Genomic DNA, 134,741 nt, shown 5'->3' with positions numbered 1-134,741 from the left:
AAGACCAAAAATTTAACATGTGCAGGTGTAGAAAACCTAATAACATATCACTTTGTGATGCATTAGGTCAAATGACTGTTTCCATTAATTTCACTCATTTTTTATTGAATGTTTTCTTGTGTTCTTATGAAAAGTGGAGCAAGAGCTGTTAATGTGTTGGCTCCATTAGCAGAATAAGAGCTTTGCAAATAGTTAAATGGTGCCTGTTTTTATGTCAGTGTTATCAGATGCTTCAAATTAAAAAATCAGTTCATTTCAATAATTTTTTAATACAATTCATGCAATCAAAATTAAGTTTTTGAAAGTCATTCTGTCAAAGGTAAAACATCTAAACTTCTAACATGATTGTGAAGGTTACTGTAAATTCCATTTAAAGATATCAGCACTGAAACTTAATTTTTGCAAAGTTTATTCAAATACAAAATACTGATGAATCACAGCATCACAGTAAAAACAATGATCCTAACAAACTAAGAAATCTGTGGAGCAAAAATTGGCTTTGTATACTCATATTCATAATTGTGCGCAAATGCATACTTCACAAGAAGACCTAGAGGTGTCAAATAAGTCCGTGAAAAGAAGTTCAATATCATTAATCACTAGGGAAATACAAATTAAAACCACATGAGAGGGACTTCCTTGATGGCGCAGTGGTTAAGAATCCACCTGCCGGGCCTCCCTGGTGGCGCAGTGGTTGAGAGTCCGCCTGCCGATGCAGGGGATACGGGTTCGTGCCCCGGTCTGGGAGGATCCCATGTGCCGCGGAGCGGCTGGGCCCGTGAGCCATGGCCTCTGGGCCTGCGCGTCCGGAGCCTGTGCTCCGCAGCGGGAGAGGCCGCGACAGTGAGAGGCCCGCGTACCGCAAAAAGAAAAAAAAAAAAAAGAATCCACCTGCCAATGCAAGGGACACAGGTTTGATCCCTGGTCCCGGAAGATCCCACATGCCGCGGAGCAACTAAACCCGTGCTCCACCACTACTGAGCCTGCGCTCTAGAGCCTGCAAGCCACAACTACTGAAGCCTGCGAGACTAGAACCTGTGCTCTGCAACAAGAGGAGCCACCGCAGTGAGAAGCCCAGGCACCGCAACGAAGAGTAGCCCGCACTCACCACAGCTAGAGAAAGCCCGTGGGCAGCAATGAAGACCCAACGCAGCCAAAAATAAATAAATAAATTTTAACCACTCTAGTGGATGGGGAGCAGTGTCTTACTGTGGTTTTAATTTACATTTCCCTCATGACTTATGACTGAGTAATTTTTTTTTCGGTGTTCGTTTTTTAAAAATAGACTTTTTGAAAGAGCAGTTTTAGGCTCACAGGCTTCCCTGGACTCTCAGTATCCTCTCCTGATGTCTTAGATACTGAATCTCTGAGGCTCTCTCCCCTAGGCTCTCTTCTCTCTAAAATCTTTTCAGATCAAACTCCTTTACTCCTACGGCTTCAGATACCGTCTAGATGTTAATGATTTTATAGTGTTCAGTGGTAATAAATATGAATATTTAATAAGTAAAATGTCTCATCTCTACTACTACATTATGATACTCCTAGAAAGAGGAAGAATGTTCACCTTAGAATTGCCACATTGCCTAGCAAAAAATAGGTAGACATCCACTCAGCCTGTGAAGTTGAATACTGTACACTTCCTACCTTCAATACGTGACATTACGCTCTGTTAGAAAAATACAATTGGGAATTCCCTGGCGGTCCAGTGGTTAGGACTCCGCACTTTCACTGCTGAGGGTGCGGGTTCAATCCCTGGTGGGGGAACTAAGATTCCACAAGCCACACAGCGTGGCCAAATTAAAATATATATATACAATAATTCAAGGAAATAACAAAAAGTATGAGCTAAATAATCCGATTATCAGTAAATGCTTTCAGACTAAAGAAGACTTCAGATGAAGTTGAACACCCACATGAAAGCTCTAGGAAGTGATAGCTCTTGAACATGGACTTAAAGGGGAAGTGCCCTTCCAATACGCAAGAGGGGAGAGCAGTGTATTCCAGGCACGGGGCAGGCTGTGTGCTCATCATTATGGAGCAATGACTAAGTGATGGGTACAATAGCACCTCTCTTCTGAACTTTAAAGATCCTTTCACGTCCACTTGGCTAAATGACAAAATAACTTTGTCAGGTTGGCAGAGTAAGCAGTATGATCTCTGCTTTACCTGGGATCTCAAGTGAAGTCACATGGCAGGAAAAAGGCAGAGCAGAGCCAGGACCAAAACCCCAACCTCTAGAGTCTTCTTTCTAAAACTACTTATCACTCAGAAGCATGTGCAGAAAACAAAGCTCATCTACTTAGATGTTTTTTTCTTGAAGATAGGTTTTTTTTCTTTCAAGATAGGTTTTCTCTTGAAGATCATGTATTTACTAAAAAAGGCACGTTAACTGCATAGATGAAAAAGGGTTGTATAGTGCAAAAACACATAATTTACAGCAATATCCACTTTTATTCCTAAAACATTTTTCACATCTGTTGTAATTTGCTCATAGGAATGACACTTTCTAATTTAATTATTCCAAGTGTCTTTCTAAGCTTTCTTACATTCCACTTGCACGTAATTGTGACTGCAGGGCTGTATCTTACACTTCCTTTGTATCTGAGCAGGATAAAATTTCAAATTAATTTCTCCCATTGCTGCATGTGAAAGAGATGTAAAGTAATAGCACTGAATCAGCACACAAACAGCAGAACTTAAGAAGAGGGTCAAAGTGAATTCCACAGTGTCACATGATATGGTTAAGGAGTAAGATTTATTGGGGAAGTAAAAATGAAAGTTATCAAAAGGAGACTGTAAACTTCAGGCCCCACAAATCCTAGATCCAACCCTTTCTGGAGATCTTTCGACCCATGGAAAATTGTAACCCTCCTGCTAGGTAGAAGAAGCCACCAGCTGATGGATAGCTGAGGTTAACGGCAGCCCTGTCCCCTGGGAGCTAGCTGCTTTTTGTCTGGGAAAACTGCAGTGAGTTCTCTGGGCCATTTTTAAACAATTCTGCTCCTCATGGTGTAGTACTCAAAAAAAGAAAATAAAAATCTCTTTCTTAGCAGTTTATTACTTGAAATACTTAAACATTCAAACTAAATTTTAGAAATGTAAATTTTAGCTGTTAAACAAATAGAAAAACAAAGCAAAAGAACACACATACATGGTAGCATTTACTCCTTTTCAGCAAAAACTTCACCTAACATTGATGAACTCTCGATCTGCATTATATCAATGAGAATATTTTGGTGTCCTTGACAATGACTCCAAAAGATTACTTGAGGTTATTAAAATTAATGTTTGATTTATTAAAGTTATAAGTTAAAAATCTTATTTGTTCTTAAGCTTTTAATTTCACTTACCAAATTATTAATTTATAAATCTGAAAAAATTTAACAATTACTTTTAAGAGGCTTTTGATTAATATTTGGTCACATTTATAGTTTTAGTTAAATCGTTCAGTTTTCTGATCGGCAAAACTCCCCAAGTATGTAAATAACTCCTAAATCTAGAAAATTAAATATATATATATATGTATTTATATTGAATCTTAAGTTATTTTAAAAGTTATAATGCTATTTATAAAGCCTAATAACTTTGTCTTATGCCTTTCAACTTAAAACTGCAAACATAAATCAATGAAATGTTTATATTGGAATCATAAAGATAATTTGTAAAATATTAAATATGCCATACTCCTCAAAGCAGCAAAACATAAAACATTAAAATATACCAATGACAAACAACTTATTCTCAAACCTACCATGAAAATATTAATACTGTAATTTTGGTTCCCTTCATCATTTTAATATGCGTTTCTTAAATAGAATTCTGCTTTCTCATCATGGAAGGGCCATAATTTTTATATATGTCAAAATGATATTCTAATAAATCTTAGTACATCTGTCAGAATTTGGCCTATGGCTTATCTTTCTTGTAAGATACTACTGATATCAAGGCTGTTGGGAATGGAGAGAGAATAGAGAAATAGACCTGTTTAGCTTTGCTAGAAGCTACAAATACATACAAAAATATTCTCAAAATTGCTAACTGGCTAAGTTAACTTAAGACATCTTGAAACATTTACATTGTCTTTCAACCCCTAGCAGAATGCCTGGAACATAATAGATATCAGTAAATAGTTGTTAAACCAATCAGTACTTAAATTATTTTATAAATATTTAATCCTGTTTTATTTTCTTTAAGGTGTTATAAATTTGACAGAACATTTCTGTTTATATATCCCACTCTGATCTCAAATTCAACATATTTGAATCCCTAATTATTAAACCATTGTTTCCCTAAATGTGTTCCACCATCCCCAAAAATGTTCTTAGGCACCCTGTTTTAGTTATTTATTGTTGCATAACAAATCAGTCCAATAATTTAGTGGCTTTTAAAAACGATCACTTATTTGCTCATGATTCTGCAGTTTGAGCAGGGCTCGGTGGTAATGGCTTATCTCTGTTTCATATAGTGCCAGCTGAAGTCGTTCATGCATCTAAGAGCTAAGCTGGATGGAAATACCCAGGACGGCTTCCCTTATAAGTCTGGGGCCTTAACAGGGAGCACTGGCAGCCAGGGCTTTTCTTTTGAAGTGCATGGTCTCTCACTATTCAGTGGTCTAGCCCAAGCTTATTTATATTGCTGCTGGATCCCAAAAAAGTAGAAACCTCTTTGTGTGTATGTGTGTGTTTGTGTTTGTGTTTTTCCAGCACCATGATTTAGTTAAGGGAGCATATTCATTGTAGAGAATATATTGATGATTGTAAATGTGACTCCTCATTATAGCCTTAAAATTTTTGAAACATCAAAGCACAAAGCTGTCAATTATATATCCAAACTGCAGGTCCAAAACAAGTACATGTATTTTCCATGCTCCAAAATTGAGTGCACATTGTACTGTCATAGGGAAGGGGTTTACCAATGAAGACCTGACAATAAAGTACTCAAGACTGATAAACCAAAATAAAATATAAGATAGGAGTTTATAAAAACAAGTTTGACAATAGCAGAGAGGACCCTTTTCATTTCTGAGCAAAACTGCATTTCATTATACATACTCTCTCCTAAAATGAATAAACCGGTCACTTGAGAATGCTTTGTTTATTTCCTCTATTATACTACAACATTCTCCATGCCTTTGGAAAAAAAAAATATTGTGCGGGAACTGTGGGATAAGCATGCATGTAGATGCAACAGCACAATTGCACTGGTTCTTACAACTCACTTCTAGATAAGGAGAAAGTGTTATTCATTAGTATGGCCCAGTCTTAGCCAATATTCAGTTTGGAAAGACACTGAGGTAAGATCAGAATGATCTGAAATTCCAAGTTCTAGAATTGATGATTTTATTTTATTTTTTTTTTTGTGGTACACGGGCCTCTCACTGTTGTGGCCTCTCCCGTTGCGGAGCACAGGCTCCGGACGCGCAGGCCCAGTGGCCATTGCTCACGGGCCCAGCGGCTCCGCAACATGTGGGATCCTCCCAGACCGGGGCACGAACCCGTGTCCCCTGCATCGGCAGGCAGACTCTCAACCACTGTGCCACCAGGGAAGCCCTAGAATTGATGAATTTATACGCTATTGTATTAGTCAGGCTTCTTTTCCTTTCTTTCTTTTTTTTTTTTTAATTTTTATTGGAGTATAGTTCATCCACAATGTTGTGTTAGTTTCTACTGTACAGCAAAGTAAATTGGTCACACATACACATATATCTACTCTTCTTTACATTCCCCTCCCATACAGGTCATTATAGAGTACTGAGAAGAGCTCCCCGAGCTACACAGCAGGTTCCTATTAGTTATCTACCCTTCCATACAATAGTATGTATATATCAATCCCAATGTCCCAATCCATCCACCCCACTGCCCCTTCCCCGCCCCCCCCACTAGCAACCACAAGTTTGCCCTCCACATCTGTGACTCTACCTCTGCTCTGCAAACAAGCTCTAGTCAGACTTCTTCAGTCATTAATTACAACTCAATTCTAATAGGCTGGAACATATACACACTACTATACATAAACTAGATAACTAACAAGGACCTACAGTGCGGCACAGGGAACTATACTCAACATTTTGTAATAACCTATATATATATATATCACTTTGCTGTGCGCCTGAAACTAACACAACATTGTAAATCAACTATACTTCAATTAAAAAACTCAAACCCTAAAAAATAGGCTGAAGAACAAGTTTTATTTATTAAGACTTAATAATGATATAATATATAACAATGAAAATAATAATCAAGAACTAATAATGTATCAAGAAAAAGGATTGTTACTGACTGATACACATAACTGAAAAGCCCAAGCATGGCTAGATTCCAAGACTCAGATGATGCGATCAGGATTCTGCTTCCCTCCATCCCTCGGTTTGGCTCTATTCCCTCTAGGATTCACTTTCATGCAGACTCTCCACACATGTGGTAATGAAAGTGGCATTCAGCAGCTCTAAGTTTAAATCCTACCAGCAGTAACTCGGAGACAAATAGCTTCTCTTTTCAAAGGGTTCCAATACATTGACTAATTGGCCTGATCCGGCTCATGCACCAACCTCAGAATCAGTCTCTCTGGGCAGGGAAAGTGTGATGCATCAAACCTGGGCAGGGCCACGTCCCACAGTAACCACACTGCCGATTTATAAAGGATTCATCTCCCCTAAGAAAATTTCAGATACTGTTGCCAGTTGAATAGGGTAGATTCTGGGAAGAAAACAGTAGCAGATATTCATTACCCTTACCTTAAGACCATAACCACTTAACCATATTTCTCAGATAAAGGGGTTTACTGAAATAGCTATGTGTGTGGTAGTTAAACTATTACTTTAAAAAGGGACATTGAGGGCTTCCCTGGTGGCGCAGCGGTTGAGAGTCCGCCTGCCGATGCAGGGGACGCGGGTTTGTGCCCCGGTCTGGGAAGATCCCACATGCCGCGGAGCGGCTGGGCCTGTGAGCCATGGCCGCTGAGCCTGCACGTCTGGAGCCTGTGCTCCACAATGGGAGAGGCCACAACAGTGAGAGGCCCGCGTACCAAAAAAAAAAAAAAAAAAAGGGACATTGAGTGATTAAATCTACACCAATGTATTCACGAAGGTAGCCTCAAATGCCCACAAACAATACTGAACACAAGAACAAGTGCTCAACTTTGGCTTGTCACAATAATAATGACAATAAAAAATATACAAAGGACCAAGAGCAGAGATTTGAGGCCTAAAATCCATATCTGTACTATAATTTAAAAGTAGAAACCTCTTAAGGCCACCTGTGCTTGGATGTTCTAGAATCTCAGTTCTTTTTTTTTTTTTGAAGTATATTTGAATTACAATATTATGTTAGTTTCAGGTATACAGTAAAGTGATTCAATTATATACATTTTTTTTCAGATTATTTTCCTTTATAGTTTATTACAAGATATTGAGTATAATTCCCTGTGCTACAAAGTACATGAGTATTGCTTATCTATTTATGTATAGTAGTTTGTATCTGTTAATACTATACTCCCAATTTATCCTTCCTCTCCCTCTCTTTCCCCTTTGGTAACCACAGGTTTGTTTTCTATGTCTGTGAGTCTGTTTCTATTTTGTATATAGATCCATTTGTATTATTTTTTAGATTCCACATATAAGTGATATCATATATTTGTCTTTCACTGACTTACTTCACTTAGTATGTTCTTTAGGTCCATCCATGTTGCTGAAAATGGCATTATTTCATTCTTTTTTATGAATGAGTAATATTTCATTGTATATATAGTCCACATCTTCTTAAACCAATCGTCTGTTGTTGGGCACTTGGGTTGTTTCCATGTCCTGACTATTTTAAATAGCGCTGCTGTGCATGTATCTTTTTGAATTCGTGTTTTTGTTTTTGCTGGATATATACCCAGGAGTGGAATTGCTAGATCATATGGTCGTCCTAGTTTTAGTTTTTAAAGGAAACTCCATACTGTTTTCCATAGTGGCTGCACCAATTTACATTCCCACCAACAGTGCAGGAGGGTTCCCTTTTCTCCACATCCTCTCCAGCATTTGTTATTTATAGACGTTTTTATCATGGCCATTCTGACAGGTGTGAGGTGACACCTCATTGTGGTTTTGATCTACATTTCTCTAATAAGTTAGAACCTCACTTCTAATACATTGTATAGGTCCATGTAAATTACAATCCAGCCCATATTCTGGGGGAGGGAAATTAGAATCTACCTTTGGATTGGTGAAGGAACATGCACATGCAGAGATGGGAGGAATTGTTGGCTCAGTTGTTTCTTTTTTTTTTTTTTTTTTGCGGTATGCGGGCCTCTCACTGTTGTGGCCTCTCCCGTTGCGGAGCACAGGCTCCGGATGCGCAGGCCCAGCGGCCATGGCTCACGGGCCCAGCCGCTCCGCGGCATATGGGATCCTCCCAGACCGGGGCACGAACCCGTATCCCCTGCATCGGCAGGCGGACTCTCAACCACTGCGCCACCAGGGAGGCCCGCTCAGTTGTTTCTTAAGATAGCTATCTTGAGAAACAATCTATCACAGTCTATCCTCCAGCAGCACAATTTACCTTCCATCCATATGCAAAATACGTTCATCTCTCCCTCTCCCCCAAATCTCATCCCATTATGCTGCTAGCAAAAAGTCCAAGATCTTGTCATCTGTATTAGATCCAGATGTGGATGAGATTCCTCAGGTTCATTTCATCTTTACCTGGAGACCTGTGAGTTAAAAATACCTGTCTACCCATCCCCACTCCCTACTCCCCAACATACCAGTATACATTGGTGAGAAAAGGATAAGATAACTGCAAGAGGAACTCATGTTCTAAAAAAGGAAATGAAAGATACATGTAAGTCACTGGTCCATAGCAATCTGAAGTCAGCTTGTGACCCAGTCCTCAGACCCCATGGATAGGTCCGAGTTCTGATCCCTGGGAGTTTTCCAAATTCATTGTCTAATTGATTCTTGGTTTAGCCTCTGTGGGATCTTTGCTTCACCTATGTTATCATTCCTTTTCCATAAGTCAGTCTCGCAGCCTGCTTTCTACCATTTGAATTTTAGGGCATGTGTTTCTATTTGGGGCATATTAGGCTGCCATGGTCAGATGCCCTTATGATTCTTAGAAGCCCTTCGGTGTAACTCTTAGGATCCACAAGACACTTCCTTAAGCATTCTGAGGTCTTAACAAAGGATCTTACAGCTGCACCCTTGACTTGCTCTTGACTGTGTTTTACTGGCAGAACTCTGAATTTTAACTTTGCTCTGAGGATATTTCTTAGCTTTGAGAATTTTTTGCTTAGTGGAAAGACCGTCCTGGGCCCTTTATATATATGTCCTCTAAATTTTGCTTGAAAACAGAACAATCCCCTTTTTTAACTCTCACTTTTCTCTTGTAATACCTTATCATTTGTTGTTGCCAGTAGAAACCAATTGGCACTTTCAATGTTCTGCCTGGAAAACTCCATAAAAAAATTTATAGGTTCACTGAGTACTTTTTCTCTTCCAAGTTACTACAGCTGTCAGGTTTCCTAATTGTTTTGCCACCACGTACTTTGACTTCCTCTTTCCTAGTCCCCAGTAGTAATTTCCTCATTGCCTTTCCAGTCTCCATGAAGTGTTATTCTTGCAATTTCTCCAGCCTTTATTGACAGCTTCTTCCCTGATTCTCCAGCCTCCCCCAACAGTCTCCTTGCATCCTTCCCTTCTCTGCCACAACCCAATCCCAAAGCCAATGCTGTGTATTTTAAGGTTTTTGTTGTGACTGGACTCCTTGCCCAGTACCAATTTCTCTTTGAGTTATCTATTACTGAGTACCAAACTATCCCAAAACTTAATGGCTTAAAACAATCACTATAATTTCTCATGATTCTGTGACTCCACTAGGTTCAGTTGAATGGTAACTCTGCCAACCTGGTGTTGACTAGGGTTACCCTTATAGCTACAGCCAGCTGGGAGCTCAGCTAGGGTTGAAAAGTTCAAGATCACTCCTTGAAGGAAAGGTCCATAACTGCCTGGTAAAACTGTACAATATAACTTTTGCCATATTTCATTGGTCAAAACAAGTCATAAGGCAGTCTGAATGAGAGGAGCAGCATGTGTTGTACAGGATGGACAGGAATTGCTGGCAGTCATTTCTGGAGATTATCTCTAACCCCTCACAACTTATTTGCTGTACTATTTGTTGACTGTACTATTCAAGAAGTTACATAGGCTTGTGTACCTAAGTATCTTACATTCTTCCATCTCCTTTAAACCTAATCCAATTATTGACTATCTTAATTTATGTAAAATAGTTTAAAATATATTTTACAATTTCTATTCTCTTAGTTTCTATCCTAGTTTAGATCATGCATACCTCTAATTATGAGCAAAATATCAGATTGCATGCCAAAAATATATAAATACTCATTCTATAAATTTTCTACTATAACTAAAATAACACAATTTGATGTATTCAATGTTTGTGATAGTTATTGTACATAAAGATTGTGAATCATAAAGGCTAAGCAGCTCACACAAATAGCTATAATTCATCATATACAATCAAAAATAAAATGTTATTTTTTCCTTCTTATTTCTGGATTCTTCCTCTCTCTCCCCAACATCAGTGTCTATGATTTTTTGTGATACCTGTAGCATCATCATCATTTCATCACTATTATCATCGTATGCAACATCGTAGGTCCTCCACATTAATTCTTGATATTTGATGTCTGGGGAGCTGTTTCTCCTTTTCCATCTCTTATGTTGGGACCCAGGGTAGGCTGTCCCAAAATATGTCTCAATGGCATATTGATTATTTTAAATTAAAGTTTCTTAAGAAGCTGCCAGTGAAAGAGGGAAACCCTGACCCTCCTTTCTGTCAAACAAGAAATAAATGTCTCATGTGCAAGGTGCATTCCTAGCCTCTGGAGGAGGACACCTTTATCACCAGAGGTAGGAAATTTAGGCTGAAAAGCCTCTATAAACCAACCTTGTTACTACTTTTTTTCCTTTTTTAAATTATTCCAGTTCTATTGAGATATAATTGAAAACCTTGTTACTTATTTAATTAATTACCCCAATACTAAACTCTATTTAGATTCTTCACCAATTAAGCACCCCAAACCTAAGTTTCTTTGTCTTGTCAATTCCTCACAGTTTTACTGTTTCTTTGTCTAAAAAGTATAAAAGCTGCCTCCTCTGTCCACTTCTTAGGTCACATTTCTATGAGACCTCTGTGAATTAACATTTGTTCCTTTTACTCCTGTTAATCTGACTTTTGTCAGTTTTACTCTTAGTCCAGCCACGAGAACCCAAGAAGGGTAGAGGGGTAAATTTCCCCCTTCCCGACACCAATCGTGGCCAGAGCTAAGCTTCTCTGTGTCCTGCCCTTTGAAGCCTATCGCTTCTATCCTCTTCTGTGTCCATATTCCTGGAAATCGTAGTGTAATAGATAAAATAAATGTTTCACAAATATTCACTCTACCCCTCTTCCAATTTGGAGTGGACTCTATTTTCCTGCTCCACTGATTTAGGGCTTGGCCATGTGATTTGCTTTGGCCAACAGAATATAATATGATAGGAAATTGTGTGAGCACATGCTTTATGTGTGCTCATAGTTTGTCTTGTCTTCTTGTGCTTTGGTGAGTTGACCTGGGTAGCTGCTGTAGAAACACATAGAGTACACCTGCACCCAACCTGCAACCTGGAGCATTTGCCTTTCCATCTCCATGTCAGTTGCCTTCCTCCTCTTTGAAGTCCCAAACCACAACGCCCAACATCCTCTTTCGTCTTTAGCTGAAAATGGTATCTCAGGTGAGGATTTCAGCCATTTTTGTGAGTTTCTCAGTTTTCCTGGGTCTCTCCCATTTATGCATGCTATTAAATTTTTGTTTGATTTTCTCCTGTTAATCCATCCCATGCCAATTTAATTCTTGGACCAGGCAGAAGAACTTAGAAGGACAGAAGAAAATTTCTTCCTCCCAGACATCTGTGACTAACATTCTATTTGTTTAGAAAAAATATATATATAATATATATATATATATATATATATATAATATTAAATAAAGAAAGAAGGATAAGGCAAATATTAACAATTAACAATTATTGAATCTAGATGGAGGGTATACAGGTATTCATTTGCACTATTTTTTCAACTTTCCTGTATGTTTGAACATTTTCAAAATAAAATATTGGAAATTAAGATTGAAAGATGAGATTCATAAAATGGGAGAGAAGTGGAGAGGGTATTTGAAAAAAATGGATAAGAATGAGAATGTTCTCATGACTGAAATAAATCTTACCTAATTCACCACTTTGTGGTGGGCTAATTCCCTGGTTCTATCCTAACTTAGGTTATTTGCTATAGGTTTGTGATGTGAAACTATATTTCATCTAACTAAACTATACAAAAATACTTATGAAGTTTATGCATCAAAGAAATGATCAGCTAAACCCACTTTCTCATTTATCTGTTCTATAAGTCAAAATTTGTAAAAACTATTTTTTCTTACAAGAATGTGGAGGAGATTGCTAGCTGCTTACTAAAATTCATGTAACGTAGCTATATTTGGACATGCAGCTACCCAGCTGAAGACTACATTTCCTACCTTCTGTTGTAGCTAAATGTGGCCACAGACTAAGTCCTTTTGAGCAGAAGTAATATATGCCACTTCCAGAGTAGAACTTTAAAACACTGAGTGTGCACTTACTTATTTGTACTCTTCCCCTTTCTGTAAGTGACAACACTGAGCTGCCTAGGATTCAGCTTCAAGCCAAAGAGACCCCCTAGAGCAGGGGTTCTTAATCTTAGGTTCATGAACATGAATGGGAAAATATTACACCCTTGTCTTATCTAGCCATTAGCTAAAATTAATATTTTCAGTTATGAGTATAGACCACAAACCACAGTGTGATATTGATTCCTATGAATTTGCCACCCAAAAGAATATTTTCATATCACATTATCATTTTTTCAGATTTCTCTAAATAACATTTAAATATCATAACTCAGTCCTACTTCAGAGTTATGGTTGTGATTAGACCCATTGATTATGTTGGACTAATGAATTAACAAGTATATGTTTTTGGAAATTCCCTGGTGGTCCGGGGATTAAGGCTCTGCGCTTTCACTGTTGAGGACCTGTGTTCAATCCCTGGTTGGGAAACTAAGAACCTTCAAGCCATGTAACCAATAAAAAAAAAAAAAGAAGAAGAAAAGTATGTTTTATTGTATCACAATAGAACACTATTTTGTTAACCATAATCCAGTATAATTGGTTTCCTTTGAAGCCAAGTGTATTTCATTTCACACACTAAAAATCATTATTCTGGGACTTCCCTGGAGGTCCAGTGGTTAAGACTCCACGCCTCCACTGCAGGGGGTGCAGGTTCAATCCCTGGTTGAGGAACTAAGATCCTGGATGCCTTGCGGCTAGCCAAGAAATAAAAAACAAAAGAAGGGCTTCCCTGGTGGCACAGTGGTTGAGAGTCCGCCTGCCGATGCAGGGGACACGGGTTCGTGCCCCGGTCCGGGAAGATCCCACATGCCGCGGAGCGTCTGGGCCCATGAGCCATGGCCGCTGAGCCTGCACGTCTGGAGCCTGTGCTCCACAATGGGAGAGGCCACAACAGTGAGAGGCCCGCGTACAGCGGAAAACAAACGAACAACAACAACAACAAAAATTATTCTGAGAGAAATTCCATATGCTTGAGTAGAGTGCCAAAGGAGTTCACGGCACAAAAATGATTAAGAACTTTCACCCTAGGCAATGGTGGAGATGCAGGCTGAGGGAAACAGGTTCATTTAATGACTTGTTGTGGAGCAGAACCGTCCAGAAAACGTGGCCCAATCACCCCAGGGTTTTTACATATGAGAGCACTAAATAATGACATTTTAAAGCCACTGTATGTTGGGGTGCCTTTTTTTTTTTTTAACAAAAGCTTACCTTAAGAAAAACACAGGGCATAGGTTTTGCTACTAACTGAAATGATACTTCTGCAAGTTTGATATCTATGTGATTAAATGGCGTAATAAGTAAGCAATAAGAGGAGTTTCAAGAAAAGAGATGGCATGGTGGGAACTAGTATTTGAAGAGATAATAAATAAGATACTCCAGACTTAAAGAAAGCCATAAATCTTGAAAATTAGGGAGTATACCAAAGTCCAAAATAAAATATTATAAAATAAAATAATCTACACCTAGGCCAATCATAATGAAAGCAAACTTAGACCATCTTAAAAGTAAAAAAGGAATTCAATGTATCTGTAAAAAAAAAAGTTCTGTTAACATAGAACAATCTCCAAGATATATCATTAATGAAAAGTCAAGGTCAAAATAGTACATAAAAATGCTACCATTTGTGTAGTATGTGTGGGTGTGATTGTATTTAACAACCAGCCGACAAATTTCATAGAAGTTAACAAATGGCTCTTCTGAGCCAGTATAAATTGGCTCCAGCACACCACTAATTATAACCTTTAAAATAAAATACAGATCCACAATGATGGCAAATACATGGTGTCTTTCCCATCATCACTTGTCCAACTCTACAACATCAACCAGGTGGCTACAGTTCAACAATTCAGTCTGGACAGTAACTACCTAGTACTAATATTAGACTCCTCAGATTTAAGGGCTCAGTCCCACAAGACTGCCCTCACTGCAGATGTCAGTCACAAGTTATACCCAGGTTATCCACAGTTCTGTCCAATTTGGCCACAAAGTCAGTTTCTTCGAACCTTCCCTCAGTTTCAATAATTTGCTAGAACAACTTGCAGAACTCAAGAAATTGCTATATTTAATATTATAGTTTATTATAAAGGATACAAATAAGTAGCTAGATGAAGAAGTACATAAGAAAAGGTCCAGAAGGGTCCTGAACTCAGGAGACTGTGGAGCTGGGGTGCGCCACCCTCCTGGCACGTGGATATATTCACCAACTTGGGAGCTCCCTGGGCCCTGTCATTTGGGAGATTTAATGGAAGTTTCACTGTGTAGGCATGATTTTGGCCACTGGTGACTAGCTCAGTCTTTAGCCCCTCTTCTCTCACCTGAGGTTAGTGATGGGTGGGGCTGAACATTCCAAGCTTCTAATCAAAGTTTGGTCTTTCTGAGGACCAGCTGTCATCCTGAAACTATCTATGGGCCTGCCAAAACTCAGTGTATTAGAACAAAAGATGCTCACAACACCCTTATCACGCAGGAAATTCCAGGGGTTTTAGGTGCGCTGTGCCAGGAACTGGGGACAAAGAACAAATACCTTCCTTCTTATTCCACAAGTGGAGAGGGAAAGCTCTTCTTTACAGGAGAACTTTAATTAACAAATGTAGAAAGAATAGTGCAAATAGAAAATAACAACGTGGCAAACACCATGGTAATAATTGTTTTAAAAAAGTGTCATCGATGGATGTAGGCAAATGTATGTTGAGAAACAGGATATTTACAGTCTTAGAGTATCTTTCCATAAGATACATATTAATTACAAAAGGAAAAATAGAAATTTTACAGTGGAGAAAGCTAGCAGGCATTATCTTAACCTCGTGATTACAATCAACATCACTAGTGAGATATCAATATTATGCACTTCATGATAGGATGCACTGAGATGGACAAAACATCACTTATGTTGTATTCTTGTCAAAAATACATAACCTGAATGTCATCATGAGGAAAAATGAGATCCAAGTTGAGGACATTCTATGAAACAACTGTACAGTACTCCTCAAAAGCGTCAAGGTGATGAAATACCAGAAAACTGAAAATTTTTCAGAATTAAGGAAAGTTAATGTTCTAGATTGAATCCTGGGCTTAAAAATGACAGTGGGTAATTGGCAAAATTTAAATAAATTCTACTGCTTAGTTAGTAGTATTGGGTCAGTGTTAATTCTCTGATTTTGATAATTGTATTGTGATTTTTCAAAATGTAAACAGTTGAGGGTTTTGTGAAGGGTATATAAAAATTCTTTGTACTAGATTTTCAACTTTTTGCAAGTCCAAAATAATTTCAAAATAGAAATTCATAGAAATACAGTTATATGCTGCTTATAAATGATATACTGATAACAAAACAACATGAAAAGGCTGAAAATAAAATGATGGAAAAAGTTAAACAAGGAAAAATTTAGCAAGGAAAATACTATGCAAAAGACAGTTGATATAGAAGTATTAACAGCAGACAAAAACTTAAGGCAAAAAATTTAATACTGTTACAAATGAATGCTGCATCATGAGAAAGAATTGACACATGAAAAGTTATAATAATGAAGATACTGGTATATGTATTCCTAGCAATACATTTCAAGAAAAAACTGTCAGTGCTATTGGAAACTGATGAAGCAAACAAATATAATTCTAAAGGATATAGAACATTTGAGTAATACAAGTGAACGAGTTTGATTCATTTTTTAATAGACCTACTACACACAATAATCAGAAAAATGTATATTTTTAAGCACACATGGAATACTTACAAAAAGAATAATAAAGCAATGACAAAGAAAATAGAAATAATAATGAGTAGAAAATAATGAGAAAAAAGAGACTATAAGTAAATGGAGAAGCTTATTCTTTGAAGAAATAAATAAAATAGTATGTCTCTAGCAAAAATAAAAAATAAAGAGCAGCCATAAATAAATAATATTTGGATGAAAAGAGAATATAACTATAGATACAGTTTAGACTGTTAAAACTATAAGAAAAATATTGTGAATCACCTCATCAATAAATATAAAAATATTGTTAAATGGGTAATGTTCTGAAAAAGCTAACTTTCCAATATTTATTGAAAAAGTGTTCAAAACATATCAACAAAACAAAGATACTCCAGTGATTTTAAAATGTGAAATGAGTTCTGTTGTAATCAAACTGTTTTAGAAATAGTAATAGAAGGGAAGTTGCCCAAATCATTTTTTTAAATTTATTTATTTATTTTTGGCTGCGTTGCATCTTCGTTGTCGCGAGAGGGCTTTCTCTAGTTACGGCGAGTGGGGGCTACTCTTTGTTGTGGTGCGCGGGCTTCTCATTGCGGTGGCTTCTCTTGTTGCGAAGCATGGGCTCTAGGTGTGCGGGCTTCAGTAGTTGTGGCTCACAGGCTCTAGAGCGCAGGCTCGGTAGTTGTGGCGCGTGGGCTTAGCTGCTGAGCAGCATGTGGGATCTTCCCAGACCAGGGCTCGAACCCATGTCCCCTGCATTGGCAGGCGGATTCTTAACCACTGTGCCACCACGAAGGTCCCCAAATCATTTTATGAAGCTGTGTAACCTTGGTACCAAAATTAATTAAGTGTTCTACAAGAACTAGAGCCAAAGATCATGAACAAAATGTGTTTCTAATCTAGTAATTGAAAAAATGTTATGACCAAATAAGGTTTATTCCATGAATATAAGCATGGTCCAACCCCAGAAAATCTGTAACAATTTATCATATTAACGTTTTCTTCATGTTCAAGTTCATGTTCATGTTCAAGTATATACGCTAAAGAGATTCTCACACATGTCCTCATGTAAAAGTTATTCACTGTGGTTTTTTTTGATATAATTTCCAAAAAATTGGAAATAATCTAAATGCTTTTCGATAAGTAAGCAAACTGTATGTTATTCACTCTATGGAATCCTATGCAGCAATTAAAACGAATCTATTAAATAGATCTTCAGGCATCAATCTCAAATACAGGTAGCCCCGCTTTCCAAACGTTTGCTTTACGCCACTTCCCTTTCACCAAAGACCTACATTAGTATGTGTTTACACTAATCTAATGAAATCCAAAGAGGACTTTTACCTTTAGGAAAACGGCAAAAAGTGAAAATCGCCTTCAGCATTTGTTTTGCAGCCAACGATTATAGAGGCAGTGTGTGCCAGAGCAGTGAGAATGGCATGCCAAGCTTCTTCCCTGGGAATTACACTCAGCATCAAGCCGCCATAGCTTTGAACTGTGAGTATCGTGCTTTATCTCGACTTATTTTGTGCATCCCGTTAGCAGGATGTGTCCTAAGGAAATTGTTTCTTCGCTTTACAGAATTTTGACTTAGGAAAGTTTTCACAGGAACGCTCTATGAACTTTCAGACAGCGGGGGAAACCCGTGCATAATTTTTAATGAAAAAGCAGTTTGCAGGATACAGTGTATTATATAATATTTGTGTAACATTTGTGCATTTGTAAACATGCAGAATAATACTACATAGTACATAATGGATATATACATACGCTAAAAAATGTAAAAACATGTATAAGAAGAACATACATTTCAACTTCAGGATAGCTGTTCTTCCAGCGAAAGAGGAAAGAAAACCAGGTAAGAGGGCTTCAACTCAATAATTTTTATTTCTTAGGAAAAATGGCTAAATGCTAATGTTTGCTGAATCTGGCTTATGTGAACATGGCTGGTTGTAATATCGTTCTTGGTACTCCTCTATATGTCCTCATTATTTCACTTTTAAAATGTTAGAGATGTTTGCTTGATGTGACTGAAATAAAACGTTTGATTATAGAGAGGGCGATAATGGCTCTTCCTGTGACCAGAAAGCCACGGTTCATTATACAGTAGTTCTAATATTGACATATGATTCCAATTTGTTGGAACTGTACTCTGTTTTAGGACTACCTCCTTTGTTTCATTCATTACCATATCAAAAGGGTATGTCTTCAGAGTTTGTATCCTTGGGAACCCTCCTGGTTGCTAGGTAAACCAATAACAGCCCTAAGATTCACATTCGATTGTCCGTGCTGGTTACTAAGCTAAAAGGAACCAAAGAGGGGTAAGGGAAGAATGCGTGTGTTCTGACCAAAGCAGAGTTTTAGTCTAATGTTCAGCCTATGTACAAAACATCACATTCAGCCCCTTGAGACCTCAGAGGGATCTAGAAAGCAGTCACTGCTCTCAGAAAAGTTCCATTTCAGTTCAGATACTTAAATGTAACAATAGAGAAGAGTATGAACATAAGTGGTAAATGTGATAGGAATTTGGAGGCAGAAACACATCTCTGTGAAGGGAGATACTTGGTGAGATTTCAAGGCAAAAATGGGACTTGCGGGGGGAAATCAAGAGTGAGAACTATTCAGAACAATTCAGATAAGAAAACAAAGTTGGAATTAAGTCAGGTTTTAGGATGAGGAAATCTGTGGCTGTGGACAGGCGGTATGGATTTAAATACCTCTTGCTTTGTCTACTGTAACTGCTCTAAGTTAATTTCCTTTAATTTTAAAATACAAGCAACACTATTTTATACACAGGTGATTTTCCTAAGAAAGTAGAGGTATGGTGTAAAAAAATAATTGAGAGCTAAATTTCCAGAGGTACAAGAGCAAGAAGAGGGGTGATGTGGGAAGTGGGAGAGAGCTAGTGAAGAATCTTGGAATCAAGGAGCAGTTTGATTTTTCACTTGTAATAAGAAATGCATTGGTGTTACTGTTAATGTCAAAATATCTTAAATCTGATATTTATGGTATACATGGGTTTTTTTTCATCCTTGGATGGTTACAACATTTTCAGATATAAGAAATTTTCAATGCTATTCTGCATAAATCAAAAAAATCTTCATCGATAGAATGTGAAATCTTATTCTTTAAAGCTAAGAGCTTAAAATTGCCTTCAATGTAACTACTGATTTTAATCTTATTATGAAAAAATTACAAACACTCACAAAGGTGGAGCGGCTAGTATAATGAACCCTAATACATGCAACACAGAGATTTTAAAACTTATCAGTATTAGCCATCCTGGCTTTATCCACCCTCTTTTTCTTTCTTTTTATTGCTGAAGTATTTTAAAGTAAATCCAAGACCTCATGAGACTTCATCCCACCTACTTACAATTCTACTGAGTTTTAATTGAATTATTGATTAAGTAGTTAACAGAAAACAGGATATTACAGGAAGTATCTAGTGTGGTGCAAAGTGCAGTAATTAATCTTTTCTCATTTAATCAAAGAGAGCAGCAGGGCTCTAGTGATATCAATTATGTTTAGAAATGGAAATTTTTTTAAAAATCAAAAACAAGGAAGCAATTTAAAGTATTTTTAAGCCCCTACTTCTGTGTTACTTCCTCTTGACATGTTCCCTATTAACAACTGGCTACTTCTCAGCACTCTGACCTCTCAGTGTACCTAGGATATATGTAAATCATACTTATGTGGCTAAGCAAGGGATTGGCAGGATCCTAGGACATAGTTCCAATAAAAGTTTTCATTTGTACCACAAAATCCTTGCCCTTCTGGTGGGGAGAACTTTCTAGTGCTTTATATTTTAGTTCTTCCATTTATGTTGCTATTCTTGTAGCTGTGTATTTATCAGTATTTTTAAATAATTTTTCCTAGTTTCACATGAAAAAAGAAACGAAGAAGTAAAATACCCAATGTTGATAAAGCCTTATACGATGGATTTCTGGTGCAAGTATTTATAAGTTGATACATTTAAACAAAAAAAAAAACAGTTTGATAATCATACTTGAATACCAAGTTTCAATATTTGGAACTTGATAACAAGTTTCAATATTTGATATCTTAAATTCTGTTAGCATGTTCATAATTGAACAGGATAAAAAAAATTCTTAATGTGGAAATGACACTCCCTCTGCTGAAAAAGAAAATGCTGACTTTGTTTTTGTTTTGCTTTGTTTTGTTTTGTCCTAGCCTCCCCCTCCCCCCCCGCCACGTCTTTTCCTCCAGAGAAAAGGTCACTCTGCCAGGCTGGATTGATGGACTTTTGAGATGCACAGTTCAAGATTAGTAAGGAGTGGGAAGAAGAGAAAAGCTAATTGATGTAGGGTAATGTAAAAATAAGTGACAGGGACTTTCCTGGTGGTGCAGTGGTTGGGAATATGCCTGCCAATGCAGAGGACACGGGTTCGAGCCCTGATCTGGGAAGATCCCATATGCTGCAGAGCAAGTAAGCCCATGCACCACAACTGCTGAGCCTGCGCTCTAGAGCCCGCGAGCCACAACTACTGAGCCCTCGTGCCACAACTACTGAAGCCCACTCACCTAGAGTCTGTGCTCCGCAACAAGAGAAGCCATGGCAATGAGAAGGCTGCATACCGCAAGTGAGCGTAGCTCCCACTCGCCGCAACTAGAGAAAGCCTGCAAGCAGCAACAAGACCCAATGCAGCCAACAACAAAAACAAAAAAACAAAAAAAAGTGACAAAGAGGCATGAACAGAAACGCAAAACAGTTGCGAAAAGGGGAAGTGTATTGGAGTGTGGCTTGTAAATAAGAGGCTCCAGAGTAATATGGGTTTACAGAAAATTGAAGAGGAGAGAAAAAGAGATATAGGAAGTGTTACTGGGGTGTATCAAAGGGAAGTTATTAACAATTTTAGACGAGAGCTCAGGAAATTATTAGAATTCCTTAAAAAATATTTGGCTACTTGAACTGTATTTCTTTGAGAGTGTTTCCCTTTATCAACAAACATTTTTCTATACTGGTACACATTATTTGAAACATCTTTTCAATGATAGCATAAGGTTCTATCCAATGAATATACTGTAGTTAATGCATCATTATTCTACAATTGGATTGATATTATTTCTATTTTTCTACTATTTAAAAACTACTATGATGAATATATTTGTACTCACTGCTTCTTTCTTATTGAACATTCCACTAGGACAGACGCACAGAAACAGAACTGAAACCTAGTCCACCTAAAACCGAGCTCTCCTGCTAAGATTATGACTAACCTCTCTGTCCAAAACTTTATTCCCTTCCTTGTCCTACACCTGTTCCCCTCAGAACCCATGTCTCATCATGGTTCTCTTTCATAGTGTTTGTGAAGGTTAATGATATTCACAAAGTGTGCAGACCACTGGCTGGCATGGAGTAATGGTCAATAAATGTTAGTTCTATATTAGTAACTACCGTTATTACTTTAGCTCCCAGGGAGCACAGATATAATCAGCCTAGATTTTCTGGTTATATTTATCCACATACTCATTAAAAGAGTATTATTCTTTTGTCTTTATTTTAATGGCATTATAAATTAATAACAATCCTATAAAAGTCTGATTTGCACTCAGTTCAGTGGAACTATTATTTTCTTTGTTCAAGATACCCATCTATGTGCGGAAAACATAGCTATGTACCAAAAAGAAAGAAAATCCTTTAATTGCAGCTCAGTTTAAGTACTCTTAAATTGTAAAATAATTAATTCAGGGGGTTTTTTTGACAGAAAAACAAAAGGTGAACAAGACAGGAATAAATGTCTAGATTGTTGCTAAGCTTGGTTTTCACTTAGTACTACTTTGAAAATATTTCTCCTTTATTTGAGAAAATTTTATATTTACATTAGACACGTTACCCAAGTCAACAGATATGAAGATACCTGTAGCCAGACTTGTAAAACTGAGATAATAGCCATATTAATACCAATGTCACTTTTAGTTAGAATCTAAAAGATATACAACCATATATAAGAATCTGCACAAAACAATATTAAATTAGCTTTTTTAATAGAATGTTCTTTAAATTCATCACTGTGTCACCATGTTTATTTCTTTGAAGAATTATTTCTGTGCACATATTTGAGTATGTGCCAAGTTGGAAGTTCCTTGTTATGAGAAATGAGTCACAAAACAAAGTTCAGATGAAGCCTTTACAACCCTAACTGCACCACATTTGAAGTTTGTATAGTTACACACACAGTGAAAACTGTGAGGGAATATCTCAGTGAATGAAAGACAACTCGAGCTGTGTAGCACTATAACAGCGTAAAATTGTGAAGGATTTCCCATTTCCAGAAACGTTTATTAGTCTGCCTAGTTCTTTCAGAATCATCATGCCCTTTCTGTTTGCAAGGCAAATAGTTAATGAGTTACTTGAAGAAGTTAAACACTCGTGTAGAATTGCAAGCCTTAGGTCATATTCCACCATTGAGCTCACTCTCACGTTACTGGGAAATTAAGATCTCTTAGAACTGTTCGTGGGCCTCCCTGGTGGTGCAGTGGTTGAGAGTCTGCCTGCCGATGCAGGGGATACGGGTTCGTGCCCCGGTCTGGGAGGATCCCATATGCCGCGGAGCGGCTGGGCCCGTGAGCCATGGCCGCTGGGCCTGCGCGTCCGGAGCCTGTGCTCCGCAACGGGGGAGGCCCCAACAGTGAGAGGCCCGCATACCGCAAAAAAAAAAAAAAAAAAAAAAAAAGAACTGTTCGTTGACTTAGTAATAAGTTCGTCACAGCCCGAAGTAAACAGAGCAATCTTTAAAAAGCCAACACAATTTAGATGTTTTTATAATTTTAGCAGCTGTGTTAGTGTCAGCAATTTGATGAGTGATAAAGTCAATTATCAGCTCTGTTAGGTAAATCTCCTGTAATTTTATGAAAAAAGGTCTTAATAACCTAGCACATTCAGCACTTCATGATCACAAACATCAATGACTTTCCCAAAATGTGCTAGTTATACAAAACTTAACTTCAACTTTTCAATGATGAGAAATACATGTGACTTACTCAATTCAGTAATTATCTCAGTCATTTCTTAAATGCCTACTATTTGAGGCGGGGGGCTAGGTAAGGAATACAAAACAAATAAAATGCAGTTCCTCTCCTTAAGAACATAATCCAGTTAGGGAAGTAGAAACATAAACAGATAATTGTAATACAATATGATATGAAGGCATATTAGTTATAACTTTACCAAAGATGACATTTTTACTGGTCTTTTTCTTTCATTTTTTTATTGACATGAAATTGACATAACATAAAATTAACCATTTAAAACTGAACAGTTCAGTGGCATTCAGTACGTTCACAATGTAATGTAATGTGTAAATGCACAACCCCCATCTCTATCTAGTGCCAAAACAATTGTTTCTTTTTTGTTTTTAGCTCTGTTGAGATATAATTGACATATGACACTATGTAATATATATATATATATATATATATACACACACACACCCCAAATTTTCTTTACCCATGCATCCATCAATGGACACTTAGGTTATTTCCATATCTTGGCTACTGTAAGTAATGCTGCAATAAACATGGGGATGCATATCTCTTTTTGAGTTAGTGTTTTCATTTTGTTCAGATAAATACCCAGAAGTGGCATTGCTGGATCATATGGTAGTTCTATTTTTAATTTTTGAGACCGCTCCATACTGTTTTCCATAGTAGCTGCACCAATTTACATTTCCACCACCAGTGCCCAAGTGTTCCCTTTTCTCCACACACTCACTAGCACTTATTTGTCATTTGTCTTTTTGATAATAGTGACTCTAACAGGTGTGAGGTGATAGCTCAGCGTGTTTTTTTTTTTTTTTTTAATAAAATTTATTTATTTATTTATTTGCTGCATTGGTCCTTCGTTGCTGTGCAGGGTCTACTCTTTGTTGCAGTGCGCAGGCTTCTCACTGTGGTGGTTTCTATTGTTGTGGAGCACGGGCTCTAGGTACGCGGGCTTCAGTAGTTGTGGTGCATGGGCTCAGTAGTTGTAGCGCACGGGCTTACTTGCTCTGCGACCTGTGGGATCTTCCTGGACTAGGCCTCGAACCCGTGTCCCCTGCATTGGCAGGCACATTCTTAACCTCTGCGCCACCAGGAAAGCCCCTCATTGTGGTTTTGATTTGCATTTTCCTGGTGATTCATGATGCTGAGTACCTTTTCTTGTACTATTGACCATGTGTATGTCTCTTTGGAAAAATGTCTATTCAGGTCCTTTGCCCATTTAAAAACCAGATTATTTCTTATTTTGCTATTAAGTTGTATGAGTTCCTTACATATTTTGAATAGATATTTGGTTTGCAAATATTTTCTCCCATTCCGTAAGTTGCCTTTTCATTTTGTTGATCTGTACTGATCTTGAAATATAAGTAGGAGCTTTTTTCAGGCACAAACTGGAGGGACATAACTTCGGGTGTTCTACTGTTTTTGGCTTTCTTTTTCCAAAACAGGCTATTTATTTGCTCCCAATAAATCGACCGTCAGTGATTAAGTGATCGATGTGGCCTGGGTGGGTGAGTTGCTCTCGGGGAGAGAAAGCTCTACTGCTTTTATTATAAATCATTAATCACAATTCACAAGTGGTATTTCTAGCATGATAAAATTAAGTGAAACAAATAATGTAACAGTTCTGGTACACTATGTATTTGTTACTAATGTTACTACCAGGTGATTCATATATATTATAAATTATTTTCTTCTGAACTATCTTATGGGTTTTTAAACTCTCTACAGGCTCAAAGTTTTTCAAAGCCCTTTTGTCAGAAAAATATACATAACTAGTTTTAAATAGTCTCCCCTCAATATAGTATAAACATAAATCTTATATTTTTCTAAATGACTTGAACTCATATCAAATCCCCCTGCCTCATCTCTTAAGGACATCCCAGGCAGAACCCAGAGCTTTCCCATCATATTCAATTATTTAAAATTCAGCCTCATTTGACCTACTTCTGCTCACCCAAGTGCCCCTCTTCCCCCGTCTTGGCCAGTTTGTAGCCTGAGGGACTGAAATGGAAAGCAAAGCTCTATTCTTTTATTCTTTGTTAGATGTCTTGCCAGACAAGTATGGCAGGATCTTTAGCACAACTCTAATGAAATATAGACTGTGGACTCTACTGTTTGTTTATAGGAAGCCAATGAACCCATTAACATTTTTATTATCTACCATCATATATCATCATTTCACAATTTGAAGCATGTGGCTGCCTCTTTATAACTTTACAACCCTGTTCATTCAAGAAATATTTGTTGATTACCCACTCTGTGTTAAATACTGTTCTACAGGTCAAACCATAGCACAAGCAAAACTTTTGGTTTCATTTGGATTTCATTTGATTTCATATTTTTTTAAGGTGTCTTCCTAGGTAGTCCAAACAGATGTTTTACTTTTTTATTGATGCAAATTCTAAGTTGCTTCGAAGTACTTCAAGGTCCCCATTGAGACTGACATTTCAGGTTGACTTAAAGTGACCAACATTTATAACAACAGCACAGGTATATTGAGTAGGTACTATGTGCCACTGTGTTAAGTGATTTACTTGTTTTATTTAATATGGATAGTAATCAGGTAAGCTAGCTAATCATATTATTCTCATTTTACAATGAGAAAACTGAGTGTGAGTGGTCATTAAACTAGCCTGATTTTATTGCTAAGTTAACCTTGCACTCTCATTCAAAAGCCAGCTAAGCTAGTCCAGCTGTCTGATTGGAGCCATGATATGAATTTAGGCTCCACCCCTTGTAAGTTACTTCACCTTTGTGTGTGTCAGTTTTCTCATCTGTAAAATGGAAATAACCACTATATCTTTCTCATAAGTTTTTTAAGATAAATTAAGGTAAAATAAATACAGCCCTTAGAATAATCTGGCACACAGTACACATTATAAAAAAATCTTAACAATTACAAGTATGTAATCCCTTACCAGAAAACCATGAGGTTTGATATGTTTCAGAATTCGGAATTCTTCAGATTTTACAAAACTAAATGAGAGCATTTACCAAAATTTATATAACATTTTCAGCAGAGTCTGGGAACCTCCCCATGAGCAAAGAAATGAACATATCTGACTTAAACTTGTTAATTCACGTGGAGCAGAACAAATGAGGACTCTACGTAGTTTGATTTCACTTCAGGTCTGAATTTGGTACCCAACGAGTTTGGGCCAAATGTAAATATATATATATATATATATATATATATATATATATATTTATTTATTTATTTATTTATTTATTTATTTGGTTTTTCGAGACTTTGGGTTTTGAGAATTTTACTAAAGGACCTATTATTAACAACTAAGTTATATTACCTATACCAAAATGGTCAGAATCATCTTTACTTCAGGCTCTAGAATTTCAAATGGGATTCAAAGGAACATTTCTCATGTAAATTCTCCCTACCAGTTACTTGGCAGAATTTAACACTCAGTGATATTATTTGACATAACCAATTTCATTTCATCTGCTTCACAAAATGTCTGTTGACTTTCCATTTCAGAGTTCCCAATAGACATTTGAAATCATTATAAAATTTCTGCTAGTTCCCCAATACAAAGCTTTTGATTCAATTTAGATTTTATCTTATGCTGTGAAGTTTCAAAAAACATATAAAATCTTCCCAAACCTTAACCATTTTGGTGCTGTAACCTAAACCTTTTAAAGTCATAAGTAACATTCAGGATACACTGGGTTTTACTGCAGCTAACATACAGTCCTCCAGATCTCCATGGCTTAAACAATAAGGGCAGATGGGCATGCACTTGGCTTATAAAAAGTTAGTTTGAAAAAGACTTTTGGGAAAGCAATATGACATCATGAATCAAATCTTAAACATAGATATAGCTTTTGGAACAGTCATCTTATTTTTTGAATCTATCATAAGGAAGTAATCAGAAATGAAAGTAAAGATACATGCACAAAGATGTTACTCAAAATGTTAATTATAATAGAGGACAATTGGGAAAAACAAAACATCTACCGAAATAGAATGATTCAACAAATTATGACACACTGCTGAAACAAATTAGACACAAATAAATCAAAAGACATCCTGCGTTCATGGATTGGAAGAATGAATACTGTTAAAATGTCCATACTACCCAAAGCAAGCTACAGATTCAGTTCAGTCCCTATGAAAATGTCAATGGCTGTATCAAATCATCATGTTGTACCCTTAAAATATTTTACAATTTTATTTGTTTATTATATTTCAATAGAAATTAATTTTAAAAATCTTTGTCAAGGTTAATGAGGTGAGAAAATTATATAAAATAGCATGGGCTGTAATTATATTTTGTTTCTGTCATTTAGGGAGACCTAAATAGTCCTTCCTTTTAGACTCAATAAATTCAATTTATTTAGTAAAATTGAAAAAAATCAAAATTCACATGGAACCATAAAGGACTCTATATTGCCAAAACAATCTTGATAAAGAAGAATAAAGCTGGAGACCCCACACTTCCTGATTTCAAAACATATTACAAAGGTACAGTAATCAAAACAGTATGGTACTGGTGTAAACACAGGCAAATAGACCAATTGAATAGAATAGAGAACCCAGAAATAAACCCATACATATACATTGAAATGATCTTTGACAGAGGTGCCAAGACGTATTGTATACAATGGGGAAAGGATAGTCTCTTCAAAAAATGATGATGGGAAAACTGAATATCCACATGCAAAAAAATGCAACTGGTCTCTTACACCAACACAAAGATCAACACAAAATGGATTAAAGACTTAAGCATAAGACCTGAAACTAAGTAAAATTCCTGGAAGAAAGCTTAGGGGAAAAACTTCATAACATTGATCCTGGCAATGATTTCTTGCATATGGCACCAAAGCACAGACAATGAAAGGAAAAATAGACTAATGGGAGTATGTCAAACTAAAAAGCTTCTGTGCAGCAAACAATCAACAGAGTGAAACACAACCTATGGACTGAGAGAAAATATTTGCAAACCATAGATCTGAAAAAGAAATAATATCTAAAATATAGAAGAAACTCCTACAGCTCAATAGCAAAAATCCAAATAATCCAACTTAAAAATGGGTTAAGGACTTAATACATAGATATTTCTTTTTTTTTTTTTTTTTTTTTTTTTTTTTTGCAGTACGCGGGCCTCTCACTGTTGTGGCCTCTCCCGTTGTGGAGCACAGGCTCCGGACATGCAGGCTCAGCAGCCATGGCTCATGGGCCCAGCCACTCTGTGGCATGTGGGATCTTCCCGGACCGGGGCACGAACCCATGTCCCCTGCATCGGCAGGTAGACCCTCAACCACTGCGCCACCAGGGAAGCCCTGTACATAGATATTTCTTTAAAGAGGACACACAAATGGCCCATGGGTATATAAAAATATGTTCAGCATCACTAATCATCAAGAAAATGCCATCAAAACTACAATGAGATATCATCTTACACTTGTTAGTATGGCCATTAGAAAAAGAAAAGTGCTGGTAAAGATGTGAGGAACTAAAAGATCCCGCATGCCAGAACTACAACCCCACACAGCCAAATAAATAAATAACTATTTTGAAAGAAGGAAAGAAAGAAAGAAAGACAGGGAAAGAAAGAAAAAGCAATCATGACCTCTGTTAAGGCAATGGCATCTATCTTCCTAATTCCTTTTCTGCTCCCACAAAGACACACACACACAATGTTTTAAATTGAAAAGACATTATATACATTTTATTTTGTTTTCATTTCAAAACGTACAATTTTGAAACCACATTTTAATTTATTGATTGCATAAATTTATGCTACACAGGCATATCACAAATCATCTAGTTTTGAATATTTAGATTACTTTCAAACTTCACTATTTTAAATAGCTCAGAGCAGCTGTAAATACTTGGGAAGAAAAGCAAAAATAATCTGAAAAAATTCTGAAACAGACAAAAATTTTAAACGATGTATGAAGAAATTGCTAAATGAGGCGTCATGTGTGTGAAATTTAAAATTACTGGAAATATGTTTTGACCACTTTGTCATTTTGCTCACTTGCAGTTTTTTGGGTTTTTTTCTGGTCGCTTGGCTTGTGGGATCTTAGTTCCCCAACCAGGGATTGAACCCTGGCCCTCAGTAGTGAAAGCACCGAGTCTTAACTACTGGACCACCAGGGAATTCCTCATTCGCTCTGGTGATTAAATTATTTTTAACCAAATCATCTGGAGCTAATGTTATTGATAATTATTGCTGAGTAAAAAAAAAAAAAATACAGGATATTTCTTTATACATGTTAATATTTTATAGTTTAAAAAAATGAGTGTGTACTATAGGAGAAACATTCTTACACATCTCTATTCCTGGGTAATTTATTCTTTTGGCTGCAATTGCCAATATGATTAAAACAATTTTTCTCCCAAACTAGTTATTGGCAGTACATAAGAATCCCATTTATGTTTGCATATTCTATAACAGCTAAGATAGCCTTGGCTAAGCTGAAAGAGAGATTAATTTTATGGGGCTTGTGCCCACCACCCCCTTTCCCCTCCTTGGGGTATTTTTTTTTCAATGAAAAATACAGTGCTTATTTTCTCTTTTTTAATTTTGATGATAAACACAAAATCATAAATTAACCTACAAGTGTGAGTTCTGATTTAGCAGAGGCCTATCTTGTGATACTGTTTTCATATCAATTATTTACCAAATATTTTTACTGTATTTTTAATTTCCTTTCTGCCTTAGTTTTTATTTAGAAGAATATTCATTTGATCTTCCCTGGCGGCGCAGTGGTTAGGAATTCGCCTGCCAATGCAAGGACACGGGTTTGAGACCTGGTCCGGGAAGATCCCACATGCCATGGAGCAAAAGTAACTAGGTCCACAAGCCACAACTACTGAGCCCGTGTGCTACAACTACTGAAGCCTGTGCTCCGCAGCAAAGAGAAGCCACCACAATGAGAAGTCCGTGCACCACAATGAAGAGTAGCCCCAGCTCCCTGCAACTAGAGAAAGCCCACATGCAGCAACAAAGACACAATGCAGTCAAAAATAAGTAAATAAATAAATAAATATATTAAAAAAACAGAGCATTTCTATCACCCCTGAAAGTTTCTAAAAGAAAAGGAATATTCATTTGCCTCCTAATGTTGTGCCCTTCTTTTTAACATCAGGTTAATAATTTTGCTTTTGTATGATTTGTCATGTGTCCTGTTGTTTTGTTTTGTTTTAATTTTTTTTCTATTTCTTTAATTTCTTTTTTTTTTCTTCTTTTGACTGTGCTGCCAGGGAATTCCGGCATGTGTCCTGTTTTAACATTTATTATTTTGTGATCAAGATACAATTAATATTAAAAGAATAATTTGTATCTATAGAAATACATAAGTTTTGTATTCTTTTTATGGCTAATTAGAACACTTTACATTATTTGAACTTTTTTTTTTTACCACTCTGCCTCTTCCTCTTTTCTCCTCAACCCAACTTTTTATTTTTTCCATATGAAAGTCTCTCTTTTAGCCACCTCTTACATATTTGTTTCAGACATATGGTTTTGGGTCAAGAATGTGTACCTTGGTTGGGCTATTATTATCGCTGAACACTGACTCAGGGGTGCTGGAGTGGGTAGAAACTCCTGCTGGTTTTCTACACTGTCTCATACTTGTCACATATAAGTATGTTAAAAAACCCTAGAACTGATCCTTAAGTAACCCCATCTGGCACATTTTGGCATCCATGGTACTTTTAACCATTTGGATAAGATATTCAGTCAGTTTTCTTTCTAATTTATAACTGGATCCTAGGCCATATGGTCCTAATGTGTTGACAAGAAGAAAGAATCACATCTCACCAAAGTCCAAACACATGAAATCCGATGTTTTCTCATTATCGCTAATGGCCTGACACCATCATAAAAGTTAATTAATTAGTATAGTAGGCTTTGTTCTCTTTAAACCATCAGAATTTTGCCTTACTGTACTTAAATCTCTTCTGGATGGTTACTATTGGATGGCTTAAATAATCTGTTAACAGTATATAGTAGTTACCTAGGCAATCCTGGTTTATCTCACCAGTTTATGATTAATAGGGCAACATTCTGCCCATCTTCCTTGAAAAACTAGTATTTCTTTTAACTCTTTAGCAATCTTCAGAGTTTTCATTATCCATCAATCCTCCAAAATAATGGCCTGTCTCCTTGTCTCTGCTCCGGTTTTAGGTACCTTGCAGACATTATCGCTGAGCTGCCAGTTACTGCCTCATTCCTCATTCCCTGCTATTGTGCTCTCTTTCCGGGTCATGTTACTCAGAGCAGCTTTAAAATATACAAAGGGAAGAAAAGGAGAGTAACATGAGCTGACCTAGTGGATCACAAAGGGCCAGAGAAAGTAGGTCCTTGATATTCTCTTTACCCTTCCCCCAGAATATTCTCCTCTAGTCTCTGATACACCTCTCCCAAGGAAAGAAGAGAGAAGCTTCCTTCGTTACGCAGACCCCCCCAAACCATAACTTAGTTCTAGATTTTGAAATCCCTTTGCTGAACTAAGGTTTAAGCATTGGAACAATACCCCTGGTCGAAGTTAAGAAAGACTTTTACCTTTTATTATCTAATAATAATAGCACCACCTCATTTAATAATAGCTAATTATTATGTACCATTTCATTTAATCCAGATGAAAACTTAATAATAATATTTGAGCCTTTACTAGGACCAGGCATTATCCTGGAGGTTTGATAATCATCTATTTAAATCTTCTCCGCAGACCTGTTTATTAGCACTGTTTCGCAGATGGGGAAACTGAGGTTAAAGGAGAGTAAATAAATTGCTCAAATTCTGCAGCAGGATTGTCTGCTTACAAAGCTCAAATTCTTTTCATCCCCTTCATTGTCTCTCCAGTCTCTGTATAATATGCTTTAATGAGCTAGAAAGTAAAGTTTCATCCTTTGGAACAAGGTGGAGTCTGAAGTTGGAGAAAGTGGCCCTTACTTGTTGTGTATTTTTCATGTGCTGTAGGCACACAAGTAGTAGGCATTAGCCCTTTGTAGTTTGTGTGCATACACAATTGCTCTGAAATCCTTACTTCCAACTATCAAAATACAGTTTCAAACACTTCTTATGGAGGACCGAATAGTGAGAATAGAGATATTAAATGTTTACATTGGGAATTGGTGTTTAAGCTATTGGGTGCATTTGGGAGAAAGTTGGAATGGTAGTAAAACAATATAGAGTGATTCAGTATACATTAGGAGTCTGAAAAAATTGCTTTAAAGTATAATGCAGAACATATTTAGCCTGTCACCCATTTTATTATCAACAAATAATTATTAAGTGCCTATTAAATGACAATCATCAGCTAAGTCCTGGAAAAATGGATTTAAAAAACCACAGGATTTTTTTTTTTTTTTTTTTTTTTTTTGGGCCATGCTACATGGCTTGTGAGATCTTAGTTCCCTGACCAGGGATTGAACTGGGACCCATAGCAGTGAAACACTGGACCACTGGGGAATTCCCTGTTTCTTCATTTTTAAAATGATGATTTTGCCACTGATGTATATAGAATTAAGATGAATTATTGATCAGCATTTGTGAACTTTTAATTAATACCACTTAAATAACAATAATAAGGAATTCCCTGGCTGTCCAGTGGTTAGGACTCCATGCTTTCACTGCTGAGGGCCCGGGTTCTATCCCTGGTCAGGGAACTAAAATCCTGCAAGCTGCTGCACTGCATGGCCAAACAAAACAAAACAAAAAAACACCAAAAAAGATAGGAAAAAAATAAATAACAATAATAAAAACTACTAAATCAATTTTAACAAATACTGTGAAAAATATGATTTCAACATTATTTTTTAATTAATCTGCTTTTCCTCACTGATTTAAACTATTAATCTTTATTACGTATAGAATACCCATTTATACATGGATTTTTCTTTTTTGGGATCTGTTTATTTCTGTGCCAGCCTCTCAACTTATGCCTTTATAATATGATTCAATATTTGGTAAGGTGTATTCCCTCTCATTACCCATATATCTTTAAAAACATTTTTCCCCTTACATATTTTAGATTCTTAGAATTAGGAATCATTTAAAATATTTCTCTGTTCTACTAAATCCACAATTGTAATTTACAATATGCAAGATACTGCCTTGAGACCATGGAGGCTATTAAGAGAAAAATGATAGAATCTTGTTATTAAGGAATTAGTCTATTGTATGAAATAGAGTTATAATCTGATTCTAGGAATAGGAAAAAGAGGCAAGCCAGAACAAGCACCGATAGACATGTTTTATAGAGTTAAATATTTATTAGCTCTTATTAATATAGCTGAGCATACATGTGTTTGTTATAGTAGCTTTATAGATGGCCAGCTCCCTTAGGCTTTCTTAGAAGAGCAGAACACGTGCAGCTTCATTTTTATGTAACATCTGAAAATCCAAACACCTAGAGGCTCTTTCTTTTTCTTTTTTTTAGAGGGGGAGCCGTGGAGCAGAGCATGCACATCCTTGAACACCAGGGATCACAGGTGTTTTGGATTTCTGAATTTTCAGTTCAGTCTACAATGACATTAACTAACCCTGATTCTCTGTTAGGCGTACAACAGTGATTTCATTTTAAACATGTGTTCAGTTTGGGGGATGATCTAGCTATTAGACACGTCCATATAATCTCGTTTCACATAATATTTTCTTCTGCAAATTCTTTATGTTACTACTCTGCTAACTAAAGTTAACTCCATTGTCATTAAAATATTTATGACTAGAGCCTTTGGGTGTATATTCAGTGATGCTTTTATTCCCTCATACTAAATGCTTATTATGTAGCAAGTTATAAACATTTTACTAGTCTTTTATATGTGGCACAATCTTTATGATTTAAATCTACAGTGTGGGTGGCACAAGGCAGAATTTTTTAGGTGTTCTAACGGATGCATAAAAGAAGTAAATTTAGATTAGGAAAATCCACGTAAGCTCCGTGAAGGTGATTGCTGGAGGTTAAGCTCTGAAGAGTGAGTGAGATTTCAAGAAGCAGAGAATGAGACAAAAACAGGTGGAGAGAGAAGAAACAGAGAAGTCAGCTATTTGCAAACTAACCAGAGGTTGCTGTTGGGTCCTCAAAGCTGCTGTTTGATTTCTGACTTCTAGGGCCCCTGTTGTCTCCTGAATATATGTCTAAGTAGATAGATGTATTCCACCTACCATCATTAGTCTGTTGTAGGATATTTCTTATCAATTTATCCATCTATCTATTATCTATCAATCATCTATCTAATTATTTGCTTACTGAGGGACAGCTGGGTTGTTGCCAGTTATAAGCCATTATGACTAATACTGCAGTGTACATTCTTGTACACACTTCCTCATGTACATATGTGGGATTTTTGTATATACCTGGAATTGAAATTGGTGGATGGTAAAGAATGCCTATCTTTAACTTGATTAAATACTGCAAAATTGCTCTCCATAGTTTTATTTTTTTTTAAATGAATGTATCTTCCCACCAGTAATGTACACTTGGCACTGTCAAAATTCAAACATTTTTCCAATCTAATGGATAGATATAAAATGGTGTCTTGTTGTTTTAATTTGCATTGCCTTGATTATTAGTAATAGAAGTATTATTTTTGTAAGCTTATTTGCTGTTTGGATTTCTTCTGAAAATTAATATTCTTTTCCCATTTTTCTCTTGGGTGGTTTGGCTTTCTTATTGATTAGTGGTATTCTGAATACTAATCCTTTTTTCATCATATACGTCACAATTATCTTTTATCTTTTTTATGACTTAATTAATTTCATGAAGTTTTAAATTTTAATGTTTTCAAATTTGTCAGTCCTTTTCCTTCAGGGTGTTTGCTTTATGAACCTTCTTTAGAAAATCTCTCCTTAACTTGCAGTCATGGAGACTTGATCCTATATTTTCTTTTTCTTTTTTTTTTTAAATGTAACTTACTTTTTATTGAAAGTATTTTGCATTTGTGACTGATGCTTTCTGGGTTATGCCATACATTTTAACATTAAAGGTTAAATTATTTTTTACATGCAAGCAGTGTTTATGGTTTTCCCCACATAGGATTACTGATTATAAAAAGATGACACACCACATGGGTTGTGCCTTTTTTAATTGAAAAGCCAGCAAACTGTCTAATTCTGTTTCCTCCCAAAACACAAACTGAGTAGTAACTGAGCCTCTAGCCAACATATTCAAAGCTGAGAGGATTAAAAATGCAAAAACAAGTCCTCAGATCCAATTAAGGGAGCCCTGCTACATAGAGGCTAATCAATACCAGTGGTACTCTGACTCCAGGAAGCTGGAAGACATTCTGATAACCCCACTCTGATAACATTTACCTCAAGTAGCCTTTTTCCAGTTTCCAACTCATGAATAAAGATAATACGTTGTTCATTCTATTTCAGAAAATTTTTTGCAAGTTGTTTTACTTACAATGCCAACTTCTAAAAGTCACTAAACTGAAGTTAACCGGACAATAAACTAGGCAGAAATCGCTTTACAAAAAGAGGGAGAGCCCAAAATGCTACTTTCTATAGAGAACCCACAGTTCAGTTTTATTCAGAGCAAAGAAAAAAGAACTTTTGATCATACTAGAAGAAACTGAGCCATAAGTTTGGAATCTGTACTGAAACTACACATGCAATGAGGACAACATTCTGCTAATACAACTGATTTGCTGCTGCATTTCTGGACCGTTTTTCTAATACTAACAATTATAAACAAAGCAGTGCAACTAGTATCTGGAACAATCCTTACAGTGTTACAGCATCAGTCACAAAGTTTCACTTCTCCTCACACCACTGGTTCTCTTTGTGTACCTGGGCTTCCTTTTCTTCAGTAAAATCTTTTTTTTTTTTTTTTTTTTTTTTTTGCGGTATGCGGGCCTCTCACTGTTGTGGCCTCTCCCGTTGTGGAGCACAGGCTCCGGACATGCAGTCTCAGCGGCCATGGCTCACGGGCCCAGCCGCTCCGCGGCATGTGGGATCTTCCCGGACGGGGGCACAAACCCATGTCCCCTGCATTGGCAGGCGGACTCTCAACCACTGCGCCACCAGGAAAGTCCCAGTAAAATCATTTTTGATATTGAATGTCTTTCGAATCTCCTCAGGATTTTTCCCCTTGATCATATTGTCAACAGTCTTGCAGGTAACATCAAGCAAACCTTTGAGGTCTAAGTAGTTTGCTGCCAATATAAACTCAAAAAGTGTTCCTTGGTCAACTTTCAGGAGTTCTTGATCCGAAGCAGCGATATCATCTGTTCACTTTTCTTTGTTCTCATTATCCTCAGGAGGAGGAGGATCAGCCTTGTGGTGGGTGCACCACTGAATGACCTTTTTTAATACTGCTGCATTAACATTTGGCAAGGGGACTGGATCAACATCTCCTTCATCATCCATTCCCAAATCTTCCAACATGGTCTTAATAGTCACAGATTGTTTCGCAATTACAACATCAACTTCAAATATCTCTCCATCAGAACTCTGCAACTTAATTGAAGGCATGGTGTTAGGACTCTAGGAGATGGCGGGCCAGCGTCTGATGAGAGTAGGGCGGCATCTGCAAAAAGAAAAACAGAAAAGCGGAGAACAAGGCCAACCGATCCTATATTTTCTTATACACTTTTTTCATTCATTTATTCACATTTTAAAAATGACTACTGCCTTGTCAAAGACATAAGTATGAACTACAGCCTCTAGTTTACATTAGGGTTCACTCTTTGTGTTGTACAGTTCTATGGGTTTTGTAAAGTTCATGTCATCTATCCACCATTACAGTATCATACAGAGTAGTTTCACAGCTCTAAAATTCCCTGTGCCCCATCTATTCATCCTTTCTTCCCTCTGGCTGGACACTTGGTAACCACTGATGTTTTTATTGTCTAATATTGTTTTGCTTTTTCCAGAATGTAATACAGTTGGAATCATTTTATAGCCTTTTCAGATTGGCTGCCTTAACAATATGCATTTGTTTCCTTTTTTTTTTCTTTTTTGGTGGATTGATCCCTCATTCCTTATTATTGCTGAATAATATTCCATTGAATAGATGTACCAGTAGTATTTTTTGTTGCTGTTTTTGTTTTTTCTATTCTACTCACCTATTCACAAATATCTTGGTTGTTTCCAAGTTTTGGCAATTATGAATGAAGATTCTATAAATATTCATGTGCAGGTTTTTTGTGTGGATGTACGTTTTCAACTCATTTGGGTAAACATCAAGGAGAATGATTATGGATCACATGGTAAGACTATGTTTAGCTTTGTAAGAATCTTCCAGACTCTTCCAAAGTGGCTGTACCATTTTGCATCCCACCAGTGATGAATGAGAGGTCCTGTTTCTGTACATCTTCACCAGCATTTGTTGTATTTTGGATTTCGGCCATTCTAATAGTTGTGTAGTGTTATCTCGTAGTTTTAAGCTGCAATTCCCTAATGACATGATATTGAACATGTTTTCATATGCTTGTTTGCTATCTGTATTTCATCTTGGGGTGAGGTGGCTGTTCTGATCCTTTGCCCATTTTTAAACTGGGTTGTTTTCCAACTGTTACGTTTTCAGAGTTATTTGCATGTTTCAGATACAAATCTTTCATCAGATATCTGTTGTTGCAAATATTTTCTCCCAGTCTGTGTCTTAGATTTGCATTCCTTTAACACAGAGAAGTTTTTCACAGAGCAGAAGTTTTAAATTTTAATTAAGTCTGTAAGCAGATAGGCTAGGGGGTCCCCAGAGAAAGAAAACCAGGCATGGCTTTCTTGACATAAGAGAAGTCATTTTTGAAGAGAGGCATGGACATATATACACTACCAAACGTAAGGTAGATAGATAGTGGGAAGCAGCCGCAGAGCAAAGGGAGATCAGCTCGGTGCTTTGTGACCGCCTGGAGGGGTGGGATGGGGAGGGTGGGAGGGAGGGAGATGCATGAGGAAAGGGATGTGGGAACAGATGTATATGTATGACTGATTCACTTTGTTATAAAGCAGAAACTAATAAAAAAAAAAAAAGAAAAAAAAAAAAAAAAAGAGAAGTCATTTTTGGCCTAAGCCATTTTGTGATCTAAGCTTGGCTGCAATGCTTGCCCTTGAACAGGTCTCAGTAATTAACGATCTTAAGGGAACAAAGGAATGTAGCAACAGTGGAAAAGCAGTCAAGCAGCCGCAGTTCAGCTATAAAACAGTCCTAGTTCCTCCTCAAAGGATATACATAATGATACATATCTTTGAGTTGTTCTACAGGAACTAAGCCCCCCTCCCCTTTAGTCCAAGACTAAAGCTTGGACTCTGTTGACCTTTGCCCCAATAATATACTGAATTCTCCTTAACTCAAGCATATTCATGAATAGGCATGTTCCCTTAGCTTAAAACTTCTCCAATTTTGCTGTTCGAGGAGACATTGCTTTGGGAAAGATCCCTGGTGTTCTCACTTGCTGCAAGTAATAAATACTACCTTCTCCAGCTCTTTGCCTTGGTTGTGTCTTTCGGCTTGAAACCCACGAAGAGGCAAACCCAGTTTTTGGGTAACAATGGGATCAAAGAAATTTTCCCATACAAATAGCAGTTATTCCAGTACTGTTTCTCCATCCTTTCCTAATTTTCAATGCCACTTTTATCATATTCAAAGATCTCACACGTGTGTAGCTCTTTTTCTGAAATCTTTATCATGTTCCACTTGTCTATTTGCCCATTCTTAAACCGTTATATCGTAAATCCTGGTAGGATGTGTTCTCCCAACTTATTCTCTAACCCTCCCTCCCCCACAAAGAATTACAGCAGCTTCTCTTCGACCTTAAGTTTTGGTGTGAATTTTAATGCCACTTTAACAAGTTCTGTGAAATACGCAATTGTGAATTAATTGTAACTGCACTATACTTATTGGTTTGTTCAGTGAAAACAGATCTTTTTAATAAGCATCTTTTCTTATTCATGGATATGGTTCATTTCTCCACTAATATAATTTCATCCATAAGGGTCTTACACATCTTTTGCTAGTTTTATTCTTAGGTACCTAATAGGCTTTTTTTTTTTTTTTTTTTTTAGGTCTTTCTAGTTATTAATGGATGCTTCATTAAAATTACAAACTTGTATAATCCCCCAAATAATTTTTGTAATTTGCTATTAAATCATTTCACAATTCAAACCATAGCTTCAAAATTCTTAAAATGCCAACTGTTTAATAATAAAAAATACAAATTATACAAAGATACAATAGAGGGAATTCCCTGGCGATCCAGTGGTTAGGACTTCACACTTTCACTGCTGAGGGCCTGGTTGGATGGGGAGCTAGGATCCAACACCCTGAGTGGCGCCGCCCCCCCCCAAAAAAACAACCCAACAACAGATACTACCTGAAATGTGAAATTAGTATATTGATTATTTCTCCCCAAATTGAAAGGAATGCATAATTTAGAGTTTCTCCTAGTATACGATTTAAAAAAGAAAGGACTAAGTCTGGAAAATGTTCAATCAACTGTCTTGCTGTCTATAAAACTCTCTTCTTTTTAATTTATGAAGTTTACCGTTATTGAAAGTGAGCTATTTATTTTGTGATTTACAAAGATAAGTAGGTTCTTTCTGAACAATCAGAATGTAAACTGATGCTAATGAGATAATTAAACATTTTGACTGTTAATTAAGCTGAGTCCAGTTAGCGATTTAATTTACCACTGACAAACGTATTCACCATTTACCAAATGCTGCAGGCAAGACAGATTAAGAGGTCAAATCTCAACCCATTTTCCTCAAATCATAGGGGAAATTAGGAGGTCCCAATAAATTACTCGTGGATTACCCAGTTTCCAGTATTCCCCTAGCAGGGGAATTAGGTGCTATAAGACAATGAGTCTAAGAGTTTGAAGGTGGCCCTTTCAAGGCCCACTCAGGGATCCCCTGAAACAGGCATCTAGCGGCTGAGCACCAAAACTCCTTTCCTTCCGTCTTCATCCTACACTATAACCTGTTTTTGCCGACTCTGAATAACTCTCGGTATGATCAAACATCTGACCTTAAAAACACATCTTCAAGTCGCTTTCTTACCCAAATATCTTAACTGTCCCAAATACCATGATCTCCGTATACTGCTGATGGGAATTTAGTTGCCAACCCAACTATGTGGTTAGTCCTCAGTACACAGCGGCTCCGAGATCAAGGCGACCCAGTTAACCCAGCTTGCCCAGACTCAGGCCAAATTCAGAGGCTGATCCTGGAGTTATTTCAGGACACCTTCCTCGCTTCCCAGAAAAACTCAGCCCTACCTCAAATCCAGACCCCAAGACCCTCCCGATCAGGTGAGCTAACGCTTCAGTGCCTTTCGTTCGTGGCTTGGCAGGGCTCAGGCTCATTCCAAGAGGGAGCCCCACGTTTTAAAGACTAGCACACGCACCGCACTGTCCGAGAACGGCCGAGGAACCTAACTCCAGGCACTAGGCCCATTGTGCCCGCGGCTAGAAACTCCGCCTTGATCCTAACGCAGCCGAGGCCACGCCCCGCGCGTGACGCCAGCGTCAGGCCAGTCCCAGCATGCTCCGCGCCCGCCGGCGGCCGATCGCAGACGAGACGGATATTCCCCGTGAGCAGTCCCTGGTCAGTTCAGCCGCTCTCCAGACCTGGGTCGGCGAGAGTGCCGCCACCAGCTATTCTCCTACCGCTCTGCCGTCAGTCTGAACGCCCCCAGCCCTCCCGCGAGGGCGCCCCGGGACGGAAGGATCCAGCAGCCTGTCGGCGCCCGCCGTTCTCGTGGTCGCCGTCGCCGTCGTCGTTGTGGTAGTCTCTGCCGTAGCCTGGGCCATGGCCAATTACATCCACGTCCCGCCCGGCTCCCCGGAGGTCCCCAAGCTGGACGTCACGGTGCAGGATCAGGAGGAGCAGCGCTGCCGGGAGGGGGCCCTGAGTCTCCTGCGACACCTGCGGCCGCACTGGGACCCTCAGGAGGTGACCCTGCAGGTAACGCCCACACCTCAGCCCCGACCTTGACGCGGCCCCGGGGGGCCGGGGGGCGGGGGCGGTCTCACCATCCCTTCTAGTCCCCGGTGAGCCGGCAGGACCTACGGGAACGTCGTCTCCCTCCGTTCTTTGGGAGGTGATCCTGTATTTCCTCTGTCACACCTAGGGAAGGTCACTCCCCCTTCCTTCACCATTGCTTACTGAGGTCGTCCTGAGGGCGGATTTTCTCTTTCCAGAGGCGGCTATGTTCGTGACGCACCCCTTCCACCTCGGGAAGGTTCCTGTTGATCGTTGCCCCTCCTCCCACTCCCCTGTCCCTTCTAAGTGCGAAAAGAATCTTTTCCACTCCCTTGCGAGGGGTCCTCGCCCATCGGCCCAAGCCACCATCTCCTCCCCTTTCACAAATAATGTGGTAATTAATCTTCTCTGATCTTTTCATTTCCCTTCCCTCCCCTCCCCCGTTGGTGTACTCCCATTGATGCTCACCCTGCGTCTTACCTTCTCAAGTCCTGGGATTGGCGACAGTACTCGATTCCAAAGTAATGACCGTGGTCCTCATGGGTTCTTCGGTAGCCCTGCACACGTTATTTTATTTGTATCGGTACTTCTGAAAATGTTTTAGTCATGTTAGTGAAACTAACAATATCTGATGTTAGAAGGATCAGCGGCTTGTGAATATTTCTTTTTCCTGAGGCACTGTATTCATAGATAGACAAAAATGAGAAAAAGTCCTTAAGAACCTATGCATTTTTAATAGCTTATTTCTAATAAGTTACGATTAAGCATACATGAAATTTATTTTGAATACTAATTTGTATTTAACTTTTGGAGTTTCAGGTACTATATCGAAAATGAACCTCCTTTTCCCTTGCAAACACAAAGTAATTTTAAAGGCTGGCATATTTTAGGTTTGTTTCAAATCTGAGCAATAATGTAAGAGTATTCATTTGAAGTAGCCACATCATCTGCCTTATTTTGTTGACTGATTTGTTTCAGCAATGTTAATTGACTTAACAGTATCTCAGATTCTTTGGTAAAGTAGTCACCTATACAAAAATGAATAAAATATGAACAGTGCCCTAGGGCCCAGAACAGTTCTTGACACTTCAGCTTTCATGAATGTTGGCTTCAGTTCTTACTGCCTAGAAGAGTTTGGAGCAGATTAAAAGGACCCATATGTTTTGGAAAAAAGTTAAGACAAAAATTTTGAAAATTTAAGGGAATGTTTGTTAGCCAAGTATGTAGGACATAGTGAATCCAAAATGATTTTCATGTGTAATTTTAAAAAAATAGTATATTTTCTTTAATTAAGGAAAATTAGTTTAATTGAAACTTCCAATTTGAAACTCTAGACTTCTTTAGTTTATTATTTATTAACTTATTTGTAGTTTATTATAGAAGATTTTTATATTTATTAAAATGAGTTATAGTCTGGCAGTCAAGTATAAATTAAACAGATATTAATTAAAAACATTGCTACTTCATGGTAAACTCTGGTACTGGCAAACCATATTACTTTTTAAGCAGAGACTTAAGAGTTTGAAGCTTTGAAGACTGGAATTTCAGTTGATGTGTTTGTCTGTAGAACAGCAGGAATAGCTACTCAGAGGTACATTAGGTGTGTTTTTAATCATTTAATCCCCCGAACAACCATTTTAGATAGGTACTATCTTTTTTTTTTTAGGTGAAACTCAGTGAAGTAAAGCTAGGATATCGGTTTAAAAAAAAAAAAGATAAAATATGCTAACATCAAACTGTTTTTTGATTGTTGTACTTGGGATTGAATCTTAATCTGATACCCATGTAGCAGCTTTTGACTTGAAGACCTTTGGACTCATTGTCCAAACTTCTAATATACTTATTTGTAAGTGAAGGTAAATACTACCATTTTTTTTTTTTTTTTTTGCCCTTAGGATGATTGTTATTTAGAAATATAATCCCTCCATTTGCAAGCAAAGCTATTGATCCAGAAACTGGAACAACTGCTAAGCAGAGTAGATTGTTATTCATCTCTCAGTATGGTAGATCTGACTCCCACATTCTAGGTCATTATAAACTCTGCTTTTATGATGCTTCAGGATTTCTTTAGTAAATATCAATGGGAATATTTTCTTTTGAGATTTGCTTTTATTTCCTTTGAGGTATAAAGATAAAAATCATACCTAACCTCATAGTCAACAGATTAAAACAGGTATCAGTAATACAGCCCATATTTTAAGAAGATTTTTTCTAAAATTCTTATGTGATATAAAATGCTTTAAACATACCTTAGAAGCTTACTCTAGTAATACTTACTCTAGTAATACTTATTTTACCTGACACTTACTCTTGACAGCTGAACTATTGAGAGCATTTTGGAAAAGCCAGAAGCAAACAAAAAAAGACTTCAGTGCATTCAGAATAATAGAGGACCCAGTCTTTGCTCACAACTTATGGACACAGGGGATAATATATCTCATTTTAGATAGAGTCTTAAAAAGTTTAATTATTTTTTCCCTATCTGTGCAAAATTAAAAGAATACAATATAAAAGGAGTGGTGAGCTTTGTGGAGTGTAGTATCTTAGAATAGGCAGAGTAGTTCTAAAACAATACCAGTCACAATGTTTTTTATTTAATAATATTTTACTATTTATAAAGGAAGCACTTTCACATACATTCTCCCAACGACCCTGTGAGATAGATGTAGACTGTTAATATGTATTTTATAGTTAAATGAAAGTGAACTTGGGAGTTTGTAATGGCAGATCTGAGATGAGAACTCATCTTATGAATTATTGCTCTTTGAGAAAAGTTTATGGTTGTATATTATGATTAAGACAGGGAAGCCATTTCTGTGTGATATCAGTAATTTCTTAAAAATTAAATCTTTGGCTCATAGAAGGATTTTGCTTTAAGTTCCTTAAACATAAATTTGCATTACTTTTCCACATGTGACATTATTCTGGAAATGGGATTCACTTCAGCTTTCTTTTAAGATAGTTACTATCTAATAATAAAGTATTTGAGTGGGTGGTAGGACCTAAGACTATTTGACTATGGCTAAGAGAGATGTGTTGTTTGATAGGTTCCCATATATGTTGATAACATGTGACCAAAAAGTCAGGAGCCTACTGTACTAGTTTATTTTCAGGTATTAATAGCTGTGTGATTCGGACTGAGCAAACCACTTCACCTCTCTGCGGCCTCAGCATAGTGTAGTGGAAAGAAGATGGTTTTGGAATCCTGATCCCAGCCTTTTGTCACCTTTGGCAAATTTAAAAATCCCTATAAAAAGGACTTACTCTCTACCTTGGAAAATAGTAGCATAGTAGAAAATAGTAGAATTTAACAACTATAGTACTCTTAGTCATTTTACTACTAGTACTAATTTTACTACTTTACTACTAAGAGTAGAGTATCTGGAGAATTAAATGAAATATGTAAAATTATACATAGTATGTTTTAGTACTCCAACTTCCCCCAGGCTCTCCCCCCACCATTTGTAAGTGGAAAGTTGTTATGAAAGAATTGTAAGCTCCTAAAATTCAGTAATTTTGACATGTATTTTTTTGTACTGGCATAATGCTACTTTTCAGCAGCATTCCTTGTAGCAGAAGGTAGGCACGGGAGAATGGAGAAGGGAAGGCTTCATAGAAGATGGGGTACCCGAACTGAGCTTGGAAGGAAAGATAGGAGATGGAATGGGGAAGTATTTCTGGGCAAAGAAAAACTGCTTTCACAAAAGCTAGACTATGAGTATCTTGGACAGAATGGTGTATGAACAAGAATAGAAGTGGGAGTGATTTTCAAATAAGGGAGTGCTTAGATACGAAGGTTTTATGCCTCTTTAAGGAGGTGGTATTTTATTATCTCGGACATGATGGGAAGCTGGTGAATGTTTTTAAGCAGGTAAGTTATATCATATATATTTTAGAGAAGTGGCAGATCACAATTTAGGTAGCATTCATTGAAGGAAATGTTTTGAATTGGGGATTAAGTGATCACTTACAAAGGACATTGGTGGTTTTGGAACTGATGGTTATTGCACACTAAGAGGATGCTAAATCAGTATAGTGGGTTGAAACCACTACAGTTTAAAAAGATGAGTTAGAATAAGATGTGATGGGATAGATCAGAGCACATTGCAAGTAATAAGGTATTATCTTGTGAAGCTTTTAGTTTTATATAAAAGTATATATGTACTGAATTAGAGGATAAATACATTTCTTTCTGTGTATTGCATTAAAAAATGTTTGTGAAAGACAACCTAGGAGAGACTGTTATGTTAGTACAGACAAGCGGTGCTGGGATCCAAATTAGGACAGTGGCCTTGAAGATGGAAATAAGGGACAGATTTGACATTTCAGAAAATAAATGTGCAGGACTTGTTAATTGCTTGCAGGTGAGGGAGGAAGTGGGAAGCTTAAGTTTTTTTTTTTTTTTTTTGTGGGTGACAAAAATAAGGGAAGTCATGAAACATATATTTAAGGAATCAGGTTGTATTTTTCAGGATTTTATCTTTTTTTTTTTTTTTTTTTTTAATCTTTTGGCCCTGCTTCGTGGCATGTAGGATCTTAGTTCCCTGACCAGGGGTTGAACTCGCGTCCCCTGCAGTGGAAACACAGAGTCTTAATCACTGGACTGCCAGGGAAAGTCCCCAGGATTTTGTCTTATAAGGAGTTATTTTGCTCTGATATATCTGATGGGCTATAAATAGGTAAATTTTTATCACCCTTTTAAAAACTTTGAGATACAACAAACAAACAGAAAAATGAATGAAACATAAATTGTTGTAGAATAAATACCTTCGTAGCCCCAGCCCAGGGAAAGAGAAGATATTACCAGCAGCCCAGAATATCTCCGCTTTCTCTTGCTCCTAACTTTACCCTCCCTCTAGTGGTAATCACAATAGCAGTTTAAAAAAAATTGTTAACAAACAGAATATTTTGAATTAGTCATTTTTTCCAGTACTCTGAGAAAATATACTGTGTATGAATTTTTTAAATAAGAGACTATATGATCGTGAAGTAATTTAGTTTTACTGAAAAGATGTATCACAATATTAAAACTTTAAGTAGAAAACTACCCCCTTCCTATTCATAGTTTCTTAAAAAAATCAACTGTTTCATTTTGTTTATTACCTTCTACTTCTCCCTTAAATATTTTACATAGTTGTTATTGAACCTTATGTACAACTTTTAAAAATTAATTTTTATTGGAGTATAGTTGCTTTACAATGTTGTGTTAGCTTCTCCTGCACAGCAGAGTGAATCAGCCATACATATACATATATTCCTTCCCTTTTGGATTTCCCTCCCATTTAGGACACCACAGTGCATTAAGTAGAGTTCCCTGTGCTATACAGTATGTTCCCATCAGTTGTCTATTTTATACATAGTATCAATAGTGTATATGTGTCAATCCCAGCCTCCCAATTCCTTCTACCCCACCCCTTTCCGGCTTGGTATCCGTACATTTGTTCTCTACATCTGTGTTTCTATTTCTGCTTGGCAAATAGGGTCATCTATACCATTTTTCTAGATTCCACATATATGCGTTAATATACGATAGTTGTTTTTCTCTTTCTGGACTTACTTCACTGTATAACACTCTCTAGGTCCATCCACATCTTTACAAATGACCCAATTTCGTTCCTTTTTATGGCTGAATAATATTCCATTGTGTATATGTACCACATTTTCATTATCCATTCCTCTGCTGATGGACATTTAGGTTGTTTCCATGCCCTGGCTATTGTAAATAGTGCTGCTATGAACATTGGAGTGCATGTCTTTTTAAAAATAAATTTATTTATTTATTTTTGGCTGCGTTGGGTCTTCGTTGCTGTGTGCGAGCTTTCTATACTTGCGGTGAGCAGGGCTACTCTTTGTAGCAGTGCACAGGCTTCTCATCGTGGTGGCTTCTCTTGTTGCGGAGCACGGGCTCTAGGCGCACGGGGCTTCAGTACTGTGGCACACAGGCTCAGTAGTTGTGACTCACGGACTATAGAGTGCAGGCTCAGTAGTTGTGGTGCACAGGCTTAGTTGCTCTGCTGCATGTGGGATCTTCCCGGACCAGGGATCAGACCCATATCCCCTGCATCGGCAGGCGGATTCTTAACAGCTGCACCACCAGGGAAGCCCCATGTGTCTTTTTGAATTATGGATTTCTCTGGGTATATGCCCAGTATTCTGGGTCATATGGTAGTTCTATTTTTAGTTTCTAAAGGAACTTCCATATTGTTTTCCATAGTGGCTGTATCGATTTACATTCCCACCAACAGTGCAAGATTGTTCCCTTTTCTCCACACCTTCTCCAGCATTTATTGTTTGTAGATTTTTTGATGATGGCCATTCTGATGGGTGTGAGGTGATACCTCATTGTAGTTTTGATTTGCATTTCTCTAATAATTAGTGATGTTGAGCTTCTTTTCATGTGTTTGGCCATCTGTATGTACAATTTGTATTCCGTTTTTTCATGTAGCCTTTCATAAATATTTTCCCATGCTGGTATGGTATTGACCACAATTTTTGATAGCTACAGACATAATATTTAGTCATGTTAAACATCATGTGACTGAATTACTTTTAAAGTGAGGTTTAAAAAAAAATTGTAAAGAGTATAAAGAGGAAAATTAGAAAGGCTCATATTCTAACCCTGTTGATTTTGTTTAAAAAATACAAATGATACATGCCCTTAAAAAACAAGGCTATAAAATGAAAAGTAAAAAATCTAGCCCCCCCAACACCAAGTCATTCTCCCCAAAGGTAATTTTGTGAACAATTTCTTTTGAACTTATAAAAAATTATCAAATTATAGATTTACCAGTGTACATTATCTACCTATGTTTATAAATATAGTAAATATAACTATATTCTTTTTTGTATACATAATTAAGTTATTCTGTGTCTTGATTTTAAAAGTAATATATCTTAGACATTTCCATGTCAGTATATATAACCTGCCCCATGTTTTTAAAAAAACATTGAGTCGTTTTTATTTTTTAGGTATTAAAAAAAGTATTGCAGTGATCTGCTTTTATACATATATTTTGGATAACTTTTTAAAGTATATCCATAGAATAAATTCTTATTAGTGGAATTAAAAGATTAAAAGTAAAAAAAAAATTATGATCTTCAAGGAATTGGCTCACACAAGTGTGGAGGCTGGTAAATCTGAAATTTGTAGGGCATTCTCTGGTAAGCTGGAAGCTCTCAGGCAGGAGTTGATGTTGTAGTCTTAAGGCAGCATATGTTCAGGAAAACCCGAAGTTTTGCTTTTACAGCTCTTCACCTGATTGAATGAGGCTCATTCATGGGGAATAATCTTTTTTACTTGAAGTTATCTGGTTAATACGTCTGCAAAATACCTTCAGAGCTGCATCTAAATTAGTGTTTGTTTGAATAACTGGGTATTGTAGCTAATCCAAGTCGACACAAAACTGTTATGCTATTTCTCACTTTCATATAATTTATACTCCTCAAAACAGTGTTGGAAGGTATCCTTTTCTCTATACCTTGTCCAACCTCTGATATTAAATTAAAAAATCTTTTGCCGGTTAGATACCTGAAAATGATATTTTGTTTTGTTTTTACATTACTTTTAATTTTGTTATTTTCGAAGATGGTGGAATCCAATAGTTACTTCCACAAAACAGTTAACTGACATGCATTAATTCCATCTTTCCAGGCTTCTGGGCTCGTCCAGTAGCCATTGTCTTAAAGAATAATTGAAGCTTGTCTTTCCCGTTGTATTGGTCTGTGCAAGCTCATTCATTTGAATTCAGTATTGAATTCAGTTAATCGGTCACTTTAGACCATAAATAAATAGCGAAACTCTGCTTGGTATCTTAATCATCTTTAAGGACTAAAGAAATTTCATAGTAGCTAAGGTAGAGTTTAATATTTTTATCATCTCAGGGTTTGTAGTTGCAGGGCAGTGTCACGTACTGAAAGAAGGTATTGGATTGTGTTTTGGGGGTCTCAAGATGACCTTCAAGTTCACTGATAATCACTTTAACTTCTAAGGTGTCACTAAAACTGTAATATCTTTTTGTCCACCGGGTATTCTATATTGCTTCAAAGAGCAACCTGTGCAGGTTTGGGCAATTCTTTAAGTTCCTAATTGATACGGTCAATTAGTCCTGGCTGAAGGGTGAATTTATGTCTTCTGTTACAGTACTAAAATAGCGAAAGTGTTACTATAAAACATATTTATCTCAGTATTACATTCAGGCAAAGAAGACAGAACCACCTCTCATAATACCTGTTCCAGCACTCCACTTTGCATACAAATATTCACCATCAACAGTGGCATCCTCATGTCCTCGCAGGGTAGCTGTTGCTCCTTTAAGAGTCTCTCAGGGCCTCCCTGGTGGCGCAGTGGTTGGGAGTCCGCCTGCCGATGCAGGGGATGCGGGTTCGTGCCCCAGTCTGGGAGGATCCCATGTGCCGCGGAGCGGCTGGGCCCGTGAGCCGTGGCCGCTGGGCCTGCGCGTCCGGAGCCTGTGCTCCGCAACGGGAGAGGCCACGGCAGTGAGAGGCCCGCATACCGCAAAAAGAAAAAAAAAAAAAAAAAAAAAGAGTCTCTCACATAGGTTTTGGATTAAGTGCATTGGGCTTCCCTGTCAAAAGGTTTCTTCTCTACCTCTAGGCCATTTTACCCACTTATGTGAATTTGGCCTTGGGTTCCCAGCTGCTGAGGGTTGGGCCAAGATCTTGACCTCACAGTCAATTTGCTTATTTCCGAATTGGTGGCAGACTCTTAATATCATCTTTGTACCCTGGCTTTTTAAAATCTCCCAAGCTAGAGTAAATATGGTGGATTTGTTCGGGGCACTCAATGCTGGGAGACCACTAGCAGGTCCCATCAGTCCATCCAATCTGATAATGCTTCATTAAAAAGCTTTGCTTCAACCCCATCAATGTCTGCTTTATTCATCCAGTTTTTTGATAACCACGAAAAACTTTCACTCTCTTGGGACAAGTCATTTGCCATCTCCCTTAACTTTTCCTCTTACTTTTAATTCAGTTTTCTTACTATCATCCCTAAGACCCATAAAGGGAAGCTTGAGACAGCAAATCGGATCCAGCATCCTGAACAGTTAGTTTATGTTGGTAACAGGAGAGTTACATGGGGGACCCATGTAGAAGGAGAAACCTTTATCATGGTATTCACCATGACCTGGGGGTGGGGCATATTAAGTGGTTGAATATCCTGGTCACTGTAAGGCCAGGCTTGTATGGCCTGCGTATGCAGTATATCAGCCACTTCATCTGGAATGATCGATCCACTTTGCATGCAGAGGAGGGACCGCACAATTCCCCATCTCAGGAAACAAACTTGGTAGCCACTTCTATCCATTCTTCCAGTCTAGCAGTCTTGCTGGGATTAGGTTGCTGTATGTTTGGGTTAGTTGCAGCCATTCAGGACTGTTCAGTAGTAAGCTGTGGGTCCTGCATTAGCCTAAACATGCCATGGACTTCAAACCATAGATTGCTCCTAACTTAACCATTCTGATGGTGAGACAACTTTACACTATATCCTCAGGTTTCAGTAGTTTCCTTATTTTGTCCCTTCCCACCTGAATCATTTTGGTAAACAGAGGGTGAGTTACAGAGGTCAAAGAAGAGTTACCTGCTGTGGAGCACGAACTCTCTTTTGTGACAGTTCTGTGCTTAGCAGCCTGATGTTGTATCGGACCATCTGGAACCTGGGTTGGTGCACCATCAAGATCTACCCTAAAACAGTCTTTATCTTTCTGTCGTAGGTAGTATGGCTAACAGCAGCCAAGCAATCAAGCATTTAGCCAATTTCTCATTATTTTGCACTTTATTGTGGACTCAGGGACAACTCTTCTGGGGTTGGAGCTATCATTTTTAGGTTTCACTAACTTTTACCTCTTGTAATAGATGACAACATGCCTGCCGTTTCATACTGTGGGTGATCTGGCAAACACCCAGGCATCAGGGATTGATCATCCACTGCCCCTTCCTTATTCTTTTCTTCAGATAATACTTAACAATATCACAGTGAGTCTAGGGTCATGCTAGCTAACCCATAAACTTGAGGGTGTATCCCTGAAACAGATTAAGAGTCATGACATCAGGTTTTTATCCCGTTTTGCCATTGTATGACTTTGGAAAAATATGAGAACTGACCTAGGTCATAGTTTTTTCATTCTACAAATCGATCATTCAGTCTATATAAAAGCAAACATTTACTGAATATCTCTATGTTCTTTGTTCCACTCTTTCTCAACGTTTTAATAATTACTCTCTAAAGAGAAGGTTAAATTATGTTAATTTTTACCTAACAGGAGAAATTAAATACTAAAGAATAGGATTTTGCAGGTAGGGTTGAGCTTTAGAGAGCCACAAACTATTGTAATATCTCTAGATTTTTTTCCTCCCTCAGTAACCAACTTTTGCTCCTTTGGTATCATCTCTGTTGAGAATGTAATACATGAAAGAAATTTTATTTTATTTCATATATATATATATATATATATGAGAGGATATGTATCTGTATGTATATCTGTATCTCCTCTTTAAGATAGTAAATTAAAATTAATTAAATTTAAACCAAAGCACTAAAGTACCTATGCATTTATTTTCAGTTTTAAAAACCTTATCGCTTTAGGAAATTTTCTCTAGGGTTACTGTGAGTTGAAGGTAATCAAAAGATTAACTGGCAGTACATTTTTTCTGATCTGAATATTACATTAACTCTTTTCTAGTTAAAATTGTTGTTGATGTGTGATATACATAATAAAAAGTGCACAGATCTTAAGTGTAGAACCTGATGAATTTTCCTACAAAGCAACCACACCCATGTAATAAGTATCCAAGGCAGGAAACAGATTTGGGAAATGGTACCCCAGAATCCTCTCTTATACTCTCTTGGAGTCACTATCCATCAACTCTCCCCAAGCAAGTGTTACTCCTATCCTGATTTGATATCGTAGCTTTCCCTCTCTATGAATTTTTTTTAATGGAATCGTATGGTATATACTTTTTTGGGGGGGTTGGCATATGCTAAAGTTATGAGAGATTTATTTCTGTATATATAGTTCTTTCTTATTCTCATTGAAAGACTATACCTCAGTTTATCTTCTGTTGGTGGACACTTGGGTTGTTTTCGGTTTTTGGCTATTACAAATTATGCTGATGTGAACATAGCTGTATAAGTCTTTTGATGAGTGTGAATATCTGTTTCTGTTAGGCAGATACTTAGAAGTAGACTTGCTGGGTCATCTGGTGTGTATTTTAGCTTTACTAGATACTTTAAGTTTTCCAAAGTGGTTGTGTCAATTTATACCCCTAATGGCAATACTGTATGAGTGTTTCAGGGGTGCTGCATCTTTACCAACAATTGTTATTATCTGTCTTCATTTTTATCATTAGGGTAGGCATTAAGGGTATCTTGTTATGGGTTTGATTTGCATTCTCTTAATAGCTAGTGCATCTTTTTTCTGTGGGTTGGATATTTGAATGTCTTCTATTTTGAGATGTCTGTTCAAGTTTTTTTGGCTAATTTTTCTCCTGGATTATTTTTTTCCTAATGATTTGTAGATGTTCTTTACATATTCTATATTTGAGTTCTTATTTCTTTTTTTTGGCCACGCTGTGCGGCTTTGCAGTATCTTAGTAGGGATTGAACCCAGGCCCCCCAGCCGTGGAAGCGCGGAGTCCTAACCACTGGGCCGCCAGGGAATTCCCGCATCCTTTTTTTTAAAGAAATGTATTATAAATGTTTTCTGCCAGTTCGTGGCTTGCATTTTCACTCTTAGTAGTGTCTTTTGATAGCCTTAACACCAGTTTTTCAATTTTTTCTTTATGGGTATGTGTCTTGATCTCTTCCTTTGCCAAAGTCCTGAAGATATTCCTCTGTGTTTTATAGAAACTTTATTGTTTTGCTATTTTACATTTTGATCTGAAATAGTTTATGATGTAAGGTGGAGGAGGTCATGACTCATTTTTCTTCCGAATGGCTATCAGTATCCAGTGATCCAGTATCACTTATTGAAAAGACCATTTTCTCCCCATTATAGTGTTACCTGAAACCACCATTTTCCCACCATTACAGTGTTACCTTTGTCATAAACCAGGTGTCACTGTATGTGAGTCTGTTTATGAATTCTGTTCCTTTAGTCTGCTTTGTCTGTTATTGCACCAGTATCACAGTGTCTTGCCTACTCTCAAGTTGCTTCTAGGTCTTGGTATGATGTAGTTACTATAATCCTTGGTATGAGACACTAGCTTTGTTCTTCTTTAAAATTGCCTTGGCTATTCTTGGCTTTTTAAATTGCCACGTAAATTGTAGACTCAGCTTTTCAATTTCCTCAGAAGAAACTAGATGGCATTTTGATAGATATTTTTGTGCAATCTATAGATATTTGAGGAGAAGTGAATTCATTAACAATACTGAGTCTTAGAATCTATAAATATGGTATATCCCATTTATTTAGTTTCTTTCAAACTTTTTTTTTTTTTTTTAAAGAAGATGTTGTGGGTAGGAGTTTATTAATTAATTAATTAATTTTTTTGCTGTGTTGCGTCTTCGTTTCTGTGCAAAGGCTTTCTCTAGTTGTGGCAAGCGGGGGCCACTCTTCATCACGGTGCGCGGGCCTCTCACTATCGCGGCCTCTCTTGTTGTGGAACACAAGCTCCAGACGCGCAGGCTCAGTAGTTGTGGCTCACGGGCCTAGTTGCTCCACGGCATGTGGGATCTTCCCAGACCAGGGCTCGAACCCGTGTCCCTTGCATTGACAGGTGGATTCTCAACCACTGCGCCACCAGGGAAGCCCTCTCTCAAACTTTTGAAGTTTTCAATGTAGAGATCTTGCATTTTTCATGTCATTTTTCCCCCCAGGAATTTGATGCTTTCTGATATTATTTAAAGAATATCATTTTAAAAAAAAGGTTTGCTGTTGGTATAGAGAAATTCAATTGATATGTTAATACATTGAATTTTTCACATGTTCTAATTATTTGTTTTAATTTAGATACTTTGTGCATTTTCTCTGTATCTGCAAATAATGACAGTTTTGTTTTTTGCTTTCCTGTTCCTATTTCTGTTGTTGTCATGTCTTTTTTTTCCCCCACATCTTTATTGGAGTATAAATGCTTCACAGTGTTGTGTTAGTTTCTGCTGTACAACAAAGTGAATCAGCTATATGTATGCATATATCCCCATATCCCCTTCCTCTTGAGCCTTCCTCTCACCCTCCCTATCCCATCCCTCTGTCGTCTCAAAGCACCAAGCTGATCTCCCTGTGCTATGCAGCAGCTTCCCACTAGCCTTACATTTGGTAGCGTATATGTCAGTGCTACTCTCTCACTTCATCCCAGCTTCCCCTTCCCCCCCCCCCGCTATGCCCTCAAGTCCCTTCTCTACGTCTGCCTCTTTATTCCTGCCCTGCCATCAGTACTGCTTTTTTTAATTCCATATATATGTGTTAGCATACGATAATTCGTTTTTCTCTTTCTGACTTACTTCACTCTGTATGACAGATTCTAGGTCCATCCACTTCACTGCAAATAACTCAATTTCGTTCCTTTTTATGGCTGATATTCCATTGTATATATGTGCCACATCTTCTTTATCCATTCATCTGTTGATGGACATCTAGGTTGTTTTCATGTCCTGGCTCTTGTAAATAGTGCTGCAATGAATATTGTGGTACATGACTCTTTTTGAATTATGGTTTTCTCAGGGTATATGCCCAGTAGTGGGATTGCTGGGTCATATGGTAGTTCTATTTTTAGTTTCTTAAGGAACCTCCATACTGTTCTACATAGTGTCTGTATCAGTTTACATTCCCACCAACAGTGCAGGAGGGTTCCCTTTTCTCCACACCCTCTCCAGCATTTATTGTTTGTAGATTTTTTTGATGATGGCCGTTCTAACCAGTGTGAGGTGATACCTCACTGTAGTTTTGATTTGCATTTCTCTAATGATTAGTGATGTTGATCATCTTTTCATGTATTTGTTGGCCATCTGTGTCTTCTTCAGAGAAACGTCTAGTTAGGTCTTCCACCCATTTTGGGATTGGGTTTGTTTTTTTGTTATTGAGCTACATAAGCTGCTTGTATATTTTGGAGATTAGTCCTTTGTCAGTTGCTTCATTTTCAAATATTTTCTCCCATTCTGAGGGTTGTCTTTTCACTTGTTTATGCTTTCCTTTGCTGTGCAAAAGCTTTTAAGTTTCATTAGGTCCCATTTGTTTATTTTTGTTTTTATTTCCCTTACTCTAGGAGGTGGGTCAAAAAGGATCTTGCTGTGATTTATGTCATAGAGTGTTCTTCCTATTTCTTCCTCTAAGAGTTTTATAGTGTCTGGCCTTACATTTAGGTCCTTAATCCACTTTGAGTTTATTGTTGTGTATGGTGTTAGGGGGTGTTCTAATTTCATTCTTTTACGTGTAGCTGTCCATTTTTTCCAGCACCACTTATTGAAGAGGCTGTCTTTTCTCCATTGTATATTCTTGCCTCCTTTGTCAAAGATAAGGTGACCATATGTGTGTGGGTTTATCTCTGGGCTTTCTATCCTGTTCCATTGATCTATTTTTCTGTTTTTGTGCCAGTACCATACTGTCTTGATTACCGTAGCTTTGTAGTATAGTCTGAAGTCAGGGAGTCTGATTCCTCCAGCTCCGTTTTTCTTTCTTAAGGTTGCTTTGGCTATTCGGGGTCTTTTGTGTTTCCATACAAATTGTAAAATTTCTTGTTCTAGTTCTGTGAAAAATGCCATTGGTAATTTGATAGGGATTGCATTGAACCTGGAGATTGCTTTGGGTAGTATAGTTATTTTCACAATATTGATTCTTCCAATCCAGGAGCATGGTATATCTCTCCATCTGTTTATGTTATCTTTGATTTCTTTCATCAGTGTTTTATAGTTTTCTGAGTACAGGTCTTTTGCTTCCTTAGGTACATTTATTCTTAGGTATTTTATTCTTTTTTGTTGCGATGGTAAATGGGATTGTTTCCTTAATTTCTCTTTCTGATCTTTCATTGTTAGTGTATAGGAATGCAAGAGATTTCTGTGCATTAACTTTGTATCCTGCAACCTTACCAAATTCATTGATTAGTACTAGTAGTTTTCTGGTGGCATCTTTAGGATTTTCTATGTATAGTATGTCATCTGCAAACAGTGACAGTTTTACTTCTTCTTTTCCAATTTGTATTCCTTTTATTTCTTTTTCTTCTCTGATTGCTGTGGCTAAGACTTCCAATACTGTGTTGAATAATAGTGGCAAGAGTGGGCATCCTTGTCTTGTTCCTGATCTTAGAGAAAATGCTTTCAGTGTTTCACCATTGAAAATGATGTTTGCTGTGGGTTTGTCATATATGGCTTTCATTATGTTGAGGTAACTTCCCTCTATACCCACTTTCTGGAGAGTTTTTTTTTATCATAAATGGGTGTTGAATTTTGTCAAAAGCTTTTTCTGCATCTATTGAGATGATCATATGGTTTTTATTCTTTAATTTGTTAATATGGTGTATCACATTGATTGTTTTGCATATGTGGAGGAATCCTTACATCCCTGGGATAAATCCCACTTGATCGTGGTGTATGATCCTTTAAATGTGATGTTGGATTCTGTTTGCTAGTATTTTGTTGAGGATTTTTACGTCTATGTTCATCAGTGATTTTGGCCTGTAATTTTTTTTGTGCGTGTGATATCTTTGTCTGGTTTTGGTATCAGTGTGATGATGGCCTCCTAGAATGAGTTTGGAAGTGTTTCTCCCTCCGCAATTTTTTGCAAGAGTTTGAGAAGGATAGGGGTTAACTCTTCTCTAAATGTTTGATAAAATTCGCCTGTGAAGCTGTCTGGTCCTGGACTTTTGTTTGCTGGAAGATTTTAAATTACAGTTTCAATTTCATTAACTGTGATTGGTCTGTTTATATTTTCTAATTCCTCCTGGTTCAGTCTTGGAAGTTTGTACTTTTCCAAGAATTTGATAATTTCTTCTGGGTTGTCCATTTTATTGGCATATAGTTGCTTGTAGTAGTATCTTATGATCCTTTGTATTTCTGTGGTGTCAGTTGTAATCTCTCCTTTTTCATTTCTAATTTTATTGATTTGAGTCCTCTCTTTTTTTCTTGATGAGTCTGGCTAAAGGTTTATCAATTTTGTTTATCTTCTCAGAGAACCAGCTCTTAGTTTTATTGATCTTTGCTATTGTTTTCTTTGTTTCTATTTCATTTATTTCTGCTCTGATCTTTATGGTTTCTTTCCTTCTACTAACTTTGGGTTTTGTTTGTTCTTCTTTTTCTACTTGCTTTATGTGTAAGGTTAGATTGTTTATTTGAGATTTTTCTTGTTTTTTGCAGTGAGCTTGAATTGCTATGAACTTCCCTCTTAGAACTGCTTTTGCTGTGTCCCACAGGTTTTGGATCGTTGTGTTTTCACTGTTATTTGTTTATAGGTATTTTTTGATTTCCTCTTTGATTTCTTCAGTGTTCTTGGTTATTTAGCAGCACACTGTTTAGCCTCCGTGTATTTGTGGCTTTTACTGTTTATTTCCTGTAATTGATTTCTAATCTCATAGCATTGTGGTCTGAAAAGATGCTTGATACGATTTCAGTTTTCTTACATTTTCCAAGGCTTGATTTGTGACCCAAGATGTGATCTATTCTGGAGAATGTACTGTGTGCACTTGAGAAGAAAGTGTACTTCTGCCTTCGGGTAGAATGTCCTAAAAATATCAATTAAGTCTATCTAGTCTGTTGTGTCATTTAAAGCTTGTGTTTCCTTATTTATTTTATGTCTGGATGATCTTTCTATTGGTGTGTAGTGAGGTGTTAAAGTCCCCCACTATTATTGTGTTACTGTCGATTTTTCCTTTTATGGCTGTTAGCATTTGCCTTATATATTGAGGTGCTCCTATGTTGGGTGCATAAATGTTTGTAATTGTTATGTTTTCTTCTTGGATTGATCCCTTGATCACTATGTAGTGTCCTTCTTTATCTCTTGTAACTGTCTTTATTTTAAAGTCTATTTTATCTGATATGAGTATTGCTACTACAGGTTTCTTGTGATTTCTATTTACATGGAATATCTTTTTCCATTCCCTCACTTTCAGTCTGTATGTGTCCCTAGGTCTGAAGGGGGTTTATTGTAGACAGCATATATACGGGTCTTGTTTTTGTATCCATTCAGCCAGTCTATGTCTTTGGTTGGAGCATTTAATCCACTACATTCAAGGTGATTATCAATATGTATGTTCCTATTACCATTTTCTTAGTTGATTTGGGTTTGTTTTTGTGGGTCTTTTTCTTCTTTTGTGTTTCCCGCTTAGAAAAGGTCCTTTAGCATTTGTTGTAAAGCTGGTTTGGTGATGCTGAATTCTCATAGCTTTTACTTGTCTGTAAAGCTTTTGATTTCTCCATCGAATCTGAATGAGATCCTTGCTGGGTAATCTTGGTTGTAGGTTTTTCCCTTTCATCATTTTAAATGTGTTCTGCCACTCTCTTCTGGCCTGCATAGTTTCTGCTGAAAGATCAGCTGTTAACCTTACGGGGATTCGCTTGTATGTTATTTGTTACTTTTCCCTTGCTGCTTTTAATATTTTTTCTTTGTATTTAATTTTTGATAGTTTGATTAGTATGTGTCTCGGCATGTTTCTTTTTGGTTTTATCCTATATGGGACTCTGTGCTTCCTGGACTTGATTGACTGTTTCCTTTCCTGTGTTAGGGAAGTTTTCAACTATAATCTCTTCAAATATTTTCTCAGACCCTTTCTTTTTATCTTCTTCTTATGGGACCCCTATAATTTGAATGTTGGTGCGTTTAATATTGTCCCAGAAGTCTCTGAGTCTGTCCTCAATTCTTGCTGTTCTTTTTTCTTTATTCTGCTCCCTGGCAGTTATCTCCATCATTTTATCTTCCAGTTCACTTATCTGTTCCTCTGCCTCAAGTAATTCTGCTATTGAGTCCTTCTAGAGTATTTTTAATTTCAGTTATTATGTTGTTCATCACTGTTTCTTTGCTCTTCAGTTCTTCTAGATCCTTGTTAAATGTTTCTTTTATTTTCTCCATTTTATTTCTGAGATTTTGGATCATCTTTACTACCATTACTCTGAATTTTTTTCAGGTAGGTTGCCCATTTCATCTTCATTTATTTGGTGGTGTAGATTTTTTCTTTGGTCCTTCGTCTGTAACATTTTTTTTTTGCCGTTTCTTTCTTTTTTTTTTTTTTTTTTATGTGTTGGTCTGTCTTCCTGTCTTACTTGTTCTTGGACCTGAGGTGTCTGGCACTGGAGTTTGCAGGCAGTTGGATAGAGTCGGGTCTTGGTGCTGAGATGAGGACCTCCGGGAGCCCTCACTCTGATTAATATTCCCTGGGGTCTGAGGTTCTCTGTTAGTCCAGCGGTTTGGACTCGGCGCTCCCACCATGGGAGCTCAGGACCAGCCTCTGGCCTGGGAACCAAGATCCTGCAAGCTGCGTTGTGTGGCAAAAAAAAAAAAAAAAAAAAGAAAAAGAAAACAAGAGAAGCAGTACAATAACAAAGAATAAAAAACAAAGTTAGAAAGATAAAAAATATATTAGGAAAAATAAAAATATAATTAAGACAACTGCAAGAAGGTAAAACAAAACCACAACGGAAAAAAAAAGGGAGGAAGGGGGGCAACAAGCCAAAAGGAGCAGAACAATAACAAAGTCTAAATAAAATAAAAGCAGAAAGAAAAAAGATTTATGAGGAAAAAAAAATATAAATGAATCAACAACAGTGAATCAATGACAAGGTAAAACAGAACCCCAATCTAAAAGAGGAAAAAAAATTAAAAAATAAAAAGCTTTGGCTCTGGGGGGGCGGAGTTTAGGCGGGGCTGGAACTTACACAGGGGTGGGGTTTAGGGTGGAGCAGGACGTAGTGGCGGGGGTGGGTGTCTTAGGCTCAGGACCCACACCCTGCAGCGGGAAAAGGCTTTGGGGGCAGAGCCTAGGCTGGGTGACATTCAGGCATGGGGTGGGGTCCCTGCTTAGGACCTGCACGGAAGGGGAGAGGCAGCATGTCCAAAGGGGGGGCCTCTGGAGTGTGGAGTTATGGAGTTTGGAGGTAAGGCCCTGGGTCAGGGTGTGTGGGTGGGGTTTAGGCCCAGCGTGGTTGGAGCGGGTCTCAGAGGGGCTCTCCGATTGTAGAGATGGAGCCCTGGGTGGGGGTGTAGGGGCGGGGCTTGGGTTCTGCATGGCAGGAGGGAGGCTCCAAGGGCAGAGGATTAGGCCCAGGAGCCCAACAGGCTCCCTGGTGCCTATGTAGAATGTGGACAGCAAAAGCACTGGTTGCATTCCCTTCCGTTTCTCCATGCCCCCCCTCCCCTTGGGTTTCCCCCAGGGTCTCCCCTGTTCCTGCTGGACCCCTAACCATGGGAGGGTCCTGCTGGGTGTAGGAACTCCTCCCCTTCCTCAGCCACCCGTCAGGAGTGCAGGTCCCCTAGGTCTGGCCTTTACTTTTGCTCCCCTTCCCTCCCTCCCACTCCCTCAGGACCCACATGGCCGGAGGGGGCCTAGGTGGGCAGAGGATCAGGCCTGGGATCTCAGCAGGCTCCTGGGGGCAAAGTGGGCAGGGGAAACCTGGCCATGCTCCCTTTTGACCCTCTGTCCTCCCAGTGGCCCCCCAATTTCCCCCTTCGGCCATGGGATCCCTTCCCCTCCCCCAGCCACCCCTCAGGGGCGCCAGTCCTGTCCCACCTCCACTTCTCCTCCCCCTTCACTCCCCCCCCACACCCCCCATCCACCCAGTTGCTGGGGGTTCCTCCTGTCCCCTTAGGTGTCCATGGTCACCCACTGGTGCCCGGTAGCTTCCCTAGTTGTTCAGAGATGTGAATTCTGCATCCTCCTAGTCTGCCATCTTGACTCCGCCCTTTGTTGTCTTGTCTTGCTACACTGGCTAGGACATCATCACAGTATTGAAATAAGAGGTGATAGTGGGCATCCCTGCCTTGTTCCCATTCTGAAGGAGAACATTTTCAATAGTTTATTATTAGGTATGATGCTTGCTGTAGGCTTTCTTTGGATACTCTGTCAGATTAAGGAAGTTTCATTTTATTCTTGGCTTGCTAAGTATTTTCATCATGAATAAATGTTGAATTTTATCAAGTACTTTTCTGCAACTCATGATGGTTACGTGATTTGCCTCCATTTTTCTGTTATTGAGCTCAATTACAATGACATTTTAAAACAATTTGTTAAGAACCACTGCGTTCCTGGAGTAAACCCCATTTTGTTGTGATGTATTCTCCTTTTTATATATCGTTGTATTGGTTGCCAATATTTTGATTAGGATTTTTGCAACTATGAGAGAGAGTGGTCTGTAATTTTCCTTCCTTGTCCTTGACAAGTTTTGGTATCCAGTTGGGATCTGTTTCTTTTTTGTCTGTTTTTGGAAGAGTTGTTTATATTAATATATGTCTGTACTCTAATAAAGTTTACTTCTTTATTGATAATTAGTATCCTTTTTCCTTGATGATTTTGCTTGGAAGTTATCAACTTTATCTTCAAAGAAGTTTTTTTTTTTTTGTTCGTTTGTATTTTTTTGGCTGCGCCACTGTGGCTTATGGGATCTTAGTTTCCCTACCAGGGATCAAACCCGCACCCCCACATTGGAAGCACGGAGTCTTAACCACTGGACTGCCAGGGAAGTCCTGAAGAACAGTTTTTGACTGTTGAGTTTTTCTGTTTTATTGATAACTTTGCCCTTTTGTTTTCTTCCTAATTCTGTTTTTTAATCGAAGGTTAATTGATTTATTTTTCTAGCTTCTTGAGCTAGAAGCTAAGATCACTAATTTTTTGCATTTTTTATTTTAATATTTTTATTTACATGTCCCGGAAAGCACCCACAAGTTTTAATATGACTTTATTATCATTCAGTTTAGAATGCTTTCTAATGCTTTCTAGTTATTGTAGTTTTTTCTTCATCCAGTGGATTAGATGTGCATTGCTTCACTTCAAATAAGTGGGAGAATATTAAGTTTTTTTTCTTTATTGGGGTAAAAAAAACAAATAACCTAAAATTTGCTATCTTAACCATTTTATTTGAGGTGTGTATATGTGTATGTGTGTTGTGTTATTGATGTCTAGTTCATATTCAATGTAGCTTGAGAAGATACTCTGGATGATTTTAATTCTTTGATATTTATTGAGGCTTGCTTTATAGTCAAGCCTATAGTCAATTTTGGTAATATTTTATGTATACTTGAAAAGGATGCGTATTCTCTTGCTGGGTACAGTGTTCTGTGTATGTCAGTTAAGTTGGATTTTTAATTCTATTGCTTAGCTCTCTTGTAGATGTAATGATTTTTCCCTGTTTTTAAAAAATCAGCTCTTAGAGATGTGCTCAAGTTTCAGACAATTATTGTGGAATTTGTTTAGTCTGTCAGTTTTTGCTATATGTATTTTGAAGTTATGTTATTGTATGCACTCAATTTAGAATTCTTGTATCTTCTTGATGACTCAATCCTTTTATAATTATAAAACATCCCTTTTTATCTCCTGGAATGTATCATTAGAATCTATTTTGTCTGATATGGTGTAGCTACATCAGCTTTCTTTTACATGTCTCTTGTAGAAAGTAGCATATAGTTTTCTTTTTCATACTTAGTTTTTGTTTGTTTGTTTGTTTTGTTTTGTTTTTTGCAGTACGCGGACCTCTCACTGTGGTGGCCTCTCCCGTTGCGGAGCACAGGCTCCGGACGCGCAGGCTCAGCGGTCATGGCTCACGGGCCTAGCCGCTCCGTGCACGTGGGATCTTCCCAGACCGGGGCACGAACCCGTGTCCCCCGCATCGGCAGGCGGACTCTTAACCACTGCGCCACCAGGGAAGCCCCATACTTAGTTTTTTAATTGGATTATTTAGTTCTTTTACATTTAATGTAACTACTTATATGGTTGAGTTTTTCACTGTACCATCATACTTTTTTTTCCTCTTTGACCCATCTTTTATATTCCTGTTTTTCACCTTTATTTTTTCTTATTTCCATGTGTTCCAAATCTCAGAGGAACTCACAGTAAATATGGAGTGGCAAATATAATTAAGAAATTACAGTACTTTTTTTTTTTTTTTTTTTTGGGCCATGCTGTGCAACATGCGGGATCTTAGTTTCTCGACCAGGGATCGAACCCGTGCCCCCTGCATTAGGACTGTGGAGTCTTAACCACAGGACCGCCAGGGAAGTCCCTACAGTGCATTTTAGTAATGCTATATATAGGGGACTAGCAAGCACTGAGAAGTATTTACGTCTTATCTGAGTTTAGGAATTGTCTCCTGGAGGATATAACTCCTGTGTTGGAATTTTGAAGGAAGTTAGAAGTTAGTGAGGTGAAGAAAAAGAAGGGTGAATTTGTCAGGTAGATCACTAGATAACTTGGGAGGTATTGTGGAACTTGTACGCCCTAAGGAACTTAAACTTTATCCTCTAAACAACGTGGAGTCAGTTGAAGATTGCCAGTCGTCATGTTCATGTTTGTATTTTATTTATTTATTTATTTTTTCTGCGGTACACGGGCCTCTCACTGCTGTGGCCTCTCCCCCTGCGGAGCACAGGCTTCGGACGCACAGGCTCAGCGGCCATGGCTCACGGGCCCAGCCGCTCCACGGTATGTGGGATCTTCCCGGACCGGGGCACAAATCCGTGTCCCCTGCATTGGCCGGCGGACTCTCAACAACTGCGCCACCAGGGAGGCCCCCATGTTTGTATTTTAGATGGATTATTTTGGTGGCAGTTAGTGAGTGAATTTTTTTGAAAGGTGGGAAGGTGGTTAAACTGGCGTAAGAGAGACCAATGAGGTTATTAAAATACTGCAAATAGGAGATTGACAAGGGGATGGAGAAACAGGAGTGGATTTCAGAATTACCTAGGAAGAAAACATTTTATGTGGGGGATGGAGAGGGAGGGGTCAAGATGACTCTGAAATGTGCCTGAGTGAATGGAAGATTAAAATGAATTGGTACCATTAAATGATTTATCTCTGGTTTTAAGCAGTTTTATTATGAGGTGCCTTGGTGTAGTTTTCTTCATGTTTCTTTGGCTTGGGCTTGTTGAGCTTCTTGGATCTTGAGTTTATAGGTTTTCATCAAATTTGGAAAACTTCTGACTGTCATTTCTTTAAAAATGTTTCTGTTCTCTTTTTTTCCTTTCTTTGAGGACTCAGATTTTATATGTAGTCTCTCAACTAATGGATGCTCTTCTCTCTCTCTCTTTGATAATTCTTTTTTTCCTCTGTATTTTGTTTTGCATAGTTTCTATTCCTATGTCTTCAAGTTTGCTAAATTGTTTTTTCCACTACCTAACCTAGTGTTAAATCCCATCTAAGTGTGTTTTCCCTTCAGACATCTTGAGAAGTTTAATTTGGGTCTTTTTTATGTCTTCAATGACTCTGCTTAATTTTTTTTTTTTTTTTACAAATTTTTTTTTTTATTACTTTTTTATTTTTGGCTGTGTTGGGTCTTCGTTGCTGCCCTCAGGCTTTCTCTAGTTGCAGAGAGCAAGGGCTCCTCTTCATTGCGGTGCGCCGGCCTCTCATTGCGGTGCGCAGGCCTCTCATTGCGGTGGCCTCTCTTGTTGCGGAGCATGACCTCTAGGCGCACGGGCTACAGTAGTTGTGGCACGTGGGCTCAGTAGTTGTGGCTCACAGGCTCCAGCGCACAGGCTCAGCAGTTGTGGCACATGGGCCCAGTTGCTGCGCAGCATGTGGGATCCTCCCAGACCAGGGCTCGAACTCGTGTCCCCTGCACTGGCAGGAGGATTCCCAACCACTGCACCACCAGGGAAGTCCCCCTGCTTAATTTTTTGTTGTAAGAATACAATACACTTTTTTTTTGGAATACAGTTTTAACACCTGCTAATTCTAACATCTGTGTCAGTTCTGGTTGGTTTCAATTAATTGACCCCCCTCTCACCCCCCATTGTGGGTTGTGCCCTTTTTGCATGCCTGATAATATTTTTCTTTTTGGCCTCCTCACCCAGCTTGTGAGATCTTAGTTCCCCGACTACGGATTGAAACTGCGCCCTTGGCAATGAGAGCGCAGAGTCCTAACTGCTGGACCACCAGGGATTTCCCCATGCCGAATAATCTTTAATTGGATATTAGACATTGTGAATTTTACCTTGTTAGGCACTCGATAGTTTTTGTAGTTCTTTGGGAATAGTTTACATCTTTGGGTCTTGCTTTCAAGATTTGCTAGGTGATACCAGTGCAGCAGCATAGAGTCTAGGGCTAATCTATAACATAGATGTTGTCTTAATTATTAACTTTTATGATCCCATCATGAATTATTTTTCTGTCTTGTGTTCAGATTTAAATATGTAGTTATCTACATAGTTGATAAGAGCTTAGTTTGTGTCAGGAACTGTTGTAAGTGCTTTTGTGTATATTAAGTCATTAATTCTCATAAAAACCTATAAAGCAGATTCTAATGTGCTGATATTAAACATGAGATGAATGAAGCACATACAGGTAAGTGACTTGCATAAAGTCACCCAGCTTACAGATAACACAGCTCGAATTTATAGTCAAGCAGTCTTGCTCTGTAGCTCATCCTCTGAACTGGTACTATCTTAAATACTTGACAAACAGTGCAGGATAAACCCTGTGAAAAGGAGCTCCGTGAGATTTGTAGTAGTTTTGTCCCCCCTCCGTTGAGGTGGAATTTTATATTTCTAGTATATATCTAGTATAGTACACATACCTAGCATATGCCTAGTATATTTTTAAATGTGTGTTTCAGAAGGCTGAAGCACCTTGAATTAATTGTTGATTTATATATGAGGTGGGAACCATACAAGAGCAAAAAGCATTATCCATACATCTTTAAAGTCAGAAATCTCCATCAAGAGATCATTAGGATAAGCCAAACAAATTGGGTTTATTACTCCTTCCTTAAGGAAGACTTATTCCATGGGGAATGGTGGGGCTCTCAGTATGTGGGTGTTAGAAAGGACTTCGTATAAGATTTGAATTTGGTGATTTGGGAGAGGGTTCAAGGAAGCAAGGCTTTCCTCTGCATTTGGGTGTTGTCAGGAAGGAAGTGGGGCAAGTCTATGACTGTGTGGGTAACTTATCTTACCTAGAGGACTGGAGGAATGAAGCAGGACCAAAGCTGTTCCTTGAAAAGGAACGGCAGTCCCTCACATTAGCCAGAATAGGGGAGTGTTTGGTCATTTTTGTGGTTTGGAAAAAATGCATAGTTTTGTCTTTGTTCAGACATGATTACAGAGTGACTTTGTTTTTGTCTTGATGCATTATGGTCACAGAGTGGCCTCATCTGATATTGATGTTCTATGAAATTGCTTATGTTCAACAGAATCTCCAGGCCTTGCTGTACATGCCAGGTCAGTTCCTAGCCCCTTTCGTTTTTCTCACTATTTAATTTTTTCACATGTAAACTAGATTGATTACAGGAAAAAAAAAAAGAAGTGAGAAAACGTATATAAGCCAAATGAGAAAAGTTTAAACTACTTAGAAATAAGAAAACAGCAGACAAGATTTAAACTACCTAATATTTTATTGGATATCTTTGCAGACATTTTTATCCTTATTTATACATAAACTACTTTTGTAAATGAAGTTATTCATATATTTATTTTTTTGCTCCAGGGGTTTATTGTGACTATCATTTCATTGCAAGTATGTGGCTGTTTTGTGCAACAGAGTATGTTAGGGTTAGTGTCATTGGAGTTGTGACTCTATGTTATACTTAGAAATGTCTATATAGTATTCAATAATCTTATCCAGTAATGTTATACATCTCTAGCCTTTTTAAGTGCATATGTCTTTATATGTATGTTTCTGCATGTACACGTAAATGTACAATATAACGTGCACAATTAAAGAAATTTATTATAGGCAAGAGTGAAAGAATGAATTTGTTATAAGCTAGATCAAGAAGACAAGCTAGTGTTTAAGTATTAAGTCCTTACTATTTGTTAGGATGTAGAAAACATAGATTTCACGCCTGGCTTTTGAGGAGTGTAGAATGTCTTTCATTACAAGCATTTCAGAATGTTAGCTTCTCAAACTTCATTACAATAATTGAAATACTTCATCTCTACATGACATCTGGAGGAGTTACAGAATAATATGTGTGAGTTGTTATGGCATTTTAATAGGAAACAACATGCTTTCAACATAGATTTTAATAAAATGATGATTGGAGTTTAGTTTAAGGGCATATGCTTCTTGTCAGTGTCTCCCTACATACCATCTTTTTGAAATCTAGGTGGAAAGCAAAGTTTGTATGTCTGCATACCCAAAAAACATAGATATTCAAAGGTGAATAAGGATACATAAATACTTTCTTTCAAATTTCAACTTAAGATCTAAAGCCTTTTCAGATGTCATTTATCATTACAACAATCTTATCAAAACAGAAACGTTTACCTTCTTTCCCAGGCATTAGTTAAATGTGTATACATTTAAAACTTATTCTTTGTCCATTATTCCTTTTCTTTCCCAGTTGTCTCTGGAAAAATGTCCTTAACGCTTACTTTCACTTTTACCTTTTATCCCTTTATTCCACTGAGAGCCTCCAAAAGCTCTGAGTTATAATTGGGTAAATAGAAAGTTAGTTTTAGTGTCAAATTAGTGTAGAGGAAAATGAAAGCTACAATTTTGAATAGACTTAGAGAACTAATATTGCTAATCATCTGTTTACTTTTTAATATACCATTGTACTCAAATCTAAAAAAGGACTGTAAGTACTTAAAACTCTTGAAGAGTCCTCAAACTCCCTTTTAGAAAATACCTGAGAAATCTCTATCTTCCTCTAATTAAGGTTGTGCTTCTTTTTTTTTTAGCTGTAGCATTCAAGTGTAAATTATTATAACCCGAATACTTAAAACAATTTTTAATGCATATTATGTTAAGTAATCTTTGGAAATAACATTTAAAGTTGAGTTTTTTATAAATTGGAGATTTACCATAATATAAATTATGGTATATTTGTATATTTAAACTTATGAACATTATTAAGGACTTTTTAATATCATATACTATGCTAGCAAGAGAGCCACTTTCCCTGTCTTTAGAGACTTTCCAATCTATTTAGATACAGGAGAGAGAATGTGTATATTGTACAACACAACATAGTAAACAGTGGTATTCCGTTTTGTTTAAATCTAGAATTAAAATTATAGACATGTTAGGCAAAATTGTATATTAAGTAGATATTTTCTTTCAATTAGTATTTAATGATTTTCAAGTTATCTCCTATTCCTTCCTTAAAAGTAAATAATTGTTTTTCCCCCATTTTTTCTTTTTTTTTGGTCAGCTTTTCACAGATGGAATCACAAACAAACTTATTGGCTGTTATGTGGGTAATACAATGGAGGATGTAGTCCTGGTGCGAATTTATGGCAATAAGACTGAGTTGTTAGTCGATCGAGATGAGGAAGTGAAGAGTTTCCGAGTGTTGCAGGCTCACGGCTGCGCACCACAACTCTACTGTACCTTCAATAATGGATTGTGCTATGAATTTATACAGGGAGAAGCATTGGATCCAAAGCATGTCTGCAACCCCGCCATTTTCAGGTACATTTCTTTTCCTAAATAATTTGTCCTTTTGAAAAACAAGAGTATTAAGTGCACTAAGGAAGTGTTTTTTAAAACTGCCTTTTCTTTAGGCAGCTAGTTGGTTAATTTAGAAACTTTCTTTTGTTCGGGTTTTGTTTTATTTTTGCTAAAGAAAAAAACATTCCTTTTTTCTGAATTCTCATAGTTAACTCTGCAAAAGAAAGGACTGTGAGAGGTTTTGGATTAGCCTGTCGCAGATGGTCAAGGCTTCTCAATTTTTTAAAGTAGTGCTTGAATCAAAGCATTACACATTTCTTATTACTAAGTTTCGTTACTCAGCTGCTCATAGTTTCAGAATTCTTGCTTACTATGAGTCTTTTTTTTTGTTTGTTTGTTTTTGTTTTTTCTGTACACGGGCCTCTCACTGTTGTGGCCTCTCCCGTTGCGGAGCACAGGCTCCGGACGCGCAGGCTCAGCGGCCATGGCTCACGGGCCCAGCCGCTCCGCGGCATGTGGGATCTTCCCGGACCGGGGCACGAACCCGTGTCCCCTGCATCGGCAGGCGGACTCTCATCCACTGCGCCACCAGGGAAGCCCTTACTATGAGTCTTAATTCTGTTAACACGTCTTTGTTACTCTTTAAACTTAAAAATTATTTAATTCAAAGTATTATGTTTTCTATAAGAATAATGTCTTGCATATGCTCGATCATTTTTCTAAAATTGCTGAAATTTTCTTTTGGGCTTGATTTGAAAACAGCAAGTTCATTGATAGTTTAAATCAAAAGTTCTCAAACATTTCAGTCTCAAGATCCTTTTACGACTCTTAAAAGGTTATTGAGGACCCAAAGAGCTTTTGTTTATGTGAATTATATTTATCAGTGTTTACTATGTTAGAAATTAGAACACGAAGGTTTTAGAATGAAAGATTATCAAGTGCACGTTCTTTTAGTTGTCGGTCAACATGATGACATCATCACACCACTTCATGTAGCTTCTCAAAACTGTACTGTACATCACACCACTTCATGTAGCTTCTCAAAACTGTACTTGTTAGAAAATGAGAGTGAAAAAGGTAAATAATACTTTATGAAAATAGTTTTAACCTCACAAACTTCCTGAAAGGGTCTTGAGCCATAGATCAAAGTCCACAGTATTCTCTTGCTTTGGCTTCTTCAGACGTAGCTACTTGCCTATATTATGGTTATAATAAAGAGTATCTACTTTGAATATAAAAGGCATTGGAATGTATTTATGTTTAATGTAGTCTAGGGGAGGAAAAATGATTCAGTCAGCTGCTCTACTAATAATTTACAGTCTGTGACAGACAATAACCTTGGGGAAAAAGTAAGCTAAATAGTAGACACAGAGGAACAGAAAAGGTTTTCAAAAAAAGTACAAATAATTTACTGTGGTATAGTTGGGAAATTAGGCAGTGTTTAACTGAGGTAACATTTGAATTGGATTTTAAAGGATGAGGCAGAGCATGGAGGAGTCTGAGGGAGATGATAGGTAAAGACGAATAGCATCAGGCTAATGCTTAACTAGTCATTCAACTTACGGAAGTTTATCATGATCTTTTTTATTTGAACCTTTGTGTAGCAATCAAGTATTGCAGAGACCTTTAAATTTTTTTTTAATTCAAATTAAGGTGTTTAGGAATTTTCTCATCAGGTATTTCTCTAAAACTTGCCTCTTGCTGGGAATACTGGCTGAAGTATAATTAAAGCCACTCAGCAACAGACATAATGGGAGAAATGCAATTTAAAATGAGTTATTGCTCACTTATCAAGAAACATAACTAGAAAACACCAACTTCCAGTGCTGAGGGTATTGTAGTGGAACTGATACACTGTGAGTTGCAAGTAAAATTGGTAATGTTCTCTTTCGGAAATCAATAGGGCATTATATAATAAGTCATAAAAGAAAGTCATATGCTTGATTGTGTCATAACAACTCATATTTAGATATAACTCAGGTACATCAGTACAAATAAGTGTTCTGTTACTATTGAATATTGTCTAAAACATGCAAGATGTCTGATGCAGGACTAAGAGGAAAAAAGCTTACTAGTTGAACTGTGGCTACAATCAGGAAATAATTTGCTTATGTGAAAACTCAAAGGGAGTTTGTAAAAAAGAAATAAATTCTGTTGGGATGGTAGGATTAGGGATTTTTTTTTTCCAGTTTCAAAAAAATGCCTGTTATTATAATTTTTTTAAAGCTTCCAAGAGAGGAGAAATTAGTGAGTATTAGTGGGTGTTTGAGGAGATTCTCTGCAGCCTTGAGATTTTCAAACATTTGGCTTTATTGAGTATGGAATTTAAAGTAGCATTTGCCTTGATGTTAGTGCAGTAAAACCTTATCTTACTGAGACTAGGTAGAAGAAGGACCAATCTATGATAGTGAAAATCAGAAATTTAATTTTTTATTACCTAGTTTTTTCTCTGTTGTATATAAAATTTACTAATAGAAAACAATTGAATTGCTCTAATACAGTTCTTTTTAAGAACTGTATTCTTTCTTATGACCATTTAATTAATTTAGTTAACATTTTTTATTTTTAATTGTGATAAAATACACATAACAAAATTTACCATCTTAATCATTTTTTAGGTATACAGTTCCATAGTGTTAAGTACATTCACATTGCTGTGCAACCAATCTCCACAGTTCTTTTCATCTTGCAAAACTAAAATTTTATATCCATTAAACAACAACTTCCCATTCTCCCCTACCCCCCAGCCTTGGCAACCATCTTACTTTCTGTCTGCATGAATTTGACTGCTCTAGGTACCTTATGTAAGTGGAATCATACCTTTTTGTCTTTTTGTGACTGGCTTATTTCACTTAGCATAATGTCTTCAGGGTTCATCCACGTTGTAGTGTGTATCAGAATTTCCTTCCTTTTTAAGGCTGAGTAATATTCCATTTTATATGTAGGCCATGTTTTGTTTACTCATTAATCCATGGGTGGACATTTGGGTCACTTCTGTTGATACTTTTTCACTGTTGTGAATAATGCTGTTATGAACATGGGTGTGCAAATATCTTTTTGATATCTGATATCTGTTTTGATATTTGATATCTGTTTTCAATTCTTTTGGGTATATAATCAGAAGTGGAATTGCTGGATCATATGGTCATTCTATTTTTAATATTTTTAGGAACTGCCTTACTGTTTCCCATAGTGTCTGCACCAATCTACATTCCCACCAACAGTGCACAGGGGTTCCAGTTTCTCCAAGTCCTTGCCAACACTTATTATTTTGTTTTTTTTTTTGATAGTAACCATCCTAATTGCAAGGAGGTGGTACCTCATTGTGGTTTTGATTTCTATTTCCCTAATGATTAGTCATGTTTTGGCATCTTTTCTTATGCTTCTTGGCCATTTGTGTATCTTCTTGGGGGAAATGTCAATTCAAGTCCTCTTCCAATTTTCTAACGGGATTTTTTTTGTTGTCTAGATGTGAGAGTACTTTATGTATTCTGGATATTAACTCCTTATCACATATATGACTTACAAATACTTACTTCCATGAGTTGTCTTTTAACTTTGTTGATTTTGTCTGTTGATGCACGGTTCTAAATTTTGATGTATGTAGTCCAGTTTATCTGTTTTTACTTTTATTGTCTGTGCTATTGGTGTCATATCCAAGACCTTGTTACCAAGTTCTGTGTCAGGAAGCTTTTCTCCTATGTTTTCTTCTAAGGGTTTTATAGTTTTTTTAGCTCTTACATTTAGATTTTTGATCCACTTTGAGTTAAGTTTTATGTATGATTTAAGGAAAGAATTAAGGAACGTCTTTCTTTTACATGTGGATATCCTGTTTTTCCAGCACCAGCTGTGGAAAAGACTGTCCTTTGCCATTGAATGGTTTTGGCATCCTTATGGAAAATCATTTGATCATAAATTGGAGGGTTTATTTTGGAGCTGTCTATTCCATTTGTCTGTATGTCTGAGGCTATGCCAGTGCCACTCTGTTTTGACAACTGTAGCTTTGTAATAGTTTTGAAATCAGGAAGTGTGAGACCTCCAATCTTTCTCCAGCTTGTTTTAGCTATCTGGGGTTCCTTAAAATTACATTTGAATTTTAGGGTGGATTTTTTTCTGTTTATGCAAAACATGCTATAGGGATTGTATTGAATTTAAAGATCACTTTGGGTAGTATTGACATCTTAGCAATGTTAAGTCTTCCAGTCCACAAACATGGGATGTCTTTCCATTTATTTCTGTATTTAATTTTTTTCAGGAACATTTTGTAGTTTTAGGTATAGAAATCTTTTACCTCGTTGGTTAAGTTTATTCCTAAGTATTTTGTTGCTATTGTAAATAGAATTGTTTTCTTAATTTCCTTTTTGGATTGTTCATCAATAATGTAGAACTGCAATGTATTTCATGTGTTGATTTTGTGTTCTGCAACTTTGGTGAATTCATTTACTAGTAAAAACCATAAATTTTCCTAACAAAGCCATCCTTCACAAATTGCGTGTTTTGTTCAACACCAATTTATCAAAAATTTTAGATGAGTATGGAACTTGTAAGTAGGACTTATTTAATTTTTAAAAACTCTTAGCAAAGCCTAGTTTTTAAGTATGTAGCTGCTATGCTTGCAGTTGAACTATACTTGTTATTGCCACGAGGATATTTGTATAATAGATTTTCTTCCTTTCCTTGTTAATTTTGCTACAGAAAAGATACACTGGTAGTTCTGAGACCTGTAGAAATTGACTTGAATCCTAGATTTTGCAAAAAAGGCTTATTATACAAGATGTGTCTTGTTAAAGAACAGGCAGTATTTCAAATGGATGGTCATTTTGTTTTTCTGTAGCTAGGCATTAATTTTGGCACAGTTCTTATATGAGATTTTTTTAAAATCCAGGATAAATTTTAATCCACCAGAGAAAAACTCTAATAGTGGTAGAATCCACTGGTAAGTTGGTAAGTTTCTAAATGTATCCTGAGTATGTTGCCAAGATGATGATTCTTATTCATCAAATATCTGTTAAGGACCTCCTCTTAGTGCTGAATGCTAGGATAGAAGAATAAGGCATGGTCTTTGCCCCTTGTATGATAACTTAGTGATAGTATTTATCAGTAGTATTGATAAAGCAATGTCAAGTATACTATTATTATTGCTGCTATTTTTTTAATTACATAGGAAAATGCTACAAAATATTTTAAACACTATTCTGAATATAGTTTTACCTATTATGTAAGCATGATGTTATCATTTAACATTAACTTTGTCCCTTATATAATCAAATTCTATTTTTAACAGTGCACCTGTAGGTAAGGTAAATATATCTGTAATTTACTTTAGAAGATATTAATCATTTGCTCTTAAGTTTTGGTATAGTTTTTTTGCAGATATTAATTTTTCTATTGTATGGTGGTTGTTAATATTTTAGTTTGTTTTCCATTTGAGTAGGTATATATCGCATTATGCAGAAATGTTTTTAAAATTGCATATAAAATAATTTTTATAATTTCACTTGTAATTTCAGAAATTTGTTCAAAGGAGAAAATATTTGATAATTTTTGATAAAAATCAAAATCAAATTTGGAAAATTTGCCTTTCACTCCATAGTTTATGTATATTTAACATTTCTATTATACCTAGTAGGAAATTGGTATGAAATGGGAAGTTAGTCTACAGGATCTTTGTATATGAATATGAATGTGAAATTCCTGTTGTCATTATTGAACTTAAATCTCTAAATTGAATAAATGTTTATGTAAATTTTTTTCTGGTATTCAGGGGTGTATCATGTTAGATTTGAAGGAGAGCTTTAAGATTACACCAGTAGGGCCTCCCTGGTGGCGCAGTGGTTGAGAGTCCGCCTGCCGATGCAGGGGATACGGGTTCGTGCCCCGGTCTGGGAGGATCCCATATGCCGCAGAGCGGCTGGGCCCGTGAGCCATGGCCGCTGGGCCTGCGCGTCCGGAGCCTGTGCTCCGCAACGGGAGAGGCCACAATAGTGAGAGGCCCACATACCGCAAAAAGAAAAAAAAAAAAAAAGATTACACCAGTAATTTGATTTTCCTTGTAAGAAATCTGAGACTCAGAGAAATGAAATGATTTGCTTAAGTTTAGACTTAAAATACAAGGGCAAAGTCAGAAGAAAACCCAACTAATTCTGTGCAGTGTTACTGCAGTATATTATAGTGGAAAGGCCTTGGCCTTTGCATCACATCATCAGTTCAAATCCTGACTCAGCTCCAGTTAGCCACCTTTCTGCCAGAACAGTAAAGACAATCAAAATTAGTAGGTGCTTTTTCTTGTAGCAGCTATTCATGTTCAACAGATTCCATTAACGTGTAAAAACCCCTTGGAGTTGTGGCCATTTTGAAGTATTTACCTTAGAATTGTCATTCCAGTCACTCATAGCTAAATAACTTACATTTGGACAACTTCTGAGACTACATTTTGTGTTTTGCAAATCAGGGTCTCATACGAACTCTGGGGTAAAACTATAAAAAAATAGACATTATTATTTATTTTTAAAACAGCAAATAAAATTTTTTGGTATTAAATACCTGTTCTAATATGTGACCCTTCTTCTGAATCACTGGTCTCATTTGTTGAGTAAACATTTCTAGTTCATAATGTTCTGTTGATATAGACTGCCCCTTGAGTTTTATGTAACATGGATTACCTTTCTTCAGGCCTTTTGTTCCAATTCCCCTCCTTAAAGTTTTAAAACCAGTTTTTTACTGGCTTCAAATATATATGTGTCACACACACATATACATCTATTTATGTATATGTGTGTTTGTGTGTATATATGTGTATATTTGTACTCTCCTTTGTTTTGATTTTATTATCACTTGGTTTTTGTCATGAAGGTTCCTGATGCTTAAAGTACTACACGTTCATTTGGGCCTAGCTTTTTATGCAAATACTGTATGAGAGATTGATATAAAAATAGATTTTTTTCCTATATTCTTGTAGAGTATATGGTCTTGGGGAAGATCATTTAAGCAATAATTATTTAATTTATATAAAAATGTTTATTTGGTAATTTCAGAGGTATGGACCAAAACACACATACCTAAAAAGATCACAGATTTTAATATTTTGGTAATGCATTAGGATTCTTTTTTCCCCCCAAAATAAGATTTATTCTTCACATGGTTGCATACTCAATTATATTTTATTCTCAAAAGAGCCAAATTTTCCATTTTAGACAAGAATGCAGTGCCTTAAAGGCAAAAGATATTCTCAGATATGATATCTATGTTTCTCCTTTCACATAACTTCAGCGTCCATAGAATCCTAACTTAATCATCAAGATAAAGGCCGAAAGCAAATTTTACTCAATTACAGTGAAACCTCATCATACTTATTTTCCAGAGTAGAAAACAAGGAGAAAATATTGAATGCATCAGACACTACACTTGGCAGCAGTTTTAGGCTGAGGAGCTTGCTGAATGTGATCTACATGTAAACTTTAAGCTTTAGAATAACAATATAAGCTGGTTTCTCTTTAAAAATTTAGGTGGGTTAAAGAACAGCATTACAAATATTTTATTACTTATTTTAAATTAAGTAATAAAATCCAGTGGTACTCTGAAGACAAGAGAAACTCACCAGTTTCTGTACCTGGGTACATGAGAGAATCAGTAGGGTAACAGCTAATTCAGTTACAGCTTTGGGTATCAAAGATTTGCAAGGGCCATGTCCTATAGACCTCTTTTCGTTGCATCAAGTGCTGTCAGACCAATAAGTTTTCTGCTCCTAACAGGCACTGAGCATTTTCCCCTACTGTGAAATATTTTTCAGATCATCAAACATCAAACGAGATGTGGTCAGCTGAATTACAATCATCCAAACTGAAAGATGAAGAATATTAGTCAATCTATTGGTTCTTTAATGCTGTGTTCTTTCAAACAAAACTTCAAATATTTCTTGTAGTAGAACTGAAACTCACTTGCAGTAATGCCTAAACACTTCTGAGATGATTAGGACTTATTGAGAATAATAATTTGAAAATTCAGACTGACTCAAAGAAGGAGGAATTTGTCGATTCATATATCTGAGAATACTAAGTTCAAGCATGGGTGGATCCAGGGGCTCTAATAGTGCCATTAGGAATATCACTGTCTGTTTTGTCGTGAGTTACCTTTTTTTTTCTGGCAGACTTTTCTAAGGAGTGACAATTATGATTCTTAGCAGTTACAGGCTTATCTAATCAATTTGCAGTGTGGGGAGTGTGTCACTCCTTTTCTGATCACCTCAACCAAAGTCTTGGGATCAAATCTTTTTGGCCTAGCTTGGGTAATATGCCCTGAACCGATCATTCTGGCCTGAAGGATGGAATGCTCTGGGCAAGTCTGTGTCATCTCTTTGCTCCTAAAGTTAGTGGTGCCGGTGGGATAAGGAGTTAGGATTGAGATGAGCTCTGACTGAACCAAAAGTGAACTAAAAGTAAGGGGGATGGAAGTTTCTCCAAAGGAAAGTCAGGACTCTTATTAAAAACTAGATAGATGAGAATATTCACTGTAGTATAAAAATATAATATAAACTGTGTTATTTAATCACAGATCGGGGAAGGACTACTACAATGCTAGATTCCCTGTGTATTTAGTTAAGTGGTTTTTGTGTATTAGTCATCTGGGAAGCTTTTAAAATATCTTGACGCCCTGGATGCACCCCAAACCAATTAATTTCTCGGGGTAATACCCAGGCCTCTGTATTTTTTTCTTTCTTTCTTTCTTTTTTTTAAAAAGTTTCCAAGGATTGATTTTAGTACATAGCCAAGCTAATGTTTGTTCAGAGAACTTGTTAACACAGTTATAGGAATTAACTCACTGAACCTATTTATCTGCCCACTTACCTTTTTACTTTAGTCCCTTTTGCCCTTTAACCTCAGTGACTTCAGAAGCAAAATTGGAGCATTACATCAGTGCCTCTCAAATTATACAGTGAATTAGGATCACCTGGAAATCTTGTTTAAAATGCAGTGCTGAGGGCCTACCCATAGAGATTATGATTCAGTAGATCCGAGGTGGAACCTTAGAAATTCCTATAGGTGGTGCTATGTTGTAGGTCCTAGGACTGTACTTTGAGGAACGTTACATTAGATTGTTAGCATCTTGAAAATTTGCCAGTTTTAAGTTCTTTTATTTGTAGGTTATTGTTAAGTCATGTTTCTACTTACTATTCTATGGACTGTATGGTAATTTAGTTCTTATTTCTATTTGGTATGCTTATTCCTCCATTAGCATTTGCTGTACTAGGTTCTGACAATACAAAGATGGTGTGGACACAAATATACTGCACAGCTTCAAACTATTTTGTTGTTATATCAGTATTGATTCTGACATCATAAAATCCTAACGTTTGTTCAGAGTATTTGTTGTTAACAACACACTTACAGAAATTAACGCATAGAACCTATTTATCTGCCCATTTACCTTTTTACTTTAGTCCCTTTTGCCCTTTAACTTCAGTGACTTCAAAAGCTCAAAATTAAAATGACTCCGTGTAATTTAAATGCATCAGTGATTAATATCTAATATGTGCCTTGAAATCATTTATAGTCGTGTATTGTTCTGCTGGTCACAAACATTGTATATTCAAAATAGGCTGCCTATATCCAAACACTCAGTCCCTTTTGGACACAATATTTAATTACTGTATTAATTTTAGGTGTTTCTTCCTACTTATGCTTTAAACATTTGTTTGCCTCTCCTTGTGAGAGTTGACTTGCCAAATTATTTTGAATCTTATATATGGTAAAAATAAATCATGTTATAAGGTAAAGGCACACTAGTTATTTTAGTTTACCTATGAGTAGATATGAACTGTATGGTGCTTAACACTTTCTTTTTTATGCCATTTTGTTTTTAAACAGGCTTATAGCACGTCAGCTTGCTAAAATCCATGCTATTCATGCACACAATGGCTGGATTCCCAAATCTAACCTATGGCTAAAGATGGGAAAATATTTCTCTCTCATTCCCACAGGATTTGCAGATGAAGACATTAATAAAAGGTAAAATTACTTTTACATTTTAAATTATGTTTTACATTGCTTTGCTCATATATAGGGTTTCAAAGATAACTGTAAGGTTTCTGTGTATAAAATCTGGTTTGGTTTATCTCTTTGCATTTAAGTAAAATAAGCATTAATTCATTTGACTCTCAGAAGGCACTACAGAAATGTCCTTCCCTTCCTACAGCTGACTCAAAAAAAAAAAAAAAAGAAGAAGAAAAATAACCCCTATAAAAGTGGGGAAGTGGTGAGCCAAGAAACAAATATGGAACGTTTATTTGGCAGTAAACATAATATAAAGATTACTATGAATGGGTACATTTTTCATAGTGTGAGTTGACAACAGAGACCTTTTTAAAAAAATTCCTTCTGTCCAAAGGAAGGCTGTTTTGAAGGGGCCTAGAGATGTATACTGGGGACAGTGTAGTAATATTGGAGTGTGAAAAAGTTTGGGTTTTAGTTTACTGTGACTATTTAAGTCTCATGAGGTTGAAAATTCATTTACTGGAGTGTCAGCTTTTGTAGGACTTCAGGTTCAGAGTGACTAAGGTATTTCATTTCCTATATAGAAAAATGTGTAAATCAGTATTTAGAATCCAAATAATTTAAACATGTTTTTTTTCTTCCAGTTTTATTGAGATATAATTGACATACAACACTGTGTAAGTTTGTGTACAGCATAATGATTTGACATATGCATTATGAAGTGATTACTACAGTAAGTTTAGTGAACATCCATCATAACTAAACAAATAAAGACATAGAAAAAATTATTTTTCCTTGTGATGAGAACCCTTAGGATTTACTCTCTTAACAACTTTCATATACAACATGCAGCAGGGTTAAGGGGGCTAGTGCTGGCCTTCTGGTGGGCAGAACTGGGTCTGGGGGGGCAGGTTGTGGGACCAGAGGTCCCGGATGTAGTGTTGGCCTGCTGGTAGAAAGGGCCCAGATCCCAGAGGGTCCTGGGCCTAGTGCTGGTCTGCTGCTGGGTGGAGCCAGGTCCCAGCGTTTCTGGCTACAGGGCCCTGGGGTTCCCCAGAGTTGGTGTTAGACCCCCAGTGGGCAGAGCTGGTTCCTGGCACAGCTGGCTTTGGTGTCCAGCATGTCCTGGAAGTTGGTGTCAGCTTGCTGGTGGGTGGGGCAAGATCCCTGGATGCTGCCTGAGGGACCCAAGGGGTCCTAAAACTTGGCCTGCTAGGGCGGGCCTGGGTCCTGGTGCCAGTAAGCTAGAGGGAGGATTCCAAAATGGCACTTACCAGGGCGAGTGTCCTCCTGGTTGAGTGAGCTCCCCAAAATGGCTGCTGCCAGTGTCTCTTAGCCCAGGGTGGGCTCCATATGCCTCCTGCCTCTCCAGGAGGCTCTTGAAGATCAACGGGTGGTTCTGACTCAGGCTCCTTTCAAATTACTGCTTCTGCCCTGGATGCCAGAGTGTGTGAGATTTTGTATGTGCCCTTTAAGCGTGGAGTCTCTGTTTCCCACAGCCCTCTGGTTCTCCGGAAAGTGTGCCCTTAAAAAGCCAAATGTCTTCCCAGTGCAGGAGTCCCCAGGCTAGGGATCCTGCTGTGGGGCTTGTCCTCTGTCCTGTGGAGAACCTCTGCAATTGTAATTATCCTCCCGTTTGTGGGTTGCCCACCCAGGGGTACGGGTCTTGACTGTGCTGCATCTCTGCCCCTTCTACTCATCGTCTTGTGGCTTCTTCTTTATACCTTTAAAAAATCTTTTGTGCCAGTCTTCTGGTCTTTCTCGTCAAGAGTAAGCAGCTCTGTAAGTAGTTGTCATTTTGATGCGCCAGTGGGAGCAGGTGAGCTGAGTCCTCCTCCTCCGCCATCGCAGCCACTCTTGACAGACACCCAGAGCACAGTCCTGCTGCGACCTTCTGAAATACTTGGTGGCACATGCCTCAAAACCACACCAGACGTGTTTTTCCATAGTGTGATTAATACTAGTACAAAAATTGGAAATTTTATTTTGTCTTTATACCTAAAGTGTACATGAAGATTTCAGCTTTTATATTCAGGAAGTCTTTGTTTTAAGAACAGCAGAAGTAAGCAGGACCTGTGGATTTTTTTTTTCTCGTTTCTTTTAACTTTTTATAATCCATTAGCGAAAAATAGCTGTACTGTTTTGAGTTTGATTATTTCAGAGATTAGTTTGACTCACTCTGTGTGTGCTTTATTTACATGTAGTTTGTCAAACTTTGAATGGATAGGGATATTATACCCCTTTAACTGGGATAGGCAGACACCTGGAAGTGTGTCCAGTGTATTGGATATTCAGAAAGTGATAACATAAAAACAAAAAAAATTCTCTTTTGAAATAGCTATTTTATTGAAAGATTTTGGGAAAAATCACTTTAAAATAAGTAGATGGCAGTGGTGCAGAGTTGAGAGGCAGTATGGTGCTGTATGGATTAAGAGCACAAGACTGGAGCCAGACTGCCTGGGATCAAATCTCAGTTCTGCTGTGTAACCTTAGACAAATTACCTATTTCTTTTTCTGTAAAACATAAATAACAAAGGTAGTATATTTACCTTTTAGGGGTTCTGTGAGGATTAATTGAGTTGGTATATACAAATTTCTTAGAACCGTGTTTGGCCATATAAGTGCTAAATAAATGTTAGCTGCTATTTTAAAAATTATTATTAGTCAGAGAAGGTTACTTCAGATGCTTGAGGTTAGTGATACTTGGGTAAAGCTGGAGATGCAGTGTGGTAAATAATGAAAGAACCTCGCCCCAACAGAACATATACAACTAAAACATTAGAAACAGTTAAAATATTAAAAATATGTTTCATATTTTCTTCCATTCCTTTTTGTCTGTACATGATTGTAATTATGTTAATAATCCTTTGAATCCTATTATTTCCATTCAACTCAGTACTTTTAAAATAAATTCTTGAATAATAACACCATTTTAAAAAGCGCATATAAGGATCTCTGTTGGAAGCTATGTGTAGAAGAGAATGCAGGAGTGGGGAGAACAATGAACAGGCAAATTCATTAAAGTAAACTCAGTGATACAGAATCTTTTTTGTGTTATAAAATGGAAATGTAAGGGGTAATTTGAGAGACGATATAGAGAAAGAATGAAGAGAACTTATTTTGTAAGCCTGATGATGCTATTGAGGAATTAGTAGTAGCACCCTATTTTTGTTCCATTGTATTTTTATCAAATTATTACAAATACAGCACAATAAGTAGTACAGAAAAGAGTTTAGGATAAAAAGCCATGATCACTAATCCTTCTTGCCATACCAACTCTCACCCTTCCCAGTCTGACTACTGAGGCAGTTCTCTGTAAAGGTGAGTATTCTGTGATGTGGTTACCATATGATAGTACCATAATTTTATATGATTAATGATTGTATGATCATCATATAATAATGAGTTGATTTATCAATAGTAGATAATATCTATTGACTGTCAAATGTGACTTTAGCTGATTTATACTACATTTACCCTTACAAGCTTGAAATAGATGTTTTAGTTCTTTAATGGACTATCTTTGTAACTTTACATAATATACTTAAACTTCTTTTTATTTAACTCTTTGTGTCTTGGTTTCCCCCACCTATAAAATGGAGATAAATATAAGACATTTAGAATAGTGTTAGTAATTGTTAGCTGTTAGATATACATATTATTCCCTCACCCCATTTTGTACTGATATATTTTTTACTTTTCTGCCCTGCATTTTATCTGTTGCTCTGTTTCTTTTTATTCATGTTTAAGTTCTTTTTAATGGTTTTTCTGTATTCTAATCTTTAGAATAATTGGCTTGCTTTAATTCAGAAGTCTGTGCATTTAAATGGAAAGAACTTATTAAAATAGATTTTCTTTGGTATGTATAGAAATATCGAATTACTGTGTCATGCACCAGGAAGTAACAAAGTGCTGCAGGTCATTTATATTTCAAAAACAAACAAACCCAGAGAAAAAGAGATCAGATCTGTGGTTACCAGAGGTGGGTTATGGGGAAGGGGGAGTTGGATGAAAGTAGGCAAAAGGTTCAAACTTCTAGTTACAAAATAAATAAGTACTAGGGATGTAATATAAAACATGATAAATTAACACTGCTATACGTTATATATGAAAGTTGTTAAGAGAGTAAATCATGAGTTCTCATTACAAGAAAAAAATAATTTTTTTCTTTTTCTTTTATTTTGTATCTTTGTGAGATAGTGGCTGCTCATTAACCTTATTATAGTAATCATTCCATGAGGTATGTAAGTCAAATCATGCTGTACACCTTAAACTTACACAGTGCTGTGTGTGTCAATTATATCTTAATAAAACTAGAAGGAAAAAAATAAGTTCTATATGACCAAAAAGAAAAGAAAAGAAGATTTTATTCCTTAATGAAACTTTAAAAAATGTTGCCATTAATATAAACAAGATATAACTCTTTTTTTTTTTTTTAACTGAAAGGTTCCTAAGGGATATCCCAAGCCCTCAGATTCTTCAGGAAGAAATGACTTGGATGAAGAAGATTCTTTCTAACCTGGGCTCACCTGTTGTGCTTTGCCATAATGACCTGTTGTGTAAGAATATAATCTACAATGAGAAACAAGGTAGGTGTTTGACTTTAGCAGTGAGTAAGGTTTTTTTCTTCATGTTCTTAACAATCTTTTGATCTTTGTGTCAGTAAATTTAATTCAAATGCAAGGGTTAAAAACGTGTGCAGTCTTCAACGTTTTCTTTTGGTTACAAAGTGACGGTAACTGTGCTAAATTAGGAATATATATTCTCTGCATAGCTGTATAAAATATGTTTCTTAGAATTGGTTTATTAGAAGCAGTTTTTGGTTTCTGTTAGAGTTTTAAATGAAAAATGATAAAATGACTTGGTTTATGAATTTAATTGTAAATTTTTGGTAGCTCATGGTTTGAAAATGCACCTGCTTGTAATGGGGGTTATTGAAAGACCAGCTGACACTGCACTGTTTTATAAATATAGAAAATTTTTTGAGTGTCGGGGGGGACAGCAGTATTAGAAGCAAATATGTCTCCAGGTTTCCTATTACCTGTTTATTATACTGATTTGTTAGATATTTTGATGCTAAGGAGGGAGCCACAGATGGAGGAAATTTTATTTGTAGTTGCTGAAATTTTATCTACTAAAGTAATAATCAAGACAATTTAGTAAATTGTTTTAACATTTTTTGAGATGCTCAGTGAACTTTTTGGTTAAATGTTTTTTGGGATTGTTCCTATCTTGCTGTATTCAAATTCTCTGTGTTTTTATCGTTAAGAAACACTTGGTTGTATTATATTATTGGATAAAGTGGTTTGAGGTTTGGTTGCTAAAACGGTAGGTGCCCTTCAATACTACATTGACATTTTTAAAACAATTTTGGTTGAAAGATTAGTATTAATTCAAAAAGTCTATTTGGAACTTTGAAGCTATTGCATTTTGTAGGAAACCAGTTTTGAACATAGGTATCATAGTTGGAAGATTATTTTGAATTAAAAGTGTGCTGTTGTGAAGATATTGAAGCCAAAGAATTCTGATTAAGTGGTCATATTATGTTAAATTACTATTTATGACCATTCTTATCAGATTGTAAGCTGAGACTGTTCTAATGCAAAAGCTTTTAATATTTGTAACTGACTTTAATTTGAAGAAAACTAACCAAAGAACACTGTCAAGGGTGGTAGACTGAAGCACATATTTTCAAAAACATACTTAAGTACCTTTTATATTTGATATTTTAATCTGGATTAGAGATTCCATTTTTAAAATATTTTCTGAGCTAACATCTTTATTTTGAATGTCTTGAAGTCTGTGTGGAATCGTTTTTTGAAAACTTCAGGTGTACCCCAAAACATTAAGTACTTGACAGTGTCCTTTAATTTATTATTCATTTATTATATATAATTGTCATAGTATATATGTACTACATTATATACTAGTAACCAAATCTCAATGCCATTTGTGAGACTAGAGTATTAGTTATGCATTAAAGTGATGTATATTAGCTTTTAAGTTCAGTGCAAGATCTAATAACACATTATTTTATATAATGGAATTTCAAGTGAGGGTCTTCATCTTACATTTGAAGTGGACACTCAGCTTTATTTTTAACTGCAAGTTAATCAAGAGAATCTGTTATTTCCTTTGGAATATAATTTTAACTTTTCATATTTTTATTTTATAAGTTTCTTTTGAATATTCATTCCACTGAACAAACTTGTTTATAATCTAAAACATAAGGGACCAAAAAAATCAGATTACTATGTCTTAGGTAAAAAAATTAATTTTTACTTTTTAATTTAACCAGTTGCCTATCTAAACTACTGATTAGTGATATGAAAAGTTCTCATATTTTCAGATAAAATATTTATGCTTCAGTCTGGCTTTAAGAGTTCAAGGTTGTCATTGTTTACTTTACCACGAGTTACCTAAATCATACTTTTGTGTCTAATTTTTCTTCCCTACACAGAAGAATAAAACTCGCAGTTCAACAAGTGTAAATATGTTGATATAGGTTTTAGAGTTTGCCCTTCACAGAAGTCTATTATGTACCATTTGTTTCTTCTTGTCTTTGTGGTTATGTTTGTGTGTTAGTTGTGGAGATATTCTGTTATTTTTTTCTTACCAATGGCTTTATACTGTCCGTTAGGAAGGCTACCTTTGGACTTTGTGGCATCCATTAAAAAAATCAATTCCTATGTGATTAGTTGATACATAAGCATTAAGAAAACATGGTTGGAATGTTGTTCAGGTAAAATCTGAAACTCATGACAATGTGGCAAGAAGCTTGTTCTTTTTATTATTATCTTACTCTTTCAAATTAGGAGCTAATGGTTTTGAAGTAATGTGACTATGACATATTTGTCTTTAGTTATAAGGAGAAGTAACATGCCTCATATTTTATAAAAGGTAAATTATATAAATTTAGTAAGTTTATTAAGCAGAAAACATATATATTTGAGCTGTAGCATAGCGTTAGTACTTATAATTGCAATATCAAGGAGGATCATGAAAATTAGAAATGTGCACTGCAAAGTTCTTTACCTGAACTTGTTACTTTATTATAGCATCTAAAAGCCAAGTGTTAAGTCTTTTCAAATTAAAATGGTTTCTACAAAGAATAAATGATTAAGCTATGTATTATGTTCACAAATGTGTTTGATTTGTTATCACTTGTTAAATCATTCATGTGATTTGAGGTCAGGACTTCACCATTTTGTATCCACCTATGATATATATAAAAATAACAAGATGAAAGCCATGGGACTAGCCTTTGCATCATCAAGCTCAGTATCTCTCTGTAGTGTGTTTCAGACCCTTAATTTCTTGGAAGTACAAATTTTAGTTAAACTTCATGAATTTATATTGGATCATCTTGAAGTCTCTGCATGTACTTTTCAAACGTAGTAAATTAGATTTTTTTATATGTTGTAACTAGATTGAAAATCTCTAAGTAACTCTCACAAGCAGTTATATTACTCTTAAAATAGTAATCAAACTCTTAACTCTTAAGTAACTTAAAAGAGAAGTCAAAAAGAATATAGATGTTGGAACCAAGCACACTCGTGTTCAGATCCCTGCTTAATCACATATGGAAGTAGGTGGTATTAGACAATTCATTTTATCTCTTCATTAAGTGTTTATATTTGATCCTTTACCATCTGCACCAGAATCACCTAGAGTACTTGGGAAACATGTAGGTTTCTGGGCTCTATCCAAGACCATCTGAACAAGAATTTCTACTGATGGGCTTAGGACTCTGAATGTTTAACAGATTTCTAGGAAGTACTTATACTGTTGATAGTCTAGAACTTTTATTTGCTTTATTTGAAACTTAGGAGATGATATCTACTTCAGATGGTTCCTGGCAAGATTTTAGATGATGCATATATTGTAAATAGCACCAGACTGGGTGCTTAGCAGCTCTCAGTTGCAGCTATTATACCATGATAGGAGTTGGCAAACATTTCCTGTAAGGGGCTATGTAGTACATACTTTAGGCTTTTCGTCCCATGTTATAGTCTCTGTTTCCACTATTCAGATTTGTGTTGTGGCACAAACACAGCCATATACTGTTCATATAATTCATGAACAAATAGGTGTGGCGGTGTTCCAATGAAACTTTGTTTACAGAAACAGGCACTGGGGTGGATTTGGCTTGAGAACACATTGTTTGCCAACCCCTGTATTATGTTTATAGGAGGTGCATTATACAAAATGTATCTGATTCTGAAAAAGTGAAAATGGTTACTATCGGTATAAGCCAGAAGGATTTATGGCTCATTGGTATGCGGTGACAATTCAGATTATCTTTAAGTGCAATTTACAGATTCTATCTTAACTATAACTTGAGTGATTAAAGTTTAAAAATGTATATATGTATATGTGTATATACGTACTCATATATACACACACACAAAGACTGTGAGCACTCTGCAGTTTATAGGCATTTTCACCTGCGAATGTTACAGAACTGGTAGGCATCACAGAAGAAATACTGCTTCTACTTGTTTTCATCATGTCAGTTGACAGGACTCAGGAATATGGGAGAAGAGTAAGCTTCCTTTCTGAAGTTGATGGTAGCTGTCAAGATTTTTGAAAAGTTAGTCAGTGCCAGGAATTAGGTGGTTGGTAAAACAGCAGCCCATTCCTTGGCTTCAGTGAAATGACATCTTAAAAAGGTAAGAAAAGTATACTTAATGATATGATAGAATTTGTTATATAATAATAAAACCAAAAGCAGTGGTTCTCGCTCCAGAATTGTAAGATAAGACTTATATCAGTCATCTTTTAAATTAATCAGCAATTAATTAAAAAGAATTTATACTAAGTAGAACAAATTTCAGTATTGCTTATTGACTGACTTCAAATCTAATATTTTAATTTCAACTAATCCTTTAACTGCTGACATGTTAGAAGTAATTGCTAAAGCTTTTGAGTTTGTTGTCTCATGTCTTGATGCTCTGTCAGAATGTTTATGGTGGCTGTTTTGTTTCTCCTTTTCCCCCATTCATAAAAGCTTCATAAAAAGCTCACTTGAAGACCTAATATGTAACTTAAAATGGCTGCCATTGATTATTTTCTCTGTCAGCAAATGCAAGAAGCTGATTCACAGCTATTTAAGGAAATACAAATGAGTGGAAGAAAAAGGAAGCTTTTCTGGGAATTACAGAGTAAGCCAGGTTTTTCTTTAGAGTTTTAAATAAAACAATATAAATAGAAAATGGGTGAGTCACCATTCTTAGTCACTTGATTGACTCTAAATCTTATCCACTTTATTATTATTCATGAAAAGGCATTGATATGGTTACTTTATTGATATTTTAACAAGAGTTTTTTGTTTTATTTTAAAAGTTAAATTTATTTTTTTATTTGCTAACCTATATTTTCCAGGGTGGAATTTTTATGAAGGATAATCTTAACCTTGTTTTAACTTGTAGTCTAGATCACTATTTAGTATAAAATAAAATAACCCTAAATCAGGTAATAAAAAACTTTAAATGGACTGTAAAAACCTGAACTGTCAAGGAAGAGCTACCTAAAATAGTTACTAGTTCAGTGTTTTTTCTTTACTCATACATTCACTCCCACTGTATGTTCAATCATATACTGGAATAAGAATGTTAGAAATGCCATATTTTGTTCCTCAGTATTTCATGCTTATCCTCCACTGCCACTTAAACATGTGTTATCATTGTGTCTGAGCATTTTCTGCAAAACCACCATTATTTCACTAGTATTTGAATACTTCCTGTGTGCTAGGATTTGCTCTGTGGATTGCATAAGGAAAAGTGGAAGGGACTTACTGCCTCTCCAGGAAGCCATGTGCCATGTAGTGGACGAGTCAGATCACAATACAGAAGTTTACATTCAGAATGATGAGTGCTGTGTGGTGAAGGTATACACGTCCAGGGTAAAGTTACTGGACGCTAGAGTAAGGGGTGAAGCGAAAGTTTCCCAGAACAGAATACTTCCTTTTTCTGTGGAATAGAGAACATTTTGCCAACATTAGTGTAATCATGGTTACTTTTTCTCTCCGTTCTCTTTCTGCCTTACATCACAGTGTAGAGCAAGTTGAGTGAGTTGGAAACATTTTCAGGTTCTCATATTGGCTATTTTGCTTTTCATCTTTATCCCTTTCTCTGTAACAACAATAAATAAAAGGAGTCCAAATGAATGTATCATGTGAATTATATAGCCTTAGTTAATAAGCTAATTTGTTTTGGTTTTAAAGTACTTTAAATATTATTTAAACTGTACTGAAATTTGAACAATTTAACTCAGTGGAGTGTGGATTTCATTACTGCGAAGATACGTTAAGAAACGAAAAAAGAAAAATGTCACTTTTGAAAATTCAGATTATAGTTTTATTCAGTAATCTTATGCTTTACCCGCTGTGTGCTAGTCAGTGTGCTAATTATATACAGATAAAATAGTCTTAGCTCTTAAAGCAATGCTTTACTTTTTAGGGGTCAAGGATCCCTTGAAAATCTGGAAAATTGAGAATCCCCTCAGAATCTGCCTATATAAAATTTTGTGTAAAGTTTTTGGGAGTATTCTCGTTTCCTTTCCACCCTTGAATCAATTAAAAATTCGTATCTTAAAGAATTAACAAGATAGTCATGCCATATGAGCTATTAATTATTATAGTGATGTGGATGTTCCTCTAAATACTTGGGAATTTTAGAATTCAGAAGTTAAATTTGTAGAAGAAAAAAGTTCAGTGCATTTTTTTGGTAGGAGAGCATTTTCCAGTAATTTGATTTTTCTGGCACCCAAAATAAGGGAAGCAGGCCTCTTTAATTTTACTTTGTTGCAGAAGATTAAATTTAAGGTTGAGTTCCACTTTGTTTGCAGTTGTTTGAAAAGAATAGTTAATGCAGATTTAAAAAAAAATTTTTTCCTTTTAAGCTTTGTGTCTTGTAAAATGTGAGTTTGCCAAATTTTCTTCATCTGCTACAGATTAGGTATGCCATTGTTGCTGCCATGTGGCGGCGCACCCGTGCTTCTTAAACGCACTGACTGGAGGTTTATCGCATCACTTGTTCACATGCACGGAGCCTGGTAACAGCCTCATCTGTATCTTGTTAGCTTCATTTTCTTATTTTTAAAATTTCATTATTTATAAACTCAACATAGCATTTAAAAATAAAGGCTAGTTTTAATGAATTAATGCTACTACAAAAAGTCATTGCTAAAATTTTCATACTGAAACAGATTTTAACTTTTGTTAAAATGATCTATGCTTTATTTAAATTGTATTTATAAGCAGGCATGTTTTACCTGCCATTTTATTTATGTTTGCCAAATTCTAAATATAATTTTGAAAATTGAAATTGAAGCTTTTGTTTATGTGGCAAAAGTAAGCTTCAGGACTGGGCTGTGTATTTTTATTGGCATGTAACAGTTAATATGAGCTCTACAAGAATTTGTGTTTACAAGAGCTAAAGCAATCAACAGCTGCAATTTAAAACATTGTTTATTAAAACTATTTGGTTGGCTCAGTAATACAACTTGGTAAATCCTCTGGAATCCTGATTTCTTGAAGGCTGGGTGGTTAGGTATTTCCCAAATCGTGTTTAGTCCCTTATTCATCTTAATCTTTTTAAACTGTCTTTTTTTTTTCCTCCTAAAAGTAATGTTTATTGCAAAGAATAAAGGAAGAAAGGTCACTTGTCTACCATCTGAAATGAAACTAGTAGAAACATTTTGTTTTTGGTTTATTTCCATTCATCTTTTTTCCCCTATGCATTATGTTTTTTTTTTCTTTTTTCCTCTCCAGGCATAATATTTTAATAGTTTGGATCACTGTGTTTACTATTTTGTGTCTTTTTTCATATAACATTTGTAATTCTCCTGGTCATTTAATAATTTTTGAAAATGAAATTTTTATCATGGCTGCAAAGTATTTTGTCATGATGGTGGTCTTTACTCTCTCATTCCCAAGGGTACCTAGAAAAAAATTTTAAAATATGTTCTGACTTTTCATTTTGGAGCTTATTAGTAAAGTAATTTGGTTAAAGCTTGTTCTGTCTTCCCATTCTGCAGTTTAGTGAAGTGATTTGGTTAACTCTAAGACTTTCTGTGGAATAATTTTTGTGAATTCAGGAATTTAAACTGGTTGAGTTGCAGTGGTTTATGTAGTCACCAACTTTTAAAAACCTTATATTATTTTGTCAATATGCATATAGATTTTGGTAACTGGGCTTTTATACTTTGGTAATCTCACTTATTTTACTCTAGACTTGACTATTATAAAATTTTTGAATTAAATATTAAATACAATTACATTAAATTTTTTGCTTTTGTCTAAAATACTCCACTTGCCATTACATTTTTCTGTCATATAATTCTCTTTTTCTGAGTTTGAATATGATCAACATACATCCCCAGATTAAACATATAAATCTGTATGACACATGACAGTTCAAAAGCTCTTTTATCTGGGAAAAGCCAGTGTGTATAAACCAGAAGTTTGTTTTGTTACCTCAGCTTGATGTTTTAAAAGACAATGTAACTAGACACATACTCTGCATTTTCTCAATAGCAGCAGCTTAGAAACTGTTCTTACAGCCATCTCTGTTCATGTATCCATTTTAACTGTTGAGCCCTGTTAGCCTTTGAGTTTGTGATCCCTTGATGTAGACAGTGACCCATTTTTGATTTTTTTGTTTTAATGTTTCTCTCTGTCTCTCTTTCTCTCGTCTTTTAAAAAATAGGACCTATATCTCTGTTGAGCCAAACCCTCTCTAATACTCAGTACTCGAAAATGAAGTGTTCATAAGCAGGAGTTTGTCCCTTGGGCAGGCGGAACAGGATAGTCTTTGGAGAATTATAATGAAATACGCATATCTGTATCTGTATTTAGCACTAATTTAGAATAGGAATCTCTTTAGTTTATGTAAAAATTTCTCAAATTAAAAAAATATTTAAAAGCAACTATACCTTTGCTCTTTTTAAATGATAAAACAACCACCTTAAGGCTGCTCAAATATGCTATTGGAAACCTTAATTATGTAGCATTCCAGGAATATGTAAGAGTTTGATAGCAACTAACTTCTTAAATTAGGCATGTTGTTATGTTGATCAGCAAGTGTTACGTAAGTGCAGGGTTCTCAGAATTCAGGTCTTTGAAAGTCTGTATTTTATTTCCATATATAGATTAGCTTGTCAATTCACTGTTGGAGTATCATAGATTAATTTTTTGTTGAAGTTGCGTAGATTATTAAGTTTCCAAAGATAGTTTTCATTTCTAACCAAACTTGAATTTTTAAGTAACTGATGCCCCCATGTGGTTAAAGACATATTTTGCTTTTGTTTGAACTTGGAGAATGACTGTATTTTGATTTTTCTTTAGTGTAGTGGACACTAATGTTCACAAAGAAGCTGTTGACCCAGATAAATAATTTGAATTTTGTAAAGCTCATTGCCATAAAATTCACAGCCTTACCCTGTATTGTCTCAGAAGTGCATGTAACCAAGCACGTACAATGAGACAAAATATTGGAAGCTATTTAATTATAAATAGCATAGGGATTTTCTGATCCTATATGTGATTTCTTATGTTTCTGTTTTTGTGTCTCACATAGGTGATGTACAGTTCATTGATTATGAATATTCTGGATACAACTACCTGGCATATGATATTGGAAATCATTTCAATGAATTTGCAGGTAAAATCTAGAGGAAGATGTTCCTCTAATGGAGTAGCATGTATAATTTTAAAAGGATGCTTTTCGAATTGTTTTTTCTTTTCTTTAAAGAAGATCAACTGGGGGTTTGAGCAACAATTTTTATTCCTGACCTTTTTGGTTTTTCTTTATTATTGGAGGAAAGAGATGATGACCTCTTCCTTAATTTCTTAAGGAAAATAATGATTGTGGCTTTTTCTGTGTGTGGCTTTTGTTAAGAATTGACATAGTTGCTTCGTAAATCTCATCTCATCTGATTTTTTCTACACAACAATAAGTTGGGTAATATTCCCAGTTTACAAATGAGTAAAGTAACTCACCAAGGTCACAGTAAAATGCAAAGAACTAAGATTTGAAACCAACTTTTTAATCATTTAAAAGCCTTTGCTGTTTCTATTGTGTACTTGGGCTTTTAGAATGTTGTTTAACTAAAGAGCGCAATAATTTTTTTTTTTTGTCATTGGCTATGAATAATTGAAAAGCTGGTCATTTTTACCCCTGAAAATAACCTTTTATTACCATCAAAGATAAAAATTTAAGTTTTTTTATGTAAGGATAATTAATTTAAAATACATTTTATGGCTATATTTAGAAACATGAAATGCTCTAAAATAGTGAAGATTAGGGAATTCCCCTGAGTGGTTTATACCTAGCAGGAACTTTTCATTGCTGAATTTGTATTTTTATATATTTATGTATTCATGTATTTTCATATACTTCTAAGTTACCAGACTGGGTAAAGAAAGTTGGGGGAAAGTTTTAGTTTACATGTTTTCAGTTATTTCCCTCCACCAAGCCTCTATACATTGCCATATCCCCACATACGTGTTGTACATAAATATCTATAGGAAGGGAAAGCAGTTGTGCATATAGTGAGATATCACCATGTTAGTAATATGGATAGTCACTGCTGTGGATACAAAAGAGTGATCTTAATATGATTTTGTGTAGAAAAAAATTGAAGAAGTTAGGTAGAGTTTGGATGTGCAGATAGAAGAGAAAGAGAGGGCACTGTAGGAAGAAGGAGGAAATCTTCAAGATCAGTATACCTATTTCTGTAGGATATAAAATCCATGAAGGAGAATAGAGTGTCATAAGACCAGAGAAGTAAGTTTGGATCAACTTAGGAAGAACCTTGAATGCTAGGCAAAATACTATGAACTAGATTAGTATTTTTCAAACTATACATCATGAGATTAGGTACGTGGGGTAATTAAAGCAAGGAATGGAAAAGAAATAGAAAGTATCAGAATTGGAAGGTGTATTTAGGGTAAATACTGTTCTGTGAAACTTAATATCAGGTGTGTGTATAAGGTTTCAATATAAAAATGTATTTCTTACTCTGTGAGAAATGATTAAACAAGCTTTAGAGCCACAGTTCTAGGAAATGCTCTAGATATTAGTGTGCGTAAGAATCTCATAAGAATCTCCTGAGGTGCTTATTAAAATCGAAGATTTGTGCCTTCTGATGCAGGTGGTTCAAGCTTCATACTCTGAGGAAAAATTGAGGTAATGAGAATTGATGATGGTGATCAACTGTATTGTTCATTAGAATTTAATTTGGAATACATTATGATTGGTTTATTATTCTAGTAAATGCTATTTCCTTAATAATATCTAGTATTTCAGCCCAAAATGGAAACATTTAATAATTTTTTTCTGAAAAAATATGTAGATGGTAGGGATTATTAAAGTTAGCACAAGATGTGTAATGTGTTCTTAAAAATCTCAGTGTACTTTCTTTTCTGTTTTAGGTGTGAGTGATGTAGACTATAGTCTTTATCCAGATAGAGAACTGCAGGGCCAGTGGCTGCGTTCTTACCTTGAAGCGTACAAAGAATATAAGGGTTTTGGGTCTGAAGTTACTGAAAAGGAAGTAGAAATACTCTTCATTCAAGTCAATCAGTTTGCATTGGTAAGTTTAAATTTAAACAATTAATGAAAGATTCTTGATATAATATTAAAAACTAAACATTTTCATCATTTTTTAAACAGTTGCCCATTTTGAGTTTTGTGAACTTGTTATTTGTTTAAAATAATGACAAAACGAGATTGTTTAAAATTCTCCCACTATAATGCTTTTGAGGACAAAAATTTTGTTTCATTCACTGCTATATCCCCAGCCTCTAGAACAACAGTGCCTAGCCACATGGTTAAGTGCTCAGTGAAATTATTTGTTTAATGAATGGATTCTAGTTAGAGTTAGGATTAATGTGTGAAGTAGTTTTTTTAATATCTAATTCTCTTTCTTTATGTTATAAAAAACATAATCAAGGACAGACTTATGGGTAGTAAGGTTTTTCTACAATACATTTAATCATCACACGTTAACATGTTAACATATCATGTTAACATGATAAAAGTAGATTGGAAGGACTGGTAGAATTATGTTTTCATAACCACCAGTATTTTGTCTTACTGACCTTCTTTTGATAAGCAGTTATTTCCTGCCTCTTTGATATTGTAATGCTTTATTATTTTCAAGACCCACTTCTCTTTACTCTAAATGCATTTAAGTTTTCAAATTTTAGTTCATTTAAATTACCTTTTGAGAATGATGTGATGCCATTAGAATGAGCTTTCAGCTAAGGTGTTGAGACTAATTAAATTGAATACTGGGTTGAAGTTATTTTAGCTACTACTTCTTTTTAGTTTTAATATAATTCTCTGCAGTTGACATGGGGAATATTTGCTATGTAGTCTTCACAAATAGACCCTATTGGTGGCTCACAGGTGTACTGTTTCCATAGTTTTAAGAGCAGCATTCCCCCAGAGCCATATAGAATACATCTTAAGTAAGAGGGTGTGCTGAAATGTGACTTCTTTACCTGCTGTTTAGATGTCTATTTTGAGTAGAACTGTTGGTTAAATTAATGGCATGCTCTCCAGTTGGTCCTAGGATGCCTGCTGTTTCTATTTATTCTATTTATTCTATTTAAGCATGGTCTTAAAGTAGAGAATATAGGGTTTTCTTAACAATGACATAATTGCTAAATCCAGTTAAAACTCTTCAGTCTTTATCTTACTTGATCTGTCCATAGCATTTGACATTATTTTCCATTGATTCCAATTTTTCCTTTCATTAATTTTTGTGGTCCCATTCTTCTTTGGTTTTCCTCTTTTGTGCCCTCCTGCTTGTCTCCTTCTCTGGCTCCTCTTTCTTCTTACTCTTCCTCCAACCCTCTTACATGCTAGTGTTTCCTTGTGTTTAGATTTTGGGCCTCCCTCCTTTCATTTTATGTACTTTATTTTTTTTTGGCCGTGCCACACGGCTTGTGGGATCTTAGTTCCCTGACCAGGGATTGAACCCAGACCCTCAGCAGTGAGAGCATGGAGTCCTAACCACTGGACTGCTGGGGAGTTCCCCACTTTATATACTTTTATTGGGTGATCTAGTCCCATGGCTTTTATTGCCCTTTCTGTTAATGATCCCACTGACAGGCTCCAGATCAGTACTGACTGTATGTATCCAGGGTCCCATTAGTATTTGACCACAAGGTGTCCAAACTTGAATTTTATTTTCTGCATCCTATCCTCTGTCCCATTCTTTATTCTTTATTGTACTATCTTGACTTAATTAAAATGCTGTCCATTCTGTTGCTGTATTCTGAAACCAGGAAAGAAGGAATTTTTTTTCATGTGTTCCTCTTCTTCTCACATTTTTTCTATTTTCAGGTTCTATTCTAAAATTCTGTCAGTTCCAACCCTTTCTCCTTAACTGCATGACCTTTGATTAAGGCCTTTGTCTCTCACCTATGTTAGTCTTTACTGGTCTCTTTACCTACAGGTTTTTTCTGTCTGTAATTCACACTGTATATTTTAAAAGTGCTCTTTCTAATAACTAGAATCTAATTTATGAATCTGATTATGTCACTTTCCTACTTTATGACTCCCCATGACTTACAGAATGAAATCCAAATGATAGCATCTACAAATTGTCTTATTTCCCACTAAATTTCTCACCTCCCACCTCCTCTCTGGCAGAGTCATCTTGTTTTCTAAACAGTCCAGGGTGTTCTAAGCCTGTATGCTTTTGTATACATTATTCCTTTCTACCTAGAATGCCCTTTTCCCGGTATTCTCTGGCAAGTTCCTCTTGTTCCTTATGGATGTGTCTTAAATACTGTTTCCTCCTCTTTCCTTGATCACTTGTCATGAAGAAGACAGCACATACATACATTATAAAGCTGTCTTGATAAGGGAGGAAAAGAGGTTTGAATAAGATCGAGGTGTAGCTGTTCTAAATAAATAAATGTTTGGTAAATGTTTATTGTTTGGTAAATAAATGTTTGGTAATGTTCTAAATAAATAAATGTTCAGTAAATGGTATGATCAGACTTCTCAATATTAAAAGATTTCACTTCTAATTAATTGTTTACTATAATTAATTAATGTTGAGGAGATGACAAACAAAAGTAGGTATTTGCATTACAAAACCAAATAGGGAATACAGGGGTTTTTTAAGGTTTGAGGAGCTTTTAGGCACATTGTTGGCAGACTTCAGATTCTTTCTAAGTAAAATATTAAAGTTATATTGAGGTTTTCAGGAAACAGTTTGAGGATTCATTTTAGTTATTTGTTCACCATATAAAGCTTTTAATTTTTCTTTGCAACAGATGTGGGTAGCCTAAGAATTAAAATACCCTTTGATAGAGAGACTTACATATCCATAACTTCCAAATCTGAGAGAAGTAGTATTAGTAAATCATAGAATCACAGATTATTATATTATTTGTACTTAAATATTCTCTCTTTGCCATTTTTGGGAATGCAAAATGACAAATGGGCTATTTCCTCACTTCCCCTTTTATCCGTTTATGAGTCTAATATTACATATAAATTTTTAATTTTTCACCCTATAAAAGGTGTTACCTACCAAAAAAGTGAAGTTTTATGTATAATGCTTCTCTAGTTTAGAATCATTTAGTTATTTTCCATTACTATATGAATAAAAATTGAGAAATAAATTTGCCAGCACTGCTTGAAATGGTGAGGAGAGCTGTTTTGATGTTATTTTTAGGTGTAGAATATCCCCTGATTTTAGTCTTTTCTACTACCGAGCCCACCTAATAGGAAGAGATTATGATACCATTTGCAGATGATTTTTATATCATTAGAATATGCTGAGGTGATTAAGACTAGTGGTTCTCAAACTTTTTGGTGTCAGTACCTTACTTTACGCTTCAAAAACTTATTTGAAGACCTCTACGAGATTTTGTTTATATGGTTTAATTATCAGTATTTACCATCTTGGAAATTAAAACAAATTCAAAATATTTATTAAATACCTGTTTTTTTAAAAAGCTCATGTTAACATAAACAGCATTTTAAAAATGAAAAATAGCTATTTTCCAAATCAAAAAACACTTCAGTGCGAGGATGACATGATTTTATACTTTTGCAAACCTCTGTAATGTCTGGCATAACAAAAGCTGTATTCTCATATTTGCTCCTGCATTCCATCTCTTACAATGTATTGTTTTGGTTGAAGTATATGAAGATAGTCCTGTTTCACACACATAGGGTTGTTGGAAAGGAGGAGTGTTTTGCCTTTTCAGAGAATTGTGGATATTCTTTTTTGATGCTTCACCAAAACTCAGCAAGTGATAGTTTCTTAAAGGTTAATTGTAATGTTCAATCTGAACACATAAGTTAACTTTTGTATTCTATTACATTAAACTCCATTAGTTTATCTTGCACTTTGAATGGTTCTTTACCAATGCGTGATTTTGTAATTTGAATGTCATTCATTAGTTATTTGGAAAATATGGATTTATTGAGCTTTATAGATCTTCTAAAAGTTGATACATCTCATTATGTGATATTTAAAAAATCACATTTATTGATATCACCACCAGTATCAGAAAAGTTTTAGGTACTTTATTGAGAAGCTGATAAGCTCACAGAGTTGAATACAGATTTTCCAAAGTTCTAATTTTAGGTTGAATAGTCAAAGTCTGTCATTGGCAACAAATACTGTCAGTTATTCTCATTGAAATGACAAGTTCTCTTTTTTATATTTGAGAAGTGTCTGCCAAATACCCAAGTCTAATAACTCTAGTTCATATGTCAGTTGTTTTTCAAGTAAAAATGATGTTCCATTAAAAATGTGCAAGTTTAGGTCACAACTCAGTCATATGTGGTTTTCCTTGAGACAGGCTTCATGCTTTGGGTATGCATCAGACATGCTTTATGTGTACTTCCTATATCAGCCCACAGAATATCATGTACTCAAGGGTGGAGATTTAATAAAATTAATAGTTAAAGGACTTTAACTATTAAAGGACATTCTTTAGTGAGGCTGGATTTGTACTGTGAGTGTGTGGTGGTGGTGAAGAATAAGACTACTATACTAATTCAATTTGGTACCACTGCCTTGACTTATGTTAAGGTACCAGGAGCTTCACCCAGTATTGCTTTTTCATCATTGCAAATGTAAACATAGTCGAAAAGACAAGTAACGTATTAGTATTATTATGAATATAGTTTTGGGCCTCAGAGTCTTCCATGGATTCACGGACCACTTTGAGAACCACTGATTTAGACTTTCAAAAGAAGGAAGGCATCTCATCTCATAAATCACTTTTCAATACGTGAGACACTTCCTTAGACAGAAAAAAAGCCATTAAAAAAATCTTCATCATTTTTGTCATTCTGGTTTCATATAATTATAATAATTAACGTTTTATTGAATGTTTGTTGTATGCCAGCTGCTCCGATGTGGCTTTTTTTCCACACACCAATCAGTTCTTTAGTTCTCAGCAGGCAGTGATTGGGTGTCTTACAAATTTAACTCAGGTCTGACACTGTCTACCTGGAGATAGTGTCAGATTCCATAGGTTAAAGGTTCAGTCCCACAAGACTGCCCCCTCGCCCCTTTAGATGCCACTCTCAAGTCCACTGGCTTTAAATGGGAGGCTTCCACAACTCCCTCCTTGGGGCCTATTAATTTGCTAGAGTGGCTCACAGAACTCAAAGGAATGTTTACATTTGTTTACCAGTTTATCATAAAGGATATTATAAGGATACAGAAGAACAGTTGGATGAAGAGGTACAGTACAGTGAGGTCTGGAAGTGTCCTGGGTGTGGGAACTTACGTTCCTGTGGAGTTTCGGGTGTACCACCCTCCCAGCATGTGCGTAGGTTCTGGTTCACGAAATATGGAAGCTCTCCAAACCCCTTCCTTTTAGGTTTTAGTGGATGCTTCATTACCAAAGCAAGATTGATTAAATCATTGGCCATCTCAGTTTTCAGTCCCTCTTCCCTCCCTGGAAGTCTGGAGGTGGTGGGGCGGAAAGTTCCAACCTTCTAATCACATGGTTACTTCCCCTGACAACCAGCCCTCAAGCTTAGGGACTTTCCAAAAGACACCTCATTAACATGTGGTTGAAAGGGGCTTGTTAAGAATAACAAAGACATTCCTTTCACATTTATGGCTGTGGAACTATTTCAGGAACCAATGACAAAAGACCAAATATTATAACAAAAGATGCTCCCAGTTGCTCTATGCTTAGGAAAGTCCAAGGAGCTATGAGCCAGGAACAGTGAATGAAGATCAAATGTCTGTATCTTATTATAAATTATAATATCTCACTTGCATTTTACAGATGAGGGAACAAACGTACAGAGGGGTTAATTAAGTTGCTTACAACCACACACCTAGTAATTTTTTTCTAGTTATAGTATTTCTAGTTAGAACAGAGTATTTCTTGGGAAGTGAAGTCTTAGTGTTATCAGAAACTTTTTTTTTTTAGATTATCAAATATTTAACTCTGTATAATGCAGTGTTGTGTAGTCCCAGCCTAGAAAAGCTAGGAGTACAATGCAATGGTAAAACTTAGTAGAATCTGACCACTATAGAAAGATACGAAAATTAAAGCTGGATATATAGTAAGGTATGAGGTATAAGGTATTTTCCAGTAGGGAAAAATATAGATCAGTCCATTTTCAAGATATGAGAACAGATGGTCTAAATATTTGGATGTGGATTATAGCTAATCAAAAAATGCATAGGTAGAGATAAATGTAAGCTAAATATCTATCTATGTAAATGTTAAAAAAGTACACATGCAACTATTTTATTTTTGCTTGTATGTACAATATAATTTATACCAATATTCTGTTTAATGCTTTCAAAGAGAAAGCCAATTGGAAGGCTCATAAATATGTAGCAGAAAAAACTGAAACAGAACAAAATAGGTTTTCTAATAAGATGTAATAAGTAGGGATATAAAAAGAATGATGACTAAAAAAGTAAAATACCTAGTGCTTTAAAAATCTGTCATTAAACAAGATAAACTGAAGACAGTAAAGTAGACAGAAACTAATGGGAAAAAGCAAACTGGAGATAAGTATTCCTAAGTCATCAGAATGAAAGAAATGCATCTGAACCACAAAAGGCATAAAAACTAGGAGCCAGCATATGCTTGGCAATCTTTTCTGTGTAGCTTTACTGAACTGACCAAAACACTGCCCGTTTTTTTTTTTATTGTACATAATTTTTTATTGAATGAAAGATTTTAAAAATTTTGTAGTGCTTTACAATTTCCAGAAGTTTCATACACGTGACTTCATATAACCCCATGATAACCATTTTTTCCCCCACCCCTATATTGCCCACCCCCACAAGTGGTAACCACTAGTTTGTTCTTTTTATCTGTGAGTCTGCTTTTTTTTAAAATTTAATTTATTATTTTATACAGCAGGTTCTTGTTAGTTATCCATTTTATACACATCAGTATATACATGTCAATCCCAATTGCCCAATTCATCACACCACCATCCCCTCTCCCTGTGCTGCTTTCCCCGCTTGCTATCCATACGTTTGTTCTCTACATCTGTGTCTCAGCTTCTGCCCTGCAAACCGGTTCATCTGTACCATTTTTCTAGGTTCCACATATATGCGTTAATATACGATATTTGTTTTTCTCTTTCTGACTTACTTCACTCTGTATGACAGTCTCTAGATCCATCCACGTCTTAACAAATGACTCAATTTCGTTCCTCTTTATGGCTGAGTAATATTCCATTGTATATATGTACCACAACTTCTTTATCCATTCGTCTGTCAGTGGGCATTTAGGTTGCTTCCCTGACCTGGCTATTGTAAATAATGCTGCAATGAACATTGGGGTGCATATGTCTTTTTGAATTGTGGTTTTCTCTGGGTATATGCCCAGTAATGGGATTGCTGGATCATATGGTAATTCTATTTTTAGCTTTTTAAGGAACCTCCATACAGTTCTCCATAGTGGCTGTATCAATTTACATTCCCACCAACAGTGCAAGAGGGTTCCCTTTTCTCCACACCCTCTCCAGCATTTGTTGTTTGTAGATTTTCTGATAATGCCCATTCTAACTGGTGTGAGGTGATACCTCACTGTAGTTTTGATTTGCATTTCTCTAATAATTAGTGATGTTGAGCAGCTTTTCATGTGCTTCTTGGCCATCTGTATATCTTCTTTGGAGAAATGTCTATTTAGGCCTTCTGCCCATTTTTGGATTGGGTTGTTTGTTTCTTTAATATTGAGCTGAATGAGCTATTTATATATTTTGGAGCTTAATCCTTTGTCCGTTGATTCATTTGCAAATATTTTCTCCCATTCTGAAGGTTGTCTTTTGGTCTTATTTATGGTTTCCTTTGGTGTGCAAAAGCTTTGAAGTTTCATTACGTCCCATTTGTTTATTTTTGTTTTTATTTCCATTACTCTAGGAGGTGGATCAAAAAAGATCTTGCTGTGATTTATGTCAAACAATGTTCTTCCTATGTTTTCCTCTAAGAGTTTTATAGTCTCCGGTCTTACATTTAGGTCTCTAATCTATTTTGAGTTTATTTTTGTGTATGGTGTCAGGGAGTGTTTAATTTCATTCTTTTACATGTAGGGGTCCAGTTTTCCCAGCACCACTTATTGAAGAGACTGTCTTTTCTCCGTCATATATCCTTGCCTCCTTTGTCATAGATTAGTTGACCATAGGTGCGTGGGTTTATCTCTGGGCTTTCTATCTTGTTCCATTGATATGTGTTTCTGTTTTTATGCCAGTACCATATTGCCTTGATGACTGTAACTTTGTAGTATAGTCTGAAGTCGGGGAGTCTGATTCATCCAGCTCCACTGTTTTTCCTCAAGACTGCTTTGGCTATTTGGGGTCCTTTGTGTCTCCATACAAATTTAAAGATGCTTTGTTCTAGTTCCGTAAAAAACGCCATTGGTAATTTGATAGGGATTGCATTGAATCTGTTGATTGCTTTGGGTAGTATAGTCATTTTCACAATATTGATTCTTCCAGTCCAAGAACATGATATATTTCTCCATCTGTTGGTATCATCTTTAATTTCTTTCATCAGTGTCTTATAGTTTTCCGCATACAGGTCTTTTGTCTCCCTAGGTAGGTTTATTCCTAGGTATTTTATTCTTTTCGTTGCAGTGGTAAATGGGAGTGTTTCCTTAATTTCTCTTTCAGATTTTTCATCATTAGTGTATAGGAATACAAGAGATTTCTGTGCATTAATTTTGTATCCTGCAGCTTTACCAAATTCATTGATTAGCTCTAGTAGTTTTCTGGTGGCATCTTTAGCATTCTCTATGTATAGTATCATGTCATCTGCAAACAGTGACAGTTTTACTTCTTCTTTTCCAATTTGTATCCCTTTTATTTCTTTTTCTTCTCTGATTGCCGTTGCTAGGACTTCCAAAACTATGTTGAATAATAGTGGCGAGAGTGGACATCCTTGTCTTGTTCCTGATCTTAGAGGAAACGCTTTCAGTTTTTCACCGTTGAGAATGATGTTTGCTGTGGGTTTGTCGTATATGGCCTTTATTATGTTGAGGTAGGTTCCCTCTGTGCCCACTTTCTGGTGAGTTTTTAGCATTAATGGGTGTTGAATTATGTCAAAAGCTTTTTCTGCATTTATTGAGATGATCATTTGGTTTTTAATCTTCAATTTGTAAATACGCTGTATCACATCGATTGATTTGAGTATATTGAAGAATCCTTGCATCCCTGGGATAAATCCCACTTGATCATGGTGTATGATTCTTTTAATGTGTTGTTGGATTCTGTTTGCTAGTTTTTTGCTGGGGATTTTTGCATCTATATTCATCAGTGATATTGGTCTGTAATTTTCTTTTTTTTGTAGTATCTTTGTCTGGTTTTGGTATCAGGGTGATGGTGGTCTCATAGAATAAGTTTGGGAGTGTTACTCCCTCTGCAATTTTTTGGAAGAGTTTGAGAAGGATGGGTGTTAGCTCTTCTTTAAATGTTTGATAGAATTCACCTGTGAAGCCATCCGGTCCTGGACTTTTGTTTATTGGAAGATTTTTAATCATAGTTTCAATTTCATTACTTGTGATTTGGTCTGTTCATATTTTCTGTTTCTTCCTGGTTCAATCTTGGAAGGTTATACCTTTCTAAGAATTCATCCATTTCTTCCAGGTTGTCCATTTTATTGGCATAGAGGTGCTTGTAATACTCTCTTAGGATGCTTTGTATTTCTGCAGTGTCTGTTGTAACTTCTTTTTCATTTCTAATTTTATTTTATTTTATTTTTTATTATTATTATTTTTACATCTTTATTGGAGTATAATTGCTTTACAGTGGTGTGTTAGTTTCTGCTTTATAACAAAGTGAATCAGTTATACATATATTCCCATATCTCTTCCCTCTTGCGTCTCCCTCCCTCCCATCCTCCCTATCCCACCCCTCTAGGTGGTCACAAAGCACCGAGCTGATCTCCCTGTGCTATGCAGCTGCTTCCCACTAGCTAGCTATTTTACATTTGGTAGTGTATATATGTCCATGCCGCTCTCTCACTTTGTCACAGCTTACCCTTCCCCTCCCCATATCCTCAAGTTCATTCTCTAGTAGGTCTGTGTCTTTATTCCTGTCTTACCCCTAGGTTCTTCATGACATTTTTTTTTCTTAAATTCCATATATATGTGTTAGCATACAGTATTTGTTTTTCTCTTTCTGACTTACTTCACTCTGTATGACAGACTCTAGGTCCATCCACCTCATTACAAATAGCTCAATTTCATTTCTTTTTATGGCTGAGTAATATTCCATTGTATATATGTGCCACATCTTCTTTATCCATTCATCTGATGATGGACACTTAGGTTGTTTCCATCTCCTGCCTATTGTAAATAGAGCTGCAATTAACATTTTGATACATGACTCTTTTTGAATTATGGTTTTCTCAGGGTATATGCCCAGTAGTGGGATTGCTGGGTCATATGGTAGTTCTATTTGCAGTTTTTTAAGGAACCTCCATACTGTTCTCCATAGTGGCTGTATCAATTCACATTCTCACCAGCAGTTCAAGAGTGTTCCCTTTTCTCCACACCCTCTCCAGCATTTATTGTTTCTAGATTTTTTGATGATGGCCATTCTGATTGGTGTGAGATGATATCTCATTGTAGTTTTGATTTGCATTTCTCTAATGATTAATGATGTTGAGCATTCTTTTATGTGTTTGTTGGCAGTCTGTATCATTTCTAATTTTATTGATTTGAGTCCTCTCCCTCTTTTTCTTGATGAGTCTGGCTAATGGTTTATCAATTTTGCTTATCTTCTCAAAGAACCAGCTTTTAGTTTTAGTGATCTTTGCTATTGTTTTCTTTGTTTGTATTTCGTTTATTTCTGCTCTGATCTTTATGTTTTCTTTCCTTCTGCTAACTTTGGGGTTATTTTGTTCTTCTTTCTCTAGTTCCTTTAGGTGTAAGGTTAGATTGTTTACTTGAGGTTTTTCTTGTTTCTTGAGGTAGGCTTGTATAGCTATAAACTTCCCTCTTAGAACTGCTTTTGTTGCATCCCATAGGTTTTGGATCGTCGTGGTTTCATTGTCATTTGTCTCTAGGTATTTTTTGATTTCCTCTTTGATTTCTTCAGTGATCTCTTGGTTATTTAGTAGCGTATTGTTTAGCCTCCATGTGTTTGTGTTTTTTACATTTTTTTCCCGTAATTCATTTCTAATCTCATAGCCTTATGGTCAGAAAAGATGCTTGAGATGATTTCAATTTTCTTAAATTTACTGAGGCTTGATTTGTGACCGAAGCTGTGATCTATCCTGGAGAGTGTTGTGTGCGCACTGGAGAAGAAAGTGTAATCTGCTGTTTTTGTATGGAATGTCCTATAAATATCAATTAAATGTATCTGGTCTATTGTGTCATTTAAAGCTTCTGTTTCCTTATTTATTTTCATTTTGGATGATGTGTCCATTGGTGTAAGTGAGGTGTTAAAGTCCCCCACTATTATTGTGTTACTGTTGATTTCCTCTTTTAGAGCTGTTAGCAGTTGCCTTATGTATTGAGGTGCTCCTACTTTGGGTGCATATATATTTATAATTGTTATATCTTCTTCTTGGATTGATCCCTTGATCATTATGTGGTGTCCTTCCTTGTCTCCTGTAACATTCTTTATTTTAACGTCTGTTTTATCTGATGTGAGTATTGCTGTTGCTACTCCAGCTTTCTTTTGATTTCCATTTGCATGGAATATCTTTTTCCATCCCCTCACTTTCAGTCTGAGTGTGTCCCTAGATCTGAAGTGGGTCTCTTGTAGACAGCATATATATGGGTCTTGTTTTTGTATTCACTCAGCAAGACTGTGTCTTTTGGTTGGAGCATTTAATCCATTTATGTTTAAGGAAATTATTGATATGTATGTTCCTATGCCCATTTTCTTAATTGTTTTGGGTTTGTTTTTATAGGTCCTTTTCTTCTCTTGTGTTTCCCACTTAGAGAAGTTCCTTTAGCATTTGTTGTAGAGCTGGCTTGGTGGTGCTGAATTCTCTTAGCTTTTGCTTTTCTGTAAAGCTTTTGATTTCTCCATGGAATCTGAATGAGATCCTTGCCGGGTAGCGTAATCTTGGTTGTAGGCTCTTCCCTTTTATCCCTTTAAGTATATCATGCCACTCCCTTCTAGCTTGTAGAGTTTCTGCTGAGAAATCAGCTGTTAACCTTATGGGAGTTCCCTTGTATGTTATTTGTCATTTTTCCCTTGCTGCTTTCAGTAATTTTCTTTGTCTTTAATTTTTGCCAATTTGATTACTATGTGTCTTGGTGTGTTTCTCCTTGGGTTTATCCTGTATGCGACTCTCTGCACTTCCTGGACTTGGATGGCTATTTCCTTTCCCGTGTTAGGGAAGTTTTCGACTATAACCTCTCGAAATATTTTCTCTGGTCCTGTCTCTCTCTCTTCTCCTTCTGGGACCCCTATAATGTGAATGTTGTTGCGTTTAATGTTGTCCCAGGGATCTCTTAGGCTTTCTTCCTTTCTTTTCATTCTTTTTTCTTTATTCTGTTCCACAGCAGTGAATTCCAGCATTCTGTCTTCCAGGTCACTTATCCGTTCTTCTGCCTCAGCTATTCTGCTATTGATTCCTTCCAGTGTAGTTTTCATTTCAGTTATTGTATTGTTCGTCTCTGTTTGTTTGTTCTTTAATTCTTCTCGGTCTTTGTTAAACATTTCTTGCATCTTCTCAATCTTTGCCTCCATTCTTTTTCTGAGGTCCTGGATCATCTTCACTATCATTATTCTGAATTCTTTTTCTGAAAGGTTGCCTATCTCCACTTCATTTAGTTGTTTTTCTGGAGTTTTATCTTGTTCCTTCATCTGGTACATAGCCCTGTGCCTTTTCATATTGTCTGTCTTTCTGTGAATGTGGTTTTTGTTCCATAGGCTGCAGGATTGTAGTTCTTCTTTCTTCTGCTGTCTACCCTCTGGTGGATGAGGCTATCTAAGAGGCTTGTGTAAGTCTGATTGGAGGTACTGGTGGTGGGTAGAGCTGACTATTGCTCTGGTAGGCAGAGCTCAGTAAAACTTTAATCTGCTTGACTGCTGATGGGTGGGGCTGAGTTCCCTCCCTGTTGGTTGTTTGGCCTGAGGCAACGCAACACTGGAGCCTACCTGGGCTCTTTGGTGGGGCTTATGACAGACTCTGGGAGGGCTCACGCCAAGAAGTTCTTCCAGAACTTCTGCTTTCATTGTCCCCGTCCCCACAGTGAAACAGAGCCACCCCCCGCCTCTGCAGGAGACCCTCCAACACTAGCAGGTAGGTCTGGTTCAGTCTCCTATGGGGTCACTGCTCCTTCCCCTGGGTCGTGATGCACACACTACTTTGTGTGTGCCCTCCAAGAGTGGAGTCTCTCTTTCCCCCAGTCCTGTGGAAGTCCTGCAGTCAAATCCCTCTAGCCCTCAAAGTCTGATTCTCTAGGAATTCCTCCTCCCACTGCCGGACCCCCAGGTTGGGAAGCCTGACGTGGGGCTCAGATCCTTCACGCCAGTGGGTGGACTTCTGTGGTATAAGTGTTCTCCAGTCTGTGAGTCACCCACGCAGCAGTTATGGGATTTGATTTTACTGTGATTGCGCCCCTCCTATTGTCTCATTGTGGCTTCTCCTTTGTCTTTGGATATGAGGTATCTTTTTTGGTGAGTTCCAGTTTCTTCCTGTCAATGATTGTCCAGCAGCTAGTTGTGATTCTGGTGTTCTCACAAGAGGGAGTGAGAACATGTCATTCTACTGCGCCATCTTGGTTCCTCCCTCAGAATCTTAAAATATCGTGTTTAAAGGAAAATAGATTGTAAAGCACACATACAAAATTATTGTGTAGCTCCTAATTATCCAGTCATCTGTTTACTCTTTAAGTCCTAAGACTCATTTTTCTCCAACATAAGTCAAGTTGTGTAACTTTATATCTTCATTGATTGCGCAGAATTGTTGGGTCAATAAAAATTGATTTCAGAAATTTGTCACTCCCTGAACATCTTCAGGTTTCAGTATACGTTTTATTTTTGAGATTTAAATTTTCCTTTTTGTATATATTTTAAGAAACAAAATCCTTTGATAATGTATTTTATAGGAAATCCTGTTAGCAATTATGACCCATTAAAAACACTTAACTAACAACATGTATCAGTGCTGATGCTGAACTCTGCCCACACAAAGCAGGGTACGGGAACTGGGCTCTGTTTCTTTTTTAGTGATTATAATTTATTATAACCTCTTTTGTGGACAAAAGTGGTCTGTAGCAATCCAGATAACTGTACACTTCAGTATTACCTGTGTTTTAGATACTTTGTGTTAAAAAAGCATCAAGAAAGTATTGTTCATGGAGTTGATGAAAAAGAAAAAAACTTACAATTTAATATTTGTTTTACAAAGAAATGCATTATCATAATTCTTGATTTTTCTTCCCTTTTTTTAGGCTTCACATTTCTTTTGGGGATTGTGGGCTTTGATTCAAGCCAAATACTCCACTATTGAGTTTGATTTCCTTGGGTAAGTTTAATTTTACTGTATGCATTACATTTGTCTCTACTCTTTTGGGATTTACATTCAGAATTTATAGGGGACATTGTAGTTATTATTTTTAGTCAAATGTCGCAGAGTTTGCATACATTTAATAATTGGTCTGCAAGGAAATCTGGTATAATCTGTTAAATGATTTCAGTATTAGAAAAGTGTCCAGTAGGTGGTGCAATAAACTAAAAATATGTCCCTTGAAAATTTAAAAACTTAAAAAAAATCAGTTTAGAACGGGTGGGTGGAAATAAATGGAGGATTAAGGTTTTTAGCTGTAATTATGTTGTTACTCTGTTTTCTCAATAGGTATGCAATTGTTCGTTTTAACCAGTACTTTAAGATGAAGCCTGAGGTTACTGCATTAAAGGTGCCTGAGTAAAGAAGACATTTAATTATTCTTAAGTAGCTGAACAATGCTTGTGGATATTTTAATAAATTCCAAAAAGCCAGTATATGTTAAAATTCTTTTAATTTGGTTATCTTGCTTTACAAATTATGCTTCTAAGCAACCAATTTATTTTTTAAATAGTCTGAATGATGTTAAGAAATACACCTACTGCTCTCAGTATGTGGTGGGTTAGAAGTTTGTTAAATCAGCAAAAAGGTATAAAGATGTCAGTTTAATCCTTTGATAATTTAATCTATGTTATATGTGAATTATTTATTATAAATTTAACATGAATTCTGTGACTGTTTTCATCTGTTTCATCTGTTTGTTGAGTGTAAGCAACAAAAATTTTCCAGAGAGAATTTTTTTTTTTAAGTTTTACGTTAATAAGATTAATTTTAGTAAACATTTTAGGTGTTCAGTGTAACCTTTTTATTTTGACACACTGTTAGTTAAATGGATCATTTACTCTTGGAATGCCGGACACTGGTTTAGATAAGATGTTCATAGAAAAATATCTGTTTAGGAGAGTGAACTACATTCACTGTCTGTGCTAGTGGTACATCTTTCTGGAGTACTGGAAAGCATTTTGGGGGGGGGAGCATCTTAGAATTAAATTCCCCTCTTGCTACATAGTCTGGCAGTATAAATATTAATATTTACCATATAATCCTGGAATAGATACATGATGTTTTTATGTTACCAAAATCTGTATTAAATAATGTTTTCATATACTATATATGGTCATTTAAGTTACAGTTTGTTTTTAAAATTTTACTATATCAAATTGTTTCTAACCAAAAATTTTGTTTTACTTATTGAGATGTTGTATATTTTGTTTGTTATTAAATAGTAGCTAGTACAGCAATTGCTAATTTTTGAAACAAAGAATGCTTATCATACTTGGGAACAAGAAAATGTCATTTAGATTAATTCTTTTCTGCTTCTTCAGATTCATTCCTTACACTGTGGTTTTAATGTTTTAGTCTGGCTCCATGTCTTTAGAATGATAGCAAATGATTCCTTGATAAATGTATCAATAGTTTCAGAGAAATAAGTTGAGGTGGTTAAAAGAATTAAATAAGGAACATTTAGAACATGAATCTTGTACACTTAAAATCTGATATAACAATGTGAATTAAGCAAAAATACTCATGGTAGGAGGGCTTCTGTTTGGTTTGATTTCTTTTGATTTTGTTTGTTTGCTTTTGTCTGTCTGAGAGTGAGAGGACAGCAGTTATTATTTGGAAGGAACTTAGATCTTTGGGATAGATAAGCAAGCATCCGGTTTTGAAGACTGCTGTGTAGAGTTGAGCAGTCATGGTTAACTTTGCTTAGAAAATTAGTCTGACAAGCTTTGCACTTTGGTCACATAAGTGCCCATGTACAAAGTTGGCTTAATGGATCTGCATATTCAGAATATGCAGCTACAGATTAATCCTCTGAGAAATCTTCTGGGGAGTCTGATGTATTATTCCAAGTGACTTGTATTCTCAGATAAGTGCTTTAAAATACTTGGATTATCTCAAGATGTTTAAAGCTAATAAAGTAAGTAGAAACACTTACAGGCCATTTAAAATGGTAAATTCTAGTTACATGAATAGAATCTTAGAATCTGTTTTGTGTCTCTATAACATTGTTAGACCAAGATTTGTTTTCTACCTCCCCAATGTTACACATGTTCACTTCTGTTTTTATAAACCGTATTACTGTAGGATCAATAGAATTTTACCTAATTAACTAAATGAAAGGAACCAATTAAACAATGAATAGCTTTTTATATAATGTTAAGAGTGAACTTGAAAAATTGTTTTTGGTGGAATTTCCTCTGGGGCTGGAACATTTTCTTAGAACAATGAAGAATATGTAGTACTCTTGATTTTTTTTGCTTTCCGACTTCTTAAAGGTGCAGATATATCTTGGAGAACTGTGGGAAGAGAGAAGATCATTTTTCTACCTTACTCCACATTCTTCACACTATTTTGAATAGAGATTCACTGAGCCATTGCTGGTAGATTGTGCATAGCTGCTAGCTGTGATACTCTTGTAAGTGGTTCAGAGAGATTCATATAGAAGTGAATGTAGAGGGGAATAAAGGCTCTCACTTTAGCCCTAGGCAATGAATCTTGGGAACAAAATAAGGTAGTTAAGATATTTCCCCCACTTCTAGGCTAGATTTTGGGTATTACGATGTTCCCACTTCCTGTACAGGTTTTTGGGATCATGCCTCAGCCTAATAATAGGGTTCAAAATTTGCTTCCCTTTTAATTGATCATTTAAGGGATTCTAAAGGGAAAACATCCCTCTAAAATTTGTCCTGTGGCTTGCTGAGATGTCTTTTGCCTTTTTATGTTAAGCTAAGGAACTTGAATGCCTTACCTAATAACTCAACTGATAGTAAGCTCATTTTGTAAATATGAAAACGGTTGTTAGAGAAGTGGCATTCATGTATACTCACTGTTAGTCAATAGACCATAGTGGCCTGGATGCTTTAGCAAGCAAAATTCCACAATTTGTTTTCCCTTTGTTCCTTACATACTTGTATGATCTTACCTGACCAGTAATACTTGATTTTTTTTCCCTCCTGACCCCATGCTACCACCACTTTCTGGGAATTAAAGAGATGTGGTAGTAAATCATACTGTTCACATGATCATTTGAGATCAATATGAGCACAAAACTCATCAACTAGGTCTGCCTGGAATGTATATAAAACAGTGTAAATAAAAATTTGTAAATTAGTGTGACTTGTATGTTGCATATGAGATTGTGTATTGTTTTGCATTCTTTTCCGTTTTGTAGACATTTTTCTGTAAGGTCATGATCCAGCTCTTTGGTTTTAGACTGGAAATAGCCAACAAATCGGGCTGCACAGTGGGATAACAAGAGGGACTGGAAATAGGGTTTGTCAGTTTTTGTTAATGTCAGTACTTATTTATTTAGCCTCTCAGTGCCTCATATGACTTTTCTTCAATCTTTAGTTGACCACTAGTTTTTGGAGGTTAGATTCCTGCAAGCAGTAAATTAATACATTGTTAGAATTCCATTATTTGAGTCATGATTCTAAGCTAAAGCAAATTAAAAATATAATTTTATGATTGCAGACTGAAGTATTATCCTTTTCTGTTTTCAAGGCTGTTAACCTTTTTCTACAAAAAAAAACTTTGAGTTTTTGTATATCTCAGTGTGAATCTTAAGTCCCACATATACAAGGGAGATGATAAGTAATAGCTCCTAGTTCAGCTTAAGCATGTCTCATTTGGCTTCTCTAAGTATAAAGTTGTTCATTATGGGATTGTAAAACACAGAAAAGGTATGTGTTCTTTTAATGACTGCTAATTCCATTTTTGCTGAACTAAAAATACTTAACTTCATAAATATATTTATTATGAAACCTTCCAGATTTAAAGGAAAAATTCCCCCCAAACACTCTGAATTAAAAGTTAAAAACCTCCACTTTTAAAGTTATATGGATATTTCTTTTTTACATTACACAAAGCTTTCTGTACCATTTTTGAATTCCTTCATAATGTAAATGAGAAGACTATCAGTTTGATTTTCTGCTTTAAATTGCTTTTAATAAGCATTTTATACTGCATTCCAAAGTGATATAGACTTAAGCTTTTAATATTAGTCAGTCATTCACTTGATAGACAAAGTTAACAATGCTTTATGCTAGGAGGAGAGTTTTGTTACTGGCAGCAACTTGCACTACTTTACACAAAAGGCAAATGCTAGTAGTTTTTATGCACAGAGGAAAGTGAATTATAAGTATGTGGTAAAGCAGCTTTATCTTTATTTCAAAATTGATTTGCTCTGAATTTTCTTCATTAGATTTTTAGAATGTCTTTGACTGGAAACTTAGTTACATATTAAGGCAATCTGTTTTGTTTTTGTTTTTTTAACGAAAGACATTAGTTATATGGAACCACCTTTTTTTTCTGCTACACACCACTTGTGAGATTACAATGTTATGTCTTGGGTTTGATGTCTTCAGACAGAGAAGTGTAACGATTATTTTAAATGAATTTTCCCCCATCTTTGAAGTTTAGTCCGTAAATGTATTGCTGTAAAAGAAAATGCTTGAGCTTGCATTACTTGAATACTTGAAAACTGAAATTAATAAGATATATTACACAATGAATTAGACTTTTCTGAACAGTTTTTAACACTAAAATTTTCCTTTCTGGATCATAATTTGAAATGGACAGATTTAAACTATTTGAATAGAAAAAATAATATAGTGCTTATAGAAAATACCCTTTTGACTTTGAGGCATTCAGAATTCAAGTTTTTAGTAGGTTTCTGTCCTGGAATCTGCTTTCTCTTCTCTCCTATACTTAATGCACTTACTATGCTACTGATGTTATCAAACAGCAAGTTAAAATAAAATCTGTGTTCGTTATGCATCCTATGGCTTTCTAGTTACGAAAAAATTGCTCTGTAAACTGCTCTTAATCCCTAAATGTAGGCATATTTTTGTCTATACCTTGCCCATTAATGGTATTAATACCATTAATCATTTTAACAAAACACAAGGTGTTTATACAAATTGAAAACATTACATGTTACATTTGAACTAGTTAGTGAAGAGTAAGAAAAAGGTGGCTGATTTGAATTGTTCCATTAAATTTCAAAAGGAACTTTGAGAGATTAAGACCTGATAGTATCTGTTTAAACTAGTTCCTGTGAACTGGGAAAGACCCCCCAAAAGCACTGGAGGAAATGAGAGCACTTGCATGGTTGTGCTGTGCTGCTACTTAAATTATATAGTGACACCCTGTAATTTTTATTGTTCAATAATCTGAAGAAGTTTCCTGTTACTTACATGTACTAAAGTAATTATAAATTGGTAGAATCTGCAAAAAGGAAACTTTTAAACTCTGCTGTATTTAGGAGCCTTTGTATAGCTGGTTGAAGTTTCCATGATTTGAAGTATTTGGATTTTAAAATATACCATTATTTTAAGAAAGAAGACCTGGCATTATTCCATGTTCTTAAATGACAATGTCCTTATCAGTTTCAGAAGAAAAAAACAAAATAATTGTCATTGCATTAGCTGTATGTTGAATTGGGAAATTGTGGCATAAAGGTTAAATTTATGTTTCTCAAATGTGAACCATAGTAGTATAATGCTGCTCTGTAAATACTGTAAGTGCTACAAATAGTCTCAGCACTGAAAATGTATCGATACCTCTCAAATGAATGCAACGTTTGATGTAGGTGTTTTGACATGCCTCAGAAAGTATCTGAGTGTCTGGGAACTTGTTAATCTGTTTGGTAATGAAGATACTTCCTGTTTTTTGTTGCTTCTTTTCATGTTTAAAATTTAATTTTTACATTTTTACTACTGTTAATTTAAGTAAAATTTGTTCTCTGGTTAAAATGGGGTTACCAGTGAAGAAAATTAAAAACAGCCTCATTCATGTAACTGCTTAAATAAAAATGCAGTTTTGCTATGTGTTCATAAACTTTTAATGAATCTGTATTTCTGTTTAAATATAAGTGATGTTTAGGCTTTATTTCTGTTTAATAAGGCCTTTTACCATTGATTAAATGAAGGAATGTATCTTTTTGAAGAGATTTATATTCTGTAAATAAAAATTGGTTGTAACAATAAAGTTGAGTTCTAACTGCTTGTATCCATAAATCTGGTTACTTCAACTTATTATTGTGGTTTTCCTATTGTAGAAAAAGCTTTTAAATGTTCGTGTATAACTATTTGTATATTTGAAGTGAGTCTTTAAATTTCTAATCTCTGGTTTTTTAATATAGTGTTTAAAAGTTTTGAAAAAAGTTTACTTTTGAAAATTTGGTTGAGATGAGAGTGTAGAATATTGTATAAATTATGAACAAATTTTCTTTACTTAGTTTAAAAATTCATTATTCTAGCCACTATACTTTTTGTTTTCACTGTGCTTGGGGCTGGAAGCAGGAATAAAGACATTGTTTGGGACCTAGCATCTTACAGTCTAGGCAAGGACTATCCATTCAACTAATGTTTGTTAAGCTCAGTTTCTAATTTTCAGGTAGTGTGATAGATGGTGGAGATACAAAGGTAAGATATGATTTCTACCTTCAGATAACGTTTATCATGAAGATCAATTTTCCATAATGAAAATAGCAGTGTATGTGTGTTTGTGTGTTTTATTAGAATGCCTTCCAACTTGGGTTTGTCTGCTGTTTTCTAGTGATTAGATTGAGGTTATGTATTCCAGCCAAAATACTGCAGAAGTGATTTGTCCTTGTTAGAGTATCACATCTGAGGAAATCAATGTTGTTGTTAATTTTGATCACCTGGTCAAAGTATTGTTGTGTGTCGTCACTGTATAGTTGTTTTCCCTGCGGTAACTAATAAGCAGTCTGTGGGGAGATACTTTAAGATTTAAGTATTTTGCTCCTTGTCAAACATCTCCTGTCCTCCTCCCCTGATTTAACAATACTTGATAATTATCTAAACCAGTCTTTATTGTGATGGCTGCAAATTAGTCACTTCTAGTGCTGCTGCATGCTTCACATATATCAACCTTTTACTGTAAGGAATCTCGTCTATCATCTGTCTATCTCTGTTTACTGTAAGGAATCATCCTCTTGTATCTGTCTGTTATCTTTCTCTGATCTACCATCCATGTGACTGTATTTTAAGTGTATACTCATGGGTTTCTGTTTTATTCAATGCATTATAATTTTTTTTTTTTTTTTTTTTTTTTGTGGTACGCGGGCCTCTCACTGTTGTGGCCTCTCCCGTCGCGGAGCACAGGCTCTGGACGCGCAGGCTCAGCGGCCATGGCTCATGGGCCTAGCCGCTCCGCAGCATGTGGGATCTTCCCGGACCGGGGCACGAACCCGTGTCCCCTGCATCGGCAGGCGGACTCTCAACCACTGCGCCACCAGGGAAGCCCTCAATGCATTATAATTTGTTACTACACTTATATATATTGATGTTAAATTGTCTGAGATTTGGCTTGGGGGAACCCCATCAAATCTGGTTCCTATGTCCTTTTGATATACCCCGAAATTTTCTGAGCACTTCCTTACCTTCTAATAAAACAAGAAATTGCAGACTAATTTTGTACTTCCCTTCCTGACCCCTGGAATCAGGCATTTTCTCCAAGGAGCCTGGTTCCTTTTGGGGGTGTTAGTATTTAGAAATTTAGATCTGAGAACTAGGGATGCTCATTGCTCCTGGGATATTACTTATCTTACGCCCTTTTAGCTGGCAGAGCAAGGGAACGCGCACGTACGTGTGTGTGTGCGCATGCACACATGCTCATATTCATGTATGTTTTAGAAATTGAGTCCATACTGACACCTCCAATTTCTGATTCAGCTTTCCAGAGTTCTTCCTTGCCTCTACCATTTCACATTTGTTTTTCTTATTTCCTTACTCTGAAAATATAGATATGTATTTTTGTCAAGACTACCATAGAAATAGGCCCTTTTCAGTGTATCATATGAGGTGTAAGATGTTAATACATGTTACTAGTGGTTTTAACCTTAGTTACTTAATTGAAGTGTCTGCCAGGTTTCTCTCCCCACGTTTTACTTTTAATTGGTAATTAGCTTGTGGAAGAGGATACTTGGAAGTTGTACGGTTTCTTTGCTATTAATTTTAGCATCCGTTGGCAGTTTTTTCCTGCAACAATATTGTGATGTGTGCATGATGTTGATTTTCTATTTCTCTCTTTCCTTCTACATTCATAAATTGGAATTTTACTGTAAGGAAGAGCTGTTCCTTTATTATTTACCTTTATTTATTTATCCAACCAGTAAGGACACAAGGATATTCTGTGGGCTATCATTCTATTACAGTCATTCTGTGGCTCAGTTTGTTCCAGCTTGGTGATTGAGAGCTCCTTCAAGTTGGCTGCTGTATTCTTGCAACATTGCCCACCTCATTTTTAGAGCACTTCCTTTTCTGGCAACATGAAGTGTTCCAGGCTAGATTTGTACTTTCCCTGCCCCAACCCTCAATTCAGCTATTTCTTCACAGATCCCTGACATTGTTTTTTTTGTTTGTTTGTTTTTTTTTTTAGAGAATATTTAGAAATTAAGGCCTGGTTGCCTTAATTGTTCTTTGTTGGGCATTACTGCTTCTAAATTCCATCAGTTGACAGAATTAGGAAATACTAGAAAAGTCAGAAGAATGCTTCAATGCACTGCCATATATCCTCTTCCAGATTCCCCCAGTAATATTCTACTTCCTTTGCTTTACCATTTTCTATTTTTGTGAATTAACTTGAGCAATTTACACACATAAATCTTCTTTACCCCTTAATATTTCAATACTTATATTTCCTAAGAACACTGTTTTGACCTGTGATGAGTTGGTGATCATTCAAACGAATGTCCTCTGTTTGTAGTGTGGTGTTTTGGGGTTTTTGTTTGTTTGATTTTTGGCTGCCTGCAAGACCTGTATTTAATAGGTTTTTAGCAATTTGATTATGATGTATTTAGATGTGATTTCCTTTGTATTTATGATTCTGCTTGAATTTTGACCATTTTGAATCTGTAAATTTATGTCTTTTACCAAATTGGGGAAGTTTCAGCCATTATTTCTTCAGGTAATATATTCAGACTCATTCTCTCTTCCCTTTATGGGTCCCTAATTATACATGGTTAGACTGAAGTTGTTCGGCAGGTCACTAATGCTCTGTTCATTATTTTTCCAATGTCTGTTTTCTCTGTTTTCCAGCTTGGATTATTCTGTTGATCTGTCTTCATACTTCGTTGACTTCTTTCCTCCCTTCTAATTTCCAAACTGCTGTTATGTCCATTCAGTGACTTTTTAAATTTTGGATATTATTTTCAGTTCTATAATTTCCATTTCATTGTTTTTAGAGTTTCTATTTTTCTTTAAATTTTCTATTTATTCAATGTAAGTATAGTCTTTGCATCCTTGAGCATAGTTGCTTTAAAATCCTTGTCCACGAATTTCAACAATGGATCATCCAAGGGACCATCTGTTGATTTGGTTTCTTTTGAGTACGGTTCGTATCTTCTTGTTTCTTTGTATGTCTAGTAGTTTTGATTTGTTTCCTGGACTTGTGATTGATATGTTGTAGAGACTCTTGATTCTGTTATGATCCTCTGAAAAATATTGATTTTGTTTGTTTTAGCAGGCATGTAACTTGGCTGTACTCAAACTCTGGCTCTCCTTGGTGGACAGCAGCTAAAATTTTTGATCAATTTTTTGTTTTTGTTTTGTTTTTGTTTTTGTTTTTAGATTTAGTTGGGCTGCTTGGAATGTGCCCCACACCTGTGTAGTTTAGAAGTCAGCCAGAGATTTGGTCGGTCTGTATGCAGATTTTAGTGTCATCTCTGGGTCTTTCTCAGTTTCTTTCCATACTTTCCAGCTGTTGCGGTTGCTTTGAACTCTGTCCTCTGGCTCTTCAAGTAAAGACTGCAGGTTTTTTGAGTTTTAGGTGCCCCACAAACCTCTGATTTGTGGCTTGCCCTCAGGTTAATAAAATGGGAAACTCAGTGACATGCTCTTTTTCTAAATGTAAATCCTGATCTGGTTTCTTTTGCTAGTGATTGCTTTCTAGTGCTTTTATATCCCAATTTTATAGTTATCTGAGAACTTTGGTCCAATAGGAGATATTCCTCCATCATTCAATGTGGAACCTCTTTAATGTAGCTTTTTCAGTTGGGAATTTAACTGATACTGTAAATTGGCATAGATGTTAACAAAAACCATATATTCTAACTTGCAGTGTTTTAATTATTCAGAAATTGTGTAATTTGTATATATTTTCCTTTTTACCCAAGTTGTTTAATTTCTAGGTGGAAGAACCTTTTTAATTTTGGTTTTGTTCTTAATATCTTGGTTTATTCCATTGTGATCAGACAGTGTTTTTATTTCTACTTTATGGTAATTATTGATGTTTTGACCTAATACATGATTCACTTTGGGCACTGTTAACCTGTGTTCTTGAAGAAGGCATATTCTCTATTGTCAATGTGTGGTGTTATACATGTATATATTTATGTGTGTATGTGTGAGTACACAGTTTATCTTCATTATCCATGGATTCCATATTTGTGAATTCGCCTACATGCTAAAATTTATTTATAACTCCAAAGTCAATTTTTGGGGCACTTTTGTGGTCATTTGTGGACCTGTGCCTGTGCAGAGTGATGAAAAATTTGAGTCCCTTGACACGTGAATTCCCAGCTGAGGTTGAACAAGCTGATGTTCTGCCTTTTGTTTTAGCTCTCATACTGTAAATGTTTTCATTATGTATTTATTACCATGTTTTCCCATTTTTGTGCTTTTTGTTGACGATTTCACTGTTTAAAATGGCTCTCCAAGCACAGAAGACTTCCCTTCCTTGGTTTGGTCTCAGCTCTTCTCTTCAGCTTCAGATTCTTCTCATCTACTGCCTTATACTTTCAGATAGAGCAACAGCCATCTACTTATAGTTCTGGGACATACATAGTTACTTTATGAGCCTTCACAACGTGAGCCTTATTTATCTTTATGGTATCATAACCTTACATAGTGCTAGTTATGTAATGGGACTTCACTTTATGTTTGTTAAATGAATGAATCAAAGTATTGAATAATTAGGAAATATTTCCAATCGAGCAAAAAACAAGTAAAATCAGAAGGCAGTATTTGATCTTGGAGAGAGATGAGCCTCGGAAATGGCTATCCAGGATAACTTTTCCTGAGTTGATGTGATACCTGAAAAGTGATTTCATTAGGGGAGCTGTACTTCACTACTTTGGAAGTTAGAAATCCATTCTACTTTTTTCATATACTTCTGCATGGCTTGATGTTAGTTTATTTAGTTGAGCCCAAATTTGGAAAAGTTTGTAGGTATTTTGTTAACTGTTGTTGATTTCCTGGAGATGACCAGAATTCAGTGTTCTTAGAATCTAGCATCCCAGCAGCTTTTCAAGCCCCCTCAACCAGTGTATATTTTTTAAAATGTATGTCCATAACATTAAAACAAGCAGTGAAAGATTTTTTTCTCTCTAGATGAGTTTCAGTCAGAATCTGTCATTGTTTTTCTCATAATATTGCATAAGTGTCAATAAAACCCAAGCCAAAATGATTGATTTATACCAGAACTTTATTTTTTAAAGTGGCCATCATTAATAACTTGTTATGCAGGCAACAGTCTACTTTTTACTGAAGATTTGGCAGTTGCATTGGACTATCTCCTCTGCTCCCTTAACCCAACCAGAATATCACAAAAGAGGAATCAACCTAAAACTACTCTGACATATCAGGTATTTTTACTGCACTGTTTTAATTCAACACAAGATTATGAATCAAACATTCTGGTTTCTATTGCAGTTTCTCTCACTGTTTTTCTCTTTGTATTTTGAACCTTTTTTTAATAAATACTTAGTTATTTGGCTGCGTTGGGTCTTCGTTGCTGTGTGCGAGCTTTCTCTAGTTGTGGCAAGCGGGGGCTACTCTTCGTTGTGGTGCGCGGGCTTATCCTTGCGGTGGCTTCTCGTTGCGGAGCATGGGCTCTAGGCGCGCGGACTTCAGGAGTTGTGGCACACGGGGTTAGTTGCTCCGTGGCATGTGGGATCTTCCGGGACCAGGGATTGAACCCGTGTCCCCTGCATTGGCAGGCAGATTCTTAACCACTGCACCACCAGGGAAGTCTCTGTATTGTGAATCTTAATAGTTGAAAATGACTTAGTCTCTTTTATTAAAATCTATATATATTTAGTAATTAGTCGATAAAGGATTGCCTTTTTATTCTCACCACATTTTACGAATCTAACTCAAACTGTTCTCTTTTTTCCTCTTTGTAACGCTTTGAAAAGAATTTAAAATTTTATTGTGCTTCTTGCAGTTATTCTTTTTTTTTTTTCACATGGAAGCAGAAGGCTGTGTAGGTGCCTTGTAAAAAGGCTGTCTTTATGACAACTTAAAGCAATCCTGCTAAAAAAGATTTCTGAGTTCCAGCTTTGAAATGGTCTAAAAAGAAAAATCAACAAGAAAGAAAAGTAACCACTTGGCTACATTTGCCAGTGAGTTTCCTTCCTAGGTTAGAGGAGCAGCGTTCTTTTCCTTTGTCTTCATATTACCTGATACTATGTTGACAACAGCAGCTCATTTGTCTTTTGCAATAAAAAAATGAAAGCTTAGAGGGGGTTGCTAATAGCACCAGTCTTTGTATAGGTTGAGTGGAGTTTAGTTTCTGTTCTTTTTCCTTGTCAACTCAGAACATCTTTTTGGAGACAGCCAGAAACTAGAGGTAAAGTGTCACATAGTAGAAAGATCCTTCTGTTCAGGTGGCAGGAACTCCCAGTAATGACCAGGAGTCTTGTGGGCTTCATTTTCTCATTTGTAAAATGATCACATTAAATGAGATTACCACTAGAGTCCCTTCTAGTTCTAAAATGCTAGAATACAGTAACCAAACTACTTTTGAAAGATTCCGTATAAAACCTGGGACTCTTTGGTATTATTCTGCACTTTGGCACATCCCTGCCCTTCCTTTGCTGTGCCTCCTACTTAAACTGCTGAGTCACACAGCTGGTACATGAGCTGACTCTCCCCGTAGCTTCACCTTATCTGAACACTGGCTACTGCAGGGAGGTACCTTGTCTTTGGAGGTCTCGGGCTTTGAGTTTCACTTCTTTGAGTCTTTTATCTCTGAAATATTATGTAGGTTCTTGCCAAATAAGGGTCACTTTTGCCTAGCATTTGGATGGTTTTATGGACTGAATGTGTTCCCCCAAATTCATATGTTGAAGTCCTAACCCCCAGCATGGAAATGGGGCCTCTAAGGAAGTAATTCAGGTTAAATGAATTCTTAAGGCTGGGGCCCCGATCCGATAGGATTACTGTCCATATAAGAAGAGACACTAGAGAGCTTGCTCACTCTCTTCAAGTGCTCATGCGCTGAGGCAAGGGCTTGTGAGCACACAGGGTTTACAACCCAGGAAGAGAGTTCTCATTAGAAACCTAATCAACTGGCACCTTGATCATGGATGTCCAGCCTCTAGAACTGTGAGAAAATAAATATTGCTTAAGGCACCTAATCCGGTGTTTTGTTATGGCAGCCCAAGCTGACTGATACAGATGGCAGGAACACAGACTATCTTAGGGTTTTTCTGTTGTACGTAGGGAAGGCAAGTAGGTAGTATGTGTGGGTGTGTTAGCGGGTAGGGTTTAAGGAAAGAGTGTATAAAAACATTAACTGTTTCACAAGGTATTTTCTTCTTCGCCTGAACCGAGAACAGCTTCTCTCCTGAGGATACCACTTAGTCAGAGTCCCCAGAGCAGAGGCTGCTCATGCTTTCTTTAATCCGTGTGCCTCGGGTCCAGAGCACCGTAGATTTTTTCTTAGCCTTCCACTACTGTTTCTTTCCAGCAGACACTTGCCTTATGTGAAGTTCATGAACTATGCCATACTCAACTTGTTGTTCTTACTGTCATTTTCTATTCTTCTGGTCAGGCCTCCTTGCTCACGAGGGACTTCAGGATCTCAGTCACAGTCCTCTCTCATCCCCACTGCTGTCATCACCACGGACAATTTAGCTGTACCTGAGAATGTCCCTCCAGCAACCCAGGCTGGAAGTTCTTTACCCTCTTCAAATTTTAACATTTCCATTTCATATCAGCGTCCTATCTGGTTGATCATAGTCTGTGCCTAGGTCGTCATCTGAAAATGCACCACAGAAATATAAAACTGTCATACCAGTCTTTGGCTACACTTTCCTATTCATCTAACTTCTTTGATTTTCATTTTCTTCCACCTTACTTTTTCTCTTCCTTCATTAAAACCTCCAGAACTTGGACCTCTTCCTTTTCTGTCCGAACATCCCTCTTCTGGCCTGTCATTATTATACAGCCTAGACTCTGGTGTGTCAACTCAGGCCCTCCTACCAGCATCCTCACCGACTGGCCACCTCTGTTTTTCTCCCATCATTGTCTAACCAATCCTTAGGCTTTGATATATCCAATCATATGCCTCATCCACTCTTGCCTCTGGGGCTGGCCCTGCTGGGGGGCACAATTTTTCTAGCTGATGCTCCTACAGTTTCATAGTCTCCAACGTAGCTTGGCCTTTAAGAGCACTTTAACAACCAGCTATCTCACAAGAAAGCCCTGAAGTGTTTGCCAGTTCCCATGGTATAAAAACTCTCACCGTGGCCAATTTCAGGCTACTAACATGATGTCACTGATTGCAGAGTTGGGAAGAGACGCTAACAGTTGGCTCTCATGAGCTGGTGTCAGCCAGCTACAGCACATCAACGGGTCATTCAAGACCACTGCCTGAAGAGTTCTGACGTGCTGCCTTTGAAATGACTCTTACTCACGTATGACCAGAATGAGTTTAGGGTTCTGGGTTACCAGTGGTCTACTGCTGACTCCTGGGATTGAACCACTTGTAGGCCCATGCATTGATTCTCTACTATATGTTTTGACCATGGTACTGGCTCTGGTCTACAGCATCCAAGGGCAGTGAGCGTGGTTTTTAGCATCCTTTACTCTGCATGCCCTTCTTCTGCTGGTACCCAGGGTGGTTACTCCACTCCTTAGGCTTGGGCAGTTCTCCCAGGGTGACTGCATTGCACCTCTCTTCTTTGAGGGCTTTCAAGACCATTGCTCTGTGATGCAAGTGGGTACTTCTGATTGATGTCCTTTTTTGCCTCTGATTGACATGAATCACACTTAAGCCATGCCGGGATCAGAGAGAGTATTCATTTACACGGAAAGAAAAACAATATATATTTGTAATTTTATTCCAGGAGATGTTTAACTTTCTCATTCTCTGACATAATATAGTCCAAATAGGTGTAGACCATCTGGACATCCCCTGGAACATCATATTGATCCATTACAGCAATGACATTCTGCTGATGAGGCAAGATAAACGGGGTCAGGGGTAGCTAGCATGCTGGAGGCCTCGGTAAAACAGATACATGATAAGCCCTAATATGATTCATAGATCTACCTCTTTAAAGTTTCTAGGAGTCCAGTGGTCGGAATATGGTATGATGTCTCCTCCCAAAGGAAATGAGAAAATGCTATATTGTGCATTTTTGACTACGAAGAAGGAGTCACAATGCATAATAGGTCTGTTTGGATTCCAGAGGCACCACATTCCACACCTAAGAATACTGCTTCCTCCCCTATAGTGAGTGATATGGGAGACTGCCAGGTTCGAGTGGGGCTTAGAACTGGTAACCTCTGCAACAAATGGAGCCTCTGGTGTAAGTAGCTCGGCCACTTGGGCTGTATGGTTTCATAGACCTTACAGTGTTGGAGATGTCAATGGTAGAGAAAGATTCAGTGAGGAGTTTCTCCCAGTGGAAGAATCACAAACTGGCCCCTTGAGGTTTGGGAGTGAAGTCTTGCCATCTGCAGCAGAGAATTAATTGCCTTTTGAAAAATAGCTGTTAGTGTGCTACCAGTCCCCAACAGAGATGGAACAGTTGAACATGGGACCCCAAGTAACCATGTGTCTTAAAATGGCCATCATGATCTGGATCATGTTGGTCATACCAGGTTATAAAGTCAGGTGGGCTCAGTGGTAGTCCATTATAGGTTGGAAATAATACATCTGGACCAAATATGAGCAGGACCAAAAGATTCAAGCAGAATGAATGAGCAGATAACCCACCCCCTACATTATCCATCATATTTGCACCACTGCCCCTCCTCCAGTTCACACCTATGGTCACGTGGGAGGGCCTGTAGGACCAGCTGAAGGAAGGCGGAAAATCCTCAGCTTGGTTGATAGACGGTTTGGCTTGTTTTGTAGATGTAAGCTTGATGTGGGCAGCAGCTGAATTACTGCCCCACTCAGGGTGGTCTTGAAAAAACTACAGTGAAGGAAAATATTCCCAGTGGGTGGTACACTAGGCTATCCACTTTGTGTGGAAGGAAGTTACACTGTATGAGGACTAGTGGCAGTGACAAGCTGGTCAGAGATAGAAGGAAAAAAGATCGGGAGACTGGTGACAAGATCTAAGAGACATAGGGATGAATATATGGGAGTGGACATGACGTGTAAAGATCATTCTTACATTAACCATGCCCCAGATAGAATCCACCATGGGAGAGGCACTAAACAAATAAGCAGTCAAATGGCTTGGCCGGGCTTCCCTGGTGGCGCAGTGGTTGGGGGTCCGCCTGCCAATGCAGGGGAGGCAGGTTTGTGCCCCGGTCCGGGAGGATCCCACGTGCCGCGGAGCGGCTGGGCCCGTGAGCCATGGCCGCTGAGCCTGCGCTTCCAGAGCCTATGCTCCGCAGGAGGAGAGGCCGCAGCAGTGAGAGGCCCGTGTACAGCAAAAAAAAAAAAAAAAAAAAGCTTGGCCATTTGACGTTGCCAGCCTATATCAGTGGCCACGCTAGGGCTAGCACGACGGGCACATAGATGATGTGAGCACATTAACAGTGATGAAGGCTATGATGTATGAGCTTAATAGCATGAATTCCTACCTACCAAGTCGGGTCTGCTTCCTCTGAATGTCCAACAATAGAGAGCAACCCTGAGCTGCTGGTACGGCATAATTCCTCTTTCACCGGTGTTACTTTCTAATGATTCTTTGTACCCCCAACTGTCCCAGTGTCTGCTTCCCAGAGAACACCACCTGTGATGAAGTATCTTTTCCAAGAAAACATTATCCAAAAATATATCATGCTCTTAAAACCACTATTCCACCCCCTGTACACTCCTTTCCCTCTAGCAGTTGATCTTGCCTCTAATTTAACAAAGAATCAAATAAAAAGTCCCACCACACTACATCTTCAAAACTTCAAATATTATGCATCCCCATAACTTACTTTTCTGCAACCTCGGAGGTAGAGATGCTCTAATGCTTTCCATCTCATTCGATCCCAGGGCCTCCCTCTGTGTCCTCTCCTTTATGTTCAATATTTCCCCTCTAATAGCTTTCCTCATGAGACACGAGAATGCAAAAGTCTCTTTTTGCCTTAAAGCAAACAAAATAACAATGCATACCTCTCTTCACCTCCACCCTTCTCTCTCGACTTTACAGCCAAAAAGTTCTTTAAAATTAGTGTATTCTTGCTATCTCTACTTCTTCATCTTTCTATTAGTTAGATTTCTCTAGAGAAACAGAACCAATAGGAAATATATACATATACATATGGCTAAGAAGTCCCATGGTCTGCTGTCTGCAAGCTGGAGACCCAGGAAAGCCGATGGTGTAGTTCAAAGGCCCGAGAGCTGGAGAGTCAATGGTGTAGTTTCCGGCCTGGGTCCGAAGGCCTGAGAACCAGGAGCACTGAGGGCAGGAAAAGACTGATGCTCCAGCTCAAACAGTCAAGCTGAGAGCACAGCTTCCCTTCCTTCGCCTCCCTCAGCAGGTTGGATGATGCCAATCCACGTTGGGGAGGGCCATCCGGTTTACTCGGGCCACCAATTCAAATGGTAATCTCTTCTGGAAACAACCTCATAGACACACCCAGAAATAATGTTTAACCAGCCATCGAGGTATCGCTTGACACGGTCAGGTTGACACCTAAAATTAACCATCACAACCTTGAACTCCCTCTTTCATCTAGTTTGATTTTAGTGGGTTTTTTGGTCAGAACAAAAGAATTTTCAAAATGAATACTTGATATCCATTCTAGTGAGACAGGAGATTTTCCCTATTGGTTTTCTTTGTAAATCAAACAGTATGACATTTTTGATAAAACCTAAACTTAATAAATTTCCAAGCACTAAGCTCTGTCCACTGAACTCTGGGTTAGGGGAGGGATACCCAAGTCTAGTGAAGAAGATCCAGATAGTCTGGGCAGACACTTGGCCTAGATATTCTTTGTGCACTACTTCCACAGATATCCCTCCTGTTCTCCATGAATAAAGGAAGTTTCTAGTATTCTCCAAGTCCCTGTAGTAAGGATGGAGGCGAGTGAAGGGGTGAGCTGGGGCAACCAGGGAAAGAAGGGTTATGTGAATAGTCTGACCCATAATATTGACAGGTATCACCTCTTTCTAGCTCCCTCCTCTTCAAATCATTTCCATTCACTGACACTGACCTCAAGTACATATTGATCTGAGTACCTGACACTAAGGCACATATGACCAATTGGCTTAACCTTCTGTAAAACTCCATTGGTCTTTGTGTTATTAAGATTCAGATGCTCAAAACAAAACAAAACAAAACATTCAGATGCTCGTTTAGATTCAGGTGAGCTTCCTAGGTTCTCTTTTTTTTTTTTTTTTTGCGGTATGCGGGCCTCTCACTGTTGTGGCCTCTCCCGTTGCGGAGCACAGGCTCCGGACGCGCAGGCTCAGCGGCCATGGCTCACGGGCCCAGCCGCTCCGCGGCATGTGGGATCCTCCCGGACCGGGGCACGAACCCGCGTTCCCTGCATCGGCAGGCGGACTCTCAACCACTGCGCCACCAGGGAAGCCCCTTAGGTTCTCTCTTGATGGCCTCAGGGACTCCGCCGCCGTTCCTTTCTTCTTCCTCTTCTCTTAAAAAAAAAAAACCCTTTATTTTTCCTCTTATTATTTTAAAGACAATACCTGTTCACTGGAGAAAAATCAGAAAGTACAGAGAAATATGTATAGCTGATTCACTTTGTTATACAGCAGAAACTAACACACCATTGTAAAGCAATTATACTCCAATAAAGACGTTAAAAGATAAATAACTAAAATAAAATACAGGGGAAAAGAAAAGAAAGTACAGAGGAGCCAATAATTACATTATTTATAAGCCTATTTTCATTTTGCTTATATATATTTCCCAAACTTTCACTATGCATGGGTATCTTATGTTTGTGTGTAAGTGTATGTATGTACATAAGTCTATTGCATTAGTCCATGATAGAAATAAACACAGGCATGCACGTGTGCACACTCATACACACACACACACACGCATGCACTATTAAGTTGGCCACAGTTGTTTTATAACCAGCGTTTGTTTTTTGCTTTTCGAGAGAATAATTTTATATTTCATGTTACATAATTTTTAATGACTGCCTAGAATTCCATCATATGGTTATACTGCAATTTGCTTTTTAAAGCTCCTATTCTGGACATTTTGGGTTCCCAGATTTTTTTTAGACTGTATCAATACTGCTGTGACAAATATTCTTGTATCAAGATTTTCGTGCATATTGTCAAGTGACAAATATTCTTGTATCAAGCTTTTTGTGCATATTGTCAGTTTCAGTTCCTACACGTGGAATTCTGGGTTTAATGATATACATATGTTTGATATATTTTGTTGTATTTACTTCTGCAAGACTTGAACACATTTTTACTTCCTCGCTGAAGTTTAAGAGAGAATCCTTGCTAACACTGGCTAAGTATCATTAAAAAATACCCAACCCAATCAGCCCCAAATGGTATCTCTTTTCTTCATTAAAGCTCTGGCCACCCACTCTATACTTTGGAGATCAGATTTCCACAAATAGCTGCAGAGGAGAAGGCAGCCAATCTTTATTGCATACCCACGCCTTGCGGGCCACTGTGCTAAGTTCTGGGAAAGCTTAAATAAGTACAGCACAGTTCCAGTTGCCTTCCATTTGAGTCTAAGGGGGCTAGAGGCAGGGCTGTAGAGCGACCTGTAAACACATCATCACAACACAATAAGTTAAGTGTAATAGCGTTAAGGTGCTATGGGAACACTCAGGTGGGAAGTGAGGTCAGCTGTGTTAGGTCTGAGTCTTAACTCAGTGTCTAAGTTAAGACAAACCAAGATTAGGAGTTAACCAGGCATAAAAATGGGTTTTCAGACAGGAATAACAATCTGTGCCAAGGCAAGGGAGTGTGACACAGTCAGTGGCCTTGTTGGGAATAGCAAGCAGCCTGGCATGGCTGGAGCGGAGTGTGTACGCTGGGGACACTGCAGTGGATAAGTCTAGAAAGCAGGAATTGTGTTGGGAAGAGCTTGGCGGTCTGCAGTTAGGATTTTTTTCTCGTGGATGTTAGGAAATCCTGGAAGGTATTAAGCGGAGAATCACAGGATTGATCTGCATCTTGGAGAAGTAACTAGATGCAGTGTGGAGGGTCAGGTGAGGGCACTACAGGAAGGAAGCAAGGAAGCTAGCTTGGAGACTAGCATAGTCCATGCCAGGGAGGCCAGCAAGAGCTCACACGGGAGGAATGTGGATGGAGAGGAGGAGGAATTTAAAAGATAATACCACGTGATAGCAATCACATCGGGGCTATTTGGGCTGTTGAGTATGAGATGGAACGTTCTTCTTTGGGTCATCTGGCTGACTAGTGGGGCCACTTGAGCTATAGAATCCCTTTGGTTCCACATTCCCAATCCTTTCCTTTGTCTCGGGGGGCACTCCCACACTGTATGAATACCATATGCTGCTCTGTCACATACTGCAATGAAAAGTAACTTCTGTGGAGTTGGACAAGGTTACAGAAACGTGAATAGACTGCACAAGGAGATGGAGGAGTTAGAAGTTAAGATTAGGCTGGAGTTAGAGTGGCAAATAGATGATATAACAAATAGAGGTGATGAATAGGTTTATTACCTTGATTGTCCTGATGGTTTTGGCATATCTCCAAAGTCACCAAATTGTATACATTAAATATGTCCAATTTTTTGGATATCAATTATATCTCGATAAAACTTTTTTTTTTGTTTGTTTGTTTTTTTGCGGTACCTGGGCCTCTCACTGTTGTGGCCTCTCCCGTTGCGGAGCACAGCCTCTGGATGCGCAGGCTCAGCGGCCATGGCTCACGGGCCCAGCCGCTCCGCAGCACGTGGGATCCTCCCGGACCGGGGCACGAATCCGTGTCCCCTGCATCGGCAGGCGGACTCTCAACCACTGGGCCACCAGGGAAGCCCTGTTTTTTTTTTTTTTTTAATACAAACAAACAAACAAAATGCACTAAGGGTTTGGATAAGGTGTACAAATATTTGTTCACAAAGTCCTGAAATACCAAACTAGAAGCTAACCTTGAAAATAAAGTGGGACATTCAGGATGATAAAACTTAGTAAATGTGGGAACCTTGTGAGAATGAGTGGAAGTACAGTCTGATAATATTAGGAGAGTCAACTAAATTTCAGTCACAAATAAGAAACCTCCAGACAGAAGCTTAGGTATGGCCGTGACCTCAGTTACACCTGGTGCAAGTGTAGGCATGACATCCCCACAAATGCCTACAGGTGTGAAAAAACATCATGGCTAGAGTATTTAGGGGCAATATCCTAAAAGACCACAAGGTGGTAATGTCATTTCACAAGTCTGTCTTTCACTTGGTTGCTTCCTCTTTTTCTGTTTGTGTTTATGCCTTTATTTCTCTGTGTTCCAGTCCTTTTCATCTTTCTGCCTTTTTCTGACTTGTGTATCCTCCCTTTAAAAATTTCCCCTCTCTTTCATTATCTCCCTAACTGGCCATGATTAGGAGTAATGCAATTTTTCCATTATTCACTGAATAGAATCTTGGTTTGTCCTTAAACAAAATCTGTTATAGAAAAATTGAAACCTATATGAAAGTGCACGGAATAGTATAATGAATCCCTATGTACATATCACCCAGCTGCAAAGTTATCAATTCATAGCCAATCTTACTTTACCTATGTCCCCACCCACTTTCCCACTTTCCAGATGATTTTGAAGCAAGCTCCAGCCCTGTACCAAGTTCATCTGTGTGTCTGTATCAATCTCTCAAACCTGAGGACTCTTAAGCAAAACCACAATGGCAATGTTACTCCAAAAATGCGAGTAATTCCTTAAGAGCACAAAATCCAGTTAATGTTCACATTTCTACTGCCTGCCATGCCAATTTTTAAATATTACTTTATAATTTGTCTGCTGGACTCAGTATCCAAATATGTCCCCACATTGTGATGCGTTGCTCTTTCTCTTCATATTTTTTCAATGTACAGATTCCTGCTTTCTTTCTCTCTCTTTCAACTTACGATTTATTTGTTGAGCGAACTAAAGTTATTTTTCCTATAGTTTCCTACAGTCTAGACTTTTGTGATTGCTGTCAATTTTTAAAATGGGTAGTAGAGCATTATGTAAATTTCTACAGCAATTTAAGATGAAGCTAACCACTTGCTTTCTTTGCTCCTGTTACTGAGCTTCTGAACCCTGTTGGAAAAAATTACACACCTGTGCAATTTGTGGCACTAGGATCCAACCTCAGGTGAACTATCAATACAGATCAGATCACCCTTTTTCTAACCTCTAATAAGTTTTATCTTCCTCTGTTTCAAACCTTCACCATGCTCCTTAAACTCAAAGATGGATTGTTTCCATCTCCTGCCCTGTTCTCCTTTACTTTTCTTTTCTCCGTTATCTTAGATGGATGACTCTGTTGGTCCTTGCATTCTGGTCTCACTACCCTGAAATAATTCCTTGCCTAATTCCTAGCAAGGACCACCTCCTGGAGGTCGAGCAGGTTTTGTCCTGCACAAAGATCCTCGGCTCAAGGGGAAGTGTTGCTCTGCCTGCCAGTCCATGTGCTCTGGTGCAACTTGTGGTTTTTTTTTTTTAATGAAGGAAAGAAAGTCCTATTTTCTATCTTCATTCAATTTTTTCTATTTACTTATTTATTTTTATTAAAAACAATATTTTATTGAAGTATAGTTGATTTCTATCTTCATTAGATTTTACTCAGATAAGGTTAATGGCACAACTCATCCCCAGGCTCTGCTTTTCGACTCTCCCCTCTGTTTTTTCCAGAACACCCTTCTCTCCCAGTTTTTCTCTTAGCTTTCTCACTGTTTCTTCTTTATTTCTGTTACTGGCTCTCCTATTGTCAGCAAATTCAGGTCCGGCTGCTCACACCTTGAAAGCCAATGCTCGAGAGATAAGTGTTGGTGGGAAAGGAAAGGTTGCTTTATTCAGGAGGCCAGCAACCTGGGGAGAAGATGGACTCATGTCCCAAAGAACCAACTCCCAACTGCCAATCACAGGGCAGGAGCCTTTAAAGGGGAGTTTCAAGGGTGTATAGACAGAGGGAGGGGGTTACATGCAGAACAGCACAGTCAGCTCCAACAATCATCTTGAAATTGGTCATGTGGTGGTCTGATCAGTGTCATCTTGATTGTTTTAGGTACAGTTAATCTTCAGTTCCAGGGCTGGTTCATTCCCATTTCGCTTGAGGCCTGTTCTCAGAATTGTGTAAGATGGAGCAACTCATGTCATGGCTACAGTCTGGTCATCATGTAGTTAACTCCTTCCACCTGGTGAGGGTTTCAGAATCTGCAAAACAGCTCAAAGGATATGGCTCAAAATATATCTATAGCCCTTGAGGAGGAACTAAAGGTCCTTGACTTTACTTAATGGTTGAACTATTATTATTTTGTCTTATTTGACTATTTTCCTTTGCTTTTTGCATTTTCTTATTTCTCTGTTTAAATTTATTTTTCTTTGGCTAAAGTTTTTCTACAGACAAGAGGCAGGCAGAGGGGACACGGGCAGGGGAGGTGGGGGGTCTTTCCTGGGAAAGCCCCATAGAGTCCTTCTTGGTTATAATATCTCTTAAATTTTGTGGTTGCTCATGGTTTCCTTACTTCTCTTCTCCTTCCCTCTCACGGGCTCTGCCTGGTTTTGTCCATTTCCATGACTTCAGGACTCTTTCTAATTCTATACTGATGACTCCAAAATCTCTAAAACCAGTCTCAACTTTTCCCTGGTGTTCCAGTTCCAAACGTTAAACAGCCTTCAACATACATCAATCTGAATTCTGTAGACACTTTAAAACTGACTTGTGGGTTCTTGATCTCTATCACCATCCACTCAGTTTCCTTAGCTAGAAGTTTCAGTCATTTAACTCTCTCATCTCTTAAATCCAATTTATCCCTCAATTCCTTTGAATTTACTTCACTTATTCTAAACATATTTATGGAGGTTCTGTGGGGCAGTGTTCTAGGCACTAAGGATTCAGCAAAAATCCTTGTAAGTTCTCATGGAACTTATAATCTAGTGAGATAGAAAATAAACAAATTATTAAGTAACTATATGGTATGAAAATGGTGGAGTAAGTAGTGTGGAGAAATTTTTTCATGTGTCTTGTTCTGGCCTTTCCTTCCCACTGGTCTGGCTCAGGCCCTTTTTATGTCTTTTTTTTTTTTTAAGCTTTTTTTAAAAATTAATTAACTTTATTTATTTATTTTTTGGCTGTGTTGGGTCTTCATTGCTGTGCACGAGCATTCTCTAGTTGCAGCAAGTGGGGGCTACTCTTCTTTGCTGTGCGCAGGCTTCTCAGTGCAGTGGCTTTTCTTCTTGCAGATCACGGGCTCTAGGCGTGTGGGCTTCAGTAGTTGCAGCACTGCGGGCTCAGTAGTTGTGGCTCATGGACTCTAGAGCGCAGGCTCAGTAGTTGTGGTGCATGGGCTTAGTTGCTCCGCGGTATGTGGGATCTTCCCAGACCAGGGCTCGAACCCGTGTCCCCTGCATTGGCAGGCAGATTCTTAACCACTGTGCCACCAGGGAAGCCGCCCCTCTTTATGTCTTGCTGTTGCTGTTGTCTTGGCTTCCAAACAGGTGCCTTTTCTTCTGGTCTTTCTCTCTACTCCATTATCTGTACTTTAATTTGGCTAATGTCCTTTAAAAAAAAAAAAAAAAGCAACCCAAGAGTTAACATTAATAATGTAATCCTTTTGCTTAAAAGCAGTTGGCTCCCTTACCTGAAAATAATATGCAGACTTTTTAGCATCACAATTAAGGCCTAACTTAACCTTTCAGTCTCGTCACTCTCATCCTCTTCCTCTCTCCATGGTCCCATGTCTCATGCCATCATATCAAGCTTCTTGCCTTTCCTGGTACATCCCCTTTTATAACACTGTACTTTATAGTATATTGTCTGTTCTTCCTCAGGTATTCTTTGTCACATTTGTGGCTTGAATGTCACTCCCCTGGGGAAGCTTTCTTCAGTCCTCTAGGCTGAGTTAGTTATTCCATTTTCCATGCTGGACCACCACTCTGTTCTTAGCTCTGTAATAGACTTTAAGGTGTTTTTCTTGGAATTTACGCTCTGGGCGGATGTGGGGCAGAAATATTGTCTTCAGCATCCATCCACATGACTCTAGGACCTACTGCAGAGCTTCACCCAGGGTGAAGAGGAAGGCAGTCAGTGAGTATGGCTCAAGCTCTGGGGCCAGACTGACCAGGTCTGACTCCTGGTCTGGCCACTTGCTAGCTGAGTGACTTTGGACACATTAATACACTCCCTGTACCTCAGTCTCCTTATGTTTAAATGGATATTGGTAATTAAACATAACTTACAGAGTTATAAAGATTGGTGGAAATAATGCATATAAATCACTTCACACAGTGCATGGTAACCATATATGCTCAGTAATGCTAGGTATACCAGATATATATAAAATGAATGACTTCAGCATAACCCGTGTGTTTCCCAGTTAAATGATTATATTGTAAGCTAGTAGCCCCTGAGGGAAAAAGAAAACATCACTCATCACCTGTTTAGGGGATTCAAAGGGAACAACTCCCTAAGTGTAATTAAAGGAATCTGGGAATACTTTGATAGGACACGTACCGTTTTATACCTCCATCCAGGTCTAACCCGTACCCTTTAATGGGAAGCAAAGTCTTGGCACTTTATTTAGGGTGCTATCAGACCTGTTATGAACGGAGCCAAAGAGTTTGTTTTGAGGAATAAAGTCCGTAGAGGATCTGAGGGAACCATTAATG

General features: G+C 36.9%; 1 protein-coding gene and 1 pseudogene across 2 annotated transcripts; one reads left to right on the top strand and one right to left on the bottom strand.

The window, feature by feature from the left end:
* Window positions 1-34,857: 34,857 nt before the first annotated feature.
* On the bottom strand, window positions 34,858-40,750 carry LOC309811629 (S-phase kinase-associated protein 1-like; annotated as a pseudogene). Its single transcript, XR_014296199.1, has 2 exons — window positions 40,375-40,750; window positions 34,858-36,901 (listed from the first exon to the last, which is right to left on the bottom strand). The product of XR_014296199.1 is annotated as an S-phase kinase-associated protein 1-like (transcript).
* A 103-nt stretch (window positions 40,751-40,853) lies between these two features.
* ETNK1 (ethanolamine kinase 1) lies at window positions 40,854-111,887 on the top strand. The gene is made up of 8 exons (XM_082634582.1): window positions 40,854-41,280; window positions 68,540-68,799; window positions 78,642-78,782; window positions 83,214-83,356; window positions 92,348-92,431; window positions 94,204-94,364; window positions 108,655-108,728; window positions 109,059-111,887. Exons 1-8 carry the CDS (start codon window positions 41,125-41,127, stop codon window positions 109,129-109,131), a joined length of 1,092 nt encoding a protein of 363 aa, XP_082490708.1. The 5' UTR covers window positions 40,854-41,124; the 3' UTR covers window positions 109,132-111,887.
* The last annotated feature ends 22,854 nt before the right edge of the window (window positions 111,888-134,741 follow it).

Source organism: Mesoplodon mirus (assembly GCF_964341445.2).
Source record: "Mesoplodon mirus genome assembly, chromosome: 11".
In the NCBI taxonomy this organism is placed as follows: domain Eukaryota; kingdom Metazoa; phylum Chordata; class Mammalia; order Artiodactyla; family Ziphiidae; genus Mesoplodon; species Mesoplodon mirus.
The sequence above is the reverse complement of the archived record's forward strand: the minus strand, read 5'-3'. Positions and strand labels throughout refer to the sequence as shown.

Excerpts from the sequence above, each read along its gene's own strand:
- ETNK1 (XM_082634582.1), top strand. The coding sequence starts at position 41,125 with ATGGCCAATTACATCCACGTCCCGCCCGGCTCCCCGGAGGTCCCCAAG. Across the intron at positions 78,783-83,213 it reads GATGAAGACATTAATAAAAG|GTTCCTAAGGGATATCCCAA; the intron begins GTAAAATTACTT and ends TTTAACTGAAAG. Across the intron at positions 92,432-94,203 it reads TCATTTCAATGAATTTGCAG|GTGTGAGTGATGTAGACTAT; the intron begins GTAAAATCTAGA and ends TTTCTGTTTTAG.